Source organism: Echiichthys vipera (genome assembly GCF_963691815.1).
Source record: "Echiichthys vipera genome assembly, chromosome: 13".
Classification (NCBI taxonomy): Eukaryota; Metazoa; Chordata; class Actinopteri; order Perciformes; family Trachinidae; genus Echiichthys; species Echiichthys vipera.
Window position 1 is genome coordinate 29935343 of NC_139838.1, and position 144179 is coordinate 30079521.

The 144179-nt window shown below is 45.2% G+C and overlaps 1 protein-coding gene across 1 annotated transcript; it reads right to left on the reverse strand.

Moving 5' to 3' along the window:
* Positions 1-92407: 92407 nt before the first annotated feature.
* On the reverse strand, positions 92408-94232 carry LOC310955440 (uncharacterized protein; the record flags this gene model as incomplete). The annotated part of the gene is made up of 3 exons (XM_083925257.1): positions 92408-92431; positions 93276-93508; positions 94040-94232. 3 exons carry the CDS (start codon positions 94230-94232, stop codon positions 92408-92410), a joined length of 450 nt encoding a protein of 149 aa, XP_083781383.1.
* Between the last annotated feature and the right edge of the window lie 49947 nt (positions 94233-144179).

Sequence of the window (144179 nt, forward strand, 5' to 3'; positions counted from 1 at the left end):
CTCCCTCCTGACTGCTCCACAGTTCCTCCTGTTCCTCTTTAATGTGTGGGGGCTCTAAGTCCTCCTGGTCCAGATCGGAGCTGCACTCCTGCTGCTCAGGGGGAACCTCTTCTTTAACCACCGACAGCTGCTGGACGTCTGCAGGGAAAAGGAAACACACATTGAGGAAAACTAAGATTCCATGCTGACGAGGAGTGTAACAGTGTGTGTTCATCTGTTTGAAACAGAGACAGGTTGACACATGAGCTGCACTGAGAATGTTCTGTCTGCATACTGTGATGGCAAATGAAGCCCAAGACTAGAACAATCTTCCTGGGAGGCAACAAAGCCACCATCCAGCACTCACAGAGACCACCCAACTTTCACTAAATGATCTAGCAACCATCTACCAATCACTCAGCAGCCAAAATAAGGCCAGAGACCAGACAGAGACCCAGGGGTTAAAGAGCATGTCAGCAGGCAAATAGGAGGGATCACTGTGACCACCGTTGCCGCCGTGGAGTCTTGCCACATCTCATGTGGATGTAGGAGGACAAAGGTTGTCACATTCTAGTCCCATCACAAACCTGTAAAGGAGGAAGAGACAGCACCAAGAAACAAAAATCCATATGAGAGTAAGCCACAGCTCACCAGCATGTGCCCCTCCACACCTGCACCGAAAACCCCTGCATGTCAACAACATCAAGCCACACCAATCAGTGAGGCCTGGAGAGCTGAACAACTCCCACACACCATCCTCACACAGATTCCAGGATTCCTGGGAATAGAGACATTGATTGTCATAGGGTCCATCACCAGCCCATATCACCCAGAGGGGAAGACTTCTGTACCTAAAGTTGTTTATGCCTTACTCCACCCGCTCAGAGGACACTGGATATTCTCCCCATTTACTCCTTTGTGGCAGATCACCCTGACTCCTCATTGCCCTCTTGTTCAACTTGTGTGTTAGTGACATGGTAGCCTACGCTGGTAGAAATTTACAGGGCAGCAACAGGCTAATTCAAGTTAACACTTTCCACAGCAACCAGCAGCCAGGAGGGCCTTCTTGTTTCAAAGAACAATGTTTCATGGATGACTTTTGTTCATAGAAATGGCTTAAATTGGAATCTGTCCATAATTTTGCTATTGCCATACTTGGTAACCATTTTACAAAAGCAGACCCTCACTTAAGACCTTAAGCTGCACTTAGCGTGTAACATGTCTTACATAATTGTGTAGGAACCTTGAAAGGAAGTGCTTCTTTGTGGATCCTTTATGTCTGACCATCTGCTCAGCGTCCCAGGAAGGGAGTGTGAGATAAGACGTTTTTATACTTCTTTCAATGTGAGATAAGGTGTTTTACAACCTCAAGCCCTCCTAGGGTAATTAAACCCAGAACTCCAGGACACTTCCTCCAGGATGGAAGACCTTTTATCCTAAAGCAACGTCAAATCTGACCGCAATTTGAACTGAAGGGTTTGTCTCTCTCTCACCCAGGAGACAGAGTGACATTCAGTGATAAGAACAAGAAACAGAGCTTGGAAAGTTTGAAAAACAGTTAAAGTTTTCTGTTTCATGGCTGTTCAAAGACATTCTTTCAAATGTGTAACAGAATATTCAGCATTTGTATCTTGCTTGTGATTATGTTGATGTGGTTACAGAAGTGCAAAGTCTCTGTCTATTTCCTGAAATATTCTGTGTTTTAATAATACTTCCCTTCACTCAGTAAGGTTATCTGTTAAAACCGCCTGCCTAAAGATTTTGGTTAAATTGGATATCAGAAAGATTAATAAGGGAAAATCACCCAGAGATAGTTTAATCTTCACTGTTTGGATGCTGGAATATAAAGCAGCTAATTCGCTCAGAACCAGAGGGCTGGGTTAGGCCAAGACCCCCCTTCTCGCTCCCCCGGGGAGATAAAGAACACACAGGGGTGTCTCTGTTTTACTTCATCTTCTCTTCAACTCACTCTACTTCCTCTTCATCTCTCTCTCTGCCCCTCTTCCCCCCTCTTCTGCTTTCTGCATTTTTGTTTTTCTTTTGTTCAACTTTGTTGTCCAAAAGTGTTTCTGTTTATTATTCTATTTTTTATCGCGCAACTTTTCTACAGTACGTTTTTATCTTTTGTAAGTTTAGTAAAACCCCTCGTGCTGGCTTTGCCTTTTTGTCAGCTGGCATATTGCATCGAACTCGCGACACCAGTCCACAGAACCGGGCAGAACTTTTTTTGTCAACCAACAAACAACAGCCAAAGGCAAGCCACGTGCAGAGCTGCAGTCACCTGAAGAGCTGAATCCAAGCCGGGACGGGAGCAGACAAGCCCCTCCGATCCAACTGCGCAGCTGACCCAGTCTACAGACTAGAACTGAGGTCCGCCAAACACCAGGACTCGGACCTACAGAACCTGCATCGGTACTGTAAGACGCCAGGGCGACTGTAATATCAACGACAAAGTAACGTTTTGATACAAGTCCTGGTCGAAAAACGTTGGTGATAATCGAGTTCTGATCAGAGTTCTGTTGACAGGCTAATTAGAGCCAGTTTAACTCCGCCAGTAATATTATAAACCAGCCCTGTAGGTCTGAACCACTCTGGCTTTAACTTTTTATATCCACATTTAACCCTTCGTCACTCATCTATTCAGTGTGGCACTATTCTGTATTATCTTTGTTAGTTCACCAAATAAAGGTTTATAACTTCACGTCATTGTGAGAATCTTCCCTTCTGTGCAGAGTTGATGGTCCCTGATGAGGCTGTCGTACGAACTAACGAGTTTGAGACGAGACTGATAACATTTAAATAATCAATTACTTTAAATTACTAAAAGGTATTAAACCTTCACCAAAGGTTAATAAACACCCTGCCTTATTTGGGTGTGGTGCCACTTTGAGGTAAATTAAATCCTAAATTTTAACGAGTCGAGTTTCTTCATAATTAATTCAGCGACTGATATATTCTAGCCATAATATGTGGAGGCTTACTCTCCTACTGTTGTATCTAGCTAACGGTACATTTTTGCTCGTGGGCTAAACATATTTAAACATATTTTGGAGAGACGGTTCTGCTAGTATTACCTAACTTTATGAATTACACTTATATCAAAATATTAAGGTTGTGTTCTTCACCTTGGTGTTGTTGGTTGAGGTTGTGTGTCTGATTCCAACACCATTATTTAACTATGAGACGTGCTGTCGTGCTGGACGCAGTTTCTGGTGTCACGTGTGTTGAATATGAGATCTGAAGCGAACAGAAAAATGATCTCAATTAAACGCCGTTCAGTTACCGTAAATTTGAGAAAGAAGCCGGTCTCCTGTTGTCCCGACGGCCGGTCTGACAGGGACAGCATGACGACTGGACTCACAGACAGGAAGTTCTTCGTTCTTCACAGACTTTGAACCTGACTGAGGTTCTCTGGTCTCGTTCCAGTCGTCACTGTCGTCAGTCTCAGATTCAGAAGCTGCTCTAGTCCCTGAACCTGACGGGCGTTTTCTGGTCCCCTTCCAAAAGTCACTATCAGATTGAAAATGTGGATCTGGATGTGAGTCCCTGTCTGGTTCTGGTCCTCCACAGTCCTCTCCATCAGCTTCTGTTTCCATCTGTGAGGACTGAGGTTTCTCTTCATCATCTTCACTCTTCACTCTTGACAGGGACGGGAGTGAACAGGAACTTGGTGATATCATGATCTTAAAGCTGCTCTCCCTCCTGACTGCTCCAGAAGTCCTGCTGTTCCTCTTTAATGTGTGGGGGCTCTGGGTCCTGGTCCAGACTGGAGCTGCACTCCTGCTGCTCAGGGGGAACCTCTTCTTTAACCACCACCAGCTGCTGAAACAAGGAAAGAACAAGTTTATGTTTAAGTGGAGCCTGCAAATATTTAATATCATGAAGATATAAACAGACATTAGATCTGCTGCAACAGTCCGGCTCCTTTTTGCTCTTTGCTCCAATAAGAGCAGAATAAACTTGGTACCTGACAGAACCTCAGTCCACTTCACCCTTTCCTGCTCAGACAACATTAGCTAGCTCTCATGCTCTTCGCTGATTACAGATGATTCATGTCATCTGAAAAATATGTCAACAACCGACATCTTTCTCTTCCTCTAAAGTTGGCGCAGAAAGGAGGAGAATCAAACCTGGCTCACACTGGTGATCGGACATCAGGCCAATTTCTGCTCTGCTGCCCCTTTGTTCCGGGTTCGATCTTTAAAAAATGGAAAGTTTGGTCTCAAACTAGCAGTTAGCTTCCGTTTTGCTAACAGCAGCTAACAGGGAATGTTGTGCTGGGTGCCCACCTCGTCATTTCCGTTCTCCACACCTTTGTCAGATATGTGCAGGTTATGAAACATGTTTGTGAGATCACAAAAAGCCCAAATGTCCTCCTGACCTGAGAGAAGACTTCAGACAGTCTGTTAGCATGAGCTAGCTGCTAACAGACTGTGAGTGTTTGTGTGGGTGGTTTAGCTAACGCTAGCTTAGCAAAACAACATGATGAGTAGCGATGTTTCCAGCAGGACAAAGAAAACGAACCTGTTCCTCTCCACAGCTTCATTTCCGGGGTTCAAACCTCCACCAGCTGTTCTCGATGGCAGCACTGCACCTCTGCACTCAGACTCCGTCACAAGCACCAGCGCCCTGCTGCTAACTCACAGCTAGCATGCTAAGCTAGCTCGGATATCTCTGTATCCACCGGGAGATGAGTAAGAGGTGAGACCTTCAGAATAAGAGGTGAAATCTTCAGAATAAAAGGTGAAACCTTCATAATAAAGGTGAATTCAGAGCGGTTTAGCCGGACACACTGAGGCTCTGATGGATCACAAACTAAGATTAGAACTCGACGCCATTTTGCTCTAAAGACTATGGTGGAACTAGAAAAAATCACTTCCGGGTCATCTCACCCTTCAAAATAAAACCTCCAGACTTGTACACGTTCATATGAATGAAATATTAATACAGCGTTATGGGCTGTTTCCTTTTCATGCCACTTTGAACCAAAGAAAGCTTTATTTCAAAAATGTAAATAAAAAAATAAAAATACAATGAGAGCAAAAGGAAACAACACAATAACTGAGAAGATGAATCTTATTTCATCTGTTTTCCACTGCTTATTAATAATAATAATAATAATCATGATCATAATGAAAGGCTTCATATTCATACTTCTTATTTTAAACACATTCTTCACAATTTGCTACATGTGTAAAAATTCACCACAGAAAATGATGTAAATAAAAGTTTATTTTCCACATAATTCTGATTCTGTTTGAGTCACTTTACAAATGAAAACACATGAAAACTTGTTAACGTGATGTTTAGTAACTTACACGCTGAAACAATCAATAAGCCGATATAAGATATCGTTATTATATCATTAAAGAATTCCACATTAGCCCACATTCTCCACCAAAACCACAGTCTTCTCTTCCAGCAAGCTGCAGATGGAGGCTGCCCTACATTACAAGCAGGGGCGGACCGGCTGAACGGACGGTCCCTCCCAGCCAGCGTTCATATTTTCATTTTAAACGGTTCTCTGGCTCTGGCCCGGCAGTCAGACTGGGTCAGGTTGTTGCCTCAGGTCTACTGATGCCAACCTCCTCCAAACCATCAGGACTAAGCTCTGGACTTGGGGCGACAGAGCCTTTGCTGCAGCGGCACCCTCCCTCTGGAATGCTTTTCCAGCCACATCGTCAACGCCAACACTCCTCCGTCCTTCAAGACAGCCCTCAAAACTCACCTTTTCACTCCTGATTATTCTCTTTTTGTTTTGTTTTGTGCTGTTGCTCTTGTCAAAGCGTCCTTGAGCACCTGTAAAAGTGCAATACAAACTTTAAGTTACACAGAAAACCCAAGAATGTCGAAATGAATAAAAGGTGAAGGTGATTAAAAATAAAAAAACAGTTGCAGCAAATGAACTGACATCTTCCTGAGTGGAAAAACCTTACAAGGTTAGCGAGAGCCCTGATGAGGCAGGACCAGGACCCAGTAGCAGAGAAATGACAGGTGCAGGCATGTTTGGCAATAATGTGCATGAGGTCAAAGAGGGGTTTGCATTTAAACAGTATGTATCAACATTCATTGCTTCAGACACCTTTGAACAAGAATCACAATCAGACTTTCTTTTGGTTTGTTTTAAAGAAAACACGTTTTTAATAAAGTTCATACAGAAAACTTTTTCTTCAGAGTCTCAGTTCAGAACAAGTTTCTCCTGAAAGTCAACAGCAGTCGGCAGCATCACAAGAGCTGAACGGAAAGAATCATCATAAACTTACACCGTTGTTTCAAAACATTCATCAAGAAGAAAAACTCAGATAATCTAAAAGTTACAAATCATCATCAGTTGCATCATACAAAAACAAAGAATTACAAACAGATACATCAGAAAAAAAGATATTTTTATAAAACTTTAAAGTCTCACAGGAAAATGTTTGACTTCATCTTTAGGAAAGTTTGTAATTCATCTCAACATTTGTGGGTTAGAGAGGAACATTTAAGGTCAAATACTGGATTGGCCCAAATATAAGACCGTTTTTTGTTCCTGGAAATCCTTCTGATAAAGAGGCTCTGCCTCTCTGTTCTCCTCAGTTTGACTCTAATGGAGCTTTAAGAACTAAAGACCAACACATTTATGGTCTTTGACCTGATAACGCCAAACAAATCTTTTGTGACAAACACTGCAGCTGAATGGTTTTTCTCCTGTGTGAGTTCTCATGTGTATCTTCAATTGTCCTTTCTGTCCAATGGATTTCTTACAGACTGAACAGCTGTAAGGTTTCTCTCCTGTATGAGTTCTCATGTGTAACTTTAAATATGCCTTCTGAACAAAGGATTTCTTACAAACTGGACAGCTGTAAGGTTTCTCTCCTGTATGAGTTCTCATGTGTAACTTTAAATCTCCCTTCTGTCCAAAGGATTTCTTACAGACTGGACAGCTGTAAGGTTTCTCTCCTGTATGAGTGCTCATGTGTATCTTCAATTGTCCCTTCTGTCCAAAGGATTTCTTACAGACTGAACAGCTGAATGGTTTCTCTGCTGTATGAGTTATCATGTGCATCTTCAACCTTCCCTTCAGTCCAAAGGATTTCTTACAGAATGAACAGCTGTAAGGTTTCTCTCCTGTATGAGTTATCATGTGTATCTTTAAATGTCCCTTCTTTCCAAAGGATTTCTCACAGACTGAACAGTTGAAAGGTTTTTCTCCTGTATGAGTTCTCATGTGTTTCTTTAAATCTCCCTTTCGTCCAAAAGATTTCTTACAGACTGAACAGCAGTGAGGTTTCTCTCCTGTGTGAGTTATCATGTGCTGCTTCAGATGTGTCTTGGTGCCAAATCTTTTCCCACACTCAGAGCACTTAAATTGTTTCTCTCTACATTTTGAATCACTGAGAGGAACTCCATCATCTTCCAGAGACTTTGAACCTGACTGAGGTTCTCTTGTCTCCTTCCAGTCAGCACTGTCATCAGTCTCAGTTTCAGGTTCAGAAGAGTCTGCAGTGTTGTCTTCAGTCTCTGGTGTTAAATGTGTATCTGGATGTGAGTTCCTGTCTGGTTCTGGTTCTGGTCCTCCGCAGTCCTCTCCATCAGCTTCTGTCTCCATCTGTGAGGACTGAGGTTTCTCTTCATCATCTTCACTCTTCACAGGGACAGGAGTGAATGTGAACTTGGTGATATCAGCCTCCTCCAGCCCTTGAAGCTGCTCTCCCTCCTGACTGCTCCACAGTTCCTCCTGTTCCTCTTTAATGTGTGGCGGCTCTGGGTCCTCCTGGTCCAGACTGGAGCTGCACTCCTGCTGCTCAGGGGGAACCTCTTCTTTAACCACTGACAGCTGCTGGACGTCTGCAGGAAACAGGAAACACACACAGAGGAAAACTAAGATTCCATGCTGACGAGGAGTGAACAGTGTGTTTCCATCTGTTTGAAACAGAGACAGGTCGACACACGAGCTGCACTGAGAATGTTCTGTCTGCATACTGTGATGGCTTTTGTGTGAAACTATCAACTATTGTTTTTGTTTCCTTTATGGGAGCCAGCCAGGAGGTTCCATGACCAAAGTTATAGAGTCACACTCCAAATGTCAGCCCAAATACACAAAGGAGGTATGACTTAATGTAAAACCAATTGTTCACACTACCTTAACAAAAACAAGTCATTTGTAGGAAAAAGACCAAACACACACAACAGGAAATACACTAAAATGAAAACAGACGATGAGAAACATCCACAAACGAAAGCAAACTTAATCCAACACCAGACAAAAAGTTCTCTTTGGAAAACAAAAACAAAATAAATGTTAATGTGAAATGTTTCCGTCTGAAACAGGAAACAGTTCAACGTTCAAAATAAACTCCATTTCCTTCAAAAACAAGCTTCATAGCAGCATTCAGTCAAACAGAGAGGGAGCTGTCAATCTAGACACACACACACTGCTCACTCAGTCAGCTGATCCGTCCTTTAGTCTGTTGTTGCTGGATGTTATTGTCTGGTTGGCTTGATTATCTTTAGTGGACCAAAGGACTGATCCCACCTCAACATCACGTTTCTGCCACAGTAGCAGAGCTGGACAAGATCCACTCACTCAGTCACTGCAAGGCTGCAGACACACCACTACACACCAGACACACCAAGTTGTAGACTGTCCCACCAGAAACAACAGGACAATTGATCTCTTGTATGCTAATGTGAGTGATGCATACATAACGACTCCCCTTCCCCCAATGGGGAAGTGTGGTAACAACCTGGTTCACCTAGAGCCACTGTATTACCCCCCCTGGTCCAAAAACAGCCGGAAACAACTGGCACCATCAGGAGGTGGTCCCCGGAGATGGAAAGTGCCCTGAGAGACAGTTACAGCACCAAAGTCTAGGATGTGCTGATCAACCCGCACGGTGAGGACATAGAGGGGATGACACATTGTCTGACGGAGTACCTGAACTTCTGCGCAGACATGGTCTCCGCTGTCAAGACTGGCCGCTGTTACCCGAATAACAAGCATTTGGTAACGCGGGATGTTAAGGTGTTCCTCAACAAGAAGAAGACTGTCTTCGGGAGCAGGGACAGGGAGGCCATGAAGGCAGCACAGCAGGAGGTGAAACACTGTGTGAGGGAAGCTAAGGACAGCTACAGGAGAAAGGTGGAGCAGAAGCTGAGGGAGAACAACATGAGGAAGGTCTGGGAGGGTGTGAGTACCATCACAGGTCACAACACAAAGACCAGAGATACAGGGGGGACAATGAAGAGGGCGAACAAGCTGAATGACTTCTTCAACAGGTTTAACCAGCCCATGTCCCCGCACCCCCACCCCCGCCGCAGCCATCTCTCCTTCTTCCCTCAACACCCCCCCCCCCCCCCCCCCCCCCCATGACACCACAAAAACAACCCCCTCCTTCTCCACCTCAACACAGTCCCCGCCTCATCACAGACCAGGTCGGCTGAGGAAGCTCCGGCCCAGGAAAGCAGCAGGCTCGGATAAAGTGTGTCCGAGACTACTGAAGACCTGTGCTGCAGAACTGGGGTAACCACTAAAACGGATCTTAAACCTTAACCTGCAGCTAGAGAGAGTGCCTACCCTTTGGAAGTCATCGTGCATCGTTCCAGTTCCAAAGAAGAACAGGCCCAGCGAGCTGAATGACTTCCGACTGGTGGCACTCACTTCACACCTGATAAAGACGTTGGAGCTGCTCTTCCTCAGCCTCCTCAGAACCCAGGTACAACACACCCAGGACTGCCTGCAGTTTGTGTACCAGCCAGCTGTTGGTGTGGAGGATGCCATCCTCTACATGCTGCACCGGGCTACTCCCATCTGTAAAAGGAAGGTGGAGGCTGTGGACTCATACAAACACCTCAGGCTGTGGCTGGACAATAAACTGGACACACACCATCCACCTGTACAGGAAGACACAAAGCAGGTTGTACTTCCTGAGGAGATGCGGTCCTTCAACATCTGCAGGAAACTGCTGGGGATGTTTTACTAGTCTGTTGTCACCTGTGTCCTCTTCTACACTGGGGTGTGCTGGGGGCATCATATCCAAGAAGGACACCTCCAGACTGGATAAACTGATCAGGCAGGCCGGCTCTGTGGTCAGGATGAAACTGGACTTACTGGTGCTGGTGGCAGAGAGGAGGACACTGGACAAACTGCTGGACATCATGGACAATGCCAGCCACCCCCTGAGCAGCATCATCAGCAGCCAGAGGAGCCTGTTCAGTGGAAGGCTGCTCCTGCCCAAGTGCAGGACCAACAGGCTCAAGATCTCCTTTGTCCCTCAGGCCATCATCCTCTACATCTCCTCACTCAGGGGGAGCAGGAAATAAAGACGACAGAAGGGAAGGAGTGGGAGCCGCTCACTGTGCAATTATTAATCCACTCTTACACAGCTGGAAACTTATCTTCTTTTCTTTGTGCAATAACTTTATCCACCACTTCAGTTTCATTTCATCTGCTCATTTCTGTCGTATACAGTCATACATATTTGATCTGATACATTTCCTCTACATTTAACTTCTGATTTAACTTTTACCTGTATTCTTACATCTACCTCATATATATTTGACTAAGAGTTTATTGTTTACTGGGTTTCTTTTATACGTTCTGTATTTATTCAGCTAAGAGTTTATTGGTTATCCTATACTGTTTTGTTATAGCTCCCTTGTGTTTTTCTAAGCTGCTGGAAACTTAATTTCCTTGAGGGAGTTCATCCCAAAAGATCAATAAAGAGAAGTCTAAGTCTCAAACCCCGCCCGGAGGTCCTGATGGGCTCTACCCCTTTTGCAGACCCTGAAATCCCTCTGCTATGGAAGGATCCCAGATGGTTGAGTGGAGGCGGAGTCAAGGAGAAACGAAGGTCTTCCAGCGATAGTCAGGTTACTGAAAGGTTACAGTAGCTGATAAAACTGACAGACTCTTGGGGCTCACATCTGCACCAATAACACCTGATCTTAGCACTGTGACAGGAGCCCACAGACAAATAACAACAATCGCTCAACATCTACAAAACGATGTCAAAGTCTACTTTAAAGTGATATGTAGATAGCTATAGACATTTTTAATGGACTCTAAATAATGTACATAAAGTTCACCAGCATACAGCACTGATAGAAATCATACGGGCTCACATTCAGCAGATGAGATTACGACAGAAACAAAAGCTACTTGCAGCTTGTTTACCATCAGCAATATTCACATACAACATGTAAATGCAACATGACAGAAAGCAGAAACAAAGTTGTGATGAAAATATGACTTCATGAAGCACAAGAGGAGGCAGAAAGGAGAGCTCTGCTGGAGCTGGGAGCTGACCACACGTTATGGAAACACTAACACTTCCTGACTGATGTCTCTGAACTAGGACCTGGCTGTCACGTGACTAAAACAACCAATGAGTAAACAAAGAAATGAGTAGACTTGAAAATAATGAACTCCTCTAAAATGACCACCAGAGGGAGACATACTACACAAGATAAGACCATTCTTACTGAACAGGACAAGAGGTCAGGAAATGGTCCGGACACTCACACTGATTCTAATGAGGGCTGCAGTCTGGAAACATGGACAGTTAGAAAGCAGCAGGAAACACTGGAAGCAAAGCAGAGCAGGTGTAGAGTTGGGACTGAACCAATCCAATACTGGTATCAGGTTCTGATGCTGTTGTCTTTCACTGATAAAAGATCGGATCGACATCACCAACACACGTACCGAACCAAATCAGTGATGGTAGAGAAGGAAAAGAAACTTGTTAAAGTGACATTCTGGTGTAAAATCACCCCAGGGTCTTTTTAGGCAAATGGGGTCATCAAAGGAGCCTTCCAGACATTTGTTTGTGTATGAACTGTTAACGTAGATTGCCAGGATAGACGCTAACAGCCTGCCGCGGCTAACACTGATGAGCTTGGGGCGGCGAGTTGAACGCATTGAAATGTCTTTTTTAACCACTAACACTGATCCAAATAACACCAAACCTCTGCAGGAGCTTGATAAGAGTCCCTTCACTTTAAAAGAAGCACCAACAACGTAGTTAGTGAACACGTAGTGTATTAAAAGAGTGGTTTAAAGAGTTACCAACTGGCCCGGTACCAGCTGCTCCATTCAAGTCAATCAGGCCTTAATAAAAAAAAAGTTTGGTTCCTGTTGGTTGTCAGTAAGGTCATGGGTCGCACATAAATCGACAGGGACGCTCGGAAACCGGAATCGGACAAAATCTTTCATAGGCCTTACCAAAGTCAATCCAAAAGGAAGGAGCCCATTGATGATTTACTCCAGCAAAACATGTCAACGCTGTGGTTTGTGGCAGTTTGGTGAAATCTAAGTTAATAACAGGTGGTAAAAGGTTTAGAAAAGTCCCACACAGCTTTCCCTGCAGCACCAAAACATTACGCAGATCTCAGGGGTCTGGGGGCGTGTTTGGCTGGAGACGAAGTGAAGAGAGACACAACGGTTGGTGTTTGTATCTTTCCCGGCTGCAAAGCAAAAATCAAAGCTTCCAACCCAGAGACTTTCCGTAGGCTGCCATTGCGGTACGATGACTGTGCTCCGGTAAACCAGCGGCTTATTGTTTTGAACCTGGACATTGAGACTCCGATGGAGACGCTGAGGCAGAGGGATGACCGTGTCTGCAGCAAACCACAACGTTTACATGTTTGGCTGGAGTAAATCATCAATGGGCTCCTTCCTTTTGGATTGACTTTGGTAAGAGACTTGAATGGAGCAGCTGGTGCCGGGCCAGGTGGTAACTCTTTAAACCACTCTTTTAATACACTCCTTGTTCACTAACTACGTTGTTGGTGCTTCTGTTTACGTGAAAGGACTCTTATCAAGCTCCTGCAGAGGTTTGGTGTTATTTGGAACAGTGTTAGTGGTTAAAAAAGACACTTTATTGCGTTCAACTCACCAACCCCGAGTTAATCCATATTAGCCGCGGCAGGCTGTCAGCGTCTCTCCTGAAAACCTACATTAACAGTTCATACAAGAAACAAATTGTGTCGATGGCTCATTTGATGACTCCTAAAATGTACCGACTTCACAGATTCTGAATTATCAGCAGGGTGTTCAGAGTGAACAGAGAGAAGAAGCAGAGAAAGGAACAAACCTGCTCTGTGAAGCCGAAGCTGAGGGTTGAAAACAGCGTCCAGTAGTTTCTGTTGTCGCTCCTTCTCCTCTTTTAAACGACAAAGTTCCTCCTCGTACTCTGCTATCGTTCTTTCAAAGAGCCCAAATATCTCTTCAGCAGCCAAAGTGAGGCGCTGCGTCACCAACGCTCTCTTCAGTGAGGACTGAGGTTCCTCTTCATCATCTTCAGTCTTCACAGGGACAGAAGTGGATGGGAACTTGGTGATATCATGATCTTGAAGCTGCTCTCCCTCCTGGCGGCTCCAGAAGTTCTGCTGTTCCTCTTTAATGTGTTGAACCTCCTGCTCCAGACTGGAGCTGCACCCCTGCTGCTCAGGAGGAACCTCTCCTTTAACCACCAACAGCTGCTGGACGTCTGCAGGAAACAGGAAACACACACACATGAGTGACCACTCCGACTCGACTCACATCAATAATAAGGAGAAAAAGAACCATGAATGATGAGCCCGCTGTAAAAAGTGCAGAATGCTCCTTTAACACATAATAAGGGACATGTTTGATAAGCACATGGACTGGTGTGAAATCTACTCATGACACATCTCTGGGCTTGATCACTGACGGTGTCCTCTTTGCTGACACCAGCAGAATTCAAAATGACGTCATCAAACGTCAACACATCAGGTTCTCCTAGACACGTCACATCCGGACTGGATTCTACTGAAGAGGCGACATTTTCTATCAAACTCACTTTTACATTTGTGAAAGTTGGATTCTGAAAATGCAAAGAAGCTAGATTTCACTTTTCACTTTTTTCAGAAGTAGACAAGATAAGACCAGGTCCAGAACCAGAGTCACTGTTCCTGGACCTGTCAAATCTGGACCGGATCACAGTAGAGAGGCTGAAGTTTCTAAAGAATAGAGAGAAGAAGCAGAGAAGGGAGCAAACCTGCTGTGTGGAGCCGCAGCTGAGGGTCGGAAACAGCGTCCAGTAGCTTCTGTTGTCGCTCCTTCTCCTCTTTTGAACGACAAAGTTCCTCCTCGTACTCTGCTATCGTTCTTTCAAAGAGCCCAAATATCTCTTCAGCAGCCAAAGTGAGGCGCTGCTGCACCAACCACCTCACCCGCTGCACTGCACTCATTCTGCTAACTCACAGCTAGCATGCTAAGCTAACTCGGATATCTCTGGATCTACCGGGAGATGAGTCAGAGGTGAAACCTTCAGAATAAAAGGTGAAGAGCACAAAGTTCATTCAGACAGGATTATCCGGACACACAGAGGCGGTGATGATCAGTGCTGCTGGATCTCACACACACTTTCTAAACACAACAACGGACTCTGCTCACACACGTCTGTGCTGGACGCCATCTTGATCGCAGTGTGTCGTTCTGTAAAGAAAACCACTTCCGGGGCGGCGGCTTCTTCTTCTTTGCGTTATTTGGCGGATTGTAACACCAGCTGTAAGGAGCATACCGCCACCTACTGTACTGGAGTATGTAGGACAGGATCTAGTAGCCTATAGTTTTATATTAAATGATCTTATAGAATAATAATAATAATAATGACACAAAACAAAACAAAGCAGAAAAAACTGATATATACAAACTCAGAAAGGCTCTGAAAGACCTGGCTGAGGAGGCTGAGCAGGGAAGCTTCTGGCTTTGGCTAAGAAGGAAGGACCAGGCATGGGGAAAGCAGGGGTCCTAGGGTTAGCTGCAGGGAGACATCCCTGCTGTTGCTCCACCACCGTGAGATGTCCCAGGATTAATGGAGCGAAACATCAATAAAGGGTGGCTACCTGCAGCTACCCGCACTGCCGGAGGTGCAACAAGCAGAAATTTTTAGCAGGCAGTCACTTGCCTGTACTACCATCTACAATGTCATGTTTAGGCATTAGAGCCAATGAGATGATAGCACATCTCCTCTTGCTACAAGAATCTCATCTTTTCTGTTTGAGCCTCAGAATTGAGGCAGCTTCACGCACTACTTTGTGTTGACAACTTGACTTCAGAATCAGACATATGGGACTCTGGCATTTTCTTTTCTTTTCTGGAATCATAATAAATTCTTCCCTAACAACCCTCTGCCCGGGCACTTACGTCCCTCTGAATTTACACAGAGAAAACCGAAAATGTTGAATTGAAAAAACGATGGTGGTGATAAAAATGAATTAACAGTTGGAGCAAATGAACTGACATCTTCCTGAGTGGAAAGACCTTACAAGGTTAGCGAGAGCACTGATGAGGCAGGGCCAGGACCCAGTAGCAGAGAAATGACAGGTGCAGGCATGTTTGGCAATAATGTGCATGAGGTCAAAGAGGGGTTTGCATTTAAACAGTATGTATCAACATTTACTGCTTCAGACACCTTTGAAAAAGAATCACAATCAGACTTTCTTTTGGTTTGTTTTAAAGAAAACACGTATTTAATAAAGTTTATGCAGAAAACTTTTTCTTCAGAGTCTCAGTTCAGAACAAGTTTCTCCTGAAAGTCAACAGCAGTCGGCAGCATCACAAGAGCTGAACGGAGAGAATCATCATAAACTTACACCGTTGTTTCAAAACATTCATCAAGAAGAAAAACTCAGATAATCTTAAAGTTACAAATCATCATCAGTTGCGTCATACAACAACAAAGAATTACAAACAGATACATCAGAAAAAATATATTTTCATAAAACTTTAAAGTCTCACAGGAAAATGTTTGACTTTATCTTCAGGAAAGCTTGTATTTCATCTCAACATATGTGGGTTAGAGAGGGACATTTAAGGTCAAATACTGGATTGGCACAATTATAAGACGTTTTTTTTGTTCCTGGAAATCCTTCTGAAAAAGAGGCTCAGCCTCTCTGTTCTCCTCAGTTTGACTCTAATGGAGCTTTGAGGACTAAAGACCAACACATTTATGGTCTTTGACCTGACAACGGAAGGCAAATTGTTTGTGACAAACACTGCAGCTGTAAGGTTTCTCTCCTGTGTGAGTTCTCATGTGTGTCTTTAAAACTCCCTTCTGTGAAAAGGATTTCTTACAAACTGAACAGCTGAAGGGTTTCTCTCCTGTGTGAGTTCTCATGTGATTCTTTAAAACTCCCTTTTGTGAAAAGGATTTCTTACAAACTGAACAACTGAAAGGTTTCTCTCCTGTATGAGTACTCATGTGTATCTTTAAATCTCCCTTCTGTCCAAAGGATTTCTTACAGACTGTACAACTGTAAGGTTTCTCTCCTGTATGAGTTCTCATGTGTTTCTTTAAATCTCCCTTCTGTCCAAAGGATTTCTTGCAGACTGTACAACTGTATGGTTTCTCTCCTGTATGAGTTCTCATGTGTACCTTTAAAGCTTCCTTCCGTCCAAAGGATTTCTTACAGACTGTACAACTGTATGGTTGCTCTCCTGTGTGAGTTCCCATGTGACTCTTTAAAACTACCTCCTGTCCAAAGGATTTCTTACAGACTGTACAACTGTATGGTTTCTCTCCTGTATGAATTATCATGTGTTTCTTTAAATCTCCCTTCTGTCCAAAGGATTTCTTGCAGACTGTACAACTGTAAGGTTTCTCTCCTGTATGAGTTATCATGTGTGTCTTCAAATTTCCCTGGTATCCAAAAGATTTCTTACAGACTGAACAGCTGAAGGGTTTCTCTCCTGTATGAGTTCTCATGTGTATCTTTAAAGCTATCTTACGTCCTAAAGATTTCTCACAGACTGAACAGTTGAAAGGTTTCTCTCCTGTATGAGTTATCATGTGCTGCCTCAGATGTGTCTTGGTGCCAAATCTTTTCCCAAACTCAGAGCACTTAAATAGTTTCTCTCTACATGTTGAATCACTGACAGGAACTACATCATCTTCCAGAGACTTTGAACCTGACTGAGGTTCTCTTGTCTCCTTCCAGTCAGCACTGTCATCAGTTCCAGGTTCAGAAGAGTCTCCAGTCTTGTCTCCAGTCTCTGGTGTTAAATCTGTGTCACTAACAAAGGTAAGGGACACTTTCTCTCTTCTGTGGAGTCTCTTGTGTTTCACAAGAGCTGCTCTATGTTTAAAACACTTCTTACAAACTGGACAGCTGAAAGGCTTCAGGCCAGTGTGACATCCCTCATCGCTCACAAAGACTTTGTTTGGTTTCAGAGCCGACTGAGATTCACTGGGAACTCTCCAATAATCACTGTCATCAGTCTCAGAAGAGTCTCCAGTCTTGTCTTCAGTTTCGGGTGTTAAATGTGTGTCTGGATTAGAGTTCTTTTCTAGTTCTGGTCCTGGTCCTCCACAGTCCTCTCCATCATCTTCTGTCTCCATCTGTGAGGACTGAGGTTTCTCTTCATCATCTTCACTCTTCACAGGGACAGGAGTGAATGTGAACTTGGTGATATCAGCCTCCTCCAGCCCTTGAAGCTGCTCTCCCTCCTCACTCCTCCAAAGTTCCTCCTGTTCCTCTTTAATGTGTGAGGGCTCCGGGTCCTCCTGGTCCAGACTGGAGCTGCACTCCTGCTGCTCAGGGGGAACCTCTTCTTCAACCACCGACAGCTGCTGGACGTCTGCAGGGAACAGGAAACACACACAGAGGAAAACTAAGATTCCGTGCTGACAAGGAGTGAACAGTGTGTGTTCATCTGTTTGAAACAGAGACAGGTCGACACATGAGCTGCACGGAGAATGGTCTGTCTGCATACTGTGATGGCTTTTGTTTGAAACCATCAACTATTGCTTTTGTTTCCTTTATGGGAGCCAGCCAGGAGCTTCCACGACCAAAGTTATAGAGTCACACTCCAAATGTCAGCCCAAATACACAAAGGAGGTATGACTTAAATGTCAAACCAATTGTTTATACTACCTGAACAAAAACAAGTCATTGGTAGGAAAAAGGACAACCAGGGGCTGCAAGGCAGAGGGGAAGCTAAAGGCGCAGCGAGCGGAGAATCGGAGGCGCTACAAGCCATCGATTCCCTCTGTTGTTCATCTTTACAGAGACATGGCTAAACCACCTCGTACCGGATTCTAACAAGGACCTGCCGGGATTCACTGCCGTGAGACAAGGACACAGAAGAAAGCGGAAAAAGCAAAGGTAGAGGACTCATCATGTATGTGAACAACCGCTGGTGTGACCCAGGACATATCTCCGTAAAGAGTCTCATGTTGCCGGGACCTCGAGTTGCTAGCTGATAGCTCACGGTCATATATCTATCTTTTTAGCGCATTTCTTTATTCATTATCTGTACCTCTCGCTGTTAACACACACTGACCACACATCAAGATGTGTATCCAGCGGTTTGGATATCTCTTAGTTAGCTTTTTCGTGCTTTGGTCTTTCCTGGTGACTGGAAGCCGTGCCTGCTCTACAGCCGGCATTGTTTAAAGTCACCACCAGCTGATCGCCCTGGGGCCCCAAACCCTCTTCGTTGGGGAGAGACCCACAGGACCGAAGGAGCTAAGGAGGAGACGGCAAGGCTGCAGAGAAGGAGTTAAACGAAGGAGGAAGTTTAAACCCTGCATCCCGGCAGTTCTTACTGGAAACGTAAGGTCCCTGGCAAATGAGATGGATGAACTGGAAGCGCTCGCCAGGACACAGCGGGAACACAGAGAGTCCAGTATCATGTGTTTCACAGAAAAGCGGCTACACGACAGATACTGGACTCAAACGCCACCATCCCCGGCTTCCACGCGGTCCGAGCCAACAGAGACCCCACTGCGAGCAGCAAGAAGAAAGGAGGGCTCGCCGTGCTCGTTAACAACAACAGGTGGGGTCACCCCGGGCACATCTCTGTGAAAGACCGGCTGCCGACGTCATCAACGCTGCGACCGCGGCACTACAGACGAAACACCCCGGAGCATTCGTCATCATCACAGGTGACTTCAACCACGTCTCTCTCTCATCCACTATCCCAACGTTTCACCAGTTTGTCAAATGCACAACAAGGGACAATAAAACCATAGATCTGCTGTGTGCAAATGTCATAGAGGCATTCAGCTCCACGGCCCTCCCTCCCCTGGGAAGGTCAGACCACAACCTCGTCCTGCTCTCCTCATCATACACGCCTGTGGTTCAGCAGCAACCAGTGACAGTAAGAACTGTGAGGAAATGGTCTTGTGAGGCCATGGAGTCACTGCAGGGTGCCCTAGAAGCAACTGACTGGAATGCACTTTACAAACCACACAGCGAGGACATTGATGGCATCACTGATTGCGTCTGTGATTACATTGAGTTCTGCAGAGACACCATCCCCAGTAAAGAGGTCCGCTGTAACCCAAATAACATATCCTGGGTTACCAGCGACCTGAAGGCCCTACTCAACTAGAAAAAGAGGGCCTTCAGGTCAGGGGACTGTGCAGAACTCAAGCATGTTCAGAGAGAAGGAAAAACTACAGGAGAAAACTGGAATCCAAACTGGAGAACAACAACACCAGGGATGTATGGAGGGGGATGAGTGAGATCACCGGCTTCCAGAGGAAAGGAGGAGGAACAGCCGAGGGAAATGAACAATGTGCGAACGAGTTTGACCTGTTTTTCAACAGGTCCGACCTCAGCTCCCCCAGCAGCCCCCCTGCTGCTCCTCAAAGCAACCACCTCTGGTCACAACCCCCCCACAGCTCCACACCAGCCCCACAACCCCACACCAACCCCCGCAGCAGACACCAGGTTCCTCCACCTCCTGCACCCCTCCCCCGTCCCCAACCTCCCTGCTGGCCCCCACCAAAGACCGTCTCACACCCCCCTCCCCCAGGACCCATGCACTTCCCCCATGCGGCCTACAAACTTCTGCAGCAGTCACCACTCTGCACTACCTCCCACCCCCCAGTCTGGACTTTACATCACAGCCAGCCAGGTGAGGAGAGAGCTGGAGAGGCTCAGTCAGAGGAAAGCTGCTGGACCGGACCGCATCAGCTCTCGCGTGCTGAAGGCCTGTGCCGGCCAGCTCTGCGGAGTTTTCCAGTACCTCTTTAACCTGAGCCTCCACCTTCAAAGGAAAGGAAAACATCCTGCCTCTTTCCAGTGCCCAAAAAAGGACACCCTGTGGCACTGGATGACAACAGGCCGATTGCACTGACCTCTCACATTATGATGGTCATGGACAGGCTGGTTCTTGCACACCTCAGACCCCTAGTGTGCCCATCACAGTTCTCCAGCGCCTTTAACACCATCCAGCCCAAGCTGCTGAAGACCAAACTGGAGAACATGCAGGTGGATTCTCCACTCGTCACATGGGTCAATGACTATCTGACGGGCATGCCGCAGTATGTGAGATTACAAATCTGTGTGTCTGCCCGTCTGATCAGCAACATCGGCGCCCCCCAGGGAACTGTGCTGTCGCCCTTCCTCTTCACCACCTACACTGCAGATTTTAAGTACCGCACTGAGTCGTGTCATCTGCTGAAATTCTCTGATGACTCGGCCATTGTGGGGCGGGTAGAGGGTGGGAGGGAGGATGAGTACAGGGACCTGTACAGGGAATTGTTAAAATACATTTCTTTCAGAGACACTTTAGTTCAATGCAAAAGGAGCCGTTGGGCTCGGGTTCTTGCAGTTCTTGTCGGGTTCTAGCCCTTCTGGGTTTGAACCCTAATTACACAGATAACCAAACAGAAATAATGGAAACTGCTTCATAAAGCAGCAAACAGAATTCAGTGAGTTTGCATTTTTGAAATGAACTCAGTGTTTTTACTCAGCATCATTCAGGCTCTGCTGTCTGGAGGCTGCACGTCTGCTCATCAATCACACTTATTGATCACAGACACTGATTGGAGATGGATTTGCATTTACAAATGCTTAGAAATGTTTTACTTTATCTGCTGAACGTGAACAGAGTTCCTGGAGGTTTAATAGAGCTGACCGCGACCCCTGCAGTGAGTAACGTCACAGAAGACCGACTCCTAAAATGTACCGACTTCACAGATTCTGAATTATCAGCAGGGTCGTCAGAGTGAACAGAGAGAAGAAGCAGAGAAGGGAGCAAACCTGCTGTGTGGAGCCGCAGCTGAGGGTCGGAAACAGCGTCCAGTAGCTTCTGTTGTCGCTCCTTCTCCTCTTTTGAACGACAAAGTTCCTCCTCGTACTCTGCTATCGTTCTTTCAAAGAGCCCAAATATCTCTTCAGCAGCCAAAGTGAGGCGCTGCGTCACCAACGCTCTAACCATTTGGAGTTTACTCATTGTGCTAACTCACAGCTAGCACGCTAAGCTAACTCGGATATCTCTGGATCTACCGGGAGATGAGTCAGAGGTGAAACCTTCAGAATTAAAGGTGAAAGCTTCAGAATAAAAGGTGAAAGCTTCAGAATAAAAGGTGAATTCGGAGCGGTTTATCCGGACACACTGAGGCTCTGATGCATCACAAACACACACTCCCGAACAAAGACAAGCACACCGACGCCATTTTGTTCTAAAGATTCAGCCGCGTGTAGAATAAATCACTTCCGGGTCATCTTACCCGTCAAAATAAAACCTCCAGAATTCACCACGTTTATATGAAATGAAATATGAATGTAGCATTATGAGTTGTCTCCTTTATACATTATTCTGAAAGCTTTAGTTACTTTACAAATGAAATCATATGAAAAGTTGTTAAAATGTGATATTTAGTAATTTACGAGCTGAAACAATCAATAATCCGACTGACAGGAAATTAATGTGAACCTGTTTTGCTGATTGAAGTCAATTTTGATTGAAAACAAAACTAAATCAATACTTACGTATGTTAATGTGTTAGTAATACTGTTGGTGTTTGGACAAATCAAACACTGTTCCTGTCCTTAATCCTGCTTTTGAAATGCTCCGTGCTGATGAGGGATTCCAGTGTGCAATGATCCTGTAGTTTATTCCAAGATAGGGGAGCGAAATATTTAAAAGCACTTTCATCAAACACAGTTTTGGTTCGAGGAACATTGAACATAATCAGGCTGCTGGAGCGGGTGCTTCAGGTTCTGGTGTTTCCAGGAGCCAGCAGAGAACACAGACTGGATGGATGTTGATGTAAAATAGAAACACAAACCAATACATTTTTCTATAAACCAATGCTCCGTTCTACAGGTGTGTAATGAACGTGCAATGGTGAGTTCGGAACAAGGAAACAACATTTATTTCTTTACAAAAAACCCAACTTCACCCTGATTGTTTTACTTCGGCTCAATATGGTTTTTAAAAGACAGATTTCCCCTTTAAGGAAAAAACTCAGATATTTATAGGCTGAGACTTTCTCAATCACCTTATTATTGAGAGGAACAATCCGTAAGTTCTTTACATTTTTTCTTACAAACAACTGTTTTAAGTGTTGAGAAGCTGATACTTTAGCTTTATCAACATTAATACAAGTCTCAAGCATCACAGAATTCTCTGAACTACATTAAAGGCAGATTGAAGGTCCTTAATTAAACTTATTAAAGATGAGGCACAGCGGTAAAAAATGGTGTCATCTGCATAAAAATGAAATTTTGTATTTGTGACATTACTACAGAAATTATCAAAATACATATATATTCATTTGATTAGTCATGTAGTCAGAAAAAAGGTCAGCTTGGACACATTGTGTCCAATCGCTCAAGTAATTTTCAAACCATTTAACAGTTTTAGAGGCCGTCCCTAAGTTAACAAGCTCCTGTACTAGAACAGAGTCGTCCACTGTGTCAACATCTCGTCCTCTAACCTCATTTAATCCTTATTTAATCAGGCAGTCTCCTTGAGATCAGGATCTCTTTTTCAAGAGCGACCTGAGAACAAGAAACATTCAGAAGAACGCAACAAAAAAAACACAATCAAACAACAACAGGAGATTACAAAGAGATATGAGAATAATAAAAGAAAAACTCATGTTAATAAAACTTTAAAGTCTCTCAGGAAAATGTTTGACTTCATCTTTAGGAAAGTTTGTAATTCATCTCAACATTTGTGTGTTAGAGAGGGACATTTAAGGTCAAATACTGGATTGGCACAAATATAAGACTGTTTTTTGTTCCTGGAAATCCTTCTGATAAAGACCTCTGCCTCTCTGTTCTCCTCAGTTTGACTCTAATGGAGCTTTAAGGACTAAAGACCAACACATTTATGGTCTTTGACCCGATCACGCCAGGCAAATCTTTTGTGACAAACACTGCAGCTGAAAGGTTTCTCTCCTGTGTGAGTTCTCATGTGTTTCTTTAAATTTTCTTTCCGTCCAAAATATTTCTTACAGAGTGAACAACTGAAAGGTTTTTCTCCTGTATGAGTTTTAATGTGATGTTTTAAACTTTTACCATATGCAAATAATTTCTTACAGACTGAACAGTTGAAAGGTTTCTCTCCTGTATGAGTTCTCATGTGTATCTGTAAATGTCCCTTCTGTCCAAAAGATTTGTTACAGACTGAACAACTGAAAGGTTTATCTCCTGTATGAGTTCTCATGTGTATCTTTAAATATCCCTTTTGTCCAAAAGATTTCTTACAAATAGAACAGCTGTGAGGTTTCTCCCCTGTGTGAGTTCTCATGTGTATCTTTAAATCTTCTTTCCGTCCAAAATATTTCTTACAAACTGAACAGTTGAAAGGTTTCTCTCCTGTATGAGTTCTCATGTGTATCTGTAAATGTCCCTTCTGTCCATAAGATTTCTTACAAACTGAACAGCTGAAAGGTTTCTCTCCTGTATGAGTTCTCATGTGTTTCTTTAAATCTCCCTTTTCTCCAAAAGATTTCTTACAGACTGAACAACTGAAAGGTTTCTCTCCTGTGTGAGTTCTCATGTGTATCTCTAAATGTCCCTTACGTGCAAAAGATTCCTTACAGACTGAACAGCTGAAAGGTTTCTCTCCTGTTTGATTTATCTGGTGCCACCTCAGATTTGTCTTGATGCCAAATCTTTTCCCACACTCAGAGCACTTACATCGTTTCTTTCTACATCTTGAATCACTGACAGGAACTTCATCATCCCTCAGAGACTTTGAACCTGACTGAGGTTCTCTTGTCTCCTTCCAGTCAGCACTGTCATCGGTTTCAGGTTCTGAAGAGTCTGCATTGTTGTCTTCAGTCTCTGGTGTTAAATGTGTATCTGGATGAGAGTTCCTGTCTGGTTCTGGTTCTGGTCCTCTGCAGTCCTCTCCATCAGCTTCTGTCTCCATCTGTGAGGACTGAGGTTTCTCTTCATCATCTTCACTCTTCACAGGGACAGGAGTGAATGTGAACTTGATGATATCAGCCTCCTCCAGCCCTTGAAGCTGCTCTCCCTCCTGACTGCTCCACGGTTCAACCTGTTCCTCTTTAATGTGTGGGGGCTCTGGGTCCTCCTGGTCCAGACTGGAGCTGCACTCCTGCTGCTCAGGGGGAACCTCTTCTTTAAACACCGACAGCTGCTGTACGTCTGCAGGAAACAGGAAACACACACTGAGGAAAACTAAGATTCAATGCCGACCAGGAGTGAACAGGGTGTGTTCATCTGTTTGAAACAGAGACAGGTTGACACATGAGCTGCACTGAGAATGTTCTGTCTGCATACTGTGATGGCTTTTGTGTGAAACCATCACTATTGTTTTTGTTTCCTTTATGGGAGCCAGCCAGGAGCTTCCATGACAAAAGTTATAGAGTCACACTCCAAATGTCAGCCCAAATACACAAAGGAGGTATGACTTAAATGTCAAACCAATTGTTCAAACTACCTGAACAAAGACAAGTCATTTGTAGGAAAAAGGAGATCCAGGGGCTGCAAGGTCGAGGCGTAACTAAAGGCCCAGCGACCGGGGAAACGGAGGCGCTACAAGCCATCGATTCCCTCCGTAATCACAGAAAATGTGAACTCGCTACCGAAAAAGATCGACGAGCTGTCCAAGCTTGTCAACCAGCTGATCTACTGTGAGAGCAGCTTGTTCATCTTTACAGAGACATAGCTAATCCACCTTGTACCGGATGCTAACGAGGACCTGCCGGGATTCACTGCCGTGAGACAGGGACACAGAAGAGAGCGGAAAAAGCAAAGGTAGGGGACTCATCGTGTATGTGAACAACCGCTGGTGTAACCCAGGACATATCTCCGTAAAGAAAGTCTCATGTTGCCGGGACCTCGAGCTGCTAGCTGTTAGCTTGCGGTCATATTATCTAACGAGAGAGTTCAGTCACGTGATCACTGTCCATGTTTACATCCCTCCCAGAGGGGACGCAACCACTGCCTGTGACAAGATCCAATCAGTCACTGCAAGGCTGCAGACACACCAACCTGAGGCATTTATGATCTTCTCTGGGGACTTTAATCATGCAAATTTGGATTCTACTTTGGCTGTTTTTCACCAGGTTGTAGACTGTCCCACCAGAAACAGCAGGACAATTGATGATGAATACGGGATGAATACGGGATGAATACAGAGCGACCCCCCCCCCCCCCCCCCCCCACTGGGGAAGACTGATCACAACCTGGTTCACCTAGAGCCACTGTATACCCCCCCGGTCCAAAAACAGATGGTGACAACTCGCACCATCAGTAGGTGGTCCCCGGAGATGGAAAGTACCCTGAGAGACTGTTACAACACCACAGTCTGGAATGTGCTGATCAAGCCGCACGGTGAGGACGTAGAGGGGATGACACATTGTCTGACTGAGTACCTGAACTTCTGCGCAGACGTGGTCTCCCCTGTACAGACTGACCGCTGTTACCATCTTTAAGAGGGCGCCGTGCCAGTGGCAGCCTATCATAGCAGCTCCCGGTACTTCGTATTTTTTATTACGTTTTTAGCGCATTTCTTTATTTATTATCTGTACCCCGCGCTGTGGATACACACTGTCCACACATTAAGAGGTTTATCCAACGGTTTAGATATCTCTTAGTTAGCTTTTTCGTGCTTTGGTCTCTACTGGTGACTGGAAGCCGTTCCTGCTCTACAGCCGGCATTGTTGACAGACGTAACCACCTGATCGCCCTGGGGCCCCAAACCCTCTTCGTCGGGGAGAGACTCACAGTACCGAAGGAGCTAAGGAGGAGACGGCGAGGTTGCAGAGCAGGAGTTAAAGGGAGGAGGAAGTTTAAACCCTGCATCGTGGCAGTTCTTACTGGAAACGTAAGGTCCCCAAATAAGATGGACGAACTGGAAGCGCTCGCCAGAACGCAGCGGGAATACAGAGAGTCCATTATAATGTGTTTCACAGAAACGTGGCTACATGACCAGATACCGGACTCAAACGCCACCATCCCCGGCTTCCACGCGGTCCAAGCCGACAGAGACACCACCGCGAACGGCAAGAAGAAAGGAGGAGGGCACGCCTTGCTCGTTAACAACAGGTGGTGTCACCCCAGGCACATCTCCTTAAAAACCGGTTCTGCAGCCTAGACATTGAGCTCATCGCGTTCGGACTGCGTCCATATTATCTGCCACGGGAGTTTACCAGCGCCACCGCCATTATTGTTGGAAATGCAGACGCAGCGTGAGACGTCATCAACGCTGTGACCGCGGCACTACAGACGGAACACGCCGGAGCATTCGTCATCATCACAGGTGACTTCAACCACGTCTCTCTCTCATCCACTCTCCCAACGTTTCACCAGTTTGTCAAACGCACAACAAGGGACAATAAAACCATAGATCTGCTGTGTGCAAATGTCAAAGAGGCTTTCAGCTCCACGGCCCTCCCTCCCCTGGGAAGGTCAGACCACAACCTCGTCCTGCTCTCCCCATCATACATGCCTGTGGTTCAGCAGCAACCAGTAACAGTAAGAACTGTGAGGAAATGGTCTCCTGAGGCCATGGAGTTACTGCAGGGTGCCCTAGAAGCCACTGACTGGGATGCACTTTACATACAACACAGCGAGGACATTGATGGCATCACTGATTGTGTCTGTGATTACATTGGGTTCTGCAGAGACACCATCCCCAGTTTAGAGGTCCGCTGTAACCCAAATAACAAACCCTGGGTCACCAGCGACCTGAAGGCCCTACTCAACGAGAAAAAGAGGGCCTTCAGGTCAGGGGACTGTGCAGAACTCAAGCATGTTCAGAGAGAAGGAAAACTACAGGAGAAAACTGGAATCCAAACTGGAGAACAATGACACCAGGGATGTATGGAGGGGGATGAGTAAGATCACCGGCTTCCAGAGGAAAGGAGGAGGAACAGCTGAGAGAAATGAACAATGTGCGAACGAGTTTGACCTGTTTTTCAACAGGTTTCGACCTCAGCTCCACCAGCAGCCCCCCTACTGCTCCTCAAAGCAACATCCTCTGGTCACAACCCCCCCAAAGCCCCACACCAGCCCCACAACAACCCCTGCAGCAGACACCAGGTTCCTCAAGCCTCTTGCTCCCCCTCCCCCACCTCCCTGCTGGCCCCCTCCACAGACCTTCTCACACCCCCCTCCCCCAGGACCGTTGCACTTCCCCCACTGCTGCCTACAAACTTCTGCAGCAGTCACCACTCTGCACTACCTCCCACCCCCCAGTCTGGACTTAACATCACAGCCAGCCAGGTGAGAAGAGAGCTGGAGAGGCTCAGTCAGAGGAAAGCTGCTCGACCGGACCGCATCAGCCCTCGCGTGCTGAAGGCCTGTGCCGGCCAGCTCTGCAGAGTTCTCCAGCACCTCTTTAACCTGAGCCTCCACCTTCAAAGGAAAAGAAAACATCCTGCCTTGTTCCAGTGCCCAAAAAAGGACATCCTGTGGCACTGGACGACTACAGGCCGATTGCACTGATCTCTCACATTATGAAGGTCATGGAGAGGCTGGTTCTTCCACACCTCAGAGCCCTAGTGTGCCCATCACAGGGCCCCCTATAATTAGCAGATCAGCCCCATGTTTGGGTTGATGATGCACTCATCTACCTGCTGCAGGAAGCCTTCTCCTCCCTGGATAGACCCAACACTGCTGTCCGCATCATGTTCTTCGACTTCTCCAGCGCCTTTAACACCATCCAGCCCGAGCTGCTGAAGGCCAAACTGGAGAACATGCAGGTGGCTTCTCCTCTGGTCACATGGGTCAATGACTATCTGACGGGCAGGCCGCAGTATGTGAGATTACATAACACTGTGTGTCTGCCCGTCTGATCAGCAACATTGGCGCCCCCCAGGGAACTGTGCTGTCGCCCTTCCTCTTCACCACCTACACTGCAGATTTTAAGTACCGCACTGAGTCGTGTCATCTGCAGAAATTCTCTGATGACACGGCCATTGTGGGGCGTGTAGACGGTGGGAGGGAGTATGAGTACAGGGACCTGGTCAGCAATTTTGTCAAATGGTGTGAGGAGAACCACCTGCAGCTGAACGTGGCGAAGACGAAAGAGATGGTGGTGGACTTTAGGAGGAACAAGCCCCCGCCCTCTCCAGTCTGTATTGGTGGGACGGACATCAACATTGTGGACTCCTACAAGTACCTGGGTGTTGTTCTGGACAATAAACTGGAGTGGACTGCAAACAGCCAGGGAGTCTACAAGAAGGGCCTGAGCCGGCTGTTGTCGCGATCATCATCTTCTTTGCTGTGGTGTCCTGGGGTGCAGGCATCAAAGCAAAAGACGCAAACAGACTAAACACACTCATTAGGAAGGCAGGGTATGTTGTCAGCTCCAAGCTTGTCACCCTGGAGGAGGTGGAGGAGAACAGGATGCAAAACTGCTGGTGATCATGGACAATGTCTCTCATCCCCTCCACGAAACCCTGGACGAGCTTCAGAGCAGCTTCAGCAGCAGACTCATCCAACCTTGCTGCCTTAAAGAACGGCACAGGAAACCATTCCTACCTGCTGCCATCAGACTGTACAACGCTTCACAGCAACGCTCAGGGAATAATCTCACACTATTCGAAGTGACTTATCATTGAAATGCACCTTTCTCTCTCTTGCACCTTAAAATCCACATAGTATATTGTAATATAGTGTTTATCTGAGATACTGTACTTTTATTGTAGTTCATGTTTTGTATTTTATTTTTAGTACATCTGATTGTTTTGTACCACTGCTACGATGACCTAATTTCCCCTCTGGGATAAATAAAACTATCTATCTATCTATCTATCTATCTATCTATCTACCTATCTAGACACTGATTAGAGATGGATTTGAATTTATAAATGCTAACAATCGTTTTACTTTATCTGCTGAACGTGAACAGAGTTCCTTGAGGTTTAATAGAGCTGACCGCGACCCCTGCAGTGAGTAACGTCACAGAAGACCGACTCCTAAAATGCACCGACTTCACAGATTCTGAATTATCAGCAGGGTCGTCAGAGTGAACAGAGAGAAGAAGCAGAGAAGGGAACAAACCTGCTCTGTGGAGCCGCAGCTGAGGGTTGAAAACAGCGTCCAGTAGTTTCTGTTGTCGCTCCTTCTCCTCTTTTAAACGACAAAGTTCCTCCTCGTACTCTGCTATCGTTCTTTCAAAGAGCCCAAATATCTCTTCAGCAGCCAAAGTGAGGCGCTGCTTCACCAACGCTCTCTGCAGTGAGGACTGAGGTTCCTCTTCATCATCTTCACTCTTCACAGGGACAGAAGTGGATGGGAACTTGGTGATATCATGATCTTGAAGCTGCTCTCCCTCCTGGCTGCTCCAGAAGTCCTGCTGTTCCTCTTTAATGTGTTGAACCTTCTGCTTCAGACTGGAGCTGCACCCCTGCTGCTCAGGAGGAACCTCTCCTTTAACCACCAACAGCTGCTGGACGTCTGCAGGAAACAAGGAAACACAGAAACATGAGTGACCACTCCGACTCAACTCACATCAATAATAAGGAGAAAAAGAACCATGAATGATGTGCCCGCTGTAAAAAGTGCAGAATGCACCTTTAACACATAATAAGGGACATGTTTGATAAGCACATGGACTGGTGTGAAATCTACTCATGACACATCTCCGGGCTTGATCACTGACGGTGTCCTCTTTGCTGACACCAGCAGAATTCAAAATGACGTCATCAAACGTCACCACCTCAGGTTTTCCTACACACGTCACATCCGGACTGGATTCTACTGAAGAGGCGACATTTTCTATCAAACTCACTTTGACATTTGTGAAAGTTGGATTCTGAAAATGCAAAGAAGCTAGATTTCACTTTTCCCTTTTTTTCAGAAGTAGACAACATAAGACCAGGTCCAGAACCAGAGTCACTGTTCCTGGACCTGTCAGATCTGGACCGGATCACAGTAGAGAGGCTGAAGTTTCTAAAGAACAGAGAGAAAAAGCAGAGAAGGGAGCAAACCTGCTGTGTGGAGCCGCAGCTGAGGGTCGGAAACAGCGTCCAGTAGCTTCTGTTGTCGCTCCTTCTCCTCTTTTGAAAGACAAAGTTCCTCCTCGTACTCTGCTATCGTTCTTTCAAAGAGCCCAAATATCTCTTCAGCAGCCAAAGTGAGGCGCTGCTTCACCAACCACCTCACCCTTTGGACTTTACTCATTCTGCTAACTCACAGCTAGCATGCTAAGCTAACTCGGATATCTCTGGATCTACTGGGAGATGAGTCAGAGGCGAAACCTTCAGAATAAAAGGTGACACCTTCAGTATAAAAGGTGAAAGCTTCAGAATAAAAGGTGAATTCAGAGCGGTTTATCCGGACACACTGAGGCTCTGGTGGATCACAAACACACGCTCACGAACAAAGACACACACCGACGCCATTTTGTTCTAAAGATTCAGCCGCAGGAAAAAATCACTTCCGGGTCATGTCAACCTTCAAAATAAAACCTCCACGTTTATATGAAATGAAATATGAATGTAGCATTATGAGTTTTCTCCTTTTTTTCCCTACATTATTCTGACAGCTTTAGTTACTTTACAAATGAAAACATATGAAAAGTCGTTCAAATGTGATATTTAGTCATTTATCGAGCTGAAACGATCAATAATCCGACTGACAGGAAATTAATGAGAACCTGTTTTGCTGAGTGAAGTAAATTTTGATTGAAAACAAAACTAAATCAATACTTAAGTATGTTAATGTGTCAGTAATACTGTTGGTGTTTGGACAAATCAAACACGGTTACTGTAACTTTGAACTCTGGGTAATTGTGACGCCATTTCTCCCTATTTTCACTTTTTTTTACATTTGGTTCAAAGTCATTTCAGTCAAAAGCAACTGGACTTGGTTCTTTGTCAGGAAGACGTTTCACCTCTCATCCAAGAGGCTTCTTCAGCTCATGTACGCATCTGACCAGGCCGGGACTGGACCAGGAGCAGGAGCAGGACCAGGCTGGGACTGGGCCAGGACCAGGACATGGGCCAGAACCAGAACCAGAATATTTCCCTGTGTATTGCTGTGCAGTGATACTAATCTCTATGTTCAGAGAAATGATTTGGTTCAGAGCTCCTGACTGTAAAATAAATCTGGGAACTAGAGGTTGCTTTCAAATGTGGAGGTTTGGAGCTTTTTTTAAATTCAGCCCTCGAGTCTCACTACTGACATTTTTGTCTTTGAATGTTTAGATCGTTGTGGCTGTGTTAACACATATGACACACGTTTTGATTTAATCCTTATTTAATCAGGCAGTCTCCTTGAGCTCAGCATCTCTTTTTCAAGAGCGACCTGAGAACACGAAACATTCAGAAGAACGCAACAAAAACAACACAATCATACAACAACAAGGAATTACAAAAAGATACAAAAATCTATCTCTCTCAAATAAGAAAATCAAACCATTTAAAACAGACAACAGTCGCAAACCTAGGAAAAAAAGGAGGCTCACACTAGCTCTCTGAACCAAAAGTACTAAAGCAGTCCCCTGCTCTACCTAGTGTTCTATACAATCACTTCCTGTTGTGTGTGCCAAGCCGAGTCTGTATTTAAAGCTGGTCCCTGGCCCAGTCTACCAAGTGCCCCTGTAGACGTGCCACACCAGCAGTCTACTACAGACTGATATCCGGAGGGAGAGAGACCTCGACACAGCAACGGGTCCACTCCTACGGATTGGTCCTGTGCAGCAACACCTGGAGCAGAGCAGAACAAAGGAGCGGAGGTCAAGTGGCAGAGGCCATCGGCCCTAGGGCCGTAACACTCCTGTATGAGTTCTCTGGTGTATCTTTAAACTTCCCTTCTGTCCAAAAGATTTCTTACAGACTGAACAGCTGAAAGGTTTTTCTCCTGTGTGAGTTCTCATGTGTATCTTTAAATATCCCTTCTGTCGAAATGATTTACTACAGACCGAACAGCTGAAAGGTTTTTCTCCTGTATGAGTTATCATGTGTTTCTTTAAACTTTTACTATTTGCAAAAGATTTCTTACAGACTGAACAGCTGAAATGTTTCTCTCCTGTATGAGTTCTCATGTGTAACTTTAAATATCCCTTCCGTCCAAAAGATTTCTTACAAACTGAACAGCTGAAAGGTTTCTCTCCTGTATGGGTTCTCATGTGGTTCTTTAAACTTCCACCATCTGTAAAAGAATTCTTACAAACTGAACAGCTGTATGGTTTTTCTCCTGTATGAGTTGTCGTGTGTTTCTTTAAACTTCCACTCTCTGTAAAAGATTTCTTACAGACTGAACAGCTGTACGGTTTTTCTCCTGTATGAGTTCTCATGTGTTTCTTTAAACTTCCACACGCTGTAAAAGATTTCTTACAATCTGAACAACTAAAAGGTTTATCTCCTGTATGAGTTCTCATGTGTATCTTTAAACTTCCACTCTCTGTAAAAGATTTCTCACAAAGTGAACAACTAAATGGTTTCTCTCCTGTATGAGTTCTCATGTGTATGTTTAAATGTCCCTTCCGTCCAAAAGATTTCTTACAGACTGAACAACTGAAATGTTTTTCTCCTGTATGAGTTCTCATGTGTATCTTTAAATATCCCTTCTGTCCAAACGATTTCTTACAGACTGAACAGCTGAAAGGTTTCTCTCCCGTGTGAGTTATCATGTGCCGCCTCAGATTTGTCCTGATGCAAAATCTTTTCCCACACTCAGAGCACTTAAATAGTTTCTCTCTACGTCTTGAATCACTGACAGGAACTTCATCATCTGTCAGAGACTTTGAACCTGACTGAGGTTCTCTTGTCTCCTTCCAGTCAGCACTGTCATCAGTTTCAGGTTCAGAAGAGTCTCCAGTCTTGTCTCCAGTGTCTGGTGTTAAATGTGTGTCACTAACAGAGGTAGTTGACACTTTCTCTGTTCTGTAAGATTCACTGGGAACTGTCCAATCATCACTGTCATCACTGTCATCAGTCTCAGGTTCAGGTTCAGAAGAGTCTCCAGTCTTGTCTCTAGTCTCTGGTGTTAAATGTGTATATGGCTGCGAGTTCCTGTCTCGTTCTGGTCCTCCACAGTCCTCTCCATCAGCTTCTGTTTCCATCAGTGAGGACTGAGGTTTCTCTTCATCATCTTCACTCTTCACAGGGACAGGAGTGAATGTGAACTTGGTGAGATCAGCCTCCTCCAGCCCTTGAAGCTGCTCTCCCTCCTGACTGCTCCACAGTTCCTCTTGTTCCTCTTTAATGTGTGGGGGCTCTGGGTCCTCCTGGTCCAGACTGGAGCTGCACCCCTGCTGCTCAGGGGGAACCTCCTCTTTAACCACCGACAGCTGCTGGACGTCTGCAGGAAACAGGAAACACACATTGAGGGAAAACTGTTAACTAGGGGTTTAACATTGTGTATGTTAATATGTTTGATGCAGAGACAGAATGACACATGCATGGTACTGTACTGAAAATAAGCTGATTTTCCTGTGCTTACTTAATGATGCTGCTATAGGCCCAGTCTACTGGGGGGTAATCCTGCTCCTGATCTTCTGAGCTTCTCTCCTCTCTGTATCATTCATGTCTCATCACTGCATGTTACTAATTTAACTTCTTCCCTGGAGTTGTTTGTTCTTTGTCGTCTCTCAAGTCTCTGATGGTGGTGGTGCCTGCTGCCGTGGTCCTGCATGACGCTTCCTGCTACTATTATCACTGTTACTCATATATCATTAGTTTTATATATATATAAAAAAATAAATAAATAAAACGTAACATAACATAATATACATGTATATCTCATTGTATCACAGCTGTTATTACTTCTACTCATCATCATCAGGTTGGTACCTCGAGCTGAGGGAGTCCACAGACGAGTCCGTAAGGAATGCAAATGCCAAGGTTCAAACTGGTCGAAAGTGGAACGCCCAAACCGAGGTCGACCAAGCTGTCGGTCGGCTTTAGCACCAGAAGATCATGGGCAGAGTGTGGCAAGGAAGAGCAGGGCTAGGATGGGGAGAGGCGCCACGCTTTTGGTCCAAGGTCAACCGCAAAGAGAGGAAGGAGATGGTGGTAGCAGAGGTGACAAGGACAGAAGAAGACCGCTACAAGATCAAGGCTGTGTCACAGAGTCGACAAGGAAGTTGGACAACCAGGGAGAGAATGGCGAACCGGAACATCAGTTGGTCAGGAGTGTGGAAGATCCCCCAGGCAAGACTCAGCTTCCTCATTCGCTCAACGTACGACACGCTTCCCTGCCCTCGGAATCTTCACCAGTAGTTTAGTAGAGAAGAATCCTGTGCACTCTGCAATGCCCCCACCGCAAGCCTCCAGCACATCTTGTCAGACTGCAAGATCGCTCTCTCACAGGGGCACTACAGATGGCACCCCGACCAGGTCCTCATAAAGCTAGCTGAAGTGCTAGAGGAGTGTCCACAGAGTAGCAAGCAACCACCATCAGCAGAGGACCCTATCATCTTTGTCTCGGAAGGAGGAGTAAGGAGAAGCCCCAGGCCAAGAAAACCGGCAAGGACCTTCTCCCTCGGCCAGGAGTGGAACATGAGGGTTAACCTGGACAGGCATCTCAAATTCCCCACAGAGATAACCACCACATCCCTCCAGCCAGACAGTACCACTGGAGGAGAGGATTGAGGCCACGTTTGAACGGAATAAGGCCAAGCACACAGAGCTCGCTGATGAGTGTCGGGAAGCTGGCTGGAAGACTGCCATCTACCCAGTGGAGGTCGGATGTCGAGGCTTCTTGGGCTTGTCCCATGCGCCTCTTGAGGGAAGCAGGAGTAACTGGAAGGAAGTTAAGGAGTGCAACAAAGGATCTGGCAGAGGAGGCTGAGAAAGGGAGCTTTTGGCTCCGGCTAAGGAGGAAGGATCAGTGTTGGGGGAAGAACATCTAACCCCAGATAACAGCCACAGGGGAGAACAGTCATCAGCTGCAGGGGGTGACAGGGAGACATCCCTGTCACTGCTCTGCCACCAGGAGACGTTGCAGGATCAAAGGGGCGAAACGTCGAAGAATGGTGGTTCGTGGCTGATGACCCTGCAGCTGATGACCCTGTGGCTAAACCCATGAGCACTGGAGGAGGTGCGACAGGCAGCAATGCCCAGCAGGTGGTAACATCTTCCTGTGCAATTACCAATCATATTTACCACAATAATTATTATCATTGTCATATTCTATCACCTAACATGGAGTTGGATGTGGTGCATCAGAAAGCCCACGCAAACAAAGGTAAATCATCTTTGTAGGGGTGAAGAGGACAATGGGTCAGCAGCATCCCATAGCACTGTGCCATGGGGATCAGTATGGATGTGGCTGGCTCCATGGCAGTGACAGGTGAAAGGGGTGAAAAAACACCTCTTGGTGCTTCCAGATTCAATGTCAGGATAGGTGGTCATCAGTACAGTGAGGGAAGCTAACAGCAGGAGTGTTGTAGCATGCTTGATCAAGTTTTCAGTACCTTTGGATAGCCCAAAGAAGTTCAAACAGACAATGGAACCTTTTTTCACAATGTACAAGTGGACCAGTGGAATCCAGTGACATGGAGTATGAGGTTCTACTCGCCACCGTACTCTCCGCAAGTGAACGGGATGGTGAAACAAACCTGAGGGCTCTGAGTGAAAAAGTACCCTTATAAGTTTAATGTTGTTTAGCTGATGCTTTTATCCAAAGCGACTTCCATTCACACCCACACCACTACTTCTGGGCTTGCAACATTATTAAACTTTTATATTGGCTCCGTGGTGAAGTTGTAGATGTCTGCCCGCCATGGGCTCATACTGAGAGAACATCTTCTTCCTGCTCCTTGCACTTGAAAAGGGCTTCGATCCTTGACCAGTTTTGAATAACTATACGTTTCTCCCTTCCTGCACCGACCCTGCATTCCTCATATAGTCAGATAAGGGCCTCAAAACTCTTGAGGACCTGTATGATGAAGGTGTTTTTGCTTCCTTTGCATTTATGTCGGACAAATACAGCCTGCCTAATAGCCACTTTTTCGGTTCCTTCAAATGAAACATTTTATCCAAAAGCCATTCCCACATTTACGAACCGCCCCCCTGAAGCTGAGATGGAACAATTCCTGTCTCTCAATGTACAACACAAACGACTGATGTCATTGTGTCACTGTCATGTCACTGATGTCATTTAAAATAAGTTTGCTCTTTTGAGCCCAGTCCTCACTGTCTCACCTAAAAATGCATGGGAAAAGGATTTGACCAGTGGAGGGACATATTAAAACTGGTCCACTCAAAGTCAATTTGTGCCAGGCACGGCCTACTACAGTGGAAGGTGCTTCATAGAGCCCATTTCACCAACGCTAAACTGGCTAAGATATACCCTAGTCACAGTGACGCTTGTAACCGCTGTAAGCAGGCCCCAGCAGACCACGCACATGCTCGCACAAGCTTGCTGAATTTCGGTCTGATAAATTTCAAACAGGCTCTTGACACAAATTTGGAACCAAATCTCCTGACTGCATTTTTTGGGCTCCCTTCGTCTAAAAATCTGCCCATCACTACACAACGTGTGGTGCCCTCCACAACCCTGCTCGCCAGACGTAAAATTCTCCTTAAATATAAAGATTTTTCTCCACCGACTCACAATAGTTGTATACGTGAAATTTTACAATGTCTAAGGTTAGAGAAGTTAAGGTTTTCACAGAGGGGATCTTTGACAGCACCAAACCTAACAGCGTCGTCAGAGTGAACAAAGAGAGAAGAAGCAGAGAAGGGAACAAACCTGCTCTGTGGAGCCGCAGCTGAGGGTTGAAAACAGCGTCCAGTAGCTTCTGTTGTCGCTCCTTCTCCTCTTTTGAACGACAAAGTTCCTCCTCGTACTCTGCTATCGTTCTTTCAAAGAGCCCAAATATCTCTTCAGCAGCCAAAGTGAGGCGCTGCTTCACCAACGCTCTCTGCAGTGAGGACTGAGGTTCCTCTTCATCATCTTCACTCTTCACAGGGACAGAAGTGGATGGGAACTTGGTGATATCATGATCTTGAAGCTGCTCTCCCTCCTGGCTGCTCCAGAAGTCCTGCTGTTCCTCTTTAATGTGTTGAACCTCCTGCTCCAGACTGGAGCTGCACCCCTGCTGCTCAGGAGGAACCTCTTCTTTAACCACCAACAGCTGCTGGACGTCTGCAGGAAACAGGAAACACACACACATGAGTGACCACTCCAACTCAACTCACATCAATGATAAGGAGAAAAAGAAACATGAATAATGAGCCCGCTGTAAAAAGTGCAGAATGCTCCTTTAACACATACTAAGGGACATGTTTGATAAGCACATGGACTGGTGTGAAATCTACTCATGACACATCTCTGGGCTTGATCACTGACGGTGTCCTCTTTGCTGACACCAGCAGAATTCAAAATGACGTCATCAAACGTCAGCACCTCAGGTTTTCACGTCACATCCGGACTAGATTCTACTGAAGAGGCGACATTTTCTATCAAAGTCACTTTGACATTTGTGAAAGTTGGATTCTGAAAACGCAAAGAAGCTCGATTTCACTTTTCCCTTTTTTTCAGAAGTAGACAAAATAAGACCAGGTCCAGAACCAGAGTCACTGTTCCTGGACCTGTCAAATCTGCACCGGATCACAGTAGAGAGGCTGAAGTTTCTAAAGAACAGAGAGAAGAAGCAGGGAAGGGAGCAGACCTGCTGTGTGGAGCCGCAGCTGAGGGTCGGAAACAGCGTCCAGTAGCTTCTGTTGTCGCTCCTTCTCCTCTTTTGAACGACAAAGTTCCTCCTCGTACTCTGCTATCGTTCTTTCAAAGAGCCCAAATATCTCTTCAGCAGCCAAAGTGAGGCGCTGCTTCACCAACGCTCTCACCCGCTGCACTGCACTCATTGTGCTAACTCACAGCTAGCACGCTAAGCTAACTCGGGTATCTCTGGATCTACCGGGAGATGAGTCAGAGGTGAAACCTTCAGAATAAAAGGTGAAGTGCACAAAGTTCATTCGGACAGGATTATCCAGACACACAGAGGCGGTGATGATCAGTGCTGCTGGAGCTCACACACACTTTCTAAACACAACAACGGACTCTGTTCACACACATCTGTGCTGGACGCCATCTTGATCACAGTGTGTCGTTCTGTAAAGGAACCAGCTTCCGGGGCGGTGGCTTCTTCTTCTTCGCGTTATTTGGCGGATTGTAACACCAGCTGTAAGGAGCATACCGCCACCTACTGAACTGGAGTATGTAGGACAGGATCTAGTAGCCTATAGTTTTACATTAAATTATCTTATAGAATAATAATAATGACACAAAACAAAACAAAGCAGTGATGATATATATACAAACTCAGAAAGGCTCTGAAGGACCTGGCTGAGGAGGCTGAGCAGGGAAGCTTCTGGCTTTGGCTAAGAAGGAAGGACCAGGCATGGGGAAAGCAAGGGTTTGCTGCAGGGAGACGTCCCTGCTGTTGCTCCACCACCGTGAGATGTCCCAGGATTAATGGAGCGAAACATCAATAAAGGGTGGCTACCTGCAGCTACCCGCAACCGCACCGCCGGAGGTGCAACAAGCAGAAATGTTTAGCAGGCAGTCACTTGCCTGTACTACCATCTACAATGTCATGTTTAAGCATTAGAGCCAATGAGATGATAGCACATCTCCTCTTGCTACAAGAATCTCATCTTTGCTGTTTGAGCCTCAGAATTGAGGTGGCTTCACGCACTACTTTGTGTTGACGACTTGACTTCAGTATCAGACATATGGGACTCTGGCATTTTCTTTTCTTTTCTGGAATCATAATAAATTCTTCCCTAACAACCCTCTGCCCGGGCACTTACGTCCCTCTGAATTTACACAGAGAAAACCGAAAATGTTGAATTGAAAAAACGATGGTGGTGATAAAAATGAAAAAACAGTTGCAGCAAATGAACTGACATCTTCCTGAGTGGAAAGACCTTACAAGGTTAGCGAGAGCACTGATGAGCAGGACCAGGACCCAGTAGCAGAGAAATGAATGGTGCAGGCATGTTTGGCAATAATGTGCATGAGGTCAAAGAGGGGGTTTGCATTTAAACAGTATGTATCAACATTCATTGCTTCAGACACCTTTAAACAAGAATCACAATCAGACTTTCTTTAGAATGTTTTAAAGAAAACACATGTTTAATAAAGTTTATACAGAAAACTTTTTCTTCAGAGTCTCAGTTCAGAACAAGTTTCTCCTGAAAGTCAACAGCAGTCGGCAGCATCACAAGAGCTGAACGGACAGAATCATCATAAACTTACACCGTTGTTTTAAAACATTCATCAAGAAGAAAAACTCAAATAATCTAAAAGTTACAAATCATCATCAGTTGCATCATATAACAACAAAGAAATACAAACAGATACATCATAAAAAAATATCTTTTTATAAAACTTTAAAGTCTCAGGAAAATGTTTGACTTTATCTTCAGGAAAGTTTGTAATTCATCTCAACATTTGTGGGTTAGAGACGGACATTTAAGGTCAAATACTGGATTGGCACAAATATAAGACCGTTTTTTGTTCCTGGAAATCCTTCTGATAAAGAGGCTCTGCCTCTCTGTTCTCCTCAGTTTGACTCTAATGAAGCTTTGAGGATTAATGACCAACACATTTATGGACTTTGACCCGATCACGCCAGGCAAATCTTTTGTGACAAACACTGCAGCTGAAAGGTTTCTCTCCTGTATGAGTTCTCATGTGTACATTTAACTTATCCTTTGCTCCAAAAGATTTCTTACAGACTGAACAGCTGTAAGGTTTCTCTCCTGTATGAGTTCTCATGTGTTTCTTCAAATGTACCAACTGTCCAAAAGACTTTTTACAAATGGAACAGCTATAAGGTTTCTCTCCTGTATGAGTTCTCATGTGATTCTTTAAAATTCCGTTCAGTCCAAAGGATTTCTTACAGACTGAACAGCTGTAAGGTTTCTCTCCTGTATGAGTTCTCATGTGTTTCTTCAAATGTCCCTTCTGTCCAAATGATTTCTTACAGACTGAACAGCTGTAAGGTTTCTCTCCTGAATGAGTTAGCATGTGCATCTTTAAATCTCCCTTCTGTCCAAAAGATTTCTCACAGACTGAACAGCTGTGAGGTTTCTCCCCTGTATGAGTTCTCATGTGGTTCTTTAAACGTCCACCATCTGTAAAAAAATTCTTACAAACTGAACAGCTGTAAGGTTTTTCTCCTGTATGAGTTCTCATGTGTTTCTTTAAACTTCCACTCTCTGTAAAAGATTTCTCACAGACTGAACAGCTGTAAGGTTTTTCTCCTGTATGAGTTCTCATGTGTTTCTTTAAACTTCCACACGCTGTAAAAGATTTCTTACAATCTGAACAACTAAAAGGTTTATCTCCTGTATGAGTTCTCATGTGTATCTTTAAGCTTCCACTCTCTGTAAAAGATTTCTTACAAAGTGAACAACTAAAAGGTTTCTCTCCTGTATGAGTTCTCATGTGTTTGTTTAAATGTCCCTTCCGTACAAAAGATTTCTTACAAACGGAACAGCTGAAATGTTTTTCTCCTGTATGAGTTCTCATGTGTATCTTTAAAGTTCCCTTCTGTCCAAAAGATTTCTTACAGACTGAACAGCTGTGAGGTTTCTCTCCTGTATGGGTTCTCATGTGCCGCCTCAGATTTGTCTTGATGCCAAATCTTTTCCCACACTCAGAGCACTTAAATCGTTTCTCTCTACATCTTGAATCACTGACAGGAATTTCATCATCTTTCAGAGACTTTGAACCTGACTGAGGTTCTCTTGTCTCCTTCCAGTCAGCACTGTCATCAGTCTCAGGTTCAGAAGAGTCTCCGGTCTTGTCTTCAGTCTCTGTTGTTAAATGTGTGTCATTAACAAAGGTAACTGACACTTTCTCTGTTCTGTGGAGTCTCCTGTGTTTCACAAAAGCTGCTCTATATTTAAAACACTTCTTACAAACTGGACAGCTGAAAGGCTCCAGGCCAGTGTGACATCCCTCATCGCTCACAAAGACTTTGTTTGGTTTCAGAGCCGACTGAGATTCACTGGGAACTCTCCAATAATCACTGTCACCACTGTCATCAGTTTCAGGTTCAGAAGAGTCTCCAGTCTTGTCTTCAGTCTCTGGTGTTAAATGTGTATCTGGATTAGAGTTCTTTTCTAGTTCTGGTTCTGGGCCTCCACAGTCCTCTCCATCAGCTTCTGTTTCCATCTGTGAGGACTTAGGTTTCTCTTCATCATCTTCACTCTTCACAGGGACAGGAGTGAATGTGAACTTGGTGATATCAGCCTCCTCCAGCCCTTGAAGCTTCTCTTCCTCCTGACTGATCCACAGTTCCTCCTGTTCCTCTTTAATGTGTGGGGGCTCTGGGTCCTCCTCGTCCAGACTGGAGCTGCACTCCTGCTGCTCAGGGGGAACCTCTTCTTTAACCACCGACAGCTGCTGGACGTCTGCAGGAAACAGGAAACACACACAGAGGAAAACTAAGATTCCATGCTGACGAGGAGTGAACAGTGTATGTTCATCTGTTTGAAACAGAGACTGGTCGACACATGAGCTGCACTGAGAATGTTCTGTCTGCATACTGTGATGGCTTTTGTGTGAAACTATCAACTATTGTTTTTGTTTCCTTTATGGGAGCCAACCAGGAGGTTCTATGACAAAAGTTATAGAGTCACAGAGGAAATGTCAGCCCAAATACACAAAGGAGGTATGACTTAAATGTAAAACCAGTTGTTCACACTACCTGAACAGAAACAGGTCATTTGTAGGAAAAAGGAGACCCAGGGGCTGCAAGGTCGAGGCGACGCTAAAGGCCCAGCGAGCGGAGAATCTGAGGCGCTACAAGCCATCGATTCCCTCTGTAATCACGGGGAATGTGAACTCACTGCTGAACAAGATTGACAAGCTGTCCGCGCTTGTCAACCAACGGATCTACTGTGAGAGCAGCTTGTTCATCTTTACAGAGACATAGCTAATCCAGTTAGTACCGGATGCTAACGAGGCCCTGCAGGGATTCACTGCCGCGAGAGCCGACCGACACACAGAAGCGAGCGGAACAAGCAAAGGTAGGGGACTCATCGTGTATGTGAACAACCGCTGGTGTAACCCAAGGCCTATCTACGTAAAGAAAGTCACATGTTGCCGGGACCTTGAGCTGCTCAATCTTAGCTTGCGGCCATATTATCTGCCCGAGAGAGTTCAGTCACGTGATCACCGTCTGTGTTTACATCCCTCCCAGAGTGGACGCAGCCACTGCCTGTGACAAGATCCACTCACTCCAGTCACTGCAAGGCTGCAGACACACCACCCTGAGGCATTTATGATCTTCTCTGGGGGCTTTAATCATGCAAATTTGGATTCTACTCTGGCTGTTTTTCACCAGGTTGTAGACTGTCCAACCAGAAACAGCAGTACAATTAATCTCCTGTATTCTAATGTAAGGGATGAATACAAAGCGACTCCCCCCCCGGGGAAGTATGATCACAACCTGGTTCACCTAGAGCCACTGTATACCCCCCCGGTCCAAAAACAGATGGTAACAACTCGCACCATCAGGAGGTGGTCCCCGAAGATGGAAAGTGCCCTGAGAGACAGTTACAGCACCACAGTCTGGAATGTGCTGATCAAGCTGCAAGGTGAGGACGTAGAGGGGATGACACATTGTTTGATAGAGTACCTGAACTTTTGCGCAGACGTGGTCTCCCCTGTCAAGACTGTCCGCTGTTACCATCTTTAAGATGGCGCCGTGCCAGTGGCAGCCTATTGTAGCAGCTCCCGGTACTTCCTAGTTTTTATTGTGTTTTTAGCATATTTCTTGATTTATTATCTGTGCCCCGCGCTGTGGATACACTCTGTCCACACATCAAGATGTTTATCCAACGGTTTGGATATCTCTTAGTTAGCTTTTTCGTGCTTTGGTCCTGGTGACTGGAAGCCATGCCTGCTCTACAGCCGGCATTGTTTAAAGTCGTAACCAGCTGATCGCCCCGGGGCCCCAAACCCTCTTCGTCAGGAGAGACCCACAGTACCGGAGGAGTAAAGGAGGAGACGGCGAGGCTGCAGAGAAGGAGTTAAACGAAGGAGGAAGTTTAAACCCTGCATCCCGGCAGTTATTACTGGAAACGTAAGGTCCCTGGCAAATGACCCTGGCACGTCACGTGGTGACTGCTGCCTACAAACTTCTGCAGCAGTCAGTGGAAAGCTGATTGACCGGATCGCATCAGCCTGCGTGCTGAAGGCCTATGTCGGCCAGCTCTGCGGAGTTCTCCAGCACCTCTTTACCCTGAGCCTCCACCTTCAATGGAAAGGAAAACATCCTGCCTTGTTCCAGTGCCCAAAAAAGGACATCTTGTGGCGCTGGATGACTACAGGCTGATTGCACTGACCCCCCTTCACATTATGAAGGTCATGGAGAGGCTGGTTCCTGCACACCTCAGACCCCAGTTCCTGGAGGTTTAGTAGAGCTGACCACGACCCCTGCAGTGAGTAACGTCACAGAAGACCGACTCCTAAAATGTGCTGACTTCACAGATTCTGAATTATCAGCAGGGTCGTCAGAGTGAACAGAGAGAAGAAGCAGAGAAGGGAACAAACCTGCTCTGTTGAGCCGCAGCTGAGGGTTGAAGACAGCGTCCAGGAGCTTCTGTTGTCGCTCCTTCTCCTCCTTTGAACGACAAAGTTTCTCCTCGTACTCTGCTATCGTTCTTTCAAAGAGCCCAAATATCTCTTCAGCAGCCAAAGTGAGGCGCTGCTTCACCAACGCTCTCTGCAGTGAGGACTGAGGTTCCTCTTCATCATCTTCACTCTTCACAGGGACAGAAGTGGATGGGAACTTGGTGATATCATGATCTTGAAGCTGCTCTCCCTCCTGGCTGCTCCAGAAGTCCTGCTGTTCCTCTTTAATGTGTTGAACCTCCTGCTCCAGACTGGAGCTGCACCCCTGCTGCTCAGGAGGAACCTCTTCTTTAACCACCAACAGCTGCTGGACGTCTGCAGGAAACAAGGAAACACAGACACATGAGTGACCACTCCGACTCGACTCACATCAAGAGAAAAAAGAACCATGAATGATGTGCCTACTGTAAAAAGTGCAGAATGCTCCTTTAACACATAATAAGGGACATGTTTGATAAGCACATGGACTGGTGTGAAATCTACTCATGACACATCTCTGGGCTTGATCACTGACGGTGTCCTCTTTGCTGACACCAGCAGAATTTTGCGTTCCTTGACCTTAAGAAGGCATTTGATACTGTTAATCATAGAATTCTCATGTCAAAGTTAGCTAGTTTTAATTTTTGTTCAGATACACTTAAGTGGATTGAATCATACTTGTCAAATCCATCTCAGTCGGTTCAGGTACAGAATCATCAATCAGCTGCTCTTCATCAATCCACAGGAGTCCCACAAGGATCCATACTGGGCCCTTTGCTATTTACATTATATATCAATGTCTTACCATATGTATATCCAGATGCCAACATCCAAATTTATGCTGACGACACAGTCATTTATGTACATGGTAGCAGTATGACACAGGTTGCTGATAAACTTACAAACTCCATGACTCATGTAACAGCATGGTTAAAGCAACGCTGTTTACAGCTGAATGTGTCTAAAACAGTATGTATGTGTTTCACCAAGAAGAACAGTCCTAGTGTTGAGCCGGATATCTTTGCATCAGGCGAGAGGCTACAGGTTGATTCTGAATACAAGTACCTTGGTGTTTTGGTTCTAAACTTTCTTTCAAGGCTCAGGTGAAAAAGGTCTGTAACTGGGTCAAATTCAATCTCTCAGACTTCAGACTCATTTGAGATTATATGTCAACAGAGGCAAAGATGCATTCTATGTTTTTTTCCCACATCATCTGCTGTTTAACTATATGGTCACAGGCTGGCAACACTTCTCTAAAACCAACAGAATCTCTGCATAAACCAACAGTTAAAATCCTTGACAACAAACCAGTAAATTTTCATCATTGCTCAATATTAAGAAAATAGAACCTGCTGAGTTGGGACTATTTGATTAAATATGTAAATACTTGTCTTATGTACAAGATGATACATGGTTCCACCTCTCCTCTGCTCAGACAGTCCGTCAACATAAGAACAACTGCACATGGGTTCACAAGAGGTGAAGCAAGAGGAGACTGTGTTATTCCACTGAGGAAAAGTTCCTTTAGTCCGTCTGCGTTCTGTGTTAGAGCTGCACTACGATGGAAATCCACCCCAGCAACTATTAGAGACCTGAAGAGCTTTAGTTTACCCAGAGCTCATGTGAAGAGATGGTTCCTTGGTGCTCAGCTCTGTCAGCACTAACACCTGATGACACCTTCCTGTCCTCGGTGCGTCTGTGCTGAACCTGCAGCCATCTTCTTTTTACTGCGTGCGTCTTATTGTGCCCTTGTTCTTATTGTGTTGCATCGTTCTGTATTTGTGCGTCTGCTCTGCTGCTGTGGTGTGATGTGTCTTGCGTCTTGAATGATATTTTCTAAATTGTTGCTACTTTGTCATGTTTGTTAGCTGCTGTGCATGTTTTTGCAGTTTGCCCTGGCTTTAATTTTGTAACTTTGTAATTTTAATCTCATTGTTTCTATATTCTGTTCTGTTTTTAGGGCGACGTTAACGTCTGTCCGGGGACAACAGATGAGAAACAGCCTCTTGGCTAATTCTGGCGCATTTACAGTAATATTATTAATGTGCACTGTTTTCACATAAACTCAACTTAAACTTAATTCAAAATGACGTCATCAAACTTCACCACCTCAGGTTTTCCTAGACACTTCACATCCGGACTAGATTCTACTGAAGAGGCGACATTTTCTATCAAACTCACTTTTACATTTGTGAAAGTTGGATTCTGAAAATGCAAAGAAGCTAGATTTCACTTTTCCCTTTTTTCAGAAGTAGACAACATAAGACCAGGTCCAGAACCGGAGTCACTGTTCCTGGACCTGTCAGATCTGGACCGGATCACAGTAGAGAGGCTGAAGTTTCTAAAGAGCAGAGAGAAGAAGCAGAGAAGGGAGCAGACCTGCTGTGTGGAGCCGCAGCTGAGGGTCGGAAACAGCGTCCAGTAGCTTCTGTTGTCGCTCCTTCTCCTCTTTTGAACGACAAAGTTCCTCCTCGTACTCTGCTATCGTTCTTTCAAAGAGCCCAAATATCTCTTCAGCAGCCAAAGTGAGGCGCTGCTTCACCAACGCTCTCACCCTTTGGACTTTACTCATTGTGCTAACTCACAGCTAGCATGCTAAGCTAACTAGGACATCTCTGGATCTACCGGGAGATGAGTCAGAGCTGAAACCTTCAGAATAAACGGTGAAACCTTCGGTATAAAAGGTTAAACCTTCAGAATAAAAGGTGAATTCAGAGCGGTTTATCCGGACACACTGAGGCTCTGGCGGTTCACAAACACACACTCACGAACAAAGACACACACCGAGACACACTCATCTCACCCTTCAAAATAAAACCTCCAGAATTTACCACGTTTATATTAAATGAAATATGAATGTAGCATTATGAGTTTTCTCCTTTATACATTATTCTGACAGCTTTAGTTACTTTACAAATGGAAACATATGAAAAGTTGTTCAAATGTGATATTTAGGAATTTACGAGCTAAAAAAATCAATAATAATCTCAAACAGGTTTAAAGACAAACAGATGAATATCTAACTGAATCAGAGATGTTTATATATTTATATATTTACATACTTACCCTAACAACAAACCAAACTCTACAGAGTGATCAGGGAGGTGACGTCCTGTCACTTTCACCTTCCTGCTGCTTTTGAAAGTGAAATTCAAGATTCAAGTTGGAAGAAGCTTTATTAATCCCGAGGTAAATTATTGTGCAACAGTTTCAATACAAAGGTGGGAAAGGATCAGAGTAGCAAAAAGCTAACATAATCAAATCAAAATAACGCTAACATAAAATAAATCAAACAATTAACTAAGTGTGACAAAGTGCAACAGACATTGTGGTTAAACGCAGGTTTATACAATATACAACAATACGCAGCGTGCAGTTTAACAGCAGACTGAAATAAAATAAGTACAAACTAGATAAGTGAGAAGGAGCGATAAGTGATAATAGTGTTAAAAGTGTAGAAATTATCCCAAACGTATTCTCCGTCTTTTCCCGATGTAGCGGCGTGCATCCGCAAATACGCTGCGTGTGGAACAAAGATCCCTGAACAGGAGAACGAGAGAGGGAGGAACCACCCGGGACCAGATCTGACCTTTAGGGGTTTTAGTAATGGAGTCACTGGAACTACTGGAGTAAATGTTTCAGCCCTGCTTACAAAAAATCCTTTAAACACAAACTGAAACTGTGTTTGACTAAATCAAAAACTTGAGGATGGAAATCCCCAGAACTGTGTCATGAATGAGTTATTCTCAAGTCCATGCGACTCAAGACGACCTGGATCTGAGTTCCTGTCTGGTTCTGGTCCTCCACAGTCCTCTCCATCAGCTTCTGTTTCCTTCTGTTAGGACTGAGGTTTCTCTTCATCATCTTCACTCTTCACAGAGACAGGAGTGAATGGGAACTTGGTGATGTCATGACCCTGAAGCTGCTCTCCCTCCGGGCTGCTCCTAAGCTCCCGTGGCTGAGAGGATTCACCATCACACTTGTGGTTTTTGAACTGATGCAGCCAAGTGAATCTTTCGTGGCAGACATTGCAGATGAAAGGCTTCTCCCCTGTGTGGGTTCTCATGTGTAACTGTAAATGTTCGCTCCGTGAAAAACATCTACTACAAAGTGAGCAGCTGTAAGGTTTCTCTCCTGTATGACACTTCAGATGGTTCTGCAGATGAGCCTTCTGACCAAATCTTTTACCACACACTGAGCAGCTGAAAGGTTTCTCTCCTGTGTGCGTTCTCATGTGTTTCTTTATATATCCCTTCTGTAAAAAGGATTTTTTACAGACTGAACAACTGAAAGGTTTCTCTCCTGTATGAGTTCTCATGTGTACCTTTAACGTATCATTTACGCCAAAAGATTTTTTACAAACGTAACAGCAAAATGGTTTCTCTCCTGTGTGAGTTCTCATGTGCATCTTTAAATCTCCCTTCTGTCCAAAAGTTGTGAGGTTTCTCTCCTGTATGATTTATCTGGCGCCGCCTCAGATTTGTCTTGATGCCAAATCTTTTCCTACACTCAGAGTGCTTAAATAGTTTCTCTTTAGATCTTGAATCACTGACAGGACCTTCATCATCTTTCAGAGAATTTGAACCTGACTGAGGTTCTCTTGTCTCCTTCCAGTCAGCAGTGTCATCAGTTTCAGGTTCAGAAGAGTCTCCAGTCTTGTTTCCAGTTTCTGGTGTTAAATGTGTATCTGGATGTGAGTTCCTGTCTGGTTCTGGTGCTGGTCCTCCACAGTCCTCTCCATCAGCTTCTGTTTCCATCTGTGAGGACTGAGGTTTCTCTTCATCATCTTCACTCTTCACAGGGACAGGAGTGATATGAGCCTCCTCCAGCCCTTGAAGCTGCTCTCCCTCCTGACTGCTCCACAGTTCCTCCTGTTCCTCTTTAATGTGTGGGGGCTCTGGGTCCTCCTGGTCCAGACTGGAGCTGCACTCCTGCTGCTCAGGGGGAACCTCTTCTTTAACCACCGACAGCTGCTGGATGTCTGCAGGAAACAGGAAACAGACACAGAGGAAAACTAAGATTCCATGCTGATGAGGAGTGAACAGTGTGTGTTCATCTGTTTGAAACAGAGACAGGTCGACACATGAGCTGCACTAAGAATGTTCTGTCTGCATACTGTGATGGCTTTTGTGTGAAACTATCAACTATTGTTTTTGTTTCCTTTATGGGAGCCAGCCAGGAGGTTCCATGACCAAAGTTATAGAGTCACACTCCAAATGTCAGCCCAAATACACAAAGGAGGTATGACTTAAATGTCAAACCAATATTTCAAACTACCTGAACAAAAACAAGTCATTTGTAGGAAAAAGACCAAACACACACAACAGGAAATACACTAAAATGAAAACAGACGATGAGAAACATCCGCAAACGAAAGCAAACTTAATCCAACACCAGACAAAAAGTTCTCTTTGGAAAACAAAAACAAAATAAATGTTAATGTGAAATGTTTCCGTCTGAAACAGGAAACAGTTCAACGTTCAAAATAAACTCCAGTTCCTTCAAAAACAAGCTTCATAGCAGCATTCAGTCAAACAGAGAGGGAGCTGTCAATCTACACACACACACTGCTCACTCAGTCAGCTGATCCGTCCTTTAGTCTTTTGTTGCTGGATGTTATTGTGTAGAGATTGTAGTTATATATATATATATATATATATATATCCTATGGATATTTCTAACTTTGAAATGCAACAAAGAGCCAGTTTTCTCAATTACTCGAGAGGAACTGCTGGCTTTGCGCACATAGGGACAAGCGGGGATACAACACCCCGTACTGGGGACGCTGAGGAGGAGGTCGAGGGCCTGCAAGGTCATGGCGAAGCTAAAGGCCCAGCGAGCGGACAATCAGAGGCGCTACAAAGCATCGATTTCCTCCTTAATCACGGGGAATGTGATCTCGCTGCCGAACAGGATCGACGAGCTGTCCGTGCTTGTCAACCAGCAGATCTACTGTGAGAGCAGCTTTACAGAGACATAGCTAATCCACCTCGTACCGGATGCTAATGAGGACCTGCCAGGATTCACTGCCGTGGGACAGGGACACAGAAGCAAGCCAGGAAATATCTCAGTAAAGAAAGTCTCATGTTTCCGGGACCTCTAGCTGCTAAATGTTAGCCTACGGCCATATTATCTGCCGAGAGAGTTCTGTCACCTGATCACCGTCTGTGTTTACATCCCTCCCAGAGCGGACGCAGCCACTGCCATGTTTGCCAATATTGTGCATGAGGTCAAAGAGGGGGTTTGCATTTAAACAGTATGTATCAACATTCATTGCTTCAGACACCTTTGAACAAGAATCACAATCAGACTTTCTTTTGGTTTGTATTAAAGAAAACACGTATTTAATAAAGTTTATACAGAAAACTTTTTCTTCAGAGTCTCAGGTCAGAACAAGTTTCTCCTGAAAGTTAACAGCAGTCAGCAGCATCACAAGAGCTGAACGGAAAGAATCATCATGAACTTACACCGTTGTTTCAAAACATTCATCAAGAAGAAAAACTCAGATAATCTAAAAGTTACATATCATCATCAGTTGCATCATACAAAAACAAAGAATTACAAACAGATACATCATAAAAAAAGATATTTTCATAAAACTTTAAAGTCTCACAGGAAAATGTTTGACTTTATCTTCAGGAAAGTTTGTAATTAATCTCAACATTTGTGGGTTAGAGAGGGACATTTAAGGTCAAATACTGGATTGGCCCAAATATAAGACGTTTTTTTGTTCCTGGAAATCCTTCTGAAAATGAGCCTCAGCCTCTCTGTTGTCCTCAGTTTGACTCTAATGGAGCTTTGAGGACTAAAGACCAACACATTTATGGTCTTTGACCTGACAACGGAAGGCAAATTGTTTGTGACAAACACTGCAGCTGTAAGGTTTCTCTCCTGTGTGAGTTCTCATGTGTGTATTTAAAACTCCCTTCTGTGAAAAGGATTTCTTACAAACTGAACAGCTGAAGGGTTTCTCTCCTGTGTGAGTTCTCATGTGATTCTTTAAAACTCCCTTTTGTGAAAAGGATTTCTTACAAACTGAACAACTGAAAGGTTTCTCTCCTGTATGAGTACTCATGTGTATCTTTAAATCTCCCTTCTGTCCAAAGGATTTCTTACAGACTGTACAACTGTAAGGTTTCTCTCCTGTATGAGTTCTCATGTGTTTCTTTAAATCTCCCTTCTGTCCAAAGGATTTCTTGCAGACTGTACAACTGTATGGTTTCTCTCCTGTATGAGTTCTCATGTGTACCTTTAAAGCTTCCTTCCGTCCAAAGGATTTCTTACAGACTGTACAACTGTATGGTTGCTCTCCTTTGTGAGTTCCCATGTGACTCTTTAAAACTACCTCCTGTCCAAAGGATTTCTTACAGACTGTACAACTGTATGGTTTCTCTCCTGTATGAATTATCATGTGTTTCTTTAAATCTCCCTTCTGTCCAAAGGATTTCTTGCAGACTGTACAACTGTACGGTTTCTCTCCTGTATGAGTTATCATGTGTGTCTTCAAATTTCCCTGGTATCCAAAAGATTTCTTACAGACTGAACAGCTGAAGGGTTTCTCTCCTGTATGAGTTCTCATGTGTATCTTTAAAGCTATCTTACGTCCTAAAGATTTCTCACAGACTGAACAGTTGAAAGGTTTCTCTCCTGTATGAGTTATCATGTGCTGCCTCAGATGTGTCTTGGTGCCAAATCTTTTCCCAAACTCAGAGCACTTAAATAGTTTCTCTCTACATGTTGAATCACTGACAGGAACTCCATCATCTTCCAGAGACTTTGAACCTGACTGAGGTTCTCTTGTCTCCTTCCAGTCCGCACTGTCATCAGTTCCAGGTTCAGAAGAGTCTCCAGTCTTGTCTCCAGTCTCTGGTGTTAAATCTGTGTCACTAACAGAGGTGGTTGACACTTTCTCTGTTCTGTGGAGTCTCTTGTGTTTCACAAGAGCTGCTCTATGTTTAAAACACTTCTTACAAACTGGACAGCTGAAAGGCTTCAGGCCAGTGTGACATCCCTCATCGCTCACAAAGACTTTGTTTGGTTTCAGAGCCGACTGAGATTCACTGGGAACTCTCCAATAATCACTGTCATCAGTCTCAGAAGAGTCTCCAGTCTTGTCTTCAGTTTCGGGTGTTAAATGTGTGTCTGGATTAGAGTTCTTTTCTAGTTCTGGTCCTGGTCCTCCACAGTCCTCTCCATCATCTTCTGTCTCCATCTGTGAGGACTGAGGTTTCTCTTCATCATCTTCACTCTTCACAGGGACAGGAGTGAATGTGAACTTGGTGATATCAGCCTCCTCCAGCCCTTGAAGCTGCTCTCCCTCCTCACTCCTCCAAAGCTCCTCCTGTTCCTCTTTAATGTGTGAGGGCTCCGGGTCCTCCTGGTCCAGACTGGAGCTGCACTCCTGCTGCTCAGGGGGAACCTCTTCTTCAACCACCGACAGCTGCTGGACGTCTGCAGGGAACAGGAAACACACACAGAGGAAAACTAAGATTCCATGCTGGCAAGGAGTGAACAGTGTGTGTTCATCTGTTTGAAACAGAGACAGGTCGACACATGAGCTGCACGGAGAATGGTCTGTCTGCATACTGTGATGGCTTTTGTGTGAAACCATCAACTATTGTTTTTGTTTCCTTTATGGGAGCCAGCCAGGAGCTTCCACGACCAAAGTTATAGAGTCACACTCCAAATGTCAGCCCAGATACACAAAGGAGGTATGACTTAAATGTCAAACCAATTGTTTATACTACCTGAACAAAAACAAGTCATTTGTAGGAAAAAGGAGACCCAGGGGCTGCAAGGCAGAGGGGAAGCTAAAGGCGCAGCGAGCGGAGAATCGGAGGCGCTACAAGCCATCGATTTCCTCTGTTGTTCATCTTTACAGAGACATGGCTAAACCACCTCGTACCGGATTCTAACAAGGACCTGCCGGGATTCACTGCCGTGAGACAAGGACACAGAAGCAAGCGGAAAAAGCAAAGGTAGAGGACTCATCATGTATGTGAACAACCGCTGGTGTGACCCAGGACATATCTCCGTAAAGAGTCTCATGTTGCCGGGACCTCGAGTTGCTAGCTGATAGCTCGCGGTCATATATCTATCTTTTTAGCGCATTTCTTTATTCATTATCTGTACCTCTCGCTGTTAATACACACTGACCACACATCAAGATGTGTATCCAGCGGTTTGGATATCTCTTAGTTAGCTTTTTCGTGCTTTGGTCTTTCCTGGTGACTGGAAGCCGTGCCTGCTCTACAGCCGGCATTGTTTAAAGTCACCACCAGCTGATCGCCCTGGGGCCCCAAACCCTCTTCGTTGGGGAGAGACCCACAGTACCGAAGGAGCTAAGGAGGAGACGGCAAGGCTGCAGAGAAGGAGTTAAACGAAGGAGGAAGTTTAAACCCTGCATCCCGGCAGTTCTTACTGGAAACGTAAGGTCCCTGGCAAATGAGATGGATGAACTGGAAGCGCTCGCCAGGACACAGCGGGAACACAGAGAGTCCAGTATCATGTGTTTCACAGAAACGTGGCTACACGACAGATACTGGACTCAAACGCCACCATCCCCGGCTTCCACGCGGTCCGAGCCAACAGAGACCCCACTGCGAGCAGCAAGAAGAAAGGAGGGCTCGCCGTGCTCGTTAACAACAACAGGTGGGGTCACCCCGGGCACATCTCTGTGAAAGACCGGCTGCCGACGTCATCAACGCTGCGACCGCGGCACTACAGACGAAACACCCTGGAGCATTCGTCATCATCACAGGTGACTTCAACCACGTCTCTCTCTCATCCACTATCCCAACGTTTCACCAGTTTGTCAAATGCACAACAAGGGACAATAAAACCATAGATCTGCTGTGTGCAAATGTCATAGAGGCATACAGCTCCACTGCCCTCCCTCCCCTGGGAAGGTCAGACCACAACCTCGTCCTGCTCTCCCCATCTTACACGCCTGTGGTTCAGCAGCAACCAGTGACAGTAAGAACTGTGAGGAAATGGTATCCTGAGGCCATGGAGTCACTGCAGGGTGCCCTAGAAGCCACTGACTGGAATGCACTTTACAAACCACACAGCGAGGACATTGATGGCATCACTGATTGCGTCTGTGATTACATTGAGTTCTGCAGAGAGACCATCCCCAGTAAAGAGGTCCGCTGTAACCCAAATAACATATCCTGGGTTACCAGCGACCTGAAGGCCCTACTCAACGAGAAAAAGAGGGCCTTCAGGTCAGGGGACTGTGCAGAACTCAAGCATGTTCAGAGAGAAGGAAAAACTACAGGAGAAAACTGGAATCCAAACTGGAGAACAACAACACCAGGGATGTATGGAGGGGGATGAGTGAGATCACCGGCTTCCAGAGGAAAGGAGGAGGAACAGCCGAGGGAAATGAACAATGTGCGAACGAGTTTGACCTGTTTTTCAACAGGTCCGACCTCAGCTCCCCCAGCAGCCCCCCTGCTGCTCCTCAAAGCAACCACCTCTGGTCACAACCCCCCCACAGCTCCACACCAGCCCCACAACCCCACACCAACCCCCGCAGCAGACACCAGGTTCCTCCACCTCCTGCACCCCTCCCCCGTCCCCAACCTCCCTGCTGGCCCCCACCAAAGACCGTCTCACACCCCCCTCCCCCAGGACCCATGCACTTCCCCCATGCGGCCTACAAACTTCTGCAGCAGTCACCACTCTGCACTACCTCCCACCCCCCAGTCTGGACTTTACATCACAGCCAGCCAGGTGAGGAGAGAGCTGGAGAGGCTCAGTCAGAGGAAAGCTGCTGGACCGGACCGCATCAGCTCTCGCGTGCTGAAGGCCTGTGTCGGCCAGCTCTGCGGAGTTCTCCAGTACCTCTTTAACCTGAGCCTCCACCTTCAAAGGAAAGGAAAACATCCTGCCTCTTTCCAGTGCCCAAAAAAGGACATCCTGTGGCACTGGATGACTACAGGCCGATTGCACTGACCTCTCACATTATGAAGGTCATGGACAGGCTGGTTCTTGCACACCTCAGACCCCTAGTGTGCCCATCACAGTTCCCCCTACAATTAGCAGATCAGCCCCATGCTGGGGTTGGCGTCATGTTCTTCGACTTCTCCAGCGCCTTTAACACCATCCAGCCCAAGCTGCTGAAGACCAAACTGGAGAACATGCAGGTGGATTCTCCTCTCGTCACATGGGTCAATGACTATCTGACGGGCATGCCGCAGTATGTGAGATTACAAATCTGTGTGTCTGCCCGTCTGATCAGCAACATCGGCGCTCCCCAGGGAAGTGTGCTTTCGCCCTTCCTCTTCACCACCTACACTGCAGATTTTAACTACCGCACTGAGTTGTGTCATCTGCAGAAATTCTTTAATGACTCGGCCATTGTGGGGCGTGTAGAGGGTGGGAGGGAGGATGAGTACAGGGACCTGTACAGGGAATTGTTCAAATACAATTCTTTCAGAGACATTTCAGTTCAATGCAAAAGGAGCTGTTGGGCTCGGGTTCTTGCAGTTCTTGTCGGGTTCTAGCCCTTCTGGGTTTGAACCCTAATTACACAGATGACCAAACAGAAATAATGGAAACTGCTTCATAAAGCAGCAAACAGAATTCAGTGAGTTTGCATTTTTGAAATGAACTCAGGGTTTTTACTCAGCATCATTCAGGCTCTGATGTCTGGAGGCTGCACGTCTGCTCATCAATCACACTTATTGATCACAGACACTGATTAGAGATGGATTTGCATTTGCAAATGCTTAGAAATGTTTTACTTTATCTGCTGAACGTGAACAGAGTTCCTGGAGGTTTAATAGAGCTGACCGCGACCCCTGCAGTGAGTAACGTCACAGAAGACCGACTCCTAAAATGTACCGACTTCACAGATTCTGAATTATCAGCAGGGTCGTCAGAGTGAACAGAGAGAAGAAGCAGAGAAGGGAACAAACCTGCTGTGTGTAGCCGCAGCTGAGGGTCGGAAACAGCGTCCAGTAGCTTCTGTTGTCGCTCCTTCTCCTCTTTTGAACGACAAAGTTCCTCCTCGTACTCTGCTATCGTTCTTTCAAAGAGCCCAAATATCTCTTCAGCAGCCAAAGTGAGGCGCTGCTTCACCAACGCTCTCACCATTTGGAGTTTACTCATTGTGCTAACTCACAGCTAGCACGCTAAGCTAACTCGGATATCTCTGGATCTACCGGGAGATGAGTCAGAGGTGATACCTTCAGAATAAAAGGTGAAAGCTTCAGAATAAAAGGTGAAAGCTTCAGAATAAAAGGTGAATTCAGAGCGGTTTATCCGGAAACACCGAGGCTCTGATGGACCACAAACACACACTCACGAACAAAGACACACACCGACGCCATTTTGTTCTAAAGATTCAGCCGCAGTTAGAAAAAAAATCACTTCCGGGTCACCCTTCAAAATAAAACCTCCAGAATTTACCACGTTTATATTAAATGAAATATGAATGTAGCATTATGAGTTTTCTCCTTTATACATTATTCTGACAGCTTTAGTTACTTTACAAATGAAAACATATGAAAAGTTGTTCAAATGTGATATTTAGTCATTTACGAGCTGAAACAATCAATAATCCGACTGACAGGAAATTAATGTGAACCTGTTTTGCTGAGTGAAGTCAATTTTGATTGAAAACAAAACTAAATCAATTCTTACGTATGTTAATGTGTTAGTAATACTGTTGGTGTTTGGACAAATCAAACACTGTTACTGTAACTTTGAACTCTAGGTAATTGTGATGCCATTTCTCCCTATTTTCACTTTTTTACATTTGGTTCAAAGTAATTTCAGTCAAAAGCAACTGGACTTGTTTTTTTGTCAGGAAGACGTTTCACCTCTCATCCAAGAGGCTTCTTCATCTCATGTACGACCAGGACCAGGACCAGGACCAGGACAAGGACCACTGGCACTGCCACTCCACGGGGCAAAGGCAGGAGGTGGAGGGTGCCAATGACTTGGGCTTGGCTCCCTGGTGGTGCCAGCGGGACTCTGCAAGTGCTGGTGCCAGTGATCCGGTGGTGATGGAGCCAGTCCATGGCAGGGTGGTGTTGTCGGTGGCCGTCATGCTCTTGTCACCAGCGCCGAAAGCCCTAAGATGGACCACAAGCTTCGCCTGGGTCATGGCGATGATGGAGAGACCCAGGGACTCTCCCTCAGAGCGTGGGGAGACAGGACTCGCACACATCATATCGCAAACTGTGCTTGGATCCGTCATCCCGGGACACAGAACCACAACAGGGAGGTGAGTTTAATTCCGGCCCTGGAGCCGAAATGTCCAGGGAGCCCTTTTCTTGATTCTTCTTGTTATCATCAATTATTGTTTGAGATGCTTTGTAACAAGAATCACAATCAAACATTCTTTTGGTTTGTTTTAAAGAAAACACGTATTTAATAAAGTTTATACAGAAAACTTTTTCTTCAGAGTCTCAGTTCAGAACAAGTTTCTCCTGAAAGTCAACAGCAGTCGACAGCATCACAAGAGCTGAACGGACAGAATCATCATAAACTTACACCGTTGTTTCAAAACATTCATCAAGAAGAAAAACTCAAATAAAATGTGGAGTTTTGGAGTTTTTTTAAATTCAGCCCTCGTGTCTCACTACTGACATTTTTGTCTTTGAATGTTTCGATGGTTGTGGCTGTGTTAACACATATGACACACGTTTTGGCTCCTATAACCTGATTAAATCCTTATTTAATCAGGCAGTCTCCTTGAGATCAGGATCTCTTTTTCAAGAGCGACCTGAGAACAAGAAACATTCAGACGAACACAACAAAAACAACACAATCATACAACAACAGGAGATTACAAAAAGATACAAGAATAATGAAAGAAAAACTCCTGTTAATAAAACTTTAAAGTCTCACAGGCAAATGTTTGACTTTATCTTCAGGAAAGTTTGTAATTCATCTCAACATTTGTGTGTTAGAGACGGACATTTAAGGTCAAATACTGGATTGGCCCAAAAATAACAGTTTCTTTTCCACAACATCCTTCTGAAAAAGAGCCTCTGCCTCTCTGTTCTCCTCAGTTTGACTCTAATGGAGCTTTGAGGACTAATGACCAACACATTTATGGTCTTTGACCTGATCACGCCAGGAAAATCTTATGTGACAAAAACTACAGCTGAAAGGGTTTTCTCCTGTGTGAGTTCTCATGTGTACCTTTAACTTATCCTTTGCTCCAAAAGATTTCTTACAAACTGAACAGCTGAAGGGTTTCTCTCCTGTATGAGTTCTCATGTGTACCTTTAAATATGTCTTCTGTCCAAAAGATTTCTTACAAACTGAACAACTAAAGGGTTTCTCTCCTGTATGAAGTCTCATGTGTGTCTTTAAATGTCCTTTCACTACGAAAGATTTCTTACAGACTGAACAACTGAAAGGTTTTTATCCTGTATGAGTTTTAATGTGATGCTTTAAACTTTCTCTATATGCAAATAATTTCTTACAAACTGAACAGCTGAAAGGTTTCTCTCCTGTATGAATTCTCATGTGTATTTTTAAACATCCCTTCTGTCCAAAAGATTTCTTACAGACTGAACAGCTGTAAGGTTTCTCTCCTGTATGAGTTCTCATGTGTTTCTTCAAATGTACCAACTGTCCAAAAGACTTTTTACAAATGGAACAGCTATAAGGTTTTTCTCCTGTATGAGTTCTCATGTGTATCTTTAAATATCCCTTCTGTCCAAAAGATTTCTTACAGACTGAACAGCTGTAAGGTTTCTCTCCTGTATGAGTTATCATGTGCCGCCTCAGATTTGTCTTGATGCCAAATCTTTTCCCACACTCAGAGCACTTAAATCGTTTCTTTCTACATCTAGAATCACTGACAGGAACTTCATCATCTTTCAGAGACTTTGAACCTGACTGAGGTTCTCTTGTCTCCTTCCAGTCAGCACTTTCATCAGTTTCAGGTTCAGAAGAGTCTGTAGTCTTGTCTTCAGTCTCTGGTGTTAAATGTGTGTCACTAACAGAGGTGGTTGACACTTTCTCCTTTCTGTGGAGTCTCTTGTGTTTCACAAGAGCTGCTCTATATTTAAAACACTTCTTACAAACTGGACAGCTGAAAGGCTCCAGGCCAGTGTGACATCCCTCATCGCTCACAAAGACTTTGTTTGGTTTCAGAGCCGACTGAGATTCACTGGGAACTCTCCAATAATCACTGTCATCAGCCTCAGAAGAGTCTCCAGTCTTATCTCCCGTTTCTGGTGTTAAATGTGTATCTGGATTAGAGTTCTTTTCTAGTTCAGGTTCTGGTCCTCCACAGTCCTCTCCATCAGCTTCTGTTTCCATCAGTGAGGACTGAGGTTTCTCTTCATCATCTTCACTCTTCACAGGGACAGGAGTGAATGTGAACTTGGTGATATCAGCCTCCTCCAGCCCTTGAAGCTGCTCTCCCTCCTCACTGCTCCGCAGTTCCTCCTGTTCCTCTTTAATGTGTGGGGGCTCTGGGTCCTCCTGGTCCAGACTGGAGCTGCACTCCTGCTGCTCAGGGGGAACCTCTTCTTTAACCACCGACAGCTGCTGGACGTCTGCAGGAAACACACACAGAGGAAAACTAAGATGGAAAGTGCCCTGAGAGACTGTTACAACACCACAGTCTGGGATGTGCTGATCAAGCCGCACGGTGAGGACGTAGAGGGGATGACACATTGTCTGACAGAGTACCTGAACTTCTGCGCTGACATGGTCTCCCCTGTACAGACTGGCAGCTGTTACAATCTTTAAGATGGCGCCGTGCCAGTGGCAGCCTATCGTAGCAGCTCCCAGTACTTCCTAGTTTTTATTATGTTTTAAGTGTATTTCTTTATTTATTATCTGTACCCCGCGCTGTGGATACACACTGTCCAAACATCAAGATGTTTATCCAACGGTTTGGATATCTCTTAGTTAGCTTTTTCGTGCTTTGGTCTCTCCTGGTGACTGGAAGCTGTTCCTGCTCTACAGCCGGCATTGTTTAAAGTCACCACCAGCTGATCACCCCGGGGCCCCAAACCCTCTTCGTTGGGGAGAGACCCACAGTACCGAAGGAGCTAAGGAGGAGATTGCGAGGCTGCAGAGCAGGAGTTAAACGAAGGACAAAGTTTAAACCCTGCATCCCGGCAGTTATAATTGGAAACGTAAGGTCCCTGGCAAATGAGATGGAAGAACTGGAAGCGCTCGCCAGGACGCAGTAGAAATACAGAGAGTCCAAAATCATGTGTTTCAGAGAAACGTGGCTGTACGACAAGATACCAGACTCATGTTCAGAGAGAAGGAAAACTACAGGAGAAAACTGGAATCCAAACTGGAGAACAATGACACCAGGGATGTATGGAGGGGGATGAGTGAGATCACCAGCTTCCAGAGGAAAGGAGGAGGAACAGCTGAGAGAAATGAACAATGTGCGAACGAGTTTGTCCTGTTTTTCAACAGGTTTCGACCTCAGCTCCCCCAGCAGCCCCCCTACCGCTCCTCAAAGCAACCACCTCTGGTCACAACCCCCCCAAAGCCCCACAACAACCCCTGCAGCAGACACCAGGTTCCTCAAGCCTCTTGCTCCCCCTCCCCCACCTCCCTGCTGGCCCCCTCCACAGACCTTCTCACACCACCCTCCCCCAGGACCCATGCACTTCCCCCACTGCTGCCTACAAACTTCTGCAGCAGTCACCACTCTGCACTACCTCCCACCCCCCAGTCTGGACTTAACATCACAGCCAGCCAGGTGAGGAGAGAGCTGGAGAGGCTCAGTCAGAGGAAAGCTGCTCGACCGGACCGCATCAGCCCTCGCGTGCTGAAGGCCTGTGCCGGCCAGCTCTGCAGAGTTCTCCAGCACCTCTTTACCCTGAGCCTCCACCTTCAAAGGAAAAGAAAACATCCTGCCTTGTTCCAGTGCCCGAAAAAGGACACCCTGTGGCACTGGATGACAACAGGCCGATTGCACTGACCTCTCACATTATGAAGGTCATGGAGAGGCTGGTTCTTCCACACCTCAGACCCCTAGTGTGCCCATCACAGGGCCCCCTACAATTAGCAGATCAGCCCCATGTTTGGGTTGATGATGCACTCATCTACCTGCTGCAGGAAGCCTACTCCTCCCTGGATAGACCCAACACTGCTGTCCGCGTCATGTTCTTCGACTTCTCCAGCGCCTTTAACACCATCCAGCCCGAGCTGCTGAAGGCCAAACTGGAGAACATGCAGGTGGCTTCTCCTCTGGTCACATGGGTCAATGACTATCTGACGGGCAGGCCGCAGTATGTGAGATTACATAACACTGTGTGTCTGCCCGTCTGATCAGCAACATTGGCGCCCCCCAGGGAACTGTGCTGTCGCCCTTCCTCTTCACCACCTACACTGCAGATTTTAAGTACCGCACTGAGTCGTGTCATCTGCAGAAATTCTCTGATGACAAGGCCATTGTGTGGCGTGTAGACGGTGGGAGGGAGTATGAGTACAGGGACCTGGTCAGCAATTTTGTCAAATGGTGTGAGGAGAACCACCTGCAGCTGAACGTGGCGAAGACGAAAGAGATGGTGGTGGACTTTAGGAGGAACAAGCCCCCGCCCTCTCCAGTCTGCATTGGTGGGACGGACATCAACATTGTGGACTCCTACAAGTACCTGGGTGTTGTTCTGGACAACAAACTGGAGTGGACTGCAAACAGCCAGGGAGTCTACAAGAAGGGCCTGAGCCGGCTGTTGTCGCGATCATCATCTTCTTTGCTGTGGTGTCCTGGGGTGCAGGCATCAAAGCAAAAGACGCAAACAGACTAAACACACTCATTAGGAAGGCAGGGTCTGTTGTCAGCTCTAAGCTTGTCACCCCGGAGGAGGTGGAGGAGAACAGGATGCAAAACTGCTGGTGATCATGGACAATGTCTCCCATCCCCTCCATGAAACCCTGGACGAGCTTCAGAGCAGGAGACTCATCCAACCTTGCTGCCTTAAAGAACGGCACAGGAAACCATTCCTACCTGCTGCCATCAGACTGTACAACGCTTCACAACAACGCTTCACAGCAACGCTTCACAGCAACGCTTCACAGCAACGCTCAGGGAATAATCTCACACTATTCGAAGTGACTTATCACTGAAATGCACCTTTCTCTCTCTTGCACCTTAAAATCCACATAGTATATTGTAATATAGTGTTTATCTGAGATACTGTACTTTTATTGTAGTTCGTATTTTGTATTTTATTTTTTGTACTTCCGATTGTTTTGTACCGCTGCTACGATGACCTAATTTCCCCTCGGGGATAAATAAAACTATCTATCTATCTATCTATCTATCTATCTACCTATCTAGACACTGATTAGAGATGGATTTGAATTTATTAATGCTTACAATCGTTTTACTTCATCTGCTGAACGTGAACAGAGTTCCTGGAGGTTTAATAGAGCTGACCGCGACCCCTGCAGTGAGTAACGTCACAGAAGACCGACTCCTAAAATGTACCGACTTCACAGATTCTGAATTATCAGCAGGGTCGTCAGAGTGAACAGAGAGAAGAAGCAGAGAAGGGAACAAACCTGCTCTGTGGAGCCGCAGCTGAGGGTTGAAGACAGCGTCCAGTAGTTTCTGTTGTCGCTCCTTCTCCTCTTTTGAACGACAAAGTTCCTCCTCGTACTCTGCTATCGTTCTTTCAAAGAGCCCAAATATCTCTTCAGCAGCCAAAGTGAGGCGCTGCTTCACCAACGCTCTCTGCAGTGAGGACTGAGGTTCCTCTTCATCATCTTCACTCTTCACGGGGACAGAAGTGGATGGGAACTTGGTGATATCATGATCTTGAAGCTGCTCTCCCTCCTGGCGGCTCCAGAAGTCCTGCTGTTCCTCTTTAATGTGTTGAACCTCCTGCTCCAGACTGGAGCTGCACCCCTGCTGCTCAGGAGGAACCTCTCCTTTAACCACCAACAGCTGCTGGACGTCTGCAGGAAACAAGGAAACACAGACACATGAGTGTCCACTCCAACTCGACTCACATCAATGATAAGGAGAAAAAGAACCATGAATGATGTGCCCGCTGTAAAAAGTGCAGAATGCAACTTTAACACATAATAAGGGACATGTTTGATAAGCACATGGACTGGTGTGAAATCTACTCATGACACATCTCTGGGCTTGATCCGGACTAGATTACTGAAGAGGCGACATTTTCTATCAAACTCACTTTTACATTTGTGAAAGTTGGATTCTGAAAATGCAAAGAAGCTAGATTTCACTTTTCCCTTTTCTCAGAAGTAGACAACATAAGACCAGGTCCAGAACCAGAGTCACTGTTCCTGGACCTGTCAAATCTGGACCGGATCACAGTAGAGAGGCTGAAGTTTCTAAAGAACAGAGAGAAGAAGCAGAGAAGGGAGCAAACCTGCTGTGTGGAGCCGCAGCTGAGGGTCGGAAACAGCGTCCAGTAGCTTCTGTTGTCGCTCCTTCTCCTCTTTTGAACGACAAAGTTCCTCCTCGTACTCTGCTATCGTTCTTTCAAAGAGCCCAAATATCTCTTCAGCAGCCAAAGTGAGGCGCTGCTGCACCAACCACCTCACCCGCTGCACTGCACTCATTCTGCTAACTCACAGCTAGCACGCTAAGCTAACTCGGATATCTCTGGATCTACCGGGAGATGAGTCAGAGGTGAAACCTTCAGAATAAAAGGTGAAGAGCACAAAGTTCATTCAGACAGGATTATCCGGACACACAGAGGCGGTGACGATCAGTGCTGTTGGAGCTCACACACACTTTCTAAACACAACAACGGACTCTGCTAACACACGTCTGTGCTGGACGCCATCTTGATCGCAGTGTGTCGTTCTGTAAAGAAAACCACTTCCGGGGCGGCGGCTTCTTCTTCTTTGCGTTATTTGGCAGATTGTAACACCAGCTGTAAGGAGCATACCGCCACCTACTGAACTGGAGTATGTAGGACAGGATCTAGTAGCCTATAGTTTTACATTTAATGATCTTATATAATAAAAATAATAATAATGACACAAAACAAAACAAAGCAGAAAAAACTGATATATATACAAACTCAGAAAGTCTCTGAAAGACCTGGCTGAGGAGGCTGAGCAGAGAAGCTTCTGGCTTTGGCTAAGAAGGAAGGACCAGGCATGGGGAAAGCAGGGGTCCTAGGGTTAGCTGCAGGGAGACGTCCCTGCTGTTGCTCCACCACCGTGAGATGTCCCAGGATTAATGGAGCGAAACATCAATAAAGGGTGGCTACCTGCAGCTACCCGCAGCCGCACCGCCGGAGGTGCAACAAGCAGAAATGTTTAGCAGGCAGTCACCTGCCTGTACTACCATCTACAATGTCATGTTTAAGCATTAGAGCCAATGAGATGATAGCACATCTCCTCTTGCTACAAGAATCTCATCTTTGCTGTTTGAGCCTCAGAATTGAGGCGGCGTCACACACTACTTTGTGTTGACGACTTGACTTCAGAATCAGACATATGGGACTCTGACATTTTCTTTTCTTTTCTGGAATCATAATAAATTCTTCCCTAACAACCCTCTGCCCGGGCACTTACGTCCCTCTGAATTTACACAGAGAAAAACGAAAATGTTGAATTGAAAATACGATGGTGGTGATAAAAATGAAAAAACAGTTGCAGCAAATGAACTGACATCTTCCTGAGTGGAAAGAACTTACAAGGTTAGCGAGAGCACTGATGAGGCAGGACCAGGACCCAGTAGCAGAGAAATGACAGGTGCAGGCATGTTTGGCAATAATGTGCATGAGGTCAAAGAGGGGGTTTGCATTTAAACAGTATGTATCAACATTCGTTGCTTCAGACACCTTCGAACAAGAATCACAATCAGACTTTCTTTTGGTTTGTTTTAAAGAAAACACATATTTAATAAAGTTTGTACAGAAAACTTTTTCTTCAGAGTCTCAGTTCAGAACAAGTTTCTCCTGAAAGTCAACAGCAGTCGGCAGCATCACAAGAGCTGAACGGACAGAATCATCATGAACTTACACCGTTGTTTCAAAACATTCATCAAGAAGAAAAACGCAAATAATCTAAAAGTTACAAATCATCATCAGTTGCATCATACGACAAAAAAGAATTACAAACTGATACATCAGAAAAAATTATATTTTTATAAAACTTTAAAGTCTCACAGGAAAATGTTTGACTTCATCTTTAGGAAAGTTTGTAATTCATCTCAACATTTGTGGGTTAGAGAGGGACATTTAAGGTCAAATACTGGATTGGCCCAAATATAAGACCGTTTTTTGTTCCTGGAAATCCTTCTGATAAAGAGGCTCTGCCTCTCTGTTCTCCTCAGTTTGACTCTAATGGAGCTTTAAGAACTAAAGACCAACACATTTATGGTCTTTGACCTGATAACGCCAAACAAATCTTTTGTGACAAACACTGCAGCTGAAAGGTTTTTCTCCTGTGTGAGTTCTCATGTGTATCTTCAATTGTCCTTTCTGTCCAATGGATTTCTTACAGACTGAACAGCTGTAAGGTTTCTCTCCTGTATGAGTTCTCATGTGTAACTTTAAATATGCCTTCTGAACAAAGGATTTCTTACAAACTGGACAGCTGTAAGGTTTCTCTCCTGTATGAGTTCTCATGTGTAACTTTAAATCTCCCTTCTGTCCAAAGGATTTCTTACAGACTGGACAGCTGTAAGGTTTCTCTCCTGTATGAGTTCTCATGTGTATCTTCAATTGTCCCTTCTGTCCAAAGGATTTCTTACAGACTGAACAGCTGAATGGTTTCTCTCCTGTATGAGTTATCATGTGCATCTTCAACCTTCCCTTCAGTCCAAAGGATTTCTTACAGAATGAACAGCTGTAAGGTTTCTCTCCTGTATGAGTTATCATGTGTATCTTTAAATATCCCTTCTTTCCGCAGGATTTCTCACAGACTGAACAGTTGAAAGGTTTTTCTCCTGTATGACTTATCATGTGTTTCTTTAAATCTCCCTTTCGTCCAAAAGATTTCTTACAGACTGAACAGCTGTGAGGTTTCTCTCCTGTATGAGTTATCATGTGCTGCCTCAGATGTGTCTTGGTGCCAAATCTTTTCCCACACTCAGAGCACTTAAATCGTTTCTCTCTACATTTTGAATCACTGTCAGGAACTCCATCATCTTTCAGAGACTTTGAACCTGACTGAGGTTCTCTTGTCTCCTTCCAGTCAGCACTGTCATCAGTTTCAGGTTCAGAAGAGTCTGCAGTCTTGTCTTCAGTCTCTGGTGTTAAATGTGTGTCACAAACAGAGGTAGTTGACACTTTCTCTCTTATGTGGAGTCTCTTGTGTTTCACGAGAGCTGCTCTATGTTTAAAACACTTCTTACAAACTGGACAGCTGAAAGGCTCCAGGCCAGTGTGACATCCCTCATCGCTCACGAAGACTTTGTTTGGTTTCAGAGCCGACTGAGATTCACTGGGAACTCTCCAATAATCACTGTCATCAGTCTCAGAAGAATCTCCAGTCTTGTCACCAGTCTCTGGTGTTAAATGTGTGTCTGGATGTGAGTCCCTGTCTGGTTCTGGTCCTCCGCAGTCCTCTCCATCAGCTTCTGTCTCCATCTGTGAGGACTGAGGTTTCTCTTCATCATCTTCACTCTTCACAGGAACAGGAGTGGATGTGAACTTGGTGATATCAGCCTCCTCCAGCCCTTGAAGCTGCTCTCCCTCCTGACTGCTCCACAGTTCCTCCCGTTCCTCTTTAATGTGTGGGGGCTCTGGGTCCTCCTGGTCCAGACTGGAGCTGCACTCCTGCTGCTCACGGGGAACCTCTTCTTTAACCACCGACAGCTGCTGGACGTCTGCAGGAAACAGGAAACACACACAGAGGAAAACTAAGATTCCATGCTGACGAGGAGTGAACAGTGTGTGTTTTCATCTGTTTAAAACAGAGACAGGTTGACACATGAGCTGCACTGAGAATGTTCTGTCTGCATACTGTGATGGCTTTTGTGTGAAACTATCAACTATTGTTTTTGTTTCATTTATGGGAGCCAGCCAGGAGCTTCCATGACAAAAGTTATAGAGTCACAGTCCAAATGTCAGCCCAAATACACAAAGGAGGTATGACTTAATGTAAAACCAATTGTTCACACTACCTGAACAAATACAAGTCATTTGTAGGAAAAAGACCAAACACACACAACAGGAAATACACTAAAATGAAAACAGACGATGAGAAACATCCACAAACAAAAGCAAACTTAATCCAATACCAGACAAAAACTTCTCTTTGGAAAACAAAAACAAAATAAATGTTAATGTATAATGTTTCCGTCTGAAACAGGAAACAGTTCAACGTTCAAAATAAACTCCATTTCCTTCAAAAAGAAGCTTCATAGCAGCATTCAGTCAAACAGAGAGGGAGCTGTCAATCTACACACACACACACTGCTCACTCAGTCAGCTGATCCGTCCTTTAGTCTGTTGTTGCTGGATGTTATTGTCCGGTTGGCTTGATTATCTTTAGTGGATCAAATGACTGATCCCACCTCAACATCACGTTTCTGCCACAGTAGCAGAGCTGGGTTGGCACGATAGTTTGAAGCTTTAATGACGTCAGTTAAAGTGACCCAGTGATCAGCAGCAGCAGTCACTGGACCAATAGAGAACAAGAGGAGGTTTACCCAGTTGTTTCTAGGGCTGCAAAGGGGCGACAGTTTCCTGTGATTTTCCGGAAACTTTCAATGGGTAGTTAAGATGTTAATTAACTGGAAATTGGTGTTATTTTACTCATCCAGCCCTCATCCCTTACTCTTCTGAAGTTGAGTTGTATGCTATTGCCTCTGCTAAAAGCTTATTGCAATGGTCAAACTGTAGCACATGTCCGTTTATTGACGTGCTACTTCAACCACTCACATGGAAACCAACCTGTGACGCTGATGAGAGCGACGGGTGAAAACATGGTTTCTACCAACAAAAGCCTTCAGGGCCGTTCTCTGGTGTTCTTTTAAAGAAAAGATTCTCTAGCTTGGAAACACGGATGAAACCGCAGCATCCATGTTGACACCTGCTTCCTCCATGAGAGCCGCCATTGTTGTCTGAATCCCAACAGTCTCTTCTCCGCTACATCACATCTATAGTACTGACCGAGCTGGCCCTGTAGGAGACGGCTGCCTCTCCAGTAGCTCTCCAGTTTTTAGCTCTTTTACCCTTTTTTGACCTCTTTCTTTCTACTTTTTTTACTCTTCTTGTGAAGAGATTGTGTGTTTTATATATAAAAATGCATCAAAGAGCCAGATTTCACTGGAACTGCTGGCTTTGCGCACATAGGGACAAGCGGGGATACAACACCGTGTACCGGGGGCGCTGAGGAGGAGACCCAGGGGCTGTAAGGTCGAGGCGAAGCTAAAGGCCAAGCGGGCGGAGAATCGGAAGCACTACAAGCCATCGATTCCCTCCGTAATCACGGGGAATGTGAACTCGCAGCCGAAAAAGATGGACAAGCTGAACAACCAGCGGATCTACTGTGAGAGCAGCTTGTTCATCTTTACAGAGACAAAGCTAAACCACCTTGTACCGGATGCTAACGGGGACCTGCCGGGATTCACTAACGTGAGAGTCAACAGAGACACAGAAGCGAGCGGAAAAAGCAAAGGTAGGGGACTCATGTATGTGAACAACCGCTGGTGTAATCCCCTCCCCCCACTGGGGAAGTCTAATCACAACCTGGTTCACAGACAGCCACTGTATATCCCCCCGGTCCAAAAACAGATGGTGACACTTGCACCATCAGGAGGTGGTCCCCAGAGATGGAAAGTGCCCTGAGAGCCTGTTACAACACCACAGTCTGGGATGTGCTGATCAACCCGCACGGTGAGGACGTAGAGGGGATGACACATTGTCTGACAGAGTAACTGAACTTCTGCGCAGACGTGGTCTCCCCTGTCAAGACTGGCCGCTGTTACCATCTTTATGATGGCGCCGTGCCAGTGGCAGCCTATCGTAGCAGCTCCCGGCACTTCGTAGTTTTATTGGGTTTTAAGCGTATTTCTGTATTTATTATCTGTACCCCGCGCTGTGGATACACACTGTCCAAACATCAAGATGTTTATCCAACGGTTTGGATATCTCTTAGTTAGCTTTTTTGTGCTTTGGTCCTGGTGACTGGAAGCCGTGCCTGCTCTACAGCCGGCATTGTTTAAAGTTGCAACCAGGTGATCGCCCCGGGGCCCCAAACCCTCTTCGTCGGGGAGACAACCACAGTACCGAAGGAGCTAAGGAGGAGACGGCGAGGCTGCAGAGAAGGAGTTAAAGGGAGGAGGAAGTTTAAACCCTGCATCCCGGCAGTTCTTACTGGAAACGTAAGGTCCCTGGCAAATGAGATGGACGAACCGGAGGCGCTCGCCAGGACGCAGCGGGAATACAAAGAGTCCAGTATCATGTGTTTCACAAAAACGTGGCTACACGACCAGATACCGGAATCAAACGCCACCATCCCCGGCTTCCATACGGTCCAAACCGACAGAGACCCCACCGCGAGCGGCAAGAAGAAAGGAGGAGGGCTCGCCGTGCTCGTTAACAACAGGTGGTGTCACCCCAGGCACATCTCTGTAAAAGACCGGTTCTGCAGCCCAGACATCGAGCTCATCGCGATCTGACTGCATCCTTATTATCTGCCACGGGAGTTTACCAACGTCATCGCCATAACTGTTTGCATTCCGCCATCTGGAAATGCCGACGCAGCGTGAGACGTCATCAACGCTGCGACCGCCGCACTACAGACGAAACACCCCGGAGCAATCGTCATCATCACAGGTGACTTCAACCACGTCTCTCTCTCATCCACTCTCCCAACGTTTCACCAGTTTGTCAAATGCACAACAAGGGACAATAAAACCATAGATCTGCTGTGTGCAAATGTCAAAGAGGCATACAGCTCCACGGCCCTCCCTCCCCTGGGAAGGTCAGACCACAACCTCGTCCTGCTCTCCCCATCATACATGCCTGTGGTTCAGCAGCAACCAGTGACAGTAAGAACTGTTAGGAAATGGTCTCCTGAGGCCATAGAGTCACTGCAGGGTACCCTAGAAGCCACTGACTGGGATGCACTTTACAAACCACATGGCGAGGACATTGATGTCATCACTGATTGCATCTCTGATTACATTGGGTTCTGCAGAGACACCATCCCCAGTAAAGAGGTCCGCTGTTACCCAAATAACAAACCCTGGATTACCAGCGACCTGAAGGCCCTACTCAACGAGAAAAAGAGGGCCTTCAGGTCAGGGGACTGTGCAGAACTCAAGCAAGTTCAGAGAGAAGGAAAACTACAGGAGAGACTGGAATCCAAACTGGAGAACAATAACACCAGGGACGTATGGAGGGGGATGAGTGAGATCACCGGCTTCCAGAGGAAAGGAGGAGGAACAGCTGAGAGAAAGGAACAATGTGCAAACGAGTTTGACCAGTTTTTCAACAGGTTCGACCTCAGCTCCCCCAGCAGCCCCCCTGCTGCTCCTCTGAGAAACCACCCCTGGTCACAATCCCCCCACAACTCCACAGCAGCGCAACAACCAACCCCCGCAGCAGACACCAGGTTCCTCAAACCTCCTGCTCCCCCTTCCCCTCCCCCACCTCCCTGCTGGCTCCGACTACAGACTGTCTCACACCCCCCTCCCCCAGGACCCTAGCACTTCCCCCACTGCTGCCTACAAACTTCTGCAGCAGTCACCACTCTGCACTACCTCCCATCCCCCAGTCTGGACTTAACATCACAGCCAGCCAGGTGAGGAGAGAGCTGGAGAGGCTCAGTCAGAGGAAAGCTGATTGACCGGACCGCATCGGCTCTCGAGTGCTGAAGGCCTGTGCCGGCCAGCTCTGCAGAGTTCTCCAGCACCTCCTTAACCTGAGCCTCCACCTTCAAAGGAAAGGAAAACATCCTGCCTAGTTCCAGCGCCCAAAAAAGGACACCCTGTGGCACTGGATGACTACAGGCTGATTGCACTGACCTCTCACATTATGAAGGTCATGGACAGGCTGGTTCTTGCACTACTCAGACCCCTAGTGTGCCCATCACAGGACCCCCATACAATTAACATATCAGCCCCATGTTGGGGTTGATGATGCACTCACCTACCTGCTGCAGGAAGCCTACTCCTCCCTGGATAGACCCAACACCGCTGTCCAGAAATTCTCTGATGACTCTGTGGACTCTGTGGACTTTAGGAGGAACAAGCCCCCGCCCTCTCCAGTCTGCATTGGTGGGACGGACATCAACATTGTGGACTCCTACAAGTACCTGGGTGTTGTTCTGGACAATAAACTGGAGTGGACCGCAAACATGCAGGCAGTCTACAAGAAGGGCCTGAGCCGGCTTCACTTCCTGAGGAGGCTCCGGATGCTTCAGATGTTCTATCAGTCTGTTGTCGCGATCATCATCTTCTTCGCTGTGGTGTCCTGGGGTGCAGGCATCAAAGCAAAAGACGCAAACAGACTAAACACACTCATAAAGAAGGCCTGGTCTGTTGTCGGCTCTAAGCTTGTCACCCTGGAGGAGGTGGAGGAGAACAGGATGCAAAACTGCTGGTGATCATGGACAATGTCTCTCATCCCCTCCATGAAACCCTGGACGAGCTTGAGAGCAGGAGACTCATCCAACCTTGCTGCCTTAAAGAACGGTACAGGAAATCATTCCTACCTGCTGCCATCAGACTGTACAGCGCTTCACAGCAACGCTGAGCAGCGCTCAGGGAATAATCTCACACTATTCGAAGTGACTTATCACTGAAATGCACCTTTCTCTCTCTTGTACCTTAAAATCCACATAGTATATTGTAATATAGTGTTTATCTGAGATACTGTACTTTTATTGTAGTTCATGTTTTGTATTTTATTTTTAGTACATCTGATTGTTTTGTACCGCTGCTACGATGACCTAATTTCCCCTCGGGGATAAATAAAACTATCTATCTATCTATCTATTTTTGTATCTATCTAGATACTGATTAGAGATGGATTTGAATTTATTAATGCTTACAATCGTTTTACTTCATCTGCTGAACGTGAACAGAGTTCCTGGAGGTTTAATAGAGCTGACCGCGACCCCTGCAGTGAGTAACGTCACAGAAGACCGACTCCTAAAATGCACCGACTTCACAGATTCTGAATCGTCAGCAGGGTCGTCAGAGTGAACAAAGAGAAGAAGCAGAGAAGGGAACAAACCTGCTCTGTGGAGCCGCAGCTGAGGGTTGAAAACAGCGTCCAGTAGTTTCTGTTGTCGCTCCTTCTCCGCTTTTGAACGACAAAGTTCCTCCTCGTACTCTGCTATCGTTCTTTCAAAGAGCCCAAATATCTCTTCAGCAGCCACAGTGAGGCGCTGCTTCACCAACGCTCTCTGCAGTGAGGACTGAGGTTCCTCTTCATCATCTTCACTCTTCACAGGGACAGAAGTGGATGGGAACTTGGTAATATCATGATCTTGAAGCTGCTCTCCCTCCTGGCTGCTCCAGAAGTCCTGCTGTTCCTCTTTAATGTGTTGAACCTCCTGGTCCAGACTGGAGCTGCACCCCTGCTGCTCAGGAGGAACCTCTTCTTTAACCACCAACAGCTGCTGGACGTCTGCAGGAAACAAGAAAACACACATGAGTGACCACTCCAACTCAACTCACATCAATAATAAGGAGAAAAAGAACCATGAATGATGTGCCCGCTGTAAAAAGTGCAGAATGCTCCTTTAACACACAATAAGGGACATGTTTGATAAGCACATGGACTGGTGTGAAATCTACTCATGACACATCTCTGGGCTTGATCACTGACGGTGTCCTCTTTGCTGACGCCAGCAGAATTCAAAATGACGTCATCAAACTTCACCACCTCAGGTTTTCCTAGACACGTCACATCCGGACTAGATTCTACTGAAGAGGCGACATTTTCTATCAAACTCACTTTGACATTTGTGAAAGTTGGATTCTGAAAATGCAAAGAAGCTAGATTTCACTTTTCACTTTTTTCAGAAGTAGACAACATCCGACCAGGTCCAGAACCAGAGTCACTGTTCCTGGACCTGTCAGATCTGGACCGGATCACAGTAGAGAGGCTGAAGTTTCTAAAGAACAGAGAGAAGAAGCAGAGAAGGGAGCAAACCTGCTGTGTGGAGCCGCAGCTGAGGGTCGGAAACAGCGTCCAGTAGCTTCTGTTGTCGCTCCTTCTCCTCTTTTGAACGACAAAGTTCCTCCTCGTACTCTGCTATCGTTCTTTCAAAGAGCCCAAATATCTCTTCAGCAGCCAAAGTGAGGCGCTGCTTCACCAACCACCTCACCCTTTGGACTTTACTCATTGTGCTAACTCACAGCTAGCATGCTACGCTAACTCGGATATCTCTGGATCTACCGGGAGATGAGTCAGAGGCGAAACCTTCAGAATAAAAGGTGAAGAGCACAAAGTTCATTCAGACAGGATTATCCAGACACACAGAGGCGGTGATGATCAGTGCTGCTGGAGCTCACACACACTTTCTAAACACAACAACGGACTCTGCTTACACACGTCTGTGCTGGACGCCATCTTGATCACAGTGTGTCGTTCTGTAAAGAAAACAGCTTCCGGGGCGGCGGCTTCTTCTTTTTCGCGTTATTTGGCGGATTGTAACAGCAGCTGTAAGGAGCATACCGCCACCTACTGAACTGGAGTATGCAGGACAGGATCTAGTAGCCTATAGTTTTACATTAAATGATCTTATATAATAATAATAATGACACAAAACAAAACAAAGCAGAAAAAACTGATATATACAAACTCAGAAAGGCTCTGAGAGACCTGGCTGAGGATGCTGAGCAGGAAAGCTTCTGGCTTTGGCTAAGAAGGAAGGACCAGGCATGGGGAAAGCAGGGGTCATAGGGTTAGCTGCAGGGAGACGTCCCTGCTGTTGCTCCACCACCGTGAGATGTCCCAGGATTAATGGAGCGAAACATCAATAAAGGGTGGCTACCTGCAGATACCCGCAATAAGCAGAAATGTTTAGCAGGCAGTCACTTGCCTGTACTACCATCTACAATGTCATGTTTAAGCATTAGAGCCAATGAGATGATAGCACATCTCCTCTTGCTACAAGAATCTCATCTTTGCTGTTTGAGCCTCAGAATTGAGGCAGCTTCACGCACTACTTTGTGTTGACGACTTGACTTCAGTATCAGACATATGGGACTCTGGCATTTTCTTTTCTTTTCTGGAATCATAATAAATTCTTCCCTAACAACCCTCTGCCCGGGCACTTACGTCCCTCTGAATTTACACGGATAAAACCGAAAATGTTGAATTGAAAAAACGATGGTGGTGATAAAAATGAATTAACAGTTGCAGCAAATGAACTGACATCTTCCTGAGTGGAAAGACCTTACAAGGTTAGCGAGAGCACTGATGAGGCAGGACCAGGACCCAGTAGCAGAGAAATGACAGGTGCAGGCATGTTTGGCAATAATGTGCATGAGGTCAAAGAGGGGGTTTGCATTTAAACAGTATGTATCAACATTCACTGCTTCAGACACCTTTGAACAAGAATCACAATCAGACTTTCTTTTGGTTTGTTTTAAAGAAAACACGTGTTTAATAAAGTTTGCACAGAAAACTTTTTCTTCAGAGTCTCAGTTCAGAACAAGTTTCTCCTGAAAGTCAACAGCAGTCGGCAGCATCACAAGAGCTGAACGGAGAGAATCATCATAAACTTACACCGTTGTTTCAAAACATTCATCAAGAAGAAAAACTCAAATAATCTAAAAGTTACATATCATCATCAGTTGCATCATACAACAACAAAGAATTACAAACACATACAATAGAAAAAATTATCTTTTTATAAAATTTTAAAGTCTCACAGGAAAATGTACGACTTTATCTTTAGGAAAGTTGTAATTCATCTCAACATTTGTGTCTTAGAGAGGGACATTTAAGGTAAAATACTGGATTGGCACAAATATAAGACCGTTTTTTGTTCCTGGAAATCCTTCTGATAAAGAGGCTCTGCCTCTCTGTTCTCCTCAGTTTGACTCTAATGGAGCTTTGAGGACTAAAGACCAACACATTTATGGTCTTTGACCCGATCACCACAGGTAAATCTTTTGTGACAAACACTGCAGCTGAAAGGTTTCTCTCCTGTGTGAGTTCTCATGTGTAACTTTAAATATCCCTTCTGTCCAAAGGATTTCTGGCAGACTGAACAGCTGATGGGTTTCTCTCCTGTATGAGTACTCATGTGTATCTTTAAATCTCCCTTCTGTCCAAAGGATTTCTTACAGACTGTACAAGTGTAAGGTTTCTCTCCTGTATGAGTTCTCATGTGTGTCTTCAGATGTTCCTTCTGTCCAAAGGATTTCTTACAGACTGTACAGCTGTAAGGTTTCTCTCCTGCATGAGTTCCCATGTGTATCTTTAAACATCCCTTCCGTCCAAAGGATTTCTTACAGAATTCACAACTGTAAGGTTTCTCTCCTGTATGAGTTCTCATGTGTATCTTTAAATCTCTCTTACGTCCAAAGGATTTCTTACAGACTGAACAGCTGTAAGGTTTTCTCCTGTATGAGTTCCCATGTGTCTCTTTAAAAATAATTCCTGTCCAAAGGATTTCTTACAGACTGAACAACTGTAAGGTTTCTCTCCTGTATGAGTTCTCATGTGTGTCTTCAAATTTCCCTTGTATCCAAAAGATTTCTTACAGACTGAACAGCTGAAAGGTTTCTCTCCTGTATGAGTTCTCATGTGTACCTTTAAATCTATCTTACGTCCTAAAGATTTCTTACAGACTGAACAGCTGAAAGGTGTCTCTTCTGTGTGAGTTCTCAGGTGTATCTTTAAAACTTCCTTCCGTCCAAAGGATTTCTTACAAACTGAACAGCTAAAAGGTTTCTCTCCCGTGTGAGTTCTCAGGTGTGTCTTTAAATCTCCCTTCTGTGAAAAGGATTTCTTACAAACTGAACAGCTGAAAGGTTTCTCTCCTGTATGAGTTCTAATGTGTATTTGCAAACGTCCCTTCCGTCCAAAAGATTTCTCACATACTGAACAGTTGAAAGGTTTCTCCCCTGTATGAGTTATCATGTGTCTCTTTAAATCTCCCTTTTGTCCAAAAGATTTCTTACAGACTGAACAGCTGTGAGGTTTCTCTCCTGTATGAGTTATCATGTGCTGCCTCAGATGTGTCTTGGCGCCAAATCTTTTCCCACACTCAGAGCACTTAAATCGTTTCTCTCTACATTTTGAATCACTGACAGGAACTTCATCATCTTTCAGAGACTTTGAACCTGACTGAGGTTCTCTTGTCTCCTTCCAGTCAGCACTGTCATCAGTTTCAGGTTCAGAAGAGTCTCCAGTCTTGTCTCCAGTCTCTGGTGTTAAATGTGTGTCACTAACAGAGGTAGTTGACACTTTCTCTGTTCTGTGGATTCTCTTGTGTTTCACAAGAGCTGCTCTATGTTTAAAACACTTCTTACAAACTGGACAGCTGAAAGGCTCCAGGCCAGTGTGACATCCCTCATCGCTCACAAAGACTTTGTTTGGTTTCAGAGCCGACTGAGATTCACTGGGAACTCTCCAATAATCACTGTCATCAGTCTCAGAAGAATCTCCAGTCTTGTCACCAGTCTCTGGTGTTAAATGTGTGTCTGGATGTGAGTCCCTGTCTGGTTCTGGTTCTGGTCCTCCACAGTCCTCTCCATCAGCTTCTGTCTCCATCTGTGAGGACTTAGGTTTCTCTTCATCATCTTCACTCTTCACAGGGACAGGAGTGGATGTGAACTTGGTGATATCAGCCTCCTCCAGCCCTTGAAGCTGCTCTCCCTCCTGACTGCTCCACAGTTCCTCCTGTTCCTCTTTAATGTGTGGCGGCTCTGGGTCCTCCTGGTCCAGACTGGAGCTGCACCCCTGCTGCTGACGGGGAACCTCTTCTTTAACCACTGACAGCTGCTGGACGTCTGCAGGAAACAGGAAACACACACAGAGGAAAACTAAGATTCCATGCTGATGAGGAGTGAACAGTGTGTTTTCATCTGTTTGAAACAGAGACAGGTCGACACACGAGCTGCACTGAGAATGTTCTGTCTGCATACTGTGATGGCTTTTGTGTGAAACCATCACTATTGTTTTTGTTTCTTTAATGGGAGCCAGCCAGGAGCTTCCATATCAAAAGTTATAGTGTCACACACCAAATGTCAGCCAAGATACACAAAGGAGGTATGAATTAAATGTCAAACCAATTGTTCACACTACCCAGAACAAAAACAAGTCATTTGTAGGAAAAAGACCAAACACACACAACAGGAAATACACTAAAATGAAAACAGACGATGAGAAACATCCGCAAACGAAAGCAAACTTAATCCAACACCAGACAAAAAGTTCTCTTTGGAAAACAAAAACAAAATAAATATTAACGTGAAATGTTTCCGTCTGAAACAGGAAACAGTTCAACGTTCAAAATAAACTCCAGTTCCTTCAAAAACAAGCTTCATAGCAGCATTCAGTCAAACAGAGAGGGGGCTGTCAATCTACACACACACACTGCTCACTCAGTCAGCTGATCCGTCCTTTAGTCTGTTGTTGCTGGATGTTATTGTCCGGTTGGCTTGATTATCTTTAGTGGATCAAAGGACTGATCCCACCTCAACATCACCTTTCTGCCAGAGTAGCAGAGCTGGGTTGGCACGATAGTTTAAAGCTTTAATGACGTCAGTTAAAAGTGACCCAGTGATCAGCTGCAGCAGTCACTGGACCAATAGAGAACAAGAGGAGGTTTACCAAGTTGTTTCTAGGGCTGCAAAGGGGCGACAGTTTCCTGTGTTTTTCCAGAAACTTTCAATGGGTAGTTAAGCCGTTAATTAACTGGAAATTGGTGTTATTTTACTCATCCAGCCCTCATCCCTTACTCTTCTGAAGTTGAGTTGTATGCTATTGCCTCTGCTAAAAGCTTATTGCAATGGTCAAACTGTAGCACATGTCCGTTTATTGACGTGCTACTTCAACCGCTCACATGGAAACCAACCTGTGACGCTGATGAGAGCGACGGGTGAAAACATGGTTTCTACCAACAAAAGCCTTCAGGGCCGTTCTCTGGTGTTCTTTTAAAGAAAAGATTCTCTAGCTTGGAAACACGGATGAAACCGCAGCATCCATGTTGATACCTGCTTCCTCCATGAGAGCCGCCATTGTTGTCTGAATCCCAACAGTCTCTTCTCCGCTACGTCACATCTATAGTACTGACCGAGCTGGCCCTGTAGGAGACGGCTGCCTCTCCAGTAGCTCTCCAGTTTTTAGCTCTTTTACCCTTTTTTGACCTCTTTCTTGCTACTTTTTTTACTCTTCTTGTGAAGAGATTGTGTGTTTTATATATAAAAATGCATCAAAGAGCCAGATTTCACTGGAACTGCTGGCTTTGCACACATAAGGACAAGCGGGGATACAACACCGCGTACCGGGGGCGCTGAGGAGGAGACCCAGGGGCTGTAAGGTCGAGGCGAAGCTAAAGGCCAAGCGCGCGGAGAATCGGAAGCACTACAAGCCATCGATTCCCTCCGTTATCACGGGGAATGTGAACTCGCAGCCGAAAAAGATGGACAAGCTGAACAACCAGCGGATCTACTGTGAGAGCAGCTTGTTCATCTTTACAGAGACATGGCTAAACCACCTTGTACCGGATGCTAACGGGGACCTGCCTTGATTCACTAACGTGAGAGTCAACAGAGACACAGAAGCAAACGGAAAAAGCAAAAGGTAGGGGACTGATCATATATGTGAACAACCGCTGGTGTAACCCAAGGCATATCTCTGTAAAGAAAGTCTCATGTTGTTGGGACCTCGAGTTGCTAGCTGTTAGCTTGCGGCCATATTATCTGCCGAGAGAGTTCTGTCACGTGATCACCGTCTGTGTTTACATCCCTCCCAGAGCGGATGCAGCCACTGCCTGTGACAAGATCCACTCAGTCACTGCAAGGCTGCAGACACACCACTACACACCAGACACACCAAGTTGTAGACTGTCCAACCAGAAACAACAGGACAATTGATCTCTTGTATGGTAATGTGAGTGATGCATACATAATGACTCCCCTCCCCCCAATGGGGAAGTGTGGTAACAACCTGGTTCACCTACAGCCCCTGTATACCCCCCTGGTCCAAAAACAGCCGGTAACAACTCGCACCATCAGGAGGTGGTCCCCGGAGATGGAAAGTGCCCTGAGACACAGTTACAGCACCACAGTCTGGAATGTGCTGATCAACCCGCACGGTGAGGACGTAGAGGGGATGACACATTGTCTGACAGAGTACCTGAACTTCTGCGCTGACGTGGTCTCCGCTGTCAAGACTGGCCACTGTTACCCGAATAACAAGCATTTGGTAACGCGGGATGTTAAGGTTGTCCTCAACAAGAAGAAGACTGTCTTCGGGAGCAGGGACAGGGAGGCCATGAAGGCAGCACAGCAGGAGGTGAAACACTGTGTGAGGGAAGCTAACGACAGCTACAGGAGAAAGATGGAGCAGAAGCTGAGGGAGAACAACATGAGGGAGGTCTGGGAGGGTGAGAGGACCATCACAGGTCACAACACAAAGAACAGAGATACAGGGGGGAATATGGAGAGGGCGAACAAGCTGAATGACCCCCCCCCCCCCTTGACACCACAAAAACACCCCCCCTCCCCCTCCACCTCAACACAGTCCCCGCCTCATCACAGACCAGGTCGGCTGAGGAAGCTCCGGCCCAGGAAAGCAGCAGGCTCGGATAAAGTGTGTCCGAGACTACTGAAGACCTGTGCTGCAGAACTGGGGGAACCACTAAAACGGATCTTCAACCTTAACCTGCAGTTAGGGAGAGTGCCTACCCTCTGGAAGACATCCTGTATCGTTCTGGTTCCAAAGAAGAACAAGCCCAGCGAGCTGAATGACTTCCGACTGGTGGCACTCACTTCACACCTGATAAAGATGTTGGAGCTGCTCTTCCTCAGCCTCCTCAGAACTCAGGTACAACACACCCAGGACTGCCTGCAGTTTGTGTACCAGCCAGATGTTGGTGTGGAGGATGCCATCCTCTACATGCTGCACCGAGCTACTCCCATCTGGATACGGGAAGCGGCACAGTGAGGATTCACTTCCTGGACTTCTCCAGTGCCTTTAACACCATCCAGCCCCCTCTACTTCAGGACAAACTGAACAGGAAGGGAGTGGACCCCTATCTGGTGGACTGGGTCAGAGACTACCTCACTGTCAGGCCAAGTACGTCAGGCTGAAGGACACCACGTCTGACACTGTGGTCAGCAGCACCGGAGCCCCTCAGGGCACAGTGTAGGCCCCTCTTCTCTTTACCCTGTACACTTAGGACTTCTGCTACAACTCAGAGCTGTGTCACATACAGACGTACGCCGATGACACAGCCATCGTGGGATGTATCAGGGGTGACAAAGAGGAGGAGTATCAGAGTCTGGTGGGGGACTTTGCTCTCTGGTGCCACACTAACCACCTACAGCTCAACACCTCCAAGACGAAGGAGCTGGTCATTGATTTTGGGAGGTTCAGACCAAGACCGCGACCAGTCCTGCTAAAGGGAGCTAAGGTGGAGGCTGTGGACTCATACAAATACCTCAGGCTGTGGCTGGACAATAAACTGGACTGGACAACACAAACCAGCCACCTGCACAGGAAGCAGGTTGTACTTCCTGAGGAGATGCGGTCCTTCAACATCTGCAAGAAACTGCTGGGGATGTTTTACTAGTCTGTTGTCACCTGTGTCCTCTTCTACACTGGGGTGTGCTGGGGGCATCATATCCAAGAAGGACACCTCCAGACTGGATAAACTGATCAGGCAGGCCGGCTCTGTGGTCAGGATGAAACTGGACTCACTGGTGCTGGTGGCAGAGAGGAGGACACTGGACAAACTGCTGGACATCATGGACAATGCCAGCCACCCCCTGCACAGCATCATCAGCAGCCAGAGGAGTCTGTTCAGTGGAAGGCTGCTCCTGCCCAAGTGCAGGACCAACAGGCTCAAGATCTCCTTTGTCCCTCAGGTCATCATCCTCTACAACTCAAGGGGGGGACACACTCAGGGGGAGCAGGAAATAAAGCGACAGAAGGGAAGGAGTGGGAGCCGCTCACTGTGCAATTATTAATCTACTCTTACACACCTGGACACTTATCTTCTTTTCTTTGTGCAATAACTTTATCCACCACTTCAGTTTCATTTCATCTGTTCATTTCTGTCGTATACAGTCATACATATTTGATCTGATACATTTCCTCTACATTTAACTTCTGATTTAATTTTTACCTGTATTCTTACATCTACCTCATATATATTTGACTAAGAGTTTATTGTTTACTGGGTTTTTTTCATACGTTCTGTATTTATTTAGCTAAGAGTTCATTGGTTATCCTATACTGTTTTGTTATAGCTCCCTTGTGTTTTTCTAAGCTGCTGGAAACTTAATTTCCTTGAGGGAGTTCATCCCAAAAGATCAATAAAGAGCAGACTGAGTCTCAAACCCCGCCTGGAGGTCCTGATGGGCTCCACCCCTTTTGCAGACCCTGAAATCCCTCTGCTATGGAAGGATCCCAGATGGTTGAGTGGAGGCGGAGTCAAGGAGAAACGAAGGTCTTCCAGCGATAGTCAGGTTACTGAAAGGTTACAGTAGCTGATAAAACTGACAGACTCTTGGGGCTCACATCTGCACCAATAACACCTGATCTTAGCACTGTGACAGGAGCCCACAGACAAATGACAACAATCACTCAACATCTACAAAACGATGTCAAAGTCTACTTTAAAGTGATATGTAGATAGCTATAGACATTTTTAATGAACTCTAAATAATGTCCATAAAGTTCACCAGCATACAGCACTGATAGACATCATACGGGCTCACATTCAGCAGATGAGATTACGACAGAAACAAAAGCTACTTGCAGCTCTTTTACCATCAGCAATATTCACATACAACATGTAAATGCAACACGACAGAAAGCAGAAACATAGTTGTGATGAAAATATGACTTCATGAAGCACAAAGAGAAGACAGAAAGGAGAGCTCTGCTGGAGCTGGGAGCTGACCACACGTTATGGAAACACTAACACTTCCTGACTGATGTCTCTGAACTAGGACCTGGCTGTCACGTGACTAAAACAACCAATGAGAAAACAAAGAAATGAGTAGACTTGAAAATATTGAACTCCTCTAAAATGACCACCAGAGGGAGACATACTACACCAGATAAGACCATTCTTACTGAACAGGACAAGAGGTCAGGAAATGGTCCGGACACTCACACTGATTCTAATGAGGGCTGCAGTCTGGAAACATGGACAGTTAGAAAGCAGCAGGAAACACTGAAAGAAAAGCAGAGCAGGTGTAGAGTTGGGACTGAACCAATCCAATACTGGTATCAGGTTCTGATGCTGTTGTCTTTCACTCATCAAAGATCGGATCGACATCACCAACACACATACCAAACCAAATCAATGATTGTAGAGAAGGAAAAGAAACTTGTTAAAGTGACATTCTGCTGTAAAATCATCCCAGGGTCTTTTTAGGCAAATGGGGTCATCAAAGGAGCCTTCCAGACATTTGTTTGTGTATGAACTGTTAACGTAGATTGCCAGGAGAGACGCTAACAGCCTGCCGCGGCTAACACTGATGAGCTCGGGGCGGTGAGTTGAACGCATTGAAATGTCTTTTTTAACCACTAACACTGATCCAAATAACACCAAACCTCTGCAGGAGCTTGATAAGAGTCCCTTCACTTTAACAGAAGCACCAACAACGTAGTTAGTGAACACGGAGTGTATTAAAAGACTGGTTTAAAGAGTTACCAGCTGGCCAGGTACCAACTGCTCCATTCAAGTCACTTAGGCCTTAATTCAAAAAAAGTTTGGTTCCTGTTGGTTGTCAGTAAGGTCATGGGTCGCACATAAATCAACAGGGTTGCTCGGAAACCGGAATCGGACCAAAATCTTTTTTAGGCCTTACCAAAGTCAATCCAAAAGGAAGGAGCCCATTGATGATTTACTCCAGCAAAACATGTCAACGCTGTGTTTTGTGGCAGTTTGGTGAAATCTAAGTTAATAACAGGTGGTAAAAGGTTTAGAAAAGTCCCACACAGCTTTCCCTGCAGCACCAAAACATTACGCAGATCTCAGGGGTCTGGGGGCGTGTTTGGCTGGAAGACGAAGTGAAGAGAGACACAACGGTTGGTGTTTGTATCTTTCCCGGCTGCAAAACAAAAATCAAAGCTTCCAACCCAGAGACTTTCCGTAGGCTGCCATTGCGGTACGATGACTGTGCTCCGGTAAACCAGCGGCTTATTGTTTTGAACCTGGACATTGAGACGGCGATGGAGACGCTGAGGCAGAGGGATGACCGTGTCTGCAGCAAACCACAACATTTACAAGTTTGGCTGGAGTAAATCATCAATGGGCTCCTTCCTTTTGGATTGACTTTGGTAAGAGACTTGAATGGAGCAGCTGGTACCGGGCCAGGTGGTAACTCTTTAAACCACTCTTTTAATACACTCCGTGTTCACTAACTACGTTGTTGGTGCTTCTGTTTAAGTGAAAGGACTCTTATCAAGCTCCTGCAGAGGTTTGGTGTTATTTGGAACAGTGTTAGTGGTTAAAAAAGACACTTTATTGCGTTCAACTCCCCAACCCCGAGTTAATCCATATTAGCCGCGGCAGGCTGTCAGCGTCTCTCCTGAAAACCTACATTAACAGTTCATACAAGAAACAAATTGTGTCGATGGCTCATTTGACGACTCCTAAAATGTGCCAACTTCACAGATTCTAAATTATCAGCAGGTTCGTCAGAGTGAACAGAGAGAAGAAGCAGAGAAGGGAACAAACCTGCTCTGTGGAGCCGAAGCTGAGGGTTGAAGACAGCGTCCAGTAGCTTCTGTTGTCGCTCCTTCTCCTCTTTTAAACGACAAAGTTCCTCCTCGTACTCTGCTATCGTTCTTTCAAAGAGCCCAAATATCTCTTCAGCAGCCAAAGTGAGGCGCTGCTTCACCAACGCTCTCTGCAGTGAGGACTGAGGTTCCTCTTCATCATCTTCACTCTTCACAGGGACAGAAGTGGATGGGAACTTGGTGATATCATGATCTTGAGGCTGCTCTCCCTCCTGGCTGCTCCAGAAGTCCTGCTGTTCCTCTTTAATGTGTTGAACCTCCTGCTCCAGACTGGAGCTGCACCCCTGCTGCTCAGGAGGAGCCTCTTCTTTAACCTCCAACAGCTGCTGGACGTCTGCAGGAAACAGGAAACACACACTCATGAGTGACCACTCCGACTCGACTCACATCAATAATAAGGAGAAAAAGAACCATGAATGATGTGCCCGCTGTAAAAAGTGCAGAATGCTCCTTTAACACATAATAAGGGACATGTTTGATAAGCACATGGACTGGTGTGAAATCTACTCATGACACATCTCTGGGCTTGATCACTGACGGTGTCCTCTTTGCTGACACCAGCAGAATTCAAAATGACGTCATCAAACTTCACCACCTCAGGTTTTCCTACACACGTCACATCCGGACTAGATTCTACTGAAGAGGCGACATTTTCTATCAAACTCACTTTGACATTTGTGAAAGTTGGATTCTGAAAATGCAAAGAAGCTAGATTTCACTTTTCACTTTTTTCAGAAGTAGACAACATAAGACCAGGTCCAGAACCAGAGTCACTGTTCCTGGACCTGTCAGATCTGGACCGGATCACAGTAGAGAGGCTGAAGTTTCTAAAGAGCAGAGAGAAGAAGCAGAGAAGGGAGCAAACCTGCTGTGTGGAGCCGCAGCTGAGGGTCGGAAACAGCGTCCAGTAGCTTCTGTTGTCGCTCCTTCTCCTCTTTTGAACGACAAAGTTCCTCCTCGTACTCTGCTATCGTTCTTTCAAAGAGCCCAAATATCTCTTCAGCAGCCAAAGTGAGGCGCTGCTTCACCAACCACCTCACCCGCTGCACTGCACTCATTGTGCTAACTCACAGCTAGCACGCTAAGCTAACTCGGATATCTCTGGATCTACCGGGAGATGAGTCAGAGGCGAAACCTTCAGAATAAAAGGCGAAGAGCACAAAGTTCATTCAGACAGGATTATCCAGACACACAGAGGCGGTGATGATCAGTGCTGCTGGAGCTCACACACACTTTCCAAACACAACAACGGACTCTGCTCACAAACGTCTGTGCTGGACGCCATCTTGATCACAGTGTGTCGTTCTGTAAAGAAAACAGCTTCCGGGGCGGCGGCTTCTTCTTCTTTGCGTTATTTGGCAGATTGTAACACCAGCTGTAAGGAGCATACCGCCACCTACTGAACTGGGGTATGTAGGACAGGATCTAGTAGCCTATAGTTTTATATTAAATGATCTTATAGAATAATAATGACACAAAACAAAACAAAGCAGAAAAATGATGATATATACAAACTCAGAAAGGCTCTGAAAGACCTGGCTGAGGATGCTGAGCAGGAAAGCTTCTGGCTTTGGCTAAGAAGGAAGGACCAGGCATGGGGAAAGCAGGGGTCCTAGGGTTAGCTGCAGGGAGATGTCCCTGCTGTTGCTCCACCACCGTGAAATGTCCCAGGATTAATGGAGCGAAACATCAATAAAGGGTGGCTACCTGCAGCTACCCGCAACCGCACCGCCGGAGGTGCAACAGGCAGAAATGTTTAGCAGGCAGTCACTTGCCTGTACTACCATCTACAATGTCATGTTTAAGCATTAGAGCCAATGAGATGATAGCACATCTCCTCTTGCTACAAGAATCTCATCTTTGCTGTTTGAGCCTCAGAATTGAGGTGGCTTCACACACTACTTTGTGTTGACGACTTGACTTCAGTATCAGACATATGGGACTCAGGCATTTTCTTTACTTTACTGAAATCATAATAAATTCTTCCCTAACAACCCTCTGCCCGGGCACTTACGTCCCTCTGAATTTACACAGAGAAAACCGAAAATGTTGAATTGAAAAAACGATGGTGGTGATAAAAATGAAAAAACAGTTGCAGCAAATGAACTGACATCTTCCTGAGTGGAAAGACCTTACAAGGTTAGCGAGAGCACTGATGAGGCAGGACCAGGACCCAGTAGCAGAGAAATGACAGGTGCAGGCATGTTTGGCAATAATGTGCATGAGGTCAAAGAGGGGTTTGCATTTAAACAGTATATATCAACATTCACTGCTTCAGACACCTTTGAACAAGAATAACAATCAGACTTTCTTTTGGTTTGTTTTAAAGAAAACACATATTTAATAAAGTTTGTACAGAAAACCTTTTCTTCAGAGTCTCAGTTCAGAACAAGTTTCTCCTGAAAGTCAACAGCAGTCGGCAGCATCACAAGAGCTGAACGGAAAGAATAATCATGAACTTACACCGTTGTTTCAAAACATTCATCAAGAAGAAAAAATCTTAAAGTTACATATCATCATCAGTTGCATCATACAACAACAAAGAATTACAAACAGATACATCAGAAAAAAAAATATTTTTATAAAACTTTAAAGTCTCAGGAAAATGTACGACTTTATCTTTAGGAAAGTTTGTAATTCATCTCAACATTTGTGGGTTAGAGACGGACATTTAAGGTCAAATACTGGATTGGCCCAAATATAAGACCGTTTTTTGTTCCTGGAAATCCTTCTGATAAAGAGGCTCTGCCTCTCCCTTCTTCTCAGTTTGACTCTAATGGAGCTTTGAGGACTAAAGACCAACACATTTATGGTCTTTGACCTGATAACGGCACAAAAATCTTTTGTGACAAACACTGCAGCTGAAAGGTTTTTCTCCTGTATGAGTTCTCATGTGTACCTTTAAATTTCCCTTCAGTCCAAAGGATTTCATACAGACTGAACAGCTGTAAGGTTTCTCTCCTGTATGAGTTCTCATGTGTTTCTTCAAATCTCCCTTCTGTCCAAAAGATTTCTCACAGACTGAACAGCTGTAAGGTTTCTCTCCTGAATGAGTTCTCATGTGTATCTTTAAATCTCCCTTCTGTCCAAAAGATTTCTCACAGACTGAACAGCTGTGAGGTTTCTCCCCTGTATGAGTTCTCATGTGGTTCTTTAAACGTCCACCATCTGTAAAAGAATTCTTACAAAATGAACAGCTGTATGATTTTTCTCCTGTATGAGTTGTCATGTGTTTCTTTAAACTTCCACTCTCTGTAAAAGATTTCTTACAGACTGAACAGCTGTAAGGTTTTTCTCCTGTATGAGTTCTCATGTGTTTCTTTAAACTTCCACACACTGTAAAAGATTTCTTACAATCTGAACAACTAAAAGGTTTCTCTCCTGTATGAGTTCTCATGTGTATCTTTAAACTTCCACTCTCTGTAAAAGATTTCTTACAAAGTGAACAACTAAAAGGTTTCTCTCCCGTGTGAGTTCTCAGGTGTGTCTTTAAATCTCCCTTCTGTGAAAAGGATTTCTTACAAACTGAACAGCTGAAAGGTTTCTCTCCTGTATGAGTTCTCATGTGTATTTTCAAACGTCCGTTCAGTCCAAAAGATTTCTCACAGACTGAACAGCTGAAATGTTTTTCTCCTGTATGAGTTATCATGTGTCTCTTTAAATCTCCCTTTTGTCCAAAAGATTTCTTACAGACTGAACAGCTGTGAGGTTTCTCTCCTGTATGAGTTATCATGTGCTGCCTCAGATGTGTCTTGGTGCCAAATCTTTTCCCACACTCAGAGCACTTAAATCGTTTCTCTCTACATTTTGAATCACTGACAGGAACTTCATCATCTTTAAGAGACTTTGAACCTGACTGAGGTTCTCTTGTCTCCTTCCAGTCAGCACTTTCATCAGTTTCAGGTTCAGAAGAGTCTGTAGTCTTGTCTTCAGTCTCTGGTGTTAAATGTGTGTCACAAACAGAGGTAGTTGACACTTTCTCTCTTATGTGGAGTCTCTTGTGTTTCACGAGAGCTGCTCTATGTTTAAAACACTTCTTACAAACTGGACAGCTGAAAGGCTTCAGGCCAGTGTGACATCCCTCATCGCTCACAAAGACTTTGTTTGGTTTCAGAGCCGACTGAGATTCACTGGGAACTCTCCAATAATCACTGTCATCAGTCTCAGAAGAATCTCCAGTCTTGTCACCAGTCTCTGGTGTTAAATGTGTGTCTGGATGTGAGTCCCTGTCTGGTTCTGGTCCTCCACAGTCCTCTCCATCAGCTTCTGTCTCCATCTGTGAGGACTGAGGTTTCTCTTCATCATCTTCACTCTTCAAAGGGACAGGAGTGAGTGTGAACTTGGTGATATCAGCCTCCTCCAGCCCTTGAAGCTGCTCTCCCTCCTGACTGCTCCACAGTTCCTCCCGTTCCTCTTTAATGTGTGGGGGCTCTGGGTCCTCCTGGTCCAGACTGGAGCTGCACTCCTGCTGCTCACGGGGAACCTCTTCTTTAACCACCGACAGCTGCTGGACGTCTGCAGGAAACAGGAAACACACAATGAGGAAAACTAAGATTCCATGCTGATGAGGAGTGAACAGTGTGTTTTCATCTGTTTGAAACAGAGACTGGTCGACACATGAGCTGCACTGAGAATGTCCTGTCTGCATACTGTGATGGCTTTTGTGTGAAACTATCAACTATTGTTTTTGTTTCCTTTATGGGAGCCAGCCAGGAGGTTCCATGACCAAAGTTATAGAGTCACACTCCAAATGTCAGCCCAAATACACAAAGGAGGTATGACTTAATGTAAAACCAATTGTTCACACTACCCAGAACAAAAACAAGTCATTTGTAGGAAAAAGACCAAACACACACAACAGGAAATACACTAAAATGAAAACAGACGATGAGAAACATCCACAAACGAAAGCAAACTTAATCCAACACCAGACAAAAAGTTCTCTTTGGAAAACAAAAACAAAATAAATGTTAATGTGAAATGTTTCCGTCTGAAACAGGAAACAGTTCAACGTTCAAAATAAACTCCAGTTCCTTCAAAAACAAGCTTCATAGCAGCATTCAGTCAAACAGAGAGGGAGCTGTCAATCTACACACACACACTGCTCACTCAGTCAGCTGATCCGTCCTTTAGTCTGTTGTTGCTGGATGTTATTGTCCGGTTGGCTTGATTATCTTTAGTGGATCAAATGACTGATCCCACCTCAACATCACGTTTCTGCCACAGTAGCAGAGCTGGGTTGGCACGATAGTTTGAAGCTTTAATGACGTCAGTTAAAAGTGACCCAGTGATCAGCAGCAGCAGTCACTGGACCAATAGAGAACCAGAGGAGGTTTACCCAGTTGTTTCTAGGGCTGCAAAGGGGCGACAGTTTCCTGTGATTTTCCGGAAACTTTCAATGGGTAGTTAAGCCGTTAATTAACTGGAAATTGGTGTTATTTTACTCATCCAGCCCTCACCCTTACTCTTCTGAAGTTGAGTTGTATGCTATATCCCCTGCTAAAAGCTTATTGCAACGGTCAAACTGCAGCACATGTCCGTTTATTGACGTGCTACTTCAACCACTCACACGGAAACCAACCCGTGACGCTGATGAGAGCGATGTGTGAAAACGTGGTTTCTACAAACAAAAGCCTTCAGGGCCGTTCTCTGGTGTTATTTTAAAGAAAAGATTCTCTAGATTGGAAACACGGGTGAAACCGCAGCATCCATGTTGACACCTGCTTCCTCCATGAGAGCCGCCATTGTTGTCTGAATCACAACAGTCTCTTCTCCGCTACATCACTATACTACTGACCTAGCTGGCCCTGTAGGAGACGGCTGCCTCTTTAGTAGCTCTCCAGTTTTGAGCTCTTTTACCCTTTTTTGACCTCTTTCTTTCTACTTTTTTTACTCTTCTTGTGAAGAGATTGTGTGTTTTATATATATATGTATCCTGTGAATGTTTCTAACTTTAAAATACAAAAAAGAGCCAGTTTTCCCAATTACTCAGGAGAGGAACTGCTGGCTTTGCACACATAGGGAAAAGCGAGGATACAACACCGCGTACTGGGGGCGCTGAGGAGGAGACCATGGGGCTGTAAGGTCGAGGCGAAGCTAAAGGCCCAGCGAGCGAGAATCAGAAGCGCTACAAGCCATCGATTCCCTCCGTAATCACGGGGAATGTGAACTCGCAGCCGAAAAAGAAGGACAAGCTGAACAACCAGCGGATCTACCATGAGAGCAGCTTGTTCACCTTAACAGAGACAAAGCTAAACCACCCCGTACCGGATGCTAACTGGGACCTGCCGGGATTCACTGCCGTGAGAGTCAACAGAGACACAGAAGCAAGCGGAAAAGGGGTTAGGGGGACTCATCATATATGTGAACAACCACTGGTGTAACCCAGGACATATCTGTGTAATGACAGTCTCATGTTGCCGGGATCTTGAGTAGCTAGCTGTTAGCTTGCGGCCATATTATCTGCCGAGAGAGTTCTGTCACGTGATCACCGTCTGTGTTTACATCCCTCCCGGAGCGGACGCAGCCACTGCCTGTGACAAGATCCACTTAGTCACTGCAAGGCTGCAGACACACCACCCTGAGGCATTTATGATCAATCTCTGGGGACTTTAATCATGCAAATTTGGATTCTACTTTGGCTGTTTTTCACCAGGTTGTAGACTGTCCCACCAGAAACAACAGGACAATTAATCTCCTGTATGCTAATGTGAGTGATGCATACATAACGACTCCCCTTCCCCCAATCGGGAAGTCTGGTAACAACCTGGTTCACCTACAGCCCCTGTATACCCCCCCTGGTCCAAAAACAGCCAGTAACAACTCGCACCATCAGGAGGTGGTCCCCGGAGATGAAAAATGCCCTGAGAGACAGTTACAGCACCACAGTCTGGGATGTGCTGATCAACCCGCACGGTGAGGACGTAGAGGGGATGACACAATGTCTGACGCAGTACCTGAACTTCTGCGCTGACATGGTCTCCCCTGTCAAAACTGGCCACTGTTACCCTAATAACAAGCATTTGGTAACGTGGGATGTTAAGGCTGTCCTCAACAACTCGACTGTCTTCGGGAGCAGGGACAGGGAGGCCATGAAGGCAGCACAGCAGGAGGTGAAACACTGTGTGAGGGAAGCTAAGGACAGCTACAGGAGAAAGGTGGAGCAGAAGCTGAGGGAGAACAACATGAGGGAGGTCCGGGAAGGTGTGAGGACCATCACAGGTCACAACACAAAGACCAGAGATAAAGGGGGGACAATGAAGAGGGCGAACGAGCTGAATGACTTCTTCAACAGGTTTAACCAGCCCTTGTACCCCTACCCCCACCGCAGCCATCTCTCCTTCTTTCTCAATGAGGAGGGGTATCAGAGTCTGGTGGGGGAGTTTACTCTCTGGTGCCATACTAACCACCTACAGCTCAACACCTCCAAGACGAAGGAGCTGGTCATTGATTTTGGGAGGTCCAGACCAAGACCACGACCAGTCCTGCTAGAGGGAGCTGAAGTGGAGGCTGTGGACTCATACAAATAAGTCAGGCTGTGGCTGATTAATAAAGTTCACCAGCAATCATTCAGCATATGATATTACGATCGAAACAAAAGCTACTTGCAGCTCGTTTACCATCAGCAATATTCACATACAACATGTAAATGCAACATGACAGAAAGCAAAAACATAGTTGTGATGAAAATATGACTTTATGAAGCACAAAGAGAAGACAGAAAGGAGAGCTCTGCTGGAGCTGGGAGCTGAACACACGTTATGGAAACACTAACACTTCCTGACTGATGTCTCTGAACTAGGACCTGGCTGTCACGTGACTAAAACAACCAATGAGAAAACAAAGAAATGAGGAGACTTGAAAATAATGAACTCCTCTAAAATGACCACCAGAGGGAGACATACTACACCAGATAAGAGCATTCTTACTGAACAGGACAAGAGGTCCGGAAATGGTCCGGACACTCACACTGATTCTAATGAGGGCTGCAGTCTGGGAACATGGACAGTTAGAAAGCAGCAGGAAAAACTGGAAGCAAAGCAGAGCAGGTGTAGAGTTGGGACTGAACCAATCCAATACTGGTATCAGGTTCTGATGCTGTTGTATTTCACTGATAAAAGATCGGATCGACATCACCAACACACGTACCAAACCAAATCAATAATTTTAGAGAAGGAAAAGAAACTTGTTAAAGTGACATTCTGGTGTAAAATCACCCCAGGGTCTTTTTAGGCAAATGGGGTCATCAAAGGAGCCTTCCAGACATTTGTTTGTGTATGAACTGTTAACGTAGATTGCCAAGAGAGAAGCTAACAGCATGCCGCGGCTAACACTGATGAGCTCGGGGCGGCGAGTTGAACGCATTGAAGTGTCTTTTTTAACCACTAACACTGATCCAAATAACAGCAAACCTCTGCAGGAGCTTGATAAGAGTCCCTTCACTTTAACAGAAGCACCAACAACGTAGTTAGTGAACACGGAGTGTATTAAAAGAGTGGTTTAAAGAGTTACCAGCTGGCCCAGTACCAGCTGCTCCATTCAAGTCACTTAGGCCTTAATTCAAAAAAAGTTTGGTCCCTGTTGGTTGTCAGTAAGGTCATGGGTCGCACATAAATCACCAGGGTCGCTTGGAAACCGGAATCGGACCAAAATCTTTTTTAGGCCTTACCAAAGTCAATCCAAAAGGAAGGAGCCCATTGATGATTTACTCCAGCAAAACATGTCAACGCTGTGGTTTGTGGCAGTTTGGTGAAATCTAAGTTAATAACAGGTGGTAAAAGGTTTAGAAAAGTCACACACAGCTTTCCCTGCAGCACCAAAACATTACGCAGATCTCAGGGGTCTGGGGGTGTGTTTGGCTGGAGACGAAGTGAAGAGAGACACAACGGTTGGTGTTTGTATCTTTCCCGGCTGCAAAGCAAAAATCAAAGCTTCCAACCCAGAGACTTTCCGTAGGCTGCCATTGCGGTACGATGACTGTGCTCCGGTAAACCAGCTGCTTATTGTTTTGAACCTGGACATTGAGACGGCAATGGAGACACTGAGGCAGAGGGATGACCGTGTCTGCAGCAAACCACAACGTTTACGTGTTTTGCTGGAATAAATCATCAATGGGCTCCTTCCTTTTGGATTGACTTTGGTAAGAGACTTGAATGGAGCAGCTGGTACCGGGCCAGGTGGTAACTCTTTAAACCACTCTTTTAATACACTCTGTGTTCACTAACTACGTTGTTGGTGCTTCTGTTAAAGTGAAGGAACTCTTATCAAGCTCCTGCAGAGGTTTGGTGTTATTTGGAACAGTGTTAGTGGTTAAAAAAGACACTTTATTGCGTTCAACTCACCAACCCCGAGTTAATCCATATTAGCCGCGGCAGGCTGTCAGTGTCTCTCCTGAAAACATACGATAACATTTCATACAAGAAACAAATTGTGTCGATGGCTCATTTGATGACTCCTAAAATGTGCCAACTTCACAGATTCTGAATCATCAGCAGGGTCGTCAGAGTGAACAGAGAGAAGAAGCAGAGAAGGGAACAAACCTGCTCTGTGGAGCCGCAGATGAGGGTTGAAAACAGCGTCCAGTAGTTTCTGTTGTCGCTCCTTCTCCTCTTTTAAACGACAAAGTTCCTCCTCGTACTCTGCTATCGTTCTTTCAAAGAGCCCAAATATCTCTTCAGCAGCCAAAGTGAGGCGCTGCTTCACCATCACTCTCTGCAGTAAGGACTGAGGTTTCTCTTCATCATCTTCACTCTTCACAGGGACAGAAGTGAATGGGAACTTGGTGATATCATGATCTTGAAGCTGCTCTCCCTCCTGGCGGCTCCAGAAGTCCTGCTGTTCCTCTTTAATGTGTTGAACCTGCTGCTCCAGACTGGAGCTGCACCCCTGCTGCTCAGGAGGAACCTCTCCTTTAACCACCAACAGCTGCTGGACGTCTGCAGGAAACAGGAAACACAGAAACATGAGTGACCACTCCAACTCGACTCACATCAATGATAAGGAGAAAAAGAACCATGAATGATGTGCCCGCTGTAAAAAGTGCAGAATGCTCCTTTAACACATAATAAGGGACATGTTTGATAAGCACATGGACTGGAGGGAAATCTACTCATGACACATCTCTGGGCTTGATCACTGACGGTGTCCTCTTTGCTGACACCAGCAGAATTCAAAATGACGTCATCAAACTTCACCACCTCAGGTTTTCCTAGACACGTCACATCCGGGCTAGATTCTACCGAAGAGGCGACATTTTCTATCATACTCACTTTTACATTTGTGAAAGTTGGATTCTGAAAATGCAAAGAAGCTAGATTTCACTTTTCACTTTTTTCAGAAGTAGACAACATAAGACCAGGTCCAGAACCAGAGTCACTGTTCCTGGACCTGTCAAATCTGGACCGGATCACAGTAGAGAGGCTGAAGTTTCTAAAGAGCAGAGAGAAGAAGCAGAGAAGGGAACAAACCTGCTGTGTGGAGCCGAAGCTGAGGGTCGGAAACAGCGTCCAGTAGCTTCTGTTGTCGCTCCTTCTCCTCTTTTGAACGACAAAGTTCCTCCTCGTACTCTGCTATCGTTCTTTCAAAGAGCCCAAATATCTCTTCAGCAGCCAAAGTGAGGCGCTGCTTCACCAACGCTCTCAGCCTTTGGACTTTACTCATTGTGCTAACTCACAGCTAGCATGCTAAGCTAACTCGGATATCTCTGGATCTACCGGGAGATGAGTCAGAGGTGAAACCTTCAGAATAAAAGGTGAAGAGCACAAAGTTCATTCAGACAGGATTATCCAGACACACAGAGGCGGTGATGATCAGTGCTGCTGGAGCTCACACACACTTTCTAAACACAACAACGGACTCTGCTCACACACGTCTGTGCTGGACGCCATCTTGATCAGTGTGTCGTTCTGTAAAGGAAACATCTTCCGGGGCGGCGGCTTCTTCTTCTTCGCGTTATTTGGCGGATTGTAACACCAGCTGTAAGGAGCATACCGCCACCTACTGAACTGGAGTATGTAGGACAGGATCTAGTAGCCTTTAGTTTTACATTAAATTATCTTATAGAATAATAATAATGACACAAAACAAAACAAAGCAGTGATGATATATATACAAACTCAGAAAGGCTCTGAAAGACCTGGCTGAGGAGGCTGAGCAGAGAAGCTTCTGGCTTTGGCTAAGAAGGAAGGACCAGGCATGGGGAAAGCAAGGGTTAGCTGCAGGGAGACGTCCCTGCTGTTGCTCCACCACCGTGAGATGTCCCAGGATTAATGGAGCGAAACATCAATAAAGGGTGGCTACCTGCAGCTACCCGCAACCGCACCGCCGGAGGTGAAACAAGCAGTAATGTTTAGCAGGCAGTCACTTGCCTTTACTACCATCTACAATGTCATGTTTAAGTATTAGAGCCAATGAGATGATAGCACATCTACTCTTGCTACAAGAATCTCATCTTTGCTGTATGAGCCTCAGAATTGAGGCAGCTTCACACACTACTTTGTGTTGACGACTTGACTTCAGTATCAGACATATGGGACTCTGGCATTTTCTTTTCTTTTCTGGAATCATAATAAATTCTTCCTTAACAACCCTCTGCCCGGGCACTTACGTCCCTCTGAATTTACACAGAGAAAACCGAAAATGTTGAATTGAAAAAACGATGGTGGTGATAAAAATGAATTAACAGTTGGAGCAAATGAACTGACATCTTCCTGAGTGGAAAGACCTTACAAGGTTAGCGAGAGCCCTGATGAGGCAGGACCAGGACCCAGTAGCAGAGAAATGACAGGTGCAGGCATGTTTGGCAATAATGTGCATGAGATCAAAGAGGGGGTTTGCATTTAAACAGTATGTATCAACATTCGTTGCTTCAGACACCTTTGAACAAGAATCACAATCAGACTTTCTTTTGGTTTGTTTTAAAGAAAACACATATTTAATAAAGTTTGTACAGAAAACTTTTTCTTCAGAGTCTCAGTTCAGAACAAGTTTCTCCTGAAAGTCAACAGCAGTCGGCAGCATCACAAGAGCTGAACGGACAGAATCATCATAAACTTACACCGTTGCTTCAAAACATTCATCAAGAAGAAAAACTCAGATAATCTAAAAGTTACATATCATCATCAGTTGCATCATACAACAACAAAGAATTACAAACAGATACATCAGAAAAAAATATCTTTTTATAAAACTTTAAAGTCTCACAGGAAAATGTACAACTTTATCTTTAGGAAAGTTTGTAATTCATCTCAACATTTGTGGGTTAGAGAGGGACATTTAAGGTCAAATACTGGATTGGCACAAATATAAGACCGTTTTTTGTTCCTGGAAATCTTCTTCTCAGTTTGACTGTAATGAAGCTTTAAGGACTAAAGACCAACACATTTATGGTCTTTGACCTGATAACGGCACAAAAATCTTTTGTGACAAACACTGCAGCTGAAAGGTTTTTCTCCTGTATGAGTTCTCATGTGTACCTTTAAATTTCCCTTCAGTCCAAAGGATTTCATACAGACTGAACAGCTGTAAGGTTTCTCTCCTGTATGAGTTCTCATGTGTCTCATTAAAGTATAACTATCTCGTAAAGATTTCCCACAAACTGAACAGCTGTAAGGTTTCTCTCCTGTATGAGTTATCATGTGTTTCTTCAAATCTCCCTTCTGTCCAAAAGATTTCTCACAGACTGAACAGCTGTACGGTTTCTCTCCTGTATGAGTTCTCATGTGTTTCTTTAAACTTCCACACACTGTAAAAGATTTCTTACAATCTGAACAACTGAAAGGTTTCTCTCCTGTATGAGTTCTCATGTGTATCTTTAAACTTCCACTCTCTGTAAAAGATTTCTTACAAAGTGAACAACTAAAAGGTTTCTCTCCCGTGTGAGTTCTCAGGTGTGTCTTTAAATCTCCCTTCTGTGAAAAGGATTTCTTACAAACTGAACAGCTGAAAGGTTTCTCTCCTGTATGAGTTCTCATGTGTGTTTTCAAACGTCCGTTCAGTCCAAAAGATTTCTCACAGACTGAACAGCTGAAATGTTTTTCTCCTGTATGAGTTATCATGTGTATCTTTAAATCTCCCTTTTGTCCAAAAGATTTCTTACAGACTGAACAGCTGTGAGGTTTCTCTCCTGTATGAGTTATCATGTGCTGCCTCAGATGTGTCTTGGTGCCAAATCTTTTCCCACACTCAGAGCACTTAAATAGTTTCTCTTTAGATCTTGAATCACTGACAGAAATTCCATCATCTTTCAGAGACTTTGAACCTGACTGAGGTTCTCTTGTCTCCTTCCAGTCAGCACTGTCATCAGTTCCAGGTTCAGAAGAGTCTGCAGTCTTGTCTCCAGTCTCTGGTGTTAAATGTTTGTCACAAACAGAGGTAGTTGACACTTTCTCTCTTATGTGGAGTCTCTTGTGTTTCACGAGAGCTGCTCTATGTTTAAAACACTTCTTACAAACTGGACAGCTGAAAGGCTCCAGGCCAGTGTGACATCCCTCATCGCTCACAAAGACTTTGTTTGGTTTCAGAGCAGACTGAGATTCACTGGGAACTCTCCAATAATCACTGTCATCAGTCTCAGAAGAGTCTCCAGTCTTGTCTTCAGTCTCTGGTGTTAAATGTGTGTCTGGATGTGAGTCCCTGTCTGGTTCTGGTCCTCCGCAGTCCTCTCCATCAGCTTCTGTCTCCATCTGTGAGGACTGAGGTTTCTCTTCATCATCTTCACTCTTCACAGGGACAGGAGTGAATGTGAACTTGGTGATATCAGCCTCCTCCAGCCCTTGAAGCTGCTCTCCCTCCTGACTGCTCCACAGTTCCTCCCGTTCCTCTTTAATGTGTGGGGGCTCTGGGTCCTCCTGGTCCAGACTGGAGCTGCACTCCTGCTGCTCACGGGGAACCTCTTCTTTAACCACCGACAGCTGCTGGACGTCTGCAGGGAACAGGAAACACACACAGAGGAAAACTAAGATTCCATGCTGACGAGGAGTGAACAGTGTGTGTTCATCTGTTTGAAACAGAGACAGGTTGACACATGAGCTGCACTGAGAATGTTCTGTCTGCATACTGTGATGGCTTTTGTGTGAAACTATCACTATTGTTTTTGTTTCCTTTATGGGAGCCAGCCAGGAGGTTCCATGACAAAAGTTATAGAGTCACACTCCAAATGTCAGCCCAAATACACAAAGGAGGTATGACTTAAATGTCAAACCAATTGTTTATACTACCTGAACAAAAACAAGTCATTTGTAGGAAAAAGACCAAACACACACAACAGGAAATACACTAAAATGAAAACAGACGATGAGAAACATCCACAAACGAAAGCAAACTTAATCCAACACCAGACAAAAAGTTCTCTTTGGAAAACAAAAACAAAATAAATGTTAATGTGAAATGTTTCCGTCTGAAACAGGAAACAGTTCAACGTTCAAAATAAACTCCAGTTCCTTCAAAAACAAGCTTCATAGCAGCATTCAGTCAAACAGAGAGGGAGCTGTCAATCTAGACACACACACACTGCTCACTCAGTCAGCTGATCCGTCCTTTAGTCTGTTGTTGCTGGATGTTATTGTCCGGTTGGCTTGATTATCTTTAGTGGATCAAAGGACTGATCCCACCTCAACATCACGTGTCTGCCACAGTAGCAGAGCTGGGTTGGCACGATAGTTTGAAGCTTTAATGACATCAGTTAAAAGTGACCCAGTGATCAGCAGCAGCAGTCACTGGACCAATAGAGAACCAGAGGAGGTTTACCCTGTTGTTTCTAGGGCTGCAAAGGGGCGACAGTTTCCTGTGATTTTCCGGAAACTTTCAATGGGTAGTTAAGCCGTTAATTAACTGGAAATTGGTGTTATTTTACTCATCCAGCCCTCACATTTACTCTTCTGAAGTTGAGTTGTATGCTATTGCCCCTGCTAAAAGCTTATTGCAACGGTCAAACTGCAGCACATGTCCGTTTATTGACGTGCTAATTCAACCACTCACACGGAAACCAACCCTTGACGCTGATAAGAGCGACGGGTGAAAACATGGTTTCTACCAACAAAAGCCTTCAGGGCCGTTCTCTGGTGTTCTTTTAAAGAAAAGATTCTCTAGATTGGAAACACGGATGAAACCGCAGCATCCATGTTGACACCTGCTTCCTCCATGAGAGCCGCCATTGTTGTCTGAATCCCAACAGTCGCTTCTCCGCTACGTCACATCTATAGTACTGACCTAGCTGGCCCTGTAGGAGACGGCTGCCTCTCCAGTAGCTCTCCAGTTTTTAGCTCTTTTACCCTTTTTTACTCTTCTTGTGAAGAGATTGTGTGTTTTATATATATATTCTATGGATGTTTAACTTTAAAATACAAAAAAGAGCCAGTTTTCCCAATTACTCAAGAGAGGAATTGCTGGCTTTGCGCACATAGGGAAAAGCGGGGATACAACACCCTGTACCGGGGGCGCTGAGGAGGAGTCCGAGGGCCTGCAAGATCGAGGCGAAGCTAAGGCCCAGCGAGCGGACAATCAGAGGCTCTACAAGCCATCGATTCCCTCCGTAATCACGGGGATTGTGAACTCGCAGCCAAAAAAGATGGACGAGCTGAACAACCAGCGGATCTACCATGAGAGCAGCTTGTTCACCTTAACAGAGACAAAGCTAAACCACCTCGTACCGGATTCTAATGGGGACATGCCTTGATTCACTGCCGTGAGAGTCAACAGATACACAGAAGCAAGCGGAAAAAGCAAAGGTAGGGGACTCATCATGTATGTGAAGAACCACTGGTGTAACCCAGGACATACCTGTGTAATGAAAGTCTCATGTTGCCGGGACCTCAAGTTGCTAGCTGTTAGCTTGCGGCCAGCAGGAGATGAAACACTGTGCGACGGAAGCTAAGGACAGCTACAGGAGAAAGGTGGAGCAGAAGCTGAGGGAGAACAACTTGAGGAAGGTCTGGGAAGGTGTGAGTACCATCACAGGTCACAACACAAAGACCAGAGATACAGGGGCGACAATGAAGAGGGCGAACGAGCTGAATGACTTCTTCAACAGGTTTAACCAGCCCTTGTGCCCCTACCCCCACCGCAGCCATCTCTCCTTCTTTCTCAATGACGAGGGGTATCAGAGTCTGGTGGGGGAGTTTACTCTCTGGTGCCATACTAACCACCTACAGCTCAACACCTCCAAGACAAAGGAGCTGGTCATTGATTTTGGGAGGTCCAGACCAAGACCACGACCAGTCCTGCTAGAGGGAGCTGAAGTGGAGGCTGTGGACTCATACAAATACCTCAGGCTGTGGCTGGACAATAAACTGGACTGAACAACACACACCAGGCACCTGCACAGGAAGCAGGTTGTACTTCCTGAGGAGATGCGGTCCTTCAACATCTGCAGGAAACTGCTGGGGATGTTTTACTAGTCTGTTGTCACCTGTGTCCTCTTCTACACTGGGGTGTGCTGGGGGGCATCATATTCAAGAAGGACACCTCCAGACTAGATAAACTGATCAGGCAGGCCGGCTCTGTGGTCAGGATGAAACTGGACTCACTGGTGCTGGTGGCAGAGAGGAGGACACTGGACAAACTGCTGGACATCATGGACAATGCCAGCCACCCCCTGCACAGCATCATCAGCAGCCAGAGGAGCCTGTTCAGTGGAAGGCTGCTCCTGCCCAAGTGCAGGACCAACAGGCTCAAGATCTCCTTTGTCCCTCAGGCCATCATCCTCTACATCTCCTCACTCAGGGGGAGCAGGAAATAAAGAGGACAGAAGGGAAGGAGTGGGAGCCGCTCACTGTGCAATTAATGATCTACTCTTACACAGCTGGACACTTATCTTCTTTTCTTTGAGCAGTAACTTTATCGACCACTTCAGTTTAATTTCATCTGTTCATTTCTGTCGTATACAGTCAGACATATTTGATCTGATACATTTCCTCTACATTTAACTTCTGATTTAATTTTTACCTGTATTCTTACATCAACCTCATATATATTTGACTAAGAGTTTATTGTTTACTGGGTTTTTTTCATACGTTCTGTATTTATTCAGCTAAGAGTTCATTGGTTATCCTATACTGTTTTGTTATAGGTCCCTTGTGTTTTTCTAAGCTGCTGGAAACTTAATTTCCTTGAGGGAGTTCATCCCAAAGGATCAATAAAGAGAAGTCTAAGTCTCAAACCCCGCCCGGAGGTCCTGATGGGCTCTCCCACTTTTGCAGACCCTGAAATCCCTCTGCTATGGAAGGATCCCAGATGGTTGAGTGGAGGCGGAGTCAAGGAGAAATGAAAGTCCTCCAGCGATAGTCTGGTTACTGAAAGGTTACAGTAGCTGATAAAACTGACAGACTCTTGGGGCTCACATCTGCACCAATAACACCTGATCTTAGCACTGTGACAGGAGCCCACAGGAAAATAACAACAATAACTCAACATCTACAAAACGATGTCAAAGTCTACTTTAAAGGGATATGTAGATAGCAATAGACATTTTTAATGAACTCTAAATAATGTCCATAAAGTTCACCAGCATACAGCACTGATAGAAATCATACGGGCTCACATTCAGCAGATGAGATTACGACAGAAACAAAAGCTACTTGCAGCTCGTTTACCATCAGCAATATTCACATACAACATGTAAATGCAACACGACAGAAAGCAGAAACAAAGTTGTGATGAAAATATGACTTTATGAAGCACAAAGAGAAGACAGAAAGGAGAGCTCTGCTGGAGCTGGGAGCTGACCACACGTTATGGAAACACTAACACTTCCTGACTGATGTCTCTGAACTAGGACCTGGCTGTCACGTGACTAAAACAACCAATGAGAAAACAAAGAAATGAGTAGACTTGAAAATAATGAACTCCTCTGAAATGACCACCAGAGGGAGACATACTACACCAGTAAAGACCATTCTTACTGAACAGGACAAGAGGTCAGGAAATGGTCCGGACATTCACACTGATTCTAATGAGGGCTGCAGTCTGGAAACATGGACAGTTAGAAAGCAGCAGGAAACACTGGAAGAAAAGCAGAGCAGGTGTAGAGTTGGGACTGAACCGATCCAATACTGGTATCAGGCTCTGATGCTGTTGTCTTTCACTCATCAAAGATCGGATCGACATCACCAACACACACACCGAACCAAATCAATGATTGTAGAGAAGGAAAAGAAACTTGTTAAAGTGACGTTCTGCTGTAAAATCATCCCAGGGTCTTTTTAGGCACATGGGGTCATCACATGAGCCTTACAGACATTTGTTTGTGTATGAACTGTTAACGTAGATTTTCAGGAGAGACGCTAACAGCCTGCTGCCGCTATACTGATTAGCTCGGGGCGGCGAGTTGAACGCATTGAAATGTCTTTTTTAACCACTAACACTGATCCAAATAACACCAAACCTCTGCAGGAGCTTGATAAGAGTCCCTTCACTTTAACAGAACCACCAACAACGTAGTTAGTGAACACGGAGTGTATTAAAAGAGTGGTTTAAAGAGTTACCAGCTGGCCCGGTACCAACTGCTCCATTCAAGTCACTTAGGCCTTAATTCAAAAAAAGTTTGGTCCCTGTTGGTTGTCAGTAAGGTCATGGGTCGCACATAAATCACCAGGGTCGCTTGGAAACCGGAATCGGACCAAAATCTTTTTTAGGCCTTACCAAAGTCAATCCAAAAGGAAGGAGCCCATTGATGATTTACTCCAGCAAAACATGTCAACGCTGTGGTTTGTGGCAGTTTGGTGAAATCTAAGTTAATAACAGGTGGTAAAAGGTTTAGAAAAGTGCCACACAGCTTTCCCTGCAGCACCAAAACATTACGCAGATCTCAGGGGTCTGGGGGCGTGTTTGGCTGGAAGACGAAGTGAAGAGAGACACAACGGTTGGTGTTTGTATCTTTTCCGGCTGCAAAACAAAAATCAAAGCTTCCAACCCAGAGACTTTCCGTAGGCTGCCATTGCGGTACGATGACTGTGCTCCGGTAAACCAGCGGCTTATTGTTTTGAATCTGGACATTGAGACTCCGATGGAGACGCTGAGGCAGAGGGATGACCGTGTCTGCAGCAAACCACAACGTTTGTGTGTTTGGCTGGAATAAATCATCAATGGGCTCCTTCCTTTTGGATTGACTTTGGTAAGAGACTTGAATGGAGCAGCTGGTAACAGGGCCAGTTGGTAAGTCTTTAAACCACTCTTTTAATACACTCCGTGTTCACTAACTACGTTGTTGGTGCTACTGTCAAAGTGAAGGGACTCTTATCAAGCTCCTGCAGAGGTTTGGTGTTATTTGGATCAGTGTTAGTGGTTAAAAAAGACACTTTATTGCGTTCAACTCACCAACCCCGAGTTAATCTGTGTTAGCCGCGGCTGGCTGTTAGAGTCTCTCCTGAAAACCTACGTTAACAGTTCATACAAGAAGAAAATTGTGTTGATGGCTCATTTGATGACTCCTAAAATGTACCGACTTCACAGATTCTGAATTATCAGCAGGGTCGTCAGAGTGAACAGAGAGAAGAAGCAGAGAAAGGAACAAACCTGCTCTGTGGAGCCGAAGCTGAGGGTTGAAAACAGCGTCCAGTAGCTTCTGTTGTCGCTCCTTCTCCTCTTTTGAACGACAAAGTTCCTCCTCGTACTCTGCTATCTTTCTTTCAAAGAGCCCAAATATCTCTTCAGCAGCCAAAGTGAGGCGCCGCTTCACCAACGCTCTCTGCAGTGAGGACTGAGGTTCCTCTTCATCATCTTCACTCTTCACAGGGACAGAAGTGGATGGGAACTTGGTGATATCATGATCTTGAAGCTGCTCTCCCTCCTGGCAGCTCCAGAAGTCCTGCTGTTCCTCTTTAATGTGTTGAACCTCCTGCTCCAGACTGGAGCTGCACCCCGGCTGCTCAGGAGGAACCTCTTCTTTAACCATCAACAGCTGCTGGACGTCTGCAGGAAACAAGGAAACACAGACACATGAGTGACCACTCCAACTCGACTCACATCATTAATAAGGAGAAAAAGAACCATGAATGATGAGCCGGCTGTAAAAAGTGCAGAATGCTCCTTTAACACATAATAAGGGACATGTTTGATAAGCACATGGACTGGTGTGAAATCTACTCATGACACATCTCTGGGCTTGATCACTGACGGTGTCCTCTTTGCTGACACCAGCAGAATTCAAAATGACGTCATCAAACTTCACCGCCTCAGGTTCTCCTAGACACGTCACATCCGGACTAGATTCTACAGAAGAGGCGACATTTTCTATCAAACTCACTTTGACATTTGTGAAAGTTAGATTCTGAAAATGCAAAGAAGCTAGATTTCACTTTTCACTTTTTTCAGAAGTAGACAACATCAGACCAGGTCCAGAACCAGAGTCACTGTTCCTGGACCTGTCAAATCTGGACCGGATCACAGTAGAGAGGCTGAAGTTTCTAAAGAACAGAGAGAAGAAGCAGAGAAGGGAGCAAACCTGCTGTGTGGAGCCGCAGCTGAGGGTCGGAAACAGCGTCCAGTAGCTTCTGTTGTCGCTCCTTCTCCTCTTTTGAACGACAAAGTTCCTCCTCGTACTCTGCTATCGTTCTTTCAAAGAGCCCAAATATCTCTTCAGCAGCCAAAGTGAGGCGCTGCTTCACCAACCACCTCACCCGCTGCACTGCACTCATTCTGCTAACTCACAGCTAGCACGCTAAGCTAACTCGGATATCTCTGGATCTACCGGGAGATGAGTCAGAGGTGAAACCTTCAGAATAAAAGGTGAAGAGCACAAAGTTCATTCAGACAGGATTATCCGGACACACAGAGGCGGTGATGATCAGTGCTGCTGGAGCTCACACACACTTTCTAAACACAACAACGGACTCTGCTCACACACGTCTGTGCTGGACGCCATCTTGATCAGTGTGTCGTTCTGTAAAGGAAACAGCTTCCGGGGCGGCGGCTTCTTCTTCTTCGCGTTATTTGGCGGATTGTAACACCAGCTGTAAGGAGCATACCGCCACCTACTGAACTGGAGTATGTAGGACAGGATCTAGTAGCTTTTAGTTTTACATTAAATTATCTTATAGAATAATAATAATGACACAAAACAAAACAAAGCAGTGATGATATATATACAAACTCAGAAAGGCTCTGAAAGACCTGGCTGAGGAGGCTGAGCAGAGAAGCTTCTGGCTTTGGCTAAGAAGGAAGGACCAGGCATGGGGAAAGCAAGGGTTAGCTGCAGGGAGACGTCCCTGCTGTTGCTCCACCACCGTGAGATGTCCCAGGATTAATGGAGCGAAACATCAATAAAGGGTGGCTACCTGCAGCTACCCGCAACCGCACCGCCGGAGGTGCAACAAGCAGTAATGTTTAGCAGGCAGTCACTTGCCTGTACTACCATCTACAATGTCATGTTTAAGTATTAGAGCCAATGAGATGATAGCACATCTACTCTTGCTACAAGAATCTCATCTTTGCTGTATGAGCCTCAGAATTGAGGCGGCGTCACGCACTACTTTGTGTTGACGACTTGACTTCAGTATCAGACATATGGGACTCTGACATTTTCTTTTCTTTTCTGGAATCATAATAAATTCTTCCCTAACAACCCTCTGCCTGGGCACTTACGTCCCTCTGAATTTACACAGAGAAAACCGAAAATGTTGAATTGAAAAAACGATGGTGGTGATAAAAATGAAAAAAACAGTTGCAGCAAATGAACTGACATCTGCCTGAGTGGAAAGACCTTACAAGGTTAGCGAGAGCACTGATGAGGCAGGACCAGGACCCAGTAGCAGAGAAATGACAGGTGCAGGCATGTTTGGCAATAATGTGCATGAGGTCAAAGAGGGGGTTTGCATTTAAACAGTATGTATCAACATTCACTGCTTCAGACACCTTTGAACAAGAATCACAATCAGACTTTCTTTTGGTTTGTTTTAAAGAAAACACGTATTTAATAAAGTTTGTACAGAAAACTTTTTCTTCAGAGTCTCAGTTCAGAACAAGTTTCTCCTGAAAGTCAACAGCAGTCGGCAGCATCACAAGAGCTGAACGGACAGAATCATCATGAACTTACACCGTTGTTTCAAAACATTCATCAAGAAGAAAAACTCAAATAATCTAAAAGTTACAAATCATCATCAGTTGCATCATACAACAACACAGAAATACAAACAGATACATCAGAAAAAAATATATTTTTTATAAAACTTTAAGGTCTCACAGGAAAATGTACGACTTTATCTTCAGGAAAGTTTGTAATTCATCTCAACATTTGTGGGTTAGAGAGGGACATTTAAGGTCAAATACTGGATTGGCCCAAATATAAGACTTTTTTTGTTCCTGGAAATCCTTCTGAAAAAGAGGCTCTGCCTCTCTGCTCTCCTCAGTTTGACTCTAATGAAGCTTTGAGGATTAATGACCAAGACATTTATGGACTTTGACCTGATAACGCCAGGCAAATCTTTTGTGACAAACACTGCAGCTGTAAGGTTTCTCTCCCGTGTGAGTTCTCATGTGTATCTTTAAATATGTCTTCTGTCCAAAGGATTTCTCACAGATTGTACAACTGTAAGGTTTCTCTCCTGTATGAGTTCTCATGTGTGTCTTTAAACATCCTGTCTGTACAAAGGATTTCTTACAGACTGCACAACTGTAAGGTTTCTCTCCTGTATGAGTTCTCATGTGTATCTTTAAATCATTCTTACATCCAAAGGATTTCTTGCAGATTGTACAACTGTAAGGTTTCTCTCCTGTATGAGTTCTCATGTGTGTCTTCAGATGTTCCTTCTGTCTAAAGGTTTTCTTACAGACTGTACAGCTGTAAGGTTTCTCTCCTGTATGAGTTCCCATGTGTATCTTTAAACATCCTGTCTGTACAAAGGATTTCTTACAGACTGCACAACTGTAAGGTTTCTCTCCTGTATGAGTTCTCATGTGTATCTTTAAATCATTCTTACATCCAAAGGATTTCTTGCAGATTGTACAACTGTAAGGTTTCTCTCCTGTATGAGTTCTCATGTGTGTCTTCAGATGTTCCTTCTGTCCAAAGGATTTCTCACAGACTGTACAGCTGTAAGGTTTCTCTCCTGTATGAGTTCTCATGTGTATCTTTAAAGATACCTCTTGTCCAAAGGATTTCTTACAGGCTGAACAACTGTAAGGTTTCTCTCCTGTATGAGTTTCCATGTGTCTCTTTAAAAATACCTCTTGTCCAAAGGATTTCTTACAGACTGAACAACTGTAAGGTTTCTCTCCTGTATGAGTACTCATGTGTATCTTCAAACTTCCCTTGTATCCAAAAGATTTCTTACAGACTGAACAGCTGAAAGGTTTCTCTCCTGTATGAGTACTCATGTGTATCTTTAAATGTCCCTTTTGTATAAAGGATTTCTTACAAACTGAACAGCTGAAAGGTTTCTCTCCTGTGTGAGTTCTCAGGTGTATCTTTAAATCTCCCTTCTGTGAAAAGGAGTTCTTACAGACTGAACAGTTGAAAGGTTTCTCTCCTGTATGAGTTCTCATGTGTATTTTCAAACGCCCGTTCAGTCCAAAAGATTTCTCACAGACTGAACAGTTGAAAGGTTTCTCTCCTGTATGAGTTCTCATGTGTCTCTTTAAATCTCCCTTCTGTCCAAAAGATTTCTTACAGACTGAACAGTTGTGAGGTTTCTCTCCTGTATGAGTTATCATGTGCTGCTTCAGATGTGTCTTGGTGCCAAATCTTTTCCCACACTCAGAGCACTTAAATAGTTTCTCTCTACATCTTGAATCACTGACAGGAACTTCATCATCTTTCAGAGACTTTGAACCTGACTGAGGTTCTCTTGTCTCCTTCCAGTCAGCACTGTCATCAGTTTCAGGTTCAGAAGAGTCTCCAGTCTTGTCTTCAGTCTCTGGTGTTAAATGTGTGTCACTAACAGAGGTGGTTGACACTTTCTCTGTTCTGTGGATTCTCTTGTGTTTCACAAGAGCTGCTCTATATTTAAAACGCTTCTTACAAACTGGACAGCTGAAAGGCTTCAGGCCAGTGTGACATCCCTCATCGCTCAAAAAGACTTTGTTTGGTTTCAGAGCCGACTGAGATTCACTGGGAACTCTCCAATAATCACTGTCATCAGTCTCAGAAGAGTCTCCCGTCTTGTCTCCCGTCTCTGGTGTTAAATGTGGCTCTGTATTAGAGTTCTTTTCTAGTTCAGGTTCTGGTCCTCCACAGTCCTCTCCATCAGCTTCTGTCTCCATCTGTGAGGACTGAGGTTTCTCTTCATCGTCTTCACTCTTCACAGGGACAGGAGTGAATGTGAACTTGGGGATATCAGCCTCCTCCAGCCCTTGAAGCTGCTCTCCCTCCTGACTGCTCCACAGTTCCTCCTGTTCCTCTTTAATGTGTGGGGGCTCTGGGTCCTCCTGGTCCAGACTGGAGCTGCACTCCTGCTGCTCAGGGGGAACCTCTTCTTTAACCACCGACAGCTGCTGGACGTCTGCAGGAAACAGGAAACACAATGTGGAAAACTAAGATTCCATGCTGATGAGGAGTGAACAGTGTGTGTTCATCTGTTTGAAACAGAGACTGGTCGACACATGAGCTGCACTGAGAATGTCCTGTCTGCATACTGTGATGGCTTTTGTGTGAAACTATCAACTATTGTTTTTGTTTCATTTATGGGAGCCAGCCAGGAGGTTCCATGACAAAAGTTATAGAGTCACACTCCAAATGTCAGCCCAAATACACAAAGGAGGTATGACTTAAATGTCAAACCAATTGTTCACACTACCTGAACAAAAACAAGTCATTTGTAGGAAAAAGACCAAACACACACAACAGGTCATACACTAAAATGAAAACAGACGATGAGAAACATCCACAAACGAAAGCAAACTTAATCCAACACCAGACAAAAAGTTCTCTTTGGAAAACAAAAACAAAATAAATGTTAATGTGAAATGTTTCCGTCTGAAACAGGAAACAGTTCAGCGTTCAAAATAAACTCCAGTTCCTTCAAAAACAAGCTTCATAGCAGCATTCAGTCAAACAGAGAGGGAGATGTCAATCTACACACACACACTGCTCACTCAGTCAGCTGATCCGTCCTTTAGTCTGTTGTTGCTGGATGTTATTGTCCGGTTGGCTTGATTATCTTTAGTGGAACGAAGGACTGATCCCACCTCAACATCACGTTTCTGCCACAGTAGCAGAGCTGGGGTGGCACGATAGTTTGAAGCTTTAATGACGTCAGTTAAAACTGACCCAGTGATCAGCTGCAGCAGTCACTGGACCAATAGAGAACCAGAGGAGGTTTACCCTGTTGTTTCTAGGGCTGCAAAGGGGCAACAGTTTCCTGTGATTTTCCGGAAACTTCCAATGGGTAGTTAAGCCGTTAATTAACTGGAAATTGGTGTTATTTTACTCATCCAGCCCTCATCCCTTACTCTTCTGAAGTTGAGTTGTATGCTATTGCCCCTGCTAAAAGCTTATTGCAATGGTCAAACTGCAGCACATGTCCGTTTATTGACGTGCTACTTCAACCACTCACACGGAAACCAACCCGTGACGGGTTATTTTAAAGAAAAGATTCTCTAGATTGGAAACACGGGTGAAACCGCAGCACCCATGTTGATACCTGCTTCCTCCATGAGAGCCGCCATTGTTGTCTGAATCACAACAGTCTCTTCTCCGCTACGTCACTATACTACTGACCTAGCTGGCCCTGTAGGAGACGTCTGCCTCTTTAGTAGCTCTCCAGTTTTGAGCTCTTTTACCCTTTTTTGACCTCTTTGTTTCTACTTTTTTACTCTTCTTGTGAAGAGATTGTGTGTTTTATATATATATTCTATGGATGTTTAACTTTAAAATATAAAAAAGAGCCAGTTTTCCCAATTACTCAGGAGAGGAACTGCTGGCTTTGCACACATAGGGAAAAGCGAGGATACAACACCGCGTACTGGGGGCGCTGAGGAGGAGACCCAGGGGCTGTAAGGTCGAGGCGAAGCTAAAGGCCCAGCGAGCGAGAATCAGAAGCGCTACAAGCCATCGATTCCCTCCATAATCACGGGGAATGTGAACTCGCAGCCAAAAAAGAAGGACAAGCTGAACAACCAGCGGATCTACCATGAGAGCAGCTTGTTCACCTTAACAGAGACAAAGCTAAACCACCTCGTACCGGATGCTAACTGGGACCTGCCGGGATTCACTGCCGTGAGAGTCAACAGAGACACAGAAGCAAGCGGAAAAGGGGTTAGGGGGACTCATCATATATGTGACCAACCACTGGTGTAACCCAGGACATATCTGTGTAATGATAGTCTCATGTTGCCGGGATCTTGAGTAGCTAGCTGTTAGCTTGCGGCCATATTATCTGCAGAGAGAGTTCTGTCACGTGATCACCGTCTGTGTTTACATCCCTCCCGGAGCGGACGCAGCCACTGCCTGTGACAAGATCCACTTAGTCACTGCAAGGCTGCAGACACACCACCCTAAGGCATTTATGATCAATCTCTGGGGACTTTAATCATGCAAATTTGGATTCTACTTTGGCTGTTTTTCACCAGGTTGTAGACTGTCCCACCAGAAACAACAGGACAATTAATCTCCTGTATGCTAATGTGAGTGATGCATACATAGCGACTTCCCTCCCCCCAATGGGGAAGTCTGGTAACAACCTGGTTCACCTAGAGCCACTGCATTACCCCCCCCCTGGTCCAAAAACAGCCGGTAACAACTCGCACCATCAGAAGGTGGTCCCCGGAGATAAAAAATGCCCTGAGAGACTGTTACAGCACCACAGTCTGGGATGTGCTGATCAACCCACACGGTGAGGACGTAGAGGGGATGACACAATGTCTGACGCAGTACCTGAACTTCTGCGCTGACATGGTCTCCCCTGTCAAAACTGGCCGCTGTTACCCTAATAACAAGCATTTGGTAACGTGGGATGTTAAGGCTGTCCTCAACAAGAAGAAGACTGTCTTCAGGAGCAGGGACAGGGAGGCCATGAAGGCAGCACAGCAGGAGGTGAAACACTGTGTGAGGGAAGCTAAGGACAGCTACAGGAGAAAGGTGGAGCAGAAGCTGAGGGAGAACAACATGAGGGAGGTCCGGGAAGGTGTGAGGACCATCACAGGTCACAACACAAAGACCAGAGATAAAGGGGGGACAATGAAGAGGGCGAACGAGCTGAATGACTTCTTCAACAGGTTTAACCAGCCCTTGTACCCCTACCCCCACCGCAGCCATCTCTCCTTCTTTCTCAATGAGGAGGGGTATCAGAGTCTGGTGGGGGAGTTTACTCTCTGGTGCCATACTAACCACCTACAGCTCAACACCTCCAAGACGAAGGAGCTGGTCATTGATTTTGGGAGGTCCAGACCAAGACCACGACCAGTCCTGCTAGAGGGAGCTGAAGTGGAGGCTGTGGACTCATACAAATACCTCAGGCTGTGGCTGATTACTAAAGTTCACCAGCAAACATTCAGCAGATGAGATTACGATTGAAACAAAAGCTACTTGCAGCTCGTTTACCATCAGCAATATTCACATACAACATGTAAATGCAACATGACAGAAAGCAGAAACATAGTTGTGATGAAAATACGACTTGATGAAGCACAAAGAGAAGACAGAAAGGAGAGCTCTGCTGGAGCTGGGAGCTGACCACACGTTATGGAAACACTAACACTTCCTGACTGAAGTCTCTGAACTAGGACCTGGCTGTCACGTGACTAAAACAACCAATGAGAAAACAAAGAAATGAGTAGACTTGAAAATATTGAACTCCTCTAAAATGACCACCAGAGGGAGACATACTACACCAGTAAAGACCATTCTTACTGAACAGGACAAGAGGTCAGGAAATGGTCCGGACATTCACACTGATTCTAATGAGGGCTGCAGTCTGGAAACATGGACAGTTAGAAAGCAGCAGGAAACACTGGAAGCAAGCAGAGCAGGTGTAGAGTTGGGACTGAACCAATCCAATACTGGTATCAGGTTCTGATGCTGTTGTCTTTCACTCATCAAAGATCGGATCGACATCACCAACACACATACCAAACCAAATCAATGATTGTAGAGAAGGAAAAGAAACTTGTTAAAGTGACATTCTGCTGTAAAATCATCCCAGGGTCTTTTTAGGCAAATGGGGTCATCAAAGGAGCCTTCCAGACATTTGTTTGTGTATGAACTGTTAACGTAGATTGCCAGGAGAGACGCTAACAGCCTGCCGCAGCTAACACTGATGAGCTCGGGGCGGCGAGTTGAAACCATTAAAGTGTCTTTTTTAACCACTAACACTGATCCAAATAACACAAAACCTCTGCAGGAGCTTGATAAGAGTCCCTTCACTTTAACAGAACCACCAACAACGTAGTTAGTGAACACGGAGTGTATTACAAGAGTGGTTTAAAGAGTTACCAGCTGGCCCGGTACCAACTGCTCCATTCAAGTCACTTAGGCCTTAATTAAAAAAAAGTTGGGTCCCTGTTGGTTGTCAGTAAGGTCATGGGTCGCACATAAATCGACAGGGTCGCTCGGAAACCGGAATCGGGCAGAATCTTTTATAGGCCTTACCAAAGTCAATCCAAAAGGAAGGAGCCCATTGATGATTTACTCCAGCAAAACATGTCAACGCTGTGGTTTGTGGCAGTTTGGTGAAATCTAAGTTAATAACAGGTGGTAAAAGGTTTAGAAAAGTCCCACACAGCTTTCCCTGCAGCACCAAAACATTACGCAGATCTCAGGGGTCTGGGGGCGTGTTTGGCTGGAAGACGAAGTGAAGAGAGACACAACGGTTGGTGTTTGTATCTTTCCCGGCTGCAAAGCAAAAATCAAAGCTTCCAACCCAGAGACTTTCCGTAGGCTGCCATTGCGGTACGATGACTGTGCTCCGGTAAACCAGCGGCTTATTGTTTTGAATCTGGACATTGAGACGGCGATGGAGACGCTGAGGCAGAGGGATGACCGTGTCTGCAGCAAACCACAACGTTTACGTGTTTTGCTGGAATAAATCATCAATGGGCTCCTTCCTTTTGGATTGACTTTGGTAAGAGACTTGAATGGAGCAGCTGGTAACAGGGCCAGTTGGTAAGTCTTTAAACCACTCTTTTAATACACTCCGTGTTCACTAAGTACGTTGTTGGTGCTACTGTCAAAGTGAAGGGACTCTTATCAAGCTCCTGCAGAGGTTTGGTGTTATTTGGATCAGTGTTAGTGGTTAAAAAAGACACTTTATTGCGTTCAACTCACCAACCCCGAGTTAATCCGTGTTAGCCGCGGCTGGCTGTTAGAGTCTCTCCTGAAAACCTACGTTAACAGTTCATACAAGAAGAAAATTGTGTTGATGGCTCATTTGATGACTCCTAAAATGTACCGACTTCACAGATTCTGAATTATCAGCAGGGTCGTCAGAGTGAACAGAGAGAAGAAGCAGAGAAATGAACAAACCTGCTCTGTGGAGCCGCAGCTGAGGGTTGAAGACAGCGTCCAGTAGCTTCTGTTGTCGCTCCTTCTCCTCTTTTAAACGACAAAGTTCCTCCTCGTACTCTGCTATCTTTCTTTCAAAGAGCCCAAATATCTCTTCAGCAGCCAAAGTGAGGCGCCGCTTTACCAACGCTCTCTGCAGTGAGGACTGAGGTTTCTCTTCATCGTCTTCACTCTTCACAGGGACAGAAGTGGATGGGAGCTTGGTGATACCATGATCTTGAAGCTGCTCTCCCTCCTGGCAGCTCCAGAAGTCCTGCTGTTCCTCTTTAATGTGTTGAACCTCCTGCTCCAGACTGGAGCTGCACCCCGGCTGCTCAGGAGGAACCTCTTCTTTAACCACCAACAGCTGCTGGATGTCTGCAGGAAACAGGAAACACAGACACATGAGTGACCACTCCAACTCGACTCACATCAATGATAAGGAGAAAAAGAACCATGAATGATGAGCCCGCTGTAAAAAGTGCAGAATGCTCCTTTAACACATAATAAGGGACATGTTTGATAAGCACATGGACTGGTGTGAAATCTACTCATGACACATCTCTGGGCTTGATCACTGACGGTGTCCTCTTTGCTGACACCAGCAGAATTCAAAATAACGTCATCAAACTTCACCACCTCAGGTTCTCCTAGACACGTCACATCCGGACTAGATTACTGAAGAGGCGACATTTTCTATCAAACTCACTTTTACATTTGTGAAAGTTGGATTCTGAAAATGCAAAGAAGCTAGATTTCACTTTTCACTTTTTTCAGAAGTAGACAACATAAGACCAGGTCCAGAACCAGAGTCACTGTTCCTGGACCATTTCAAATCTGGACCGGATCATAGTAGAGAGGCTGAAGTTTCTAAAGAGCAGAGAGAAGAAGCAGGGAAGGGAACAAACCTGCTGTGTGGAGCCGCAGCTGAGGGTCGGAAACAGCGTCCAGTAGCTTCTGTTGTCGCTCCTTCTCCTCTTTTGAACGACAAAGTTCCTCCTCGTACTCTGCTATCGTTCTTTCAAAGAGCCCAAATATCTCTTCAGCAGCCAAAGTGAGGCGCTGCTTCACCAACGCTCTCACCCTTTGGACTTTACTCATTGTGCTAACTCACAGCTAGCATGCTAAGCTAACTCGGATATCTCTGGATCTACCGGGAGATGAGTCAGAGGCGAAACCTTCAGAATAAAAGGTGAAGAGCTCAAAATTCATTCAGACAGGATTATCCAGACACACAGAGGCGGTGATGATCAGTGCTGCTGGAGCTCACACACACTTTCTAAACACAACAACGGACTCTGCTAACACACGTCTGTGCTGGACGCCATCTTGATCACAGTGTGTCGTTCTGTAAATAAAACAGCTTCCGGGGCGGCGGCTTCTTCTTCTCCGCGTTTTTTGGCGGATTGTAAAACCAGCTGTAAGGAGCATACCGCCACCTACTGAACTGGAGTATGTAGGACAGGATCTAGTAGCCTATAGTTTCACATTAAATGATCTTATATAATAATAATAATGACACAAAACAAAACAAAGCAGAAAAAACTGATATATACAAACTCAGAAAGGCTCTGAAAGACCTGGCTGAGGAGGCTGAGCAGAGAAGCTTCTGGCTTTGGCTAAGAAGGAAGGACCAGGCATGGGGAAAGCAGGGGTCCTAGGGTTAGCTGCAGGGAGACGTCCCTGCTGTTGCTCAACCACCGTGAAATGTCCCAGGATTAATGGAGCGAAACATCAATAAAGGGTGGCTACCTGCAGCTACCCGCAACGGCACCACCGGAGGTGCAACAAGCAGAAATGTTTAGCAGGCAGTCACTTGCCTGTACTACCATCTACAATGTCATGTTTAAGCATTAGAGCCAATGAGATGATAGCACATCTCCTCTTGCTACAAGAATCTCATCTTTGCTGTTTGAGCCTCAGAATTGAGGCGGCTTCACGCACTACTTTGTGTTGACGACTTGACTTCAGTATCAGACATATGGGACTCTGGCATTTTCTTTTCTTTTCTGGAATCATAATAAATTCTTCCCTAACAACCCTCTGCCCGGGCACTTACATCCCTCTGAATATACACAGATAAAACCGAAAATGTTGAATTGAAAAAACGATGGTGGTGATAAAAATGAATTAACAGTTGGAGCAAAATGAACTGACATCTTCCTGAGTGGAAAGACCTTACAAGGTTAGCGAGAGCACTGATGAGGCAGGACCAGGACCCAGTAGCAGAGAAATGACAGGTGCAGGCATGTTTGGCAATATTGTGCATGAGCTCAAAGAGGGGGTTTGCATTTAAACAGTATGTATCAACATTCGTTGCTTCAGACACCTTTGAACAAGAATCACAATCAGACTTTCTTTTGGTTTGTTTTAAAGAAAACACGTATTTAATAAAGTTTGTACAGAAAACTTTTTCTTCAGAGTCTCAGTTCAGAACAAGTTTCTCCTGAAAGTCAACAGCAGTCGGCAGCATCACAAGAGCTGAACGGAGAGAATCATCATAAACTTACACCGTTGCTTCAAAACATTCATCAAGAAGAAAAACTCAAATAATCTAAAAGTTACATATCATCATCAGTTGCATCATACAACAACAAAGATTTACAAACAGATACATCAGAAAAAAATAAATTTTTATAAAACTTTAAAGTTTCACAGGAAAATGTTTGACTTTATCTTTAGGAAAGTTTGTAATTCATCTCAACATTTGTGGGTTAGAGACGGACATTTAAGGTCAAATACTGGATTGGCACAAATATAAGACCGTTTTTTTGTTCCTGGAAATCCTTCTGATAAAGAGCCTCTGCCTCTCTGTTCTTCTCAGTTTGACCCAATGGAGCTTTAAGGACTAAAGACCAACACATTTATGGTCTTTGACCCGATCACCCCAGGCAAATCTTTTGTGAAAAACACTGCAGCTGAAATGTTTCTCTCCCGTATGAGTTATCATGTGTTCATTTAAATTTCCCTTCAGTCCAAAGGATTTCATACAGACTGAACAGCTGTAAGGTTTCTCTCCTGTATGAGTTCTCATGTGTGTCTTCAAATGTCCCGTCTGTCCAAAATACTTTTTACAAATGGACCAGCTGTGAGGTTTCTCTCCTGTATGACTTCCCATGTGTTTCTTTAAAAATTACCTTCACCTTTCTTACAGACTGAACAGCTGTAAGGTTTCTCTCCTGTATGAGTTATGTGTTTCTTCAAATGTCCCTTCGGTCCAAAGGATTTCTTACGGACTGAACAGCTGAAGGGTTTCTCTCCTGTGTGAGCTCTCATGTGTGTCTTTAAAACTCCCTTATGTGAAAAGGATTTCTTACAGACTGTACAACTGTATGGGTTCTCTCCTTTATGAGTTCCCATGTGTCTCTTTAAAAATTCCTCCTGTCCAAAGGATTTCTTACAAACTGTACAACTGTATGGTTTCTCTCCTGTATGAGTTCAATTGTGTTTCTTTAAATCTCCCTTCTGTCCAAAGAATTTCTTGCAGACTGTACAACTGTATGGTTTCTCTCCTGTATGAGTTATCATGTGTGTCTTCAAATTTCCCTTGTATCCAAAAGATTTCTTACAGACTGAACAGCTGAAAGGTTTCTCTCCTGTATGACTTCTCATGTGTATCTTTAAATCTATCTTACGTAGTAAAGATTTCTTACAGACTGAACAGCTGAAAGGTTTCTCTCCTGTGTGAGTTCTCAGGTGTATCTTTAAATCTCCCTTCTGTGAAAAGGATTTCTTACAAATTGAACAGCTGTAAGGTTTCTCTCCTGTATGAGTTCTCATGTGTATTTTCAAACGTCCCCTCCATCCAAAAGATTTCTCACAGACTGAACAGTTGAAAGGTTTTTCTCCTGTATGACTTATCATGTGTTTCTTTAAATCTCCCTTCCGTACAAAAGATTTCTTACAGGCTGAACAGCTGTGAGGTTTCTCTCCTGTATGAGTTATCATGTGCTGTCTCAGAAGTGTCTTGGTGCCAAATCTTTTCCCACACTCAGAGCACTTAAATTGTTTCTCTCTACATTTTGAATCACTGACAGGAATTCCATCATCTTCCAGAGACTTTGAACCTGACTGAGGTTCTCTTGTCTCCTTCCAGTCAGCACTGTCATCAGTCTCAGGTTCAGAAGAGTCTGCAGTCTTGTCTTCAGTCTCTGGTGTTAAATGTGTGTCACTAACAGAGGTAGTTGACACTTTCTCTGTTCTGTGGAGTCTCTTGTGTTTCATAAGAGCTGCTCTATATTTAAAATACTTCTTACAAACTGGACAGCTGAAAGGCTTCAGGCCAGTGTGACATCCCTCATCGCTCACAAAGACTTTGTTTGGTTTCAGAGCAGACTGAGATTCACTGGGAACTGTCCAATCATCACTGTCATCAGTCTCAGAAGAGTCTCCAGTCTTGTCTCCAGTCTCTGGTGTTAAATGTGTATCTGGATGTGAGTTCCTGTCTGGTTCTGGTTCTGGTCCTCCACAGTCCTCTCCATCATCTTCTGTCTCCATCAGTGAGGACTGAGGTTTCTCTTCATCATCTTCACTCTTCACAGGGACAGGAGTGGATGTGAACTTTGGGATATCAGCCTCCTCCAGCCCTTGAAGCTGCTCTCCTTCCTGACTGCTCCCCAGTTCCTGCTGTTCTTCTTTAATGTGTGGGGGCTCTGGGTCCTCCTGGTCCAGACTGGAGCTGCACTCCTGCTGCTCAGGGGGAACCGCTTCTTTAACCACCGACAGCTGCTGGACGTCTGCAGGAAACAGGAAACACACAATGAGGAAAAATAAGATTCCATGCTGATGAGGAGTGAACAGTGTGTTTTCATCTGTTTGAAACAGAGACTGGTCGACACATGAGCTGCACTGAGAATGTTCTGTCTGCATACTGTGATGGCTTTTGTGTGAAACTATCAACTATTGTTTTTGTTTCCTTTATGGGAGCCAGCGAGGAGGTTCCATGACCAAAGTTATAGAGTCACACTCCAAATGTCAGCCCAAATACACAAAGGAGGTATGACTTAATGTAAAACCAATTGTTCACACTACCTTAACAAAAACAAGTCATATGTAGGAAAAAGACCAAACACACACAACAGGAAATACACTAAAATGAAAACAGCTGATGAGAAACATCCACAAACGAAAGCAAACTTAATCCAACACCAGACAAAAAGTTCTCTTTGGAAAACAAAAACAAAATAAATGTTAATGTGAAATGTTTCCGTCTGAAACAGGAAACAGTTCAACGTTCAAAATAAACTCCATTTCCTTCAAAAACAAGCTTCATAGCAGCATTCAGTCAAACAGAGAGGGAGCTGTCAATCTACACACACACACTGCTCACTCAGTCAGCTTATCCGTCCTTTAGTCTGTTGTTGCTGGATGTTATTGTCTGGTTGGCTTGATTATCTTTAGTGGACCAAAGGACTGATCCCACCTCAACATCACGTTTCTGCCACAGTAGCAGAGCTGGGCAAGATCCACTCACTCCAGTCACTGCAAGGCTGCAGACACACCACTACACACCAGACACACCAAGTTGTAGACTGTCCCACCAGAAACAACAGGACAATTGATCTCTTGTATGCTAATGTGAGTGATGCATACATAACGACTCCCCTCCCCCCACTGGGGAAGTGTGGTAACAACCTGGTTCACCTAGAGCCACTGTATTACCCCCCTGGTCCAAAAACAGCCGGAAACAACTGGCACCATCAGGAGGTGGTCCCCGGAGATGGAAAGTGCCCTGAGAGACAGTTACAGCACCAAAGTCTAGGATGTGCTGATCAACCCGCACGGTGAGGACATAGAGGGGATGACACATTGTCTGACGGAGTACCTGAACTTCTGCGCAGACATGGTCTCCGCTGTCAAGACTGGCCGCTGTTACCCGAATAACAAGCATTTGGTAACGCGGGATGTTAAGGTGTTCCTCAACAAGAAGAAGACTGTCTTCGGGAGCAGGGACAGGGAGGCCATGAAGGCAGCACAGCAGGAGGTGAAACACTGTGTGAGGGAAGCTAAGGACAGCTACAGGAGAAAGGTGGAGCAGAAGCTGAGGGAGAACAACATGAGGAAGGTCTGGGAGGGTGTGAGTACCATCACAGGTCTCAACAAAAAGACCAGAGATACAGGGGGGACAATGAAGAGGGCGAACAAGCTGAATGACTTCTTCAACAGGTTTAACCAGCCCATGTCCCCGCACCCCCACCCCCGCCGCAGCCATCTCTCCTTCTTCCCTCAACACCCCCCCCCCCCCCCATGACACCACAAAAACAACCCCCTCCTTCTCCACCTCAACACAGTCCCCGCCTCATCACAGACCAGGTCGGCTGAGGAAGCTCCGGCCCAGGAAAGCAGCAGGCTCGGATAAAGTGTGTCCGAGACTACTGAAGACCTGTGCTGCAGAACTGGGGTAACCACTAAAACGGATCTTAAACCTTAACCTGCAGCTAGAGAGAGTGCCTACCCTTTGGAAGTCATCGTGCATCGTTCCAGTTCCAAAGAAGAACAGGCCCAGCGAGCTGAATGACTTCCGACCGGTGGCACTCACTTCACACCTGATAAAGACGTTGGAGCTGCTCTTCCTCAGCCTCCTCAGAACCCAGGTACAACACACCCAGGACTGCCTGCAGTTTGTGTACCAGCCAGCTGTTGGTGTGGAGGATGCCATCCTCTACATGCTGCACCGGGCTACTCCCATCTGTAAAAGGAAGGTGGAGGCTGTGGACTCATACAAACATCTCAGGCTGTGGCTGGACAATAAACTGGACACACACCATCCACCTGTACAGGAAGACACAAAGCAGGTTGTACTTCCTGAGGAGATGCGGTCCTTCAACATCTGCAGCAAACTGCTGGGGATGTTTTACTAGTCTGTGGTCACCAGTGTCCACTTCTACACTGGGGTGTGCTGGGGGCATCATATCCAAGGAGGACACCTCCAAACTGGATAAACTGATCAGGCTCTGTGGTCAGGCTGAAACTGGACTCACTGGTGCTGGTGGCAGAGAGGAGGACACTGGACAAACTGCTGGACATCATGGACAATGCCAGCCACCCCCTGCACAGAATCATCAGCAGCCAGAGGAGCCTGTTCAGTGGAAGGCTGCTCCTGCCCAAGTGCAGGACCAACAGGCTCAAGATCTCCTTTGTCCCTCAGGCCATCATCCTCTACAACTCCTCACTCAGGGGGAGCAGGAAATAAAGAGGACAGAAGGGAAGGAGTGGGAGCCGCTCACTGTGCAATTATTAATCTACTCTTACACACCTGGACACTTATCTTCTTTTCTTTGTGCAATAACTTTATCCACCACTTCAGTTTCATTTCATCTGCTCATTTCTGTCGTATACAGTCAGACATATTTGATCTGATACATTTCCTCTACATTTAACTTCTGATTTAATTTTTACCTGTATTCTTACATCTACCTCATATATATTTGACTAAGAGTTTATTGTTTACTGGGTTTTTTTCATACGTTCTGTATTTATTTAGCTAAGAGTTTATTGCTTATCCTATACTGTTTTTTATAGCTCCCTTGTGTTTTTCTAAGCTGCTGGAAACTTAATTTCCTTGAGGGAGTTCATCCCAAAGGATCAATAAAGAGAAGTCTAAGTCTCAAACCCCGCCTGGAGGTCCTGATGGGCTCTACCCCTTTTGCAGACCCTGAAATCCCTCTGCTATGGAAGGATCCCAGATGGTTGAGTGGAGGCGGAGTCAAGGAGAAACGAAGGTCTTCCAGCGATAGTCAGGTTACTGAAAGGTTACAGTAGCTGATAAAACTGACAGACTCTTGGGGCTCACATCTGCACCAATAAAACCTGATCTTAGCACTGTGACAGGAGCCCACAGACAAATAACAACAATCACTCAACATCTACAAAACGATGTCAAAGTCTACTTTAAAGTGATATGTAGAAAGCTATAGACATTTTTAATTAACTCTAAATAATGTACATAAAGTTCACCAGCATACAGCACTGATAGAAATCATACGGGCTCACATTCAGCAGATGAGATTACGACTGAAACAAAAGCTACTTGCAGCTCGTTTACCATCAGCAATATTCACATACAACATGTAAATGCAACACGACAGAAAGCAGAAACAAAGTTGTGATGAAAATATGACTTGATGAAGCACAAAGAGAAGACAGACAGGAGAGCTCTGCTGGAGCTGGGAGCTGACCACACGTTATGGAAACACTAACACTTCCTGACTGATGTCTCTGAACTAGGACCTGGCTGTCATGTGACTAAAACAACCAATGAGAAAACAAAGAAATGAGTAGACTTGAAAATAATGAACTCCTCTAAAATGACCACCAGAGGGAGACATACTAGACCAGATAAGAGCATTCTTACTGAACAGGACAAGAGGTCAGGAAATGGTCCGGACACTCACACTGATTCTAATGAGGGCTGCAGTCTGGAAACATGGACAGTTAGAAAGCAGCAGGAAAAACTGGAAGCAAAGCAGAGCAGGTGTAGAGTTGGGACTGAACCAATCCAATACTGGTATCAGGTTCTGATGCTGTTGTCTTTCACTCATCAAAGATCGGATCGACATTGCCAACACACATACCGAACCAAATCAATGATTGTAGAGAAGGAAAAGAAACTTGTTAAAGTGACATTCTGCTGTAAAATCACCCCAGGGTCTTTTTAGGCAAATGGGGTCATCAAAGGAGCCTTCCAGACATTTGTTTGTGTATATACTGTTAACGTAGATTGCCAGGAGAGACGCTAACAGCCTGCCGCGGCTAACACTGATGAGCTCGGTGCGGCGAGTTGAACGCATTGAAATGTCTTTTTTAACCACTAACACTGATCCAAATAACACCAAACCTCTGCAGGAGCTTGATAAGAGTCCCTTCACTTTAACAGAAGCACCAACAACGTAGTTAGTGAACACGGAGTGTATTAAAAGAGTGGTTTAAAGAGTTACCAGCTGGCCCGGTACCAGCTGCTCCATTCAAGTCACTTAGGCCTTAATTCAAAAAAAGTTTGGTCCCTGTTGGTTGTCAGTAAGGTCATGGGTCGCACATAAATCGACAGGGTCGCTCGGAAACCGGAATCGGACCAAAATCTTTTTTAGGCCTTACCAAAGTCAATCCAAAAGGAAGGAGCCCATTGATGATTTACTCCAGCAAAACATCTCAACGCTGTGGTTTGTGGCAGTTTGGTGAAATCTAAGTTAATAACAGGTGGTAAAAGGTTTAGAAAATTCCCACACAGCTTTCCCTGCAGCACCAAAACATTACGCAGATCTCAGGGGTCTGGGGGCGTGTTTGGCTGGAAGACGAAGTGAAGAGAGACACAACGGTTGGTGTTTGTATCTTTCCCGGCTGCAAAGCAAAAATCAAAGCTTCCAACCCAGAGACTTTCCGTAGGCTGCCATTGCGGTACGATGACTGTGCTCCGGTAAACCAGCGGCTTATTGTTTTGAATCTGGACATTGAGACTCCGATGGAGACGCTGAGGCAGAGGGATGACCGTGTCTGCAGCAAACCACAACGTTTACGTGTTTTGCTGGAATAAATCATCAATGGGCTCCTTCCTTTTGGATTGACTTTGGTAAGAGACTTGAATGGAGCAGCTGGTACCGGGGCCAGGTGGTAACTCTTTAAACCACTCTTTTAATACACTCCGTGTTCACTAAGTACGTTGTTGTTGCTACTGTCAAAGTGAAGGGACTCTTATCAAGCTCCTGCAGAGGTTTGGTGTTATTTGGATCAGTGTTAGTGGTTAAAAAAGACACTTTATTGCGTTCAACTCCCCAACCCCGAGTTAATCCGTGTTAGCCGCGGCAGGCTGTTAGAGTCTCTCCTGAAAACCTACGTTAACAGTTCATACAAGAAGAAAATTGTGTTGATGGCTCATTTGATGACTCCTAAAATGTACCGACTTCACAGATTCTGAATTATCAGCAGGGTCCTCAGAGTGAACAGAGAGAAGAAGCAGAGAAGGGAACAAACCTGCTCTGTGGAGCCGAAGCTGAGGGTTGAAGACAGCGTCCAGTAGCTTCTGTTGTCGCTCCTTCTCCTCTTTTAAACGACAAAGTTCCTCCTCGTACTCTGCTATCGTTCTTTCAAAGAGCCCAAATATCTCTTCAGCAGCCAAAGAGAGGCGCTGCTTCACCAACGCTCTCTGCAGTGAGGACTGAGGTTTCTCTTCATCGTCTTCACTCTTCACAGGGACAGAAGTGGATGGGAACTTGGTGATATCATGATCTTGAAGCTGCTCTCCCTCCTGGCTGCTCCAAAAGTCCTGCTGTTCCTCTTTAATGTGTTGAACCTCCTGCTCCAGACTGGAGCTGCACCCCTGCTGCTCAGGAGGAACCTCTTCTTTAACCACCAACAGCTGCTGGACGTCTGCAGGAAACAAGGAAACACAGACGAATGAGTGACCACTCCGACTCGACTCACATCAATAATAAGGAGAAAAAGAACCATGAATGATGAGCCCGCTGTAAAAAGTGCAGAATGCTCCTTTAACACATAATAAGGGACATGTTTGATAAGCACATGGACTGGTGTGAAATCTACTCATGACACATCTCTGGGCTTGATCACTGATGGTGTCCTCTTTGCTGACACCAGCAGAATTCAAAATGACGTCATCAAACTTCACCACCTCAGGTTTTCCTAGACACGTCACATCCGGACTAGATTACTGAAGAGGCGACATTTTCTATCAAACTCACTTTTACATTTGTGAAAGTTGGATTCTGAAAATGCAAAAAAGCTAGATTTCACTTTTCCCTTTTTCAGAAGTAGACAACATAAGACCAGGTCCAGAACCAGAGTCACTGTTCCTGGACCTGTCAGATCTGGACCGGATCACAGTAGAGAGGCTGAAGTTTCTAAAGAACAGAGAGAAGAAGCAGAGAAGGGAGCAAACCTGCTGTGTGGAGCCGCAGCTGAGGGTCGGAAACAGCGTCCAGTAGCTTCTGTTGTCGCTCCTTCTCCTCTTTTGAACGACAAAGTTCCTCCTCGTACTCTGCTATCGTTCTTTCAAAGAGCCCAAATATCTCTTCAGCAGCCAAAGTGAGGCGCTGCTTCACCAACGCTCTCACCCGCTGGACTTTACTCATTGTGCTAACTCACAGCTAGCATGCTAAGCTAACTCGGATATCTCTGGATCTACCGGGAGATGAGTCAGAGGTGAAACCTTCAGAATAAAAGGTGAAGAGCTCAAAGTTCATTCAGACAGGATTATCCAGACACACAGAGGCGGTGATGATCAGTGCTGCTGGAGCTCACACACACTTTCTAGACACAACAACGGACTCTGCTAACACACGTCTGTGCTCGACGCCATCTTGATCACAGTGTGTCGTTCTGTAAAGAAAACCACTTCCGGGGCGGCGGCTTCTTCTTCGCGTTATTTGGCGGATTGTAACACCAGCTGTAAGGAGCATACCGCCACCTACTGAACTGGAGTATGTAGGACAGGATCTAGTAGCCTATAGTTTTACATTAAATGATCTTATAGAATAATAATAATGACACAAAACAAAACAAAGCAGAAAAATGATGATATATATATATATATATATATATATATATATATATATATATATATATATATATATATATATATAAACTCAGAAAGGCTCTGAAAGACACTGACCTGGGAGACATCCCTGCTTTTGCTCCACCACCGTGAGATGTCCCAGGATTAATGGAGCGAAACATCAATAAAGGGTGGCTACCTGCAGCTACCCGCAACCGCACCGCCGGAGGTGCAACAAGCAGAAATGTTTAGCAGGCAGTCACTTGCCTGTACCACCACCTACAATGTCATGTTTAGGCATTAGAGCCAATGAGATGATAGCACATCTCCTCTTGCTACAAGAATCTCATCTTTGCTGGTTGAGCCTCAGAATTGAGGCGGCGTCACACACTACTTTGTGTTGACGACTTGACTTCAGTATCAGACATATGGGACTCTGGCATTTTCTTTTCTTTTCTGGAATCATAATAAATTCTTCCCTAACAACCCTCTGCCCGGGCACTTACGTCCCTCTGAATTTACACGGAGAAAACCGAAAATGTTGAATTGAAAAAACGATGGTGGTGATAAAAATGAATTAACAGTTGGAGCAAATTAACTGACATCTCCCTGAGTGGAAAGACCTTACAAGGTTAGCGAGAGCACTGATGAGGCAGGACCAGGACCCAGTAGCAGAGAAATGACAGGTGCAGGCATGTTTGGCAATAATGTGCATGAGGTCAAAGAGGGGGTTTGCATTTAAACAGTATGTATCAACATTCGTTGCTTCAGACACCTTTGAACAAGAATCACAATCAGACTTTCTTTTGGTTTGTTTTAAAGAAAACACATATTTAATAAAGTTTGTACAGAAAACTTTTTCTTCAGAGTCTCAGTTCAGAACAAGTTTCTCCTGAAAGTCAACAGCAGTCGGCAGCATCACAAGAGCTGAACGGACAGAATCATCATGAACTTACACCGTTGTTTCAAAACATTCATCAAGAAGAAAAACTCAGATAATCTAAAAGTTACAAATCATCATCAGTTGCATCATACAAGAACAAAGAATTACAAACAGATACATCAGAAAAAAATATATTTTTATAAAACTTTAAAGTCTCAGGAAAATGTACGACTTTATCTTTAGGAAAGTTTGTAATTCATCTCAACATTTGTGGGTTAGAGACGGACATTTAAGGTCAAATACTGGATTGGCCCAAATATAAGACCGTTTTTTGTTCCTGGAAATCCTTCTGATAAAGAGGCTCTGCCTCTCCGTTCTTCTCAGTTTGACTCTAATGAAGCTTTGAGGATTAATGACCAACACATTTATGGACTTTGACCTGATAACGGCACAAAAATCTTTTGTGACAAACACTGCAGCTGAAAGGTTTTTCTCCTGTATGAGTTCTCATGTGTACCTTTAAATTTCCCTTCAGTCCAAAGGATTTCATACAGACTGAACAGCTGTAAGGTTTCTCTCCTGTATGAGTTCTCATGTGTTTCTTCAAATCTCCCTTCTGTCCAAAAGATTTCTCACAGACTGAACAGCTGTAAGGTTTCTCTCCTGAATGAGTTCTCATGTGTATCTTTAAATCTCCCTTCTGTCCAAAAGATTTCTCACAGACTGAACAGCTGTGAGGTTTCTCCCCTGTATGAGTTCTCGTGTGGTTCTTTAAACGTCCACCATCTGTAAAAGAATTCTTACAAAATGAACAGCTGTATGATTTTTCTCCTGTATGAGTTGTCATGTGTTTCTTTAAACTTCCACTCTCTGTAAAAGATTTCTTACAGACTGAACAGCTGTAAGGTTTTTCTCCTGTATGAGTTCTCATGTGTTTCTTTAAACTTCCACACACTGTAAAAGATTTCTTACAATCTGAACAACTAAAAGGTTTCTCTCCTGTATGAGTTCTCATGTGTATCTTTAAACTTCCACTCTCTGTAAAAGATTTCTTACAAAGTGAACAACTAAAAGGTTTCTCTCCCGTGTGAGTTCTCAGGTGTGTCTTTAAATCTCCCTTCTGTGAAAAGGATTTCTTACAAACAGAACAGCTGAAAGGTTTCTCTCCTGTATGAGTTCTCATGTGTATTTTCAAACGTCCGTTCAGTCCAAAAGATTTCTCACAGACTGAACAGCTGAAATGTTTTTCTCCTGTATGAGTTATCATGTGTCTCTTTAAATCTCCCTTTTGTCCAAAAGATTTCTTACAGACTGAACAGCTGTGAGGTTTCTCTCCTGTATGAGTTATCATGTGCTGCCTCAGATGTGTCTTGGTGCCAAATCTTTTCCCACACTCAGAGCACTTAAATAGTTTCTCTCTACATCTTGAATCACTGACAGGAACTTCATCATCTTTCAGAGACTTTGAACCTGACTGAGGTTCTCTTGTCTCCTTCCAGTCAGCACTGTCATCAGTTTCAGGTTCAGAAGAGTCTCCAGTCTTGTCTTCAGTCTCTGGTGTTAAATGTGTGTCACAAACAGAGGTAGTTGACACTTTCTCTCTTATGTGGAGTCTCTTGTGTTTCACGAGAGCTGCTCTATGTTTAAAACACTTCTTACAAAATGGACAGCTGAAAGGCTTCAGGCCAGTGTGACATCCCTCATCGCTCACAAAGACTTTGTTTGGTTTCAGAGCCGACTGAGATTCACTGGGAACTCTCCAATAATCACTGTCATCAGTCTCAGAAGAATCTCCAGTCTTGTCACCAGTCTCTGGTGTTAAATGTGTGTCTGGATGTGAGTCCCTGTCTGGTTCTGGTCCTCCACAGTCCTCTCCATCAGCTTCTGTCTCCATCTGTGAGGACTTAGGTTTCTCTTCATCATCTTCACTCTTCAAAGGGACAGGAGTGAGTGTGAACTTGGTGATATCAGCCTCCTCCAGCCCTTGAAGCTGCTCTCCCTCCTGACTGCTCCACAGTTCCTCCTGTTCCTCTTTAATGTGTGGCGGCTCTGGGTCCTCCTGGTCCAGACTGGAGCTGCACTCCTGCTGCTGATGGGGAACCTCTTCTTTAACCACTGACAGCTGCTGGACGTCTGCAGGAAACAGGAAACACACACAGAGGAAAACTAAGATTCCATGCTGATGAGGAGTGAACAGTGTGTGTTCATCTGTTTGAAACAGAGACAGGTCGACACATGAGCTGCACTGAGAATGTTCTGTCTGCATACTGTGATGGCTTTTGTGTGAAACCATCACTATTGTTTTTGTTTCCTTTATGGGAGCCAGCCATGAGCTTCCATGACCAAAGTTATAGAGTCACACTCCAAATGTCAGCCCAAATACACAAAGGAGGTATGACTTAAATGTCAAACCAATTGTTCACACTACCTGAACAAAAACAAGTCATTTGTAGGAAAAAGACCAAACACGCACAACAGGAAATACACTAAAATGAAAACAGACGATGAGAAACATCCACAAACGAAAGCAAACTTAATCCAACACCAGACAAAAAGTTCTCTTTGGAAAACAAAAACAAAATAAATATTAATGTGAAATGTTTCCGTCTGAAACAGGAAACAGTTCAACGTTCAAAATAAACTCCAGTTCCTTCAAAAACAAGCTTCATAGCAGCATTCAGTCAAACAGAGAGGGAGCTGTCAATCTACACACACACACTGCTCACTCAGTCAGCTGATCCGTCCTTTAGTCTGTTGTTGCTGGATGTTATTGTCCAGTTGGCTTGATTATCTTTAGTGGATCAAAGGACTGATCCCACCTCAACATCACCTTTCTGCCACAGTAGCAGAGCTGGGTTGGCACGATAGTTTGAAGCTTTAATGACGTCAGTTAAAAGTGACCCAGTGATCAGCAGCAGCAGTCACTGGACCAATAGAGAACAAGAGGAGGTTTACCCAGTTGTTTCTAGGGCTGCAAAGGGGCGACAGTTTCCTGTGATTTTCCGGAAACTGACTGATGAAATTGGTGTTATTTTACTCATCCAGCCCTCACCCTTACTCTTCTGAAGTTGAGTTGTATGCTATATCCCCTGCTAAAAGCTTATTGCAATGGTCAAACTGCAGCACATGTCCGTTTATTGACATGCTAATTCAACCACTCACATGGAAACCAACCCGTGACGCTGATGAGAGCGATGTGTGAAAACATGGTTTCTACAAACAAAAGCCTTCAGGGCCGTTCTCTGGTGTTATTTTAAAGAAAAGATTCTCTAGATTGGAAACACGGGTGAAACCGCAGCATCCATGTTGATACCTGCTTCCTCCATGAGAGCCGCCATTGTTGTCTGAATCACAACAGTCTCTTCTCCGCTACGTCACTATACTACTGACCTAGCTGGCCCTGTAGGAGACGGCTGCCTCTTTAGTAGCTCTCCAGTTTTGAGCTCTTTTACCCTTTTTTGACCTCTTTCTTTCTACTTTTTTTACTCTTCTTGTGAAGAGATTGTGTGTTTTATATATATATGTATCCTATGAATGTTTCTAACTTTAAAATACAAAAAAGAGCCAGTTTTCCCAATTTCTCAGGAGAGGAACTGCTGGCTTTGCACACATAGGGAAAAGCGAGGATACAACACCGCGTACTGGGGGCGCTGAGGAGGAGACCCAGGGGCTGTAAGGTCGAGGCGAAGCTAAAGGCCCAGCGAGCGAGAATCAGAAGCGCTACAAGCCATCGATTCCCTCCGTAATCACAGGGAATGTGAACTTGCAGCCGAAAAAGAAGGACGAGCTGAACAACCAGCAGATCTACCATGAGAGCAGCTTGTTCACCTTAACAGAGACAAAGCTAAACCACCTCGTAACGGATGCTAACTGGGACCTGCCGGGATTCACTGCCGTGAGAGTCAACAGAGACACAGAAGCAAGCGGAAAAGGGGTTAGGGGGACTCATCATATATGTGAACAACCACTGGTGTAACCCAGGACATATCTGTGTAATAATAGTCTCATGTTGCCGGGATCTTGAGTAGCTAGCTGTTAGCTTGCGGCCATATTATCTGCAGAGAGAGTTCTGTCACGTGAACACGTGATGTGTTTAAATCCCTCCCGGAGCGGACGCAGCCACTGCCTGTGACAAGATCCACTTAGTCACTGCAAGGCTGCAGACACACCACCCTGAGGTAGAGGGGATGACACAATGTCTGACGCAGTACCTGAACTTCTGCGCTGACATGGTCTCCCCTGTCAAAACTGGCCGCTGTTACCCTAATAACAAGCATTTGGTAACGTGGGATGTTAAGGCTGTCCTCAACAAGAAGAAGACTGTCTTCTGGAGCAGGGACAGGGAGGCCATGAAGGCAGCACAGCAGGAGGTGAAACACTGTGTGAGGGAAGCTAAGGACAGCTACAGGAGAAAGGTGGAGCAGAAGCTGAGGGAGAACAACATGAGGGAGGTCCGGGAAGGTGTGAGGACCATCACAGGTCACAACACAAAGACCAGAGATAAAGGGGGGACAATGAAGAGGGCGAACGAGCTGAATGACTTCTTCAACAGGTTTAACCAGCCCTTGTACCCCTACCCCCACCGCAGCCATCTCTCCTTCTTTCTCAATGAGGAGGGGTATCAGAGTCTGGTGGGGGAGTTTACTCTCTGGTGCCATACTAACCACCTACAGCTCAACACCTCCAAGACGAAGGAGCTGGTCATTGATTTTGGGAGGTCCAGACCAAGACCACGACCAGTCCTGCTAGAGGGAGCTGAAGTGGAGGCTGTGGACTCAAAGTACAAGGTACAAATACCTCAGGCTGTGGCTGATTACTAAAGTTCACCAGCAAACATTCAGCAGATGAGATTACGATTGAAACAAAAGCTACTTGCAGCTTGTTTACCATCAGCAATATTCACATACAACATGTAAATGCAACATGACAGAAAGCAGAAACAAAGTTGTGATGAAAATATGACTTCATGAAGCACAAAGAGAAGACAGAAAGGAGAGCTCTGCTGGAGCTGGGAGCTGACCACACGTTATGGAAACACTAACACTTCCTGACTGATGTCTCTGAACTAGGACCTGGCTGTCACGTGACTAAAACAACCAATGAGAAAACAAAGAAATGAGTAGACTTGAAAATAATGAACTCCTCTAAAATGACCACCAGAGGGAGACATACTACACCAGATAAGACCATTCTTACTGAACAGGACAAGAGGTCAGGAAATGGTCCGGACACTCACACTGATTCTAATGAGGGCTGCAGTCTGGAAACATGGACAGTTAGAAAGCAGCAGGAAACACTGGAAGAAAAGCAGAGCAGGTGTAGAGTTGGGACTGAACCAATCCAATACTGGTATCAGGTTCTGATGCTGTTGTATTTCACTGATCAATGATCGGATCGACATCACCAACACACGTACCAAACCAAATCAATAATGGTAGAGAAGGAAAAGAAACTTGTTAAAGTGACATTCTGGTGTAAAATCACCCCAGGGTCTTTTTAGGCAAATGGGGTCATCAAAGGAGCCTGCCAGACATTTGTTTGTGTATGAACTGTTAACGTAGATTTTCAGGAGAGACGCTAACAGCCTGCCGCGGCTAACACTGATGAGCTCGGGCGGCGAGTTGAACGCATTGAAATGTCTTTTTTAACCACTAACACTGATCCAAATAACACCAAACCTCTGCAGGAGCTTGATAAGAGTCCCTTCACTTTAACAGAACCACCAACAACGTAGTTAGTGAACACGGAGTGTATTAAAAGGGTGGTTTAAAGAGTTACCAGCTGGCCCGGTACCAACTGCTCCATTCAAGTCACTTAGGCCTTAATTAAAAAAAAGTTGGGTCCCTGTTGGTTGTCAGTAAGGTCATGGGTCGCACATAAATCGACAGGGTCGCTCGGAAACCGGAATCGGACAAAATCTTTCATAGGCCTTACCAAAGTCAATCCAAAAGGAAGGAGCCCATTGATGATTTACTCCAGCAAAACATGTCAACGCTGTGGTTTGTGGCAGTTTGGTGAAATCTAAGTTAATAACAGGTGGTAAAAGGTTTAGAAAAGTGCCACACAGCTTTCCCTGCAGCACCAAAACATTACGCAGATCTCAGGGGTCTGGGGGCGTGTTTGGCTGGAGACGAAGTGAAGAGAGACACAACGGTTGGTGTTTGTATCTTTCCCGGCTGCAAAACAAAAATCAAAGCTTCCAACCCAGAGACTTTCCGTAGGCTGCCATTGCGGTACGATGACTGTGCTCCGGTAAACCAGCGGCTTATTGTTTTGAACCTGGACATTGAGACGGCGATGGAGACGCTGAGGCAGAGGGATGACCGTGTCTGCAGCAAACCACAACGTTTACGTGTTTGGCTGGAGTAAATCATCAATGGGCTCCTTCCTTTTGGATTGACTTTGGTAAGAGACTTGAATGGAGCAGCTGGGACCGGGGCCAGCTGGTAACTCTTTAAACCACTCTTTTAATACACTCCGTGTTCACTAACTACGTTGTTGGTGCTTCTGTTAAAGTGAAGGAACTCTTATCAAGCTCCTGCAGAGGTTTGGTGTTATTTGGATCAGTGTTAGTGGTTAAAAAAGACACTTTATTGCGTTCAACTCACCAACCCCGAGTTAATCCGTGTTAGCCACGGCAGGCTGTTAGAGTCTCTCCTGAAAACCTACGTTAACAGTTCATACAAGAAACAAATTGTGTCGATGGCTCATTTGATGACTCCTAAAATGTGCCGACTTCAGAGATTCTGAATTATCAGCAGGTTCGTCAGAGTGAACAGAGAGAAGAAGCAGAGAAGGGGACAAACCTGCTCTGTGGAGCCGCAGCTGAGGGTTGAAAACAGCGTCCAGTAGCTTCTGTTGTCGCTCCTTCTCCTCTTTTGAACGACAAAGTTCCTCCTCGTACTCTGCTATCGTTCTTTCAAAGAGCCCAAATATCTCTTCAGCAGCCAAAGTGAGGCGCTGCTTCACCAACGCTCTCTGCAGTGAGGACTGAGGTTCCTCTTCATCATCTTCACTCTTCACAGGGACAGAAGTGGATGGGAACTTGGTGATATCATGATCTTGAAGCTGCTCTCCCTCCTGGCGGCTCCAGAAGTCCTGCTGTTCCTCTTTAATGTGTTGAACCTCCTGCTCCAGACTGGAGCTGCACCCCTGCTGCCCAAGAGGAACCTCTTCTTTAACCACCAACAGCTGCTGGACATCTGCAGGAAACAAGGAAACACACACACATGAGTGACCACTCCGACTCGACTCACATCAATGATAAGGAGAAAAAGAACCATGAATGATGAGCCCGCTGTAAAAAGTGCAGAATGCTCCTTTAACACATAATAAGGGACATGTTTGATAAGCACATGGACTGGTGTGAGATCTACTCATGACACATCTCTGGGCTTGATCACTGACGGTGTCCTCTTTGCTGACACCAGCAGAATTCAAAATGACGTCATCAAACTTCACCACCTCAGGTTTTCCTAGACACGTCACATCCGGACTGGATTCTACTGAAGAGGCGACATTTTCTATCAAACTCACTTTTACATTTGTGAAAGTTGGATTCTGAAAATGCAAAGAAGCTAGATTTCACTTTTCACTTTTTTCAGAAGTAGACAACATAAGACCAGGTCCAGAACCAGAGTCACTGTTCCTGGACCTGTCAGATCTGGACCGGATCACAGTAGAGAGGCTGAAGTTTCTAAAGAACAGAGAGAAGAAGCAGAGAAGGGAGCAAACCTGCTGTGTGGAGCCGCAGCTGAGGGTCGGAAACAGCGTCCAGTAGCTTCTGTTGTCGCTCCTTCTCCTCTTTTGAACGACAAAGTTCCTCCTCGTACTCTGCTATCGTTCTTTCAAAGAGCCCAAATATCTCTTCAGCAGCCAAAGTGAGGCGCTGCTTCACCAACCACCTCACCCGCTGCACTGCACTCATTGTGCTAACTCACAGCTAGCATGCTAAGCTAACTCGGATATCTCTGGATCTACCGGGAGATGAGTCAGAGGCGAAACCTTCAGAATAAAAGGTGAAACCTTCAGAATAAAAGGTGAATTCAGAGCGGTTTATCCGGACACACTGAGGCTCTGATCGATCACAAACAAACGCTCACGAACAAAGACACACACCGACGCCATTTTGTTCTGAAGATTCAGTCGCAGGGAAAAATCACTTCCGGGTCATGTCAACCTTCAAAATAAAACCTCCAGAATTTACCACGTTTATATGAAATGAAATATGAATGTAGCATCATGAGTTTTTCCTTTATACATTGAAAATACAAATACAAATGAAAATATATGAAAAGTTGTTCAAATGTGATATTTAGGAATTTACAACAGCTCGTTGTGGCTGTGTTAACACATATGACACACATTTTGATTTAATCCTTATTTAATCAGGCAGTATCCTTGAGCTCAGGATCTCTTTTTCAAGAGCGACCTGAGAACACGAAACATTCAGAAGAATGCAACAAAAACAACACAAACATACAACAACAAGGAATTACAAAAGATACAAAAATCCATCTCTCTCAAATAAGAAAATCAAACCATTTAAAACAGACAACAGTCGCAAACCTAGGAAAAAAGGAGGCTCACACTAGCTCTCTGAACCAAAAGTACTAAAGCAGTCCCCTGCTCTACCTAGTGTTCTATACAATCACTACCTGTTGTGTGTGCCAAGCCGAGTCTGTATTTGAAGCTGGTCCCTGGCCCAGTCTACCAAGTGCCCCAGTAGACGTGCCACACCAGCAGTTTACAACAAACTGACATCCGGAGGGAGAGAGACCTCGTTACAGCAATGGGTCCACTCCTACGGATTGGTCCTGTGCAGCAACATCTGGAGCAGAGCAGAACAAAGGAGCGGAGGTCAAGTGGCAGAGGCCATCGGCCCTAGGGCCGTAACACTCCTGTATGAGTTCTCTGGTGTATCTTTAAACTTCCCTTCTGTCCAAAAGATTTCTTACAGACTGAACAGCTGAAAGGTTTTTCTCCTGTGTGAGTTCTCATGTGTATCTTTAAATATCCCTTCTGTCGAAATGATTTACTACAGACCGAACAGCTGAAAGGTTTTTCTCCTGTATGAGTTATCATGTGTTTCTTTAAACTTTTACTATTTGCAAAAGATTTCTTACAGACTGAACAGCTGAAATGTTTCTCTCCTGTATGAGTTCTCATGTGTAACTTTAAATATCCCTTCCGTCCAAAAGATTTCTTACAAACTGAACAGCTGAAAGGTTTCTCTCCTGTATGGGTTCTCATGTGGTTCTTTAAACTTCCACCATCTGTAAAAGAATTCTTACAAACTGAACAGCTGTATGGTTTTTCTCCTGTATGAGTTGTCGTGTGTTTCTTTAAACTTCCACTCTCTGTAAAAGATTTCTTACAGACTGAACAGCTGTATGGTTTTTCTCCTGTATGAGTTCTCATGTGTTTCTTTAAACTTCCACACGCTGTAAAAGATTTCTTACAATCTGAACAACTAAAAGGTTTATCTCCTGTATGAGTTCTCATGGGTATCTTTAAACTTCCACTCTCTGTAAAAGATTTCTCACAAAGTGAACAACTAAAAGGTTTCTCTCCTGTATGAGTTCTTATGTGTATGTTTAAATGTCCCTTCCGTCCAAAAGATTTCTTACAGACTGAACAACTGAAATGTTTTTCTCCTGTATGAGTTCTCATGTGTATCTTTAAATATCCCTTCTGTCCAAACGATTTCTTACAGACTGAACAGCTGAAAGGTTTCTCTCCCGTGTGAGTTATCATGTGCCGCCTCAGATTTGTCCTGATGCAAAATCTTTTCCCACACTCAGAGCACTTAAATAGTTTCTCTCTACGTCTTGAATCACTGACAGGAACTTCATCATCTGTCAGAGACTTTGAACCTGACTGAGGTTCTCTTGTCTCCTTCCAGTCAGCACTGTCATCAGTTTCAGGTTCAGAAGAGTCTCCAGTCTTGTCTTCAGTCTCTGGTGTTAAATGTGTGTCACTAACAGAGGTAGTTGACACTTTCTCTGTTCTGTAAGATTCACTGGGAACTGTCCAATCATCACTGTCATCACTGTCATCAGTCTCAGGTTCAGAAGAGTCTCCAGTCTTGTCTTCAGTCTCTGGTGTTAAATGTGTATCTGGCTGCAAGTTCCTGTCTCGATCTGGTCCTGGTCCTCCACAGTCCTCTCCATCAGCTTCTGTTTCCATCTGTGAGGACTGAGGTTTCTCTTCATCATCTTCACTCTTCACAGGGACAGGAGTGAATGTGAACTTGGTGATATCAGCCTCCTCCAGCCCTTGAAGCTGCTCTCCCTCCTGACTGCTCCACAGTTCCTCTTGTTCCTCTTTAATGTGTGGGGGCTCAGGGTCCTCCTGGTCCAGACTGGAGCTGCACCCCTGCTGCTCAGGGGGAACCTCCTCTTTAACCACCGACAGCTGCTGGACGTCTGCAGGAAACAGGAAACACATATTGAGGGAAAACTGTTAACTAGGGGTTTAACATTGTGTATGTTAATATGTTTGATGCAGAGACAGAATGACAAATGCATGGTACTGTACTGAAAATAAGCTGATTTTCCTGTGCTTACTTAATGATGCTGCTATAGGCCCAGTCTACTGGGGGATAATCCTGCTCCTGATCTTCTGAGCTTCTCTCCACTCTGTATCATTCATGTCTCATCAGTGCATGTTACTAATTCAACTTCTTCCCTGGAGTTGTTTGTTCTTTGTCGTCTCTCAAGTCTTTGATGGTGGTGGTGCCTGCTGCCGTGGTCCTGCATGACGCTTCCTGCTACTATTATCACTGTTACTCATATATCATTAGTTTTATATATATATATATATATATATAAATAAATAAATAAATAAAACGTAACATAACATAATATACATGTATATCTCATTGTATCACAGCTGTTATTACCTCTACTCATCATCATCAGGTTGGTACCTCGAGCTGAGGGAGTCCACAGACGAGTCCGTAAGGAATGCAAATGCCAAGGTTCAAACTGGCCGCAAGTGGAACGCCCAAACCGAGGTCGACAAAGCTGTCGGTCGGCTTTAGCACCGGGAGATTATGGGCAGAGTGCAGGCAGGAAGAGCAGGGCTAGGATGGGGAGAGGCGCCACGCTTTTGGTCCAAGGTCAACCGCAAAGAGAGAAAGGAGATGGTGGTAGCAGAGATGACAAGGACAGAAGGAAGACCGCTACAAGATCAAGGCTGTGTCACAGAGTCGACAAGGAAGTTGGACAACCAGGGAGGGAATCGTGAACCGGAACATCAGTTGGTCAGGAGTGTGGAAGATCCCCCAGGCAAGACTCAGCTTCCTCATTCGCTCAACGTACGACACGCTTTCCTGCCCTCGGAACCTTCACCAGTAGTTTAGTAGAGAAAAATCCTGTGCACTCTGCAATTCCCCCACCGCAAGCCTCCAGCACATCTTGTCAGACTGCAAGATCGCTCTCTCACAGGGGCACTACAGATGGCACCCCGACCAGGTCCTCATAAAGCTAGCTGAAGTGCTAGAGGAGTGTCCACTGAGTAGCAAGCAACCACCATCAGCAGAGGACCCTATCATCTTTGTCTCGGAAGGAGGAGTAAGGAGAAGCCCCAGGCCAAGAAAACCGGCAAGGACCTTCTCCCTCGGCCAGCAGTGGAACATGAGGGTTAACCTGGACAGGCAGCTCAAATTCCCCACAGAGATAACCACCACATCCCTCCAGCCAGACAGTACCACTGAAGGAGAGGATTGAGGCCACGTTTGAACGGAATAAGGCCAAGCACACAGAGCTCGCTGATGAGTGTCGGGAAGCTGGCTGGAAGACTGCCATCTACCCAGTGGAGGTCGGATGTCGAGGCTTCTTGGGCTTGTCGACCATGCGCCTCTTGAGGGAAGCAGGAGTCACTAGAAGGAAGTTAAGGAGTGCAACAAAGGATCTGGCAGAGGAGGCTGAGAAAGGGAGCTTTTGGCTCCGGCTAAGGAGGAAGGATCAGTGTTGGGGGAAGAACATCTAACCCCAGATAACAGCCACAGGGGAGAACAGTCATCAGCTGCAGGGGGTGACAGGGAGACATCCCTGTCACTGCTCTGCCACCAGGAGACGTTGCAGGATCAAAGGGGCGAAACGTCGAAGAATGGTGGTTCGTGGCTGATGACCCTGCAGCTGATGACCCTGTGGCTAAACCCATGAGCACAGGAGGAGGTGCGACAGGCAGCAATGCCCAGCAGGTGGTAACATCTTCCTGTGCAATTACTAATCATATTTACCACAATAATTATTATCATTGTCATATTCTATCACCTAACATGGAGTTGGATGTGGTGCATCAGAAAGCCCACGCAAACGAAGGGAAATCATCTTTGTACGGGTGAAGAGGACAATGGGTCAGCAGCATCCCCATAGCACTGTGCCATGGGGATCAGTACTGATGTGGCTGGTCCCATGGCTGTGACAGGTGAAAGGGGTGAAAAAACACCTCTTGGTGCTTCCAGATTCAATGTCAGGATAGGTGGTCATCAGTACAGTGAGGAAAGCTAACAGCAGGAGTGTTGTAGCATGCTTGATCAAGTTTTCAGTACCTTTGGATAGCCCAAAGAAGTTCAAACAGACAATGGAACCTTTTTTCACAATGTACACGTGGACTAGTGGATCCAGTGACATGGAGTATGAGGTTCTACTCGCCACGTACTCTCAGCAAGTGAACGGGATGGTGAAACAAACCATTGGTCTGGTGAAAATTTGGATTGGTAAGAATGCCAACTTTAAGGAATAGAGGTCCCGGAGATCGGCAGAATGACAGACAACCACCGACACCGAGTTTCCCCTCTACAGAGCTAAACCAACACCCATTTACGTCATAAGAGCTGGGGCAGGGCTCCGAGTAAAAAAGGCCCTTATAAGTTTAATTTTGTTTAGCTGATGCTTTTATCCAAAGCGACTTCCATTCACACCCACACCACTACTTCTGGGCTTGCAACATTATTCAACTTTTATATTGGCTCTGTGGTGAAGTTGTAGACGCCTGCCCGCCATGGGCTCATACTGAGAGAACATCTTCTTCTTGCACCTTGCACTTGCAAAGGGTTTAGATCAAACCTCCTGCAACCCCTCCCCCACCTCCCTGCTGGCTCCCAAGACAGACCGTCTCGCACCCTCCTTCCACAGGACCCTTGCACTTCCCCTACTGATGCCTACAATCTTCTGCAGCCGTCACCACTCTGCACTACCTCCCACCCCGCAGTCTGGACTTAACATCACAGCCAGCCAGGTGAGAAGAGAGCTGGAGAGGCTCAGTCAGAGAAAAGCTGCTGGACCGGACCGCATCAGCCCTCGCGTGCTGAAGGCCTGTGCCGGCCAGTTCTGCGGATTTTTCTAGCACCCAGGCCAATTGCACTGACCTCTCACATTTTGAAGGTCATGGAGAGGCTGGTTCTTGCACACCTCAGACCCCTAGTGTGCCCATCACAGAACCCCCTACAATTAGCATATCAGCCCCATGTTGGGGTTGATGATGCACTCATCTACCTGCTGCAGGAAGCCTACTCCTCCCTGGATAGACCCAACACCGCTGTCTGCGCCATGTTCTTCCACTTCTCCAGCGCCTTTAACACCATCCAGCCCAAGCTGCTGAAGGCCAATCTGGAGAACATGCAGGTGGATTCTCCTCTCAACACATGGGCCGATGACTATCTGACGGGCATGCCGCAGTATGTGAGATTACAAAACTGTGTGTCTGTCCATCTGATCAGCAACATCGGCGCCCCCCAGGGAACTGTGCTTTCGCCCTTCCTCTCCAACACCTACACTTATTTTAAGTACCGCACTGAGTCGTGTCATCTGCAGAAATTCTCTGACTCGGCCATTGTGGGGCGTGTAGAGGGTGGGAGGGAGGATGAGTACAGGGACCTGTACAGGGAATTGTTCAAATACAATTCTTTCAGAGACATTTCAGTTGAATGCAAAAGGAGCCGTTGGGCTCGGGTTCTTGCAGTTCTTGTCGGGTTCTAGCCCTTCTGGGTTTGAACCCTAATTACACAGATGACTAAAACAGAAATAATGGAAACTGCTTCATAAAGCAGCAAACAGAATTCAGTGAGTTTGCATTTTTGAAATGAACTCAGGGTTTTCACTCAGCATCATTCAGGCTCTAATGTCTGGAGGCTGCACGTCTGCTCATCAATCACACTTATTGATCACAGACACTGATTAGAGATGGATTTGCATTTATGAATGCTTACAATTGTTTTACTTCATCTGCTGAATGTGAACAGAGTTGCTGGAGGTTTAATAGAGCTGACCGCGACTCCTGCAGTGAGTAACGTCACAGAAGACAGACTCCTAAAATGTACCGACTTCACAGATTCTGAATCATCAGCAGGGTCGTCAGAGTGAACAGAGACAAGAGCAGAAAAGGGAACAAACCTATTCTGTGGAGCCGCAGCTGAGGGTTGAAGACAGCGTCCAGTAGTTTCTGTTGTCGCTCCTTCTCCTCTTTTGAACAACAAAGTTCCTCCTCGTACTCTGCTATCGTTCTTTCAAAGAGCCCAAATATCTCTTCAGCAGCCAAAGTGAGACGCTGCTTCACCAACGCTCTCTGCAGTGAGGACTGAGGTTTCTCTTCATCATCTTCACTCTTCACAGGGACAGAAGTGGATGGGAACTTGGTGATATCATGATCTTGAAGCTGCTCTCCCTCCTGGCTGCTCCAGAAGTCCTGCTGTTCCTCTTTAATGTGTTGAACCTCCTGCTCCAGACTGGAGCTGCACCCCTGCTGCTCAGGAGGAACCTCTTCTTTAACCACCAACAGCTGCTGGACGTCTGCAGGAAACAGGAAACACACACACACGAGTGACCACTCCAACTCGACTCACATCAATGATAAGGAGAAAAAGAACCATGAATGATGTGCCCGCTGTAAAAAGTGCAGAATGCTCCTTTAACACATAATAAGGGACATGTTTGATAAGCACATGGACTGGTGTGAAATCTTCTCATGACACATCTCTGGGCTTGATCACTGACGGTGTCCTCTTTGCTGACGCCAGCAGAATTCAAAATGACGTCATCAAACTTCACCACCTCAGGTTTTCCTAGACACGTCACATCCGGACTAGATTCTACTGAAGAGGCGACATTTTCTATCAAACTCACTTTTACATTTGTGAAAGTTGGATTCTGAAAATGCAAAGAAGCTAGATTTCACTTTTGCCTTTTTTCAGAAGTAGACGACATAAGACCAGGTCCAGAACCAGAGTCACTGTTCCTGGACCTGTCAGATCTGGACCGGATCACAGTAGAGAGGCTGAAGTTTCTAAAGAGCAGAGAGAAGAAGCAGAGAAGGGAGCAAACCTGCTGTGTGGAACCGCAGCTGAGGGTCGGAAACAGCGTCCAGTAGCTTCTGTTGTCGCTCCTTCTCCTCTTTTGAACGACAAAGTTCCTCCTCGTACTCTGCTATCGTTCTTTCAAAGAGCCCAAATATCTCTTCAGCAGCCAAAGTGAGGCGCTGCTTCACCAACCACCTCACCCGCTGGACTGCACTCATTGTGCTAACTCACAGCTAGCATGCTAAGCTAACTCGGATATCTCTGGATCTACCGGGAGATGAGTCAGAGGCGAAACCTTCAGAATAAACGGTGAAACCTTAAGAATAAAAGGTGAAAGCTTCAGAATAAAAGGTGAATTCAGAGCGGTTTATCCGGACACACTGAGGCTCTGATGGATCCCAAGCACACACTCACGAACAAAGACACACACCGACGCCATTTTGTTCCAAAGATTCAGCCGCAGTCAGAAAAAATCACTTCCGGGTCATCTCACCCTTCAAAATAAAACCTCCAGAATTTACCACGTTTATATTAAATGAAATATGAATGTAGCATTATAAGTTGTCTCCTTTATACATTATTCTGACAGCTTTAGTTACTTTACAAATGAAAACATATGAAAAGTTGTTCAAATGTGATATTTAGGAATTTACGAGCTAAAAAAATCAATAATAATCTCAAACAGGTTTAAAGACAAACAGATGAATATCTAACTGAATCAGAGATGTTTATATATTTATATATTTACATACTTACCCTAACAACAAACCAAACTCTACAGAGTGATCAGGGAGGTGACGTCCTGTCACTTTCACCTTCCTGCTGCTTTTGAAAGTGAAATTCAAGATTCAAGTTGGAAGAAGCTTTATTAATCCCGAGGGAAATTATTGTGCAACAGTTTCAATACAAAGGTGGGAAAGGATCAGAGTAGCAAAAAGCTAACATAATCAAATCAAAATAAAGCTAACGTAAAATAAATCAAACAATTAACTAAGTTTGACAGAGTGCAACAGACATTGAGGTTAAACGCAGGTTTATACAATATACAACAATACGCAGCGTGCAGTTTAACAGCAGACTGAAATAAAATAAGTAAAAACTAAATAAGTGAGAAGGAGCGATAAGTGATAACAGTGTTAAAAGTGTAGAAATGATCCCAAACGTATTCTCCGTCTTTTCCCGATGTAGCGGCGTGCATGCGCAAATACGCTGCATGTGGAACAAAGATCCCTGAACAGGAGAACGAGAGAGGGAGGAACCACCCGGGACCAGATCTGACCTTTAAGGGTTTTAGTAATGGAGTCACTGGAACTACTGGAGTAAATGTTTCAGCCCTGCTTACAAAAAATCCTTTGAACACAAACTGAAACTGTGTTTGACTAAATCAAAAACTTGAGGATGGAAATCCCCAGAACTGTGTCATGAATGAGTTATTCTCAAGTCCATGTGACTCAAGATGACCTGGATCTGAGTTCCTGTCTGGTTCTGGTCCTCCACAGTCCTCTCCATCAGCTTCTGTTTCCTTCTGTTAGGACTGAGGTTTCTCTTCATCATCTTCACTCTTCACAGAGACAGGAGTGAATGGGAACTTGGTGATGTCATGACCCTGAAGCTGCTCTCCCTCCGGGCTGCTCCTAAGCTCCCGTGGCTGAGAGGATTCACCGTCACACTTGTGGTTTTTGAACTGATGCAGCCAAGTGAATCTTTCGTGGCAGACGTTGCAGATGAAAGGCTTCTCCCCCGTGTGCGTTCTCATGTGTAACTGTAAATGTTCGCTCCGTGAAAAACATGTACTACAAAGTGAGCAGCTGTAAGGTTTCTCTCCTGTATGACACTTCAGATGGTTCTGCAGATGAGCCTTCTGACCAAATCTTTTACCGCACACTGAGCAGCTGAAAGGTTTCTCTCCTGTGTGCGTTCTCATGTGTTTCTTTATATATCCCTTCTGTAAAAAGGATTTTTTACAGACTGAACAACTGAAAGGTTTCTCTCCTGTATGAGTTCTCATGTGTGCCTTTAACGTATCATTTACTCCAAAAGATTTTTTACAAACGGAACAGCAAAATGGTTTCTCTCCTGTGTGAGTTCTCGTGTGCATCTTTAAATCTCCCTTCTGTCCAAAAGATTTCTTACAGACTGAACAGCTGTGAGGTTTCTCTTCTGTATGATTTATCTGGCGCCGCCTCAGATTTGTCTTGATGCCAAATCTTTTCCTACACTCAGAGTGCTTAAATAGTTTCTCTTTAGATCTTGAATCACTGACAGGACCTTCATCATCTTTCAGAGAATTTGAACCTGACTGAGGTTCTCTTGTCTCCTTCCAGTCAGCACTGTCATCAGTTTCAGGTTCAGAAGAGTCTCCAGTCTTGTTTCCAGTTTCTGGTGTTAAATGTGTATCTGGATGTGAGTTCCTGTCTGGTTCTGGTGCTGCTCCTCCACAGTCCTCTCCATCAGCTTCTGTTTCCATCTGTGAGGACTGAGGTTTCTCGTCATCATCTTTACTCTTCACAGGGACAGGAGTGAATGTGAACTTGGTGATATCAGCCTCCTCCAGCCCTTGAAGCTGCTCTCCCTCCTCACTGCTCCACAGTTCCTCCTGTTCCTCTTTAATGTGTGGGGGCTCTGGGTCCTCCTGGTCCAGACTGGAGCTGCACTCCTGCTGCTCAGGGGGAACCTCTTCTTTAACCACCGACAGCTGCTGGACGTCTGCAGGAAACAGGAAACAGACACAGAGGAAAACTAAGATTCCATGCTGATGAGGAGTGAACAGTGTGTGTTCATCTGTTTGAAACAGAGACAGGTCGACACATGAGCTGCACTAAGAATGTTCTGTCTGCATACTGTGATGGCTTTTGTGTGAAACTATCACTATTGTTTTTGTTTCCTTTATGGGAGCCAGCCAGGAGGTTCCATGACAAAAGTTATAGAGTCACACTCCAAATGTCAGCCCAAATACACAAAGGAGGTATGACTTAAATGTCAAAACCAATTGTTCACACTACCTGAACATAAACAAGTCATTCGTAGGAAAAAGACCAAACACACACAACAGGAAATACACTAAAATGAAAACAGACGATGAGAAACATCCGCAAACGAAAGCAAACTTAATCCAACACCACACAAAAAGTTCTCTTTGGAAAACAAAAACAAAATAAATATTAATGTGAAATGTTTCCGTCTGAAACAGGAAACAGTTCAACGTTCAAAATAAACTCCAGTTCCTTCAAAAACAAGCTTCATAGCAGCATTCAGTCAAACAGAGAGGAAGCTGTCAATCTACACACATATACTGCTCACTCAGTCAGCTGATCCGTCCTTTTGTCTTTTGTTGCTGGATGTTATTGTGAAGAGATTGTAGTTATATATATATATATATATCCTATGGATATTTCTAACTTTGAAATGCAACAAAGAGCCAGTTTTCTCAATTACTCGAGAGGAACTGCTGGCTTTGCGCACATAGGGACAAGCGGGGATACAACACCCCGTACTGGGGACGCTGA